Here is a 144,179-nt window from a genome sequence, read left to right as displayed (position 1 = left end):
TTATTATTCTTATGGGCCTTTTCTGCATTTGAAAATTGTGCTCATATTTCGTGCATTTGATCCCCATAAAAGAATAGCATCACTAAGAACTGAGTTTACATAAGAACCAAGGGACATTGGCTGTTATACACTGATTACAGGACTCTAAGGGCATAACATGCTCATGACATTCTGTTTGCAAGTATCTTCATGTGATCACACCACTTCAATTAAGAATCAGTATTCATACCTAGTAGAAATTTTGCATTTGCTACACTGTCTACAAAGGTACCATCTACATTTAATTTAATAGTGTCATTTGCTGTCCTCAAACTGAAATTCATGGTAATTGTTTTCTTTATGTTCAATGTCACTTTACTGCTTATTGACTAGTTATGAACTTCCTTGAGGTTTTCGTTTGCTTTCTCTGCAAGGAGTTCTCCTATTTTCTCAATGACTGTAATATTGTTCTCATCAGCAAAGACAATTTTTTCCCACGACTAACTCTTCTGGAAAAGTCATTGATCTTCAGGGTGATAATTATTTAACTAAATGAAATAAAATCGTCGTAACTTCAAAATGGTTTGCGTTAGGACGCTCAAACCGCACGGTGGGCCGTGGGACATGATGGGAATTAATGCGGGCATGTTTGGTAGCGACGAAGCCCACTTTCATTTGGATGGGTTCGCCAATAAGCACAACTGGCGCATTTGGGAGACTGAGAATCCGCATTTCACGATCGAAATGTCTCTTCAATCTCAACGGGTGACTGTGTGGTGTGCTATATTCCTTGATGGCACGGTGACTACCGAACGGTACGTGAATATTTTGAAAGATGATGTCATCCCTGATATCCAAAGTGACCCTGATTTCGACAAGATGTGGTTCATGCAAGACGGAGCTCGGCCCCATCGAAGCAGGAAAGTGTTTGATGTCCTGGAGGAACGCTTTGGGGACCTCATTCTGGCTCTGGGGTACCTAGAGGGCACGGACGTGGGCCTCGATTGGCCGCCATATTCTCCTGATATGAACACATGTGACTCCTTTTTGCGAGGCTGTACTAAAGACAAGATGTAAAGCAATAACCCAAAAACCACTGAGCTGAAAACAGCCGTTCAGAAGGTCATCGACAGCACAGATGTTCCGACATTTCAGCCGGTCATGCAGAATTTCGATATTCGTCTGTGACCCATGAGCCAATGATGGAATGGTGGCAGGTATGTCGAACACGTCATAACCTAAATCCGAATGTCTGTAGAGACGTTTACATGTTGAATAAAGTGTGTGCAGGCCGTAGTTAGTAATTAATTTACGATTTTTTCATATAATTCAATAACTGTAACCCTGTATATCAGGAACAGTGTTGGCCACAATTGCTGCCATGAGGAACTCCTACATTAATGCATTTTGTCTCTGATAAGCGTCTTACTAAAACTTTGGACGTATTTGAGATACTAGTAGGTGTTATCTCTACTCTTTGTACCCTATCTGGTAGGTATTAGCTCTCCCTCTTATCCGTAATTCTTCTACATTATTTAGTAGAATCTTAAGCTCAACAGTATCGAAAGCCTGAGAGAGATTAAAAATAAGTCTGTGAAACACTCGTAGTTGTTAAGATCACCAAGTAGCACTTTTGTGAATTCTCCTAGAGTCCGTTCTTCTTCCACTTCAGAAACCAAACTATGGTTCACTTAAAAGATTCTGTTTATTCAAGTACCTCATTCAGAATGGTTCAAATGGCTCTGAGCACTATGGAACTTAACTTCTGAGGTCATCAGCCCCCTATAACTTAGAACTACTTAAACTTAACTTACCCGAAGGACATCACATACATCCATGCCCGAGGCAGGATTCGAACCTGCGACCGTAGCGGTCGCACGGTTCCAGACTGTAGCGCCTAGAACCGCTCGGCCACCTCGGCCGGCAGTACCTCATTAATCTGTATTTCGTAACTGATTCTATTATTATTGAGAATGGTGACAACGGGGAAATGGGCCAGTAATTTTTTATGTTCTCTGCATACCTTTCTTTAGCAGACGTACAACTCTTGCCTGTTTTAAATACTCTGGAAAATTCCGTGATATGAAAGATTCATTTATTATGTTTGTGGGGGAGCTTGTATACTCTCTATGCATTGTTTTAGTACACGCACTGGTACTTCATCAAAGCCTACTGAATTTTTATTTCTTAGTTTTTGTACAGTTTTAGTGATGTCATGCCCTGTGGTTGGTAGCGATATCGTTATACTTAGTGCATAATTATATAGAGTTGTTATATTTGTTTTTGGGAGTTTTTGCTTTAACTTTTCTGAAATACTTAAAAAATTCTCATTCACGTAGGTTGCTAGGTGATATGGATCATTTATTACTTTATCACCCTTCCTTATCAGCATAGTATGTTATTATGCTTTTGTTTGTTTCTCCCAGTTTCTTTTTTTATGACATTCCTGGTCGTTTTGATTTTATTCTCAGCAGTGTATATTATTTTGTCATTAAATGACATTTTTACCGCAGTCAGCATATCCCCATAAGTCTTTTTGAGCCTATGACGGAAATACAAGGGCTCTGGCTCATTACGAATATTTATTGTTGAACTGCGGTACTTAGGGGTTTGGGAGAACTTCTTTATACCCGCTGTTATCAATCTGTTTTTGTGAGACATTATACTGATGTGGGTACTTTTGGAAACATCTCGTCAAAGTTAAATGTAAATAATGTTGAGAACTTCAAATCTCTGGTTTGCAAGTTCTTTAGAAAAATCTTGTATTTTGATTTCCGATAAATGTTCTTATTAAGCTTGCAGTTTAGGGAATTTTTCCATACTAAATTGTAATGTTGTTATTTGGCAGATATGGGCTGATAGTCCAAGATGTATTACAGCTGCATCACTCTTTTCTCTCTCGATATTTATGGCCACATGGTCAATAACTGTATCAGTCATTGAAGTAACCCTTGTTGCACTATTGACCAACAAGGACATGTCAAAACTCTGAAGGATTTTGTGAGGGCACTACTAGTAATCTCTGTGATATTTGTGTTTATGTCTGTACAGAAAATCATGTTGACTTTTGTACTTGAGTTTTTACCCAGAGCTTCGCTAATTTATAGAAAAAGTGTCCACACTACCACTGGGAGATCGAAACAAACATAAAATAATTAATTTCTTGATGTTCAGAAACCTTGTAATTCACTAGCTGATATTTCTTAGTGTTTGTCTTCACTTACTGTACTAAGTCAAGACATGAACTGTCTTCCTTTTCTAATATAAATGCATGATCCTCTGCCATTTGAAGTAGTCGAAAAATAAGAGTCTATCCTTTCGTTCAATGATATTACTACATGTCGGGGTTCTGTCTCTGTGCATCAGTGCTCAGTGGCACAAACTACTGTACAGTTCAGAGATTGGAGCTGAATTTCAGATTGTTGTATTTTATTTCTTACTGATTGAATGTTTCGATGAAGGGTTGTAAAGTGTGCGAAATGTCCCATGTTGCTTGTTCCAATGGTTTATTTTTCTTTATGACTTGTAGTATGTGTGTCATGTATGTGTAGGAGGGAGGAGGGTGACAATCTATCTTGTGAGTGCCTGTCTCAGATTTTTTTTAAACTGTTGGAGATACTTTTTAGGCTCGGAACCTGTTGTCTTGATTTATCCTAAAAAATACCTACTTATCCTACCCGTGGCAACAAGTATTTGACAATAGGTGGCACGAGATCTACTCTCTATACTTACATGAATCATCTGTACCAATTTTCGTTCCCAGTTTTGTTTATGTGTAGGCCGTACCTAGTAAACTCCATCTATTGATAGTCCTCACTGGCATCAGAGCAACATGCGCAAAGTCGGCTCCCATCAGTCCATTATATAAGATATTAATCCGCTTCACAGCTCCAATAAGGTGTGGCCGATCATGACGCTGGGAGAGCTCAACAAGTGTACATTGGTGTCACGAGTCAGGGAAACTATCTTGTGAATGTGACCGTGTCACATATTCCAACCCTGTTTCCCGCCTTCCCACTGTTACTACGTGGCCTTTTTTTTAAAAATCGTTACATAAGGACCCTAAGTCCTCTATCACTTTACTTAGCCCTGCAATTCTTTTGAAAATGCTGGTGGTCTAGTAAGCTGCCGTAAGCTTTCCTGTAAATGATGGCCTTTCCCTCGCCCATGGCTACTACGTAGCGGCAGTACATCCTTCTTCCTAACACTTTGCACATTCCTATGATTCCTGACACGGTGTGGAATGTGCTGCACATTTCCTGCTCCTAGTCCTGCCTGAGACTCTTCTCCACTTAACTTTGGGAGTGCTACATACATGTTTTTAGTGTTGATAGTAAACCTGTCAGATTGCGTTCTCTTTCTCTCTATTTTCCTGGTGCTCCAGACGACGTCGCACTGTCCGTGTGTGAATGAAATCAGGAATTTGGCTGGGGACACGAGACTGAGTCCGATCAGTTTGCAGGAGTTGAGGAGACATTTGACTGATGTTAGGAACTGCGTATGTCGTCAGTGCAGGGGAGCGTCCGATGACAGCAATAAGAAAAGCGCTGAGGGCTGTACAGGTAACACGGTTGTGTGATGAGCACGCTCTTGTATTAGAATTATTCTGCTTTTTCGGCACATCACGTTTTGTAAATATGTACTTGCAGTAAAGCGATAAGATTAGTTTTCATATCAGGAAGCTATGGTATATCTGTCAAGCCCTGCGCGATAAACGCGATATTGTAATGATCGATTCCAGTGCCTAATCAGCTTTATGGAAGAGCAGAGTGTCGAATGCTCGTAGCCTTCAGTTATAGGAAGTGATAATGGAGCTTCATCTTCACGTACTGAACTTGCCAGGTAACCCATCAACCTATGAAGAACAGGCTGGAGCATCGTCAAATATTGGCGTTACCATGATGAATAGCCATGCTGTAAATCTGCCCAGAAATGGTGAGTGACTCAAAATCCAACCACAAGCGACCACACCTTAATTCCTTTCGCCCTAAATATGGAAAAAAACTCAGCTATAATCAGTTGGAAAAAAGCTCTCAGGAAATTTTTGAAGGGTCTAACTGAGAGCTGCTAAGCGAAGTGTGCGTCGTTCCGGAGGTAATAAAATCTGGCGAAAATATCGAAGAAAAGGTGGTACTGATCATTTAGAATCCAACTCAAGCAACTGACGATGCAGTTCATGGTCCCGATGTATCAAGCATGTCTTCATCTGGGTAGCAAGGTAGTAATACTTGTTATTTACTGAGATGTAAAACACACCTTCAGAACCAAATTATATGGATTACATATGACAAAGTTGGGCCAATTTACTTGCGAGCAACTGCAGATTAATTTAGGGGACACGCCATATATACTAATAACCCATGAGAACAGGTCATCTTTAGTAGATAATGGTCAAATGACTTCTGGCTGTCAGGAGTGAGCCGAATTGCCAGTTGACAGACAAGAAGAAGACTCCGACTGCTGACTTAGGGAAACGACAGTAATCAGGTGGTTAATCCAGTTGGAACTCTTCTGCCACTGGAAGGCGGACGCATTGCCATTTACCAAATGCCAGGGAGGGACTTCAGATGGGTCATGTTTAACCAATTGCTGGTTTTATGCACTATCTGAGATTACATGTCCCGTACCCAGATTACTTTTGTAGATTCCAGAAGAAAGAACAACCCAGCTGTGGTTGCAGATCCATAGGCGCACCTGACCACGTCCTATTGGAAATCCAGTTTATGAGTCTTTGATCGTAGAAGGGGGACAACAGATTCTGGGCACTACTATTTACACGGCTGTGCTTAATGACCGGCCAACATGCGGATCCACGAGGTTCTTAAAACTAGTGTAAAAAGCAAATTGGACGTACGGTACCGCAGCCACAGAAATTATTTAACGTTACTCAAAAGCTCTCATAATTCTTGTCGTCTCTTCCACATATTTTTAAAATAATGACGAACATCTGTCTTATTTCTTCTTTTCTGATCTTCTTTCCATCTCACTTTATTGTTATCAGTTCCCTCTAGTTATTACTATTAGTATTTTTTCAGTAATATTGGCTGCACGGTAATTTTAATGGGTAGTTCTAAAGGCTAAATTGTTGATACGCTAATGAGCCAAGACATTATTATAACTCCTGGCACTGGCAGGTCGACGGAGGTATGTGACGTCAGATAATTATGCACATGTTACTCATTTGCCGCAAGTTACAGCTCGGTGGTTTGTGGGTGCAGACCTGGCTCTCGGTAGTGTCCCAGATGTGTTCCACTGGATGCGATCAGGTGGGTCTGGTGACCGAGACATCCTTAAGCCGCAGTAATATTCTGGATTTGTGACATGGAAAATTATCCTGTTGGAAAATGCAATTGTCTTCGGGGCAGACATCAAGAATGAAGGGAACAGGCAGTCCTCAGTAATGTTCACGTAGTCCTCAGCTCTCTCGATACCTTACTACTACAGATCCCACGGATGTCCAGGTGAAAGTCCCGCACGGCATAATACTGCTCCCCCCGGCTTGCGTCCGTGGTGGGTGCATGTTTCGAGCAGCCATTCGCCTAGATGACGACCATCAACGTCATGTAACAATAAACGTGGTTCATTTGACCACACAACATGTTTACATTGATCCACGGTTATTCCTTACGGTCTCGTACCCACTGACGGTGCAGTTAGGTAACTTGAGAACACGTAGCGGTTGTGTCCTACGGAGTTCCATATTCAACAATATGCCCTGGACGGTGAGCTCCGACACACCTGTGTCTGAATCAGAATTGTACTCTGCCGTCAGATATGCCACAAATCTCCGCCTCCCACCTCCACGTTCTGTGATTTTGGGCCCTTTTTGTCATAAAAATATCCCTTACACAAAATACAAATATCATCGTCCTACTCAGGAGCGGAGGATGCTGACGACGAACTGTCCTTCCTCTTCCTCTTCTGCGGTGGTTTTCCTCCTTTCTTTGTCGTCGGAGCAGCTTTCGACTCAATACCTCCCGTCGTAAGGACTTCCGTAGTTTGCTTCTTTCTTCTAGTTTGCTTGGGTGTCTGCGGTCTTGCGACAGGACTAGTTTCGGCAGAGGAAGTTGTAGCACGGTTGCTGCTTGTTGCAGCTATTGCTAGAGGGGCACTGAGTTCGTGGCTGTCAGTCAAATTCCCTTTCATATTATCAGAAATGGTAAACGCATGTTCTGGAGTTTTTTTATTGATCATACGGATAAAATTCGCAAGGAGAAAATCTCACGCTGCCATTTATAACGGTGGCCGCCCTCTCCCACACAACGCTCAGCAAAGACCCGAAATGAAGTCTGGTGTGCCGGCCGGAGTAGCCGAGTGGTTCTGGGAGCTACAGTCTGGAACCGCGCGACCGCTACGGTCGCAGGTTCGAATCCTGTCTCGGGCATGGAAGTGTGTGTTGTCCTTAGGTTAGTTAGGTTTAAGTAGTTCTAAGTTCTAGGGGACTGATGACCTCAGCAGTTAAGTCCCATAGTGCACAGAGCCATTTCATGGGAGACAGAGCAGTCTCACTTCATGTTAGGATGCGAAATCCAACACAGAAACACCAGAAAAATATGATCTGTGACTATTTAAAATAAGGTGCACCTTCCCAGGTTCTTTCCATGGGGCGAAGAAGGTGGGAGATGGGACCTGGATAAACTGAAAGAACCAGAGGTTGTACAGAGTTTCAGGGGGAGCATAAGGGAGCATAAGGGAACAATTGACAGGAATGGGGGAAAGAAATACAGTAGAAGAAGAATGGGTAACTTTGAGGAATGAAATAGTGAAGGCAGCAGAGGATCAAGTAGGTAAAAAGACGAGGGCTAGTAGAAATCCTTGGGTAACAGAAGAGATACTGAATTTAATTGATGAAAGGAGAAAATACAAAAATGCAGCAAGTGAAGCAGGCAAAAAGGAATACAAACGTCTCAAAAATGAGATCGACAGGAAGTGCAAAATGGCTAAGCAGGGATGACTAGAGGACAAATGTAAGGTGTAGAGGCTTATCTCATGAGGGCTAAGATAGATACTGCCTACAGTAAAATTAAAGAGACCTTTGGAGAAAAGAGAACCACTTGCATGAATATCAAGAGCTCAGATGGAAACCCAGTTCTAAGCAAAGAAGGGAAAACAAAAAGGTGGAAGGAGTATATAGAGGGTCTATATAGGGGCGATGTTCTTGAGGACAATATTATGGAAATGGAAGAGGAGGTAGATGAAGATGAAATGGGAGATACGATACTGCGTGAAGAGTTTGACAGAGCACTGAAAGACCTAAGTCGAAACAAGGCCCCGGGAGTAGACAACATTCCATTGGAACTACTGAAAGCCTTGGGAGAGCCAGTCCTGACAAAACTCTACCATCTGGTGAGCAAGATGTATGAGACAGGCGAAATTCCCTCAGACTTCAAGAAGAATATAATAATTCCAATCCCAAAGAAAGCAGGTGTTGACAGATGTGAAAATTACCGAAGTATCAGTTTAATAAGTCACAGCTGCAAAATACTAACGCGAATTCTTTATAGACGAATGCAAAAACTGGTAGAAGCCGACCTCGGTGAAGATCAGTTTGGATTCCGTAGAAATGTTGGAACACGTGAGGCAATACTGACCCTACGACTCACCTTAGAAAAAAGATTAAGGAAAGGCAAACCTACTTCTCTAGCATTTGTAGATTTACAGAAAGCTTTTGACAATGTTGACTGGAAAACTCTCTTTCAAATTCTAAAGGCGACAGGGGTAAAATACAGGGAGCGAAAGGCTGTTTACAATTTGTACAGAAAGCAGATGGCAGTTATAAGGGTAGAGGGGCATGAAAGGGAAGCAGTGGTTGGGAAGGGAGTAAGACAGGGTTGTAGCCTCTCCCCGATGCTATTCAATCTGTATATTGAGCAAGCAGTAAAGGAAATGAAAGAAAAGTTCGGAGTAGGTATTAAAATCCATGGAGAAGAAATAAAAACTTTGAGGTTCGCCGATGACATTGTAATTCTGTCAGAGACAGCAATGGACTTGGAAGAGCAGTCGATCGGAATGGACAGTGTCTTGAAAGGAGGGTATAAGATGAACATCAACAAAAGCGAAACGAGGATAATGGAATGTAGTCGAATTAAGTCGGGTGATGCTGCGGGTATTAAATTAGGAAATGAGACACTTAAAGTAGTAAAGGAGTTTTGCTATTTGGAGAGCAAAATAACTGATGATGGTCGAAGTAGAGAAGATATAAAATGTAGACTGGCAATGGCAAGGAAAGCGTTTCTGAAGAAGAGAAATTTGTTAACATCGAGTATTGATTTAAGTGTCAGGAAGTCGTTTCTGAAAGTATTTGTATGGAGTGTAGCCTTGTATGGAAGTGAAACGTGGACGATAAATAGTTTAGACAAGAAGAGAATAGAAGCTTTCGAAATGTGGTGCTACAGAAGAATGCTGAAGATTAGATGGGTAGATCACATAACTAATGAGGAGGTATTGAATAGAATTGGAGAGAAGAGGAGTTTGTGGCACAACTTGACTAGAAGAAGGGATCGGTTGGTAGGACATGTTCTGAGGCATCAAGGGATAACCAATTTAGTATTGGAGAGCAGCGTGGAGGGTAAAAATCGTAGAGGGAGACCAAGAGATGAATACACTAAGCAGATTCAGAAGGATGTAGGCTGCAGTAGGTACTGGGAGATGAAGAGGCTTGCACAGGATAGAGTAGCATGGAGAGCTGCATCAAACCAGTCTCAGGACTGAAGACCACAACAACAATAACAAGTAGGTCCTCAGCCAGTGAAAGAGGACATCTGAGTTGACATACGCTGATTCTTTGGTCATCTGAACGAAGGAACTCGATAGCATCCCACCTACAAACTCAGCCTTCTTTCTTCGACCTTTAAAAATTCAGTAAGGAGGTAGAAATCTCCCATCTGCATTGCAACATACCATTGCACCCTCCTCTGCTGACGTGAGGGTGTTGGACGTCACGGAAACCATTTACTGTAACGATATTCCCTGGATCATTATTCAACTACATACCACATTCATCCACATTGTGAATCTTACTTTAATGCCCCAAAGCCATTTTCATCGCATACTTGCTGTAGCAGAGAGAAGTAGTTTCCAAAATCGGTGCGGTTCATTCCTAACCACCTTGCCATAGAAATTAGCTGCGCCTTTCGCACAATTACCTCAGGATGTCTTCTCCGAAATAACTGCAGCCATTCATAATCTGCGATTCTCTTTCCTTTGTTGAAGCGGTGGGCTATATCATTCTTTTCGGCAAATGAAAAGGCCAAACACCAGATGTCTGCTCCAGTAGGTTGGAAAGCTGTCTTCTGCAGACGTTGAATATATTCAACAAGACTTTCCTCATTTTCTATTCTGGGGCATCCTGCAAATAATGGTAAAGCATTTTGCAAAATGGATTTCATTTAAACCGCACAAATATTTATTAAAGAATACACAACACTAACATGAAGGTCCGGGCGATCCTTTTACAAAATTAGATGTCTCAAGATGCCGCTTTAATGTTTTGCACAGTATTCCAAATCTTTTTGCTGCATCCCTCAATTTCACTGAGCCACTTTTTACTGATTCACAAGCCTTTTGCAGATCTTCTCCTGCCCAAGTTGCACGTTGATTTTTACGCTTATATATTCTCCCCATGATCTGTTTTAAGGCATGACGAATAAACACATAAATAAAAAATGTAATTCTGGTACAGTTGTGAACCTTATTAAGTTATGTTTATGGCACTATTTACACTACATTAGCGACTTCTTTAGGTTACTAATGTTCCTATCTTACAAAATACCAAGTTTGTGTATCGATTTGAATTGTTTTATGTTAATTCTGTTACACATACAGGGTGAGTCACTAACTATTGCCACCTAGAATAACTTCGAAAGTATGATAGGAGCTGAAACGTTTGTGGGAAAAATGTTGCGTGGGGCAACGGGGTCCATAATATGAAGTTGGTTTTTTGTTGCTAGATGGGGTCGCGTCAGAGATATGAAGGTCGACTTTGTTTTTTTAAATGGGATGCTATAGTTTGGTACTTATTTTCTGATAGCGGCTATCGAGACGAATCTAATGATGTGTAATAGTAAGGTCTTTGAAGGTCAAGGAAGGTCAAAAAGGTGGTATGAACGTCCATTTCCAGAAGGTGTTCGAAGTGATGACCGTTGGTATCAATGCAGTGCTGCAATCTTCTTATCATGGATTGAGTTATATTATTTATCATTTCGGCACTTATCGAAGTACATGCTCTGACAAATCTCTCTCCTACATCGTGCAAATAGTAAATATTTACCGAAGACGGCGTATTCGTTGGTTCAAATGGCTCTGAGCACTATGGGACTTAACTTCTGAGGTCATCAGTCCCCTAGAACTTAGAACTACTTAAAACTAACTAACCTAAGGACATCACACACATCCATGCCCGAGGCAGGATTCGAACCTGCGACCGTAGCGGTCGCGCGGTTCCAGACTGTAGCGCCTAGAACCGCTCGGCCACTTCGGCCGGCTACGGCGTATTCATCTGACATCTTGACATGTAAACACCATTTGACGGTTTCGCAATACAACGCAAATAAGAACGGTAAGACTAGTATCGTCGAATCAACCGAATGTGAATGATGTATTCCTTCGAAGAACAAGTGGATACTCTTTTCATTTACTGAGAATGCCAACGAAATTCAGTGAGAGCTAGAGACTTATATGCTGAAAGATATCCTCAACGTGCTCACCCTACACGTCTTACATTTAAACATGTCTATGATAAATTGGAAACAACTGGATCTTTAACGCATCGGAAACATATCCGGCAAAGGAAAGTTACTAACGAGGAAACGGAAATTGGTACTCTTGCCACTGTGGTTGGAGATCCTTGTGTTAGTTGGCGTCAAATCGCAAGGGAATCTGCCATGAGCCAGATTAGTGTTACTCGTGTTCTGCATCACCATAAATATCATCCTTACCGTATCAGTCTCCACCAAGAAGCCAAGAATTAACTGGTACTGATGGTATGCGTCGCATTGAATTCTACCGATGGGATCAACTTCAGATTCAGAGGAATGAAATATTTATTAATTTTATTTTATTTACTGGCGAGGCTACAGTCTCGAACCATTGAAATGTAAATTTGCATAATGTGCATTATTGGGCAACTGAAAATCCATGTTTGCTGCGGCAAGTTGCACACCAAAAACAGTGGTCGGTGAATGCATGTTGTGGGATTCTGGAGGACAGAATCATAGGCCCCTGTTTCACCAAAGGGAATCTTACTGGTAGGAAATACACCACATTCCTGCAAGAAACATTAGATCTGTTATTGGAAGAAATACCTTTAGGAACAAGGAACAGAATGAGGTATCAACACGATGGGTGTCTGGCCCATATTTCACTGAGGGCTAGAAATGAGTTGCGAAGACAATTCCCAAATCGTTGGATTGGACGCGGAGGAGATGTGTCGTGGCAGGCTCGTTCACCAGACTTGACGCCTCTGGATTTTTTTCTTGTGGGGATTATTCGTAAAAGACATTGTTTATAAAGACGTTCCAACTACACCTGAAGACATGCGAGAGAGAATTGTGAGAGCATGTGCTTCGATAAGTGCCGATGTGATAAGGAATACCACTCAATCCATGATATGAAGATTGCAGCACTACATTGATACCAATGGTCATCACTTCGAACACTTTCTGTAAATGGATGTTTATGCCACCATTGTGACCTTCCTTGACCTTCAAAGACCTTATTGTTACACATCATTGGATTCGCCTCGATATCTGCTATCAGAAAATAAGTACCAAACTACAGCATCCCATTTAAAAAAACAAAGTTGACCTTCAATCTCTGAAGCGACCCCACCTAACAACAAATAACCAACGTCATATCATGGCCCCCGTTGTCCCATGCAACATTTGTCCCATAAACTTTTCAGTTCCTATCATACTTAAGGAGTTATTCTTGGTGGCAATAGTTAGTGACTCAACCTGTATAATTATAATGAATGAGACAACATTCGTGAAATTGCTTCTTTTTAGTAGGTGGCATCTTATCCCAAGCACTGGGGGAAGATGCCACAACGACTAGGGTGACCATATTTTCTTCGGACAAAAGTGGGACTTTCATACATTTTCTTGGCCAAAAAGTGGGACAATTTTTATATCTCGTTAAATATCACTTTTAATGCTATTATTTCTTCTTCCTCTGCAAATATAGCCTTCACTTACACATATGTGTGTGTGTGTGTGTGTGTGTGTGCGCAAAACCAAACAAAGAATGGAAAGACTGGAAAGAAGTACTTTTCAGAAATTTATTTATTAAGAAATGTAACATTTATAACACAGAATGTAGAAAGACATACAGTAACAATCACTACAAAAAAGTTCTCAGTGGACACAAGGAATTTATGGTTTTGTGGATTCCACACTGCAATCATATTTCTTCGAAGATGAAATTTCATTCAGCAACTCAGGTTTGCCTAATAGGTGCAACTGTATTTACTGAAGTTTAAACAGGTCAGTAAAATACACTTAACGCTCCTCACCGTAAATCTATTCCTCTCATCTGTCCACTGTGACGATAGTAAGCTGAAAACTCTTTCATCGTTTGCATTGTGGGCAGGGAGTGAAAAGAAGTACAGCACTATATTAAGCGATTCTCTAAACTGTTCATTACACTGGCAAGATCTGAAAAACCTACACCATTTTTCATGTGCCATCAACTGATTCCATTGTTCACTGTCTGTTTGCACTTGTTGTTTTACAAATGACTGTATATGAACTATTTAATCAAATAAGAGGCTGTTATTTACTAGAATGCACTTTTCATTTAGCCACATTAAAGTATTTTCAACTACGGACCATTCTGGTGGTTCTGTGAGCATCATCCATGAGAATACAGAAAACTCAGCTATTCCCTGTAACCATGAGGATAAATAGTCTACTGAAGCATCATGAAACGTTGATACTGCTATGTCAAATTTCTTAACAGACTGGTCATCACAATCATTCAGCAGTTTTTTTACACTTAGTGGTACAAAATGTTCATGTTTCCTTGAATTTAGACTTGTCAAAGCTTTATTTAAGACTGCTAATACTTCACATATGGAATTATTCTGTTTCTCAATGCTCAGAATGGATTGTTGGAAAACACTCATTTGTGAATGTACAAAAAGTAAATAACATTTATTTATAGGATCACTGAAAAAACTCTTTAAGATTGCAGGGCACTTTGAGTTAGTCTGTGACAAATAGTAAGATTTCAAAGGTTCATACATTTTTAAGATCCTTTCTATGGCTGGCAACAATGAAAGCCACCTTGTTTTGGAAAAGGAAAGTAAATTTTTGTAAGTGATACCAACAAATTCACAGAAGTCAGTGAGTTCTGCAACACGAATAGAAAAAAATATGAAAATGGTTGCACAACTTCATGACAATGCAGTCAATGTCAACAGGTAAAACATCACAAGCACTTTGAAGTGTGTTATGAACAACATGTGCTGGACAACCTATGCCAACAATGTCAGAGTTTTTTAATTTTTCTTTCAGATGTGTGAAAACATTACTACCCTCTTTCTTCATTAACCCCCCAAAATTACAGTTAGTATTGTCTGCACCAAATGCAACACACTTTGAGATGATACTGAATGACTGTATAACATGAGAAAAATAATTGGGAATTGTTTCGGACTTTTCGTTCTGCAATTCATCAAGATCAAGCAATTTCGTCTGCAGTCCACCCTCACCTACAGAAAAATACTGAACTATCACAGGAAAAATTTTCTGATGCCCACGGTTGCTAGCATCAGTAGATATTGAAAAGGATTTTGCACTGTTTACAGCAGCTAGTAACTGTTTCTGGGTATGCGGAGCTATAACATTGTTGATAATTGCTTCACACTTTGTTCTTCCACACGAAACATTTTCAGCAATCTTATAATCAGGAAAAATTTGTTTGTTTAGTTGGATACTGCAGTGATTAGAACGATAGCTTTGGTGGTGTTTAACAACATGGAATGACAGGGTTCCTTCTGCTGCAGCTACGTTTTTCCGTTCCTGTGTATTAGAAGTTACAAAATATCTCTTCATTTTTTGCGAGGAACCTGCGAGCGAAGATTCTTCCTGTGTTTCTCTGGTTCCATGTGATGCTTGAGATCTGCAGCACCACCATGAGACACGGATACAGCACAGTTACGTACGTTACATTTTGCTGAGCAGTCACTCTCTGTAGCAGTGAAGCAAGGAAATTTCCTCTGAAGCTCTTCCGAAAACTTTGATTTTCGTTTCGGCATCGCCACGACATGCTAGCACTTCACGAAACTGATACTGAGTGCTCACAACAAAGGAAAAGGCAAAGAAAATAAGAGTACGCAACAACTATAGTGCCTAAGCTGTACATTATCAGGGGGTACCAACGTACGGAATGTCAGTTTCAATTAATAGTTTATAAAATCGACACTTAGAAAATATTTTAACCACTTTGTAAATGTCCGAAAATAATCCTTGAAAATCGGGACAATTTGCTTGTTTAAAAAAAAAAGTCGGGACAAATTTTTGAGCCTCAAAAAACGGGACAATCCCGATTAATGGGGACGTATGGTAACCCTTGTGCACTATGGCTTTCGACTGGTTGTTTGACTCCAGCACGTGTCCCCAAGATGAGCGCGACGCACACACACGGCACCATCACGTTTACTCTAATGGATGCGTCGCCAAATCGTAAGAATCGGCAGTGCAATATTATAATATGTGTACTCACCACGGTCAGACAGCTTAGTTTTTAGTTTCACGACGATTAATCGTGATGAACACAGTGACATACACGAGCACAGCATTCACTGGTGGTGGCTACACGCTCTGACATTGGAGGTGCTGTCGTCTAGTTGTTTGTTCACTTAATCTAACAATGCTTCCGTCTTCCCCCAACTTACGTCTTTCCAACTTCTTTTTCTTAACGACTTGCTTCAAAATTTACTGAATAAAAATGTTCCATTTAGTTAACTTAGTGGTGGACCAGTAATAAAGATAAAGTAATGGAAAAAATGTAAATCTGCGTGGATAAGTCTTGCTGGAAAAAAGCACATTTTCTGTCTCAAGTAATGTGGCGTGGCTCTCCGATCTTCATCGGCTTAATGGGCTCCGGAAAAGCTCAAAATCATGAAAAGTTCAATTTTTACTTTTTTGCGTTTTCTGAATCTGCAGACTATTACCTTTTAATAGATGTATAATTTATTCAATTCCGAAGACTACAACTATTTTTAAATTTTTTTTGAAATGTGTTCTACATGGGCGTGACCCACTGTGGCGCTGTTAAACTGCTGTCAAATGGTGTTATTATTAGCGTCCGTGTTCATCAGGTACATTTTAGTGATGTGAGATAAAGTATGTGTTGTGGCTAAACCTATTTTCAGAGACTTAGCAGCACCTGAACTGTTGAAAAAGTGTATTCACGGAAAAACTCAAAACCCCAATGAAAGTGTAAATAGTGTTATATGGTCGAGAATCCCCAAGACTGTATTTGTTGGAATAGAAACACTTCACTTTGGTGTGGATGATGCTGTTGCGACTTTCAATGATGGCAACATTGTAAGGTGCAAGGTATTTAGAAATATGGGAATGAAGTTAGGTTCTAACATGGTACGAGCGATGCTTGCTTTAGACAAGGAACGCCTTCGGGCTGCAGACAGGGCTGTAAAGAATCTAGAAATACAAGCAAGAGTAAACAGGAGGAGGAACAAGAGGAAGCTGGAGGATGAGTTTGCAGAGGGTGAAGATAATCCATCCTATGGACCTGGAATGCACTAAAAAGTTAATCCAATCTTTGTCGCTCGATTCCCAAAACTTTTATTTTCTCATACTAATTACATGTTTTCTAAGGATCTTCCAAACATATTTGTTTCAAACTTTCAGTAAATGTTACACAGTACCTTCTGCATAATTTAACACAGCCTTTTTCCAAAAAAACTGTATATTTTTGAATATATAAATAAAAAATTGCAAGAAAATGTTGTGAATTTTCATTACAATTGAAAAAAAATCATCTTTAATAACTGAACTAAAATTTTGTAAAATCCCTGTGTTAAGTTGTAGCCCATATTCCAATAAATAATCTGTAAAAAGTTCAACTTCCTACCTCAAATACTTTCTGAGGAAAGATGTAATTTATAAACGTTATTTTAACATTGCAAGTATAGGGCGTTCCGGAGCCCCTTAACGAATAATAAATCTGTCGTCTCTGACGCTACTTGAGATCCTGCATGGCGTTGAGTTTGGCCGTCTTGAGCCCATCGATTCAGTACTCGTGGGATAGCAGCTGTACGGCGATATGATAACCCGCAGTTCCGACTGCGAGCAATACTGACGCTGTCGTACTGGTAGACGTCTCTCCTTCTTACACGAGACGTAAAACGATTTGCTCACAAACAAACAAGATTAAAATTCTATTTCGGAACGAAAAACCTTCTGCATAATCTTTTTTATATTCGAAATGATGATGGCGTGTACTTACTCCTAATCATTTGCATATCCAACCGTATGGTACACTTCATGCCAGTTTGATGTTTGTTGCATGCCGTTTTTATGGTATTGCAATGGCTGGCTCTGAGCACTATGGGACTTAACATCTGAGGTCATCAGTCCCCTAGAACTTACAACTATTTAAACCTAACTAACCTAAGGACGTGACACACATCCGTGCCCGAGGCAGGATTCGAACCTGCGACCGTAGTGGTCGCGCGGTTCCAGACTGAAGCGCCTAGAACCGCTCGGCCACAGCGGCCGGCAGGTGTTGCAATGAAAATATTTTAATGGGAAGATTACGTTTCCCTCACCACCTATATCTTACTAGACAGCCTTCATTAAGTTACGTTTACGATAATTATTAGATGAAATGCTTGCAGGAGCGTGCAACGGTTCTTCATCTATTTTTCAACAGTGTCCCTGTGCCCCAATCTGCAACAAATTTCCGTAGCGACTATTCCAGCATCTGTTCCAGCAACTTTCTTCTACCGGGAACAAAAACGTTATGTGTTAGCGGACATCGGTGGATGTCTTTTGGAACGATGTAATGTTACCAAACAATACGAGTGGCTAACTCTGCTTAGGATTTTGTCTTCAACTCGCTATTCCACTATCCTCCAGCATGTTTCTTGTACAAATCCCTGTATATTCTTCACGACTTTTCGTCCAGTAGCGAGGAGAATATGAAATGATTCTTAAAGCGAACTCCATGCCATGTTTGCGACATGTCCGTGGCGATTGTTAAATGGTGTGAATGTAATTACGCTTCTGCCACCACAACCTCTAGTAATAATGCAACTAGTTTCGGAGGATGAATCCTTCGTTTTCGGGCATTTCAACATATACAATTATAGGCACTTGACAAATTATAAGCTACCAGTCTCTGCACTGATGAGCCAAAATATTCTGACCACCTGCTTACTAGCTCGTTTGTTCGTCTTTGGAACGAAATACATAATTCTGTGTGTCACGGATCCGACAGTTTGTTGGCAGGTTTGTGGAGGTATGTGGTATCAGATGTCTAAACACAGGTTATGTAATTCGCGTAAATAACGGGCCTCTTGTTTGTGAACGCGGTGATGGCGCCTGAGAACCACTCTGATGTGTTCCACAGGATTTACATCAGGCGAATTTGGTCGCCGAGACGTCAACGTGAGCTCATTACAATGCTCCTCAAACCACCGTAGCACGGTTACGGCTGCGAGACACGACAATTATACTGCTGAAAGTTGATATCGCCGTCGGTGAACGCATCGAGCCTGAAGGGATGCTGGTGGTACGCAGCTGTCAGCGGGTCTTCGATTACTACCACAGGTCCCACGCGAGCGCAGGAGAATGTCCACACTACTGCCCCCATTAGGCTGTGTCCGTGGCGCGCTGCACATGTCGAGCCGCCGTTTACCTCGATGACGGCGTTTGAGGAGATGACTGTCGACCTAGTATGGCAAAAACGTGATTCACACCAAGAGCCCACAAATTTCGATTGATCGGAGATCGAATCTTGATGGTCCCGTGCCCATTACAATCGTAACTGACGATGTCGTTGGATCAACTTGTAAACACGTTGGGGTGGACTGCTGCGGAGCTCCATGTTCGACAGTGTACGATGAACGGTGTGCTCTGAGGCACTTGCTCGTGCACCAGTATTTTGCTCTTTCGGCCGAGGTGCTACAGATCACCATCTATCCTACTTTAAAGGGCAGACAAGTCTCCGAACCCCACATTCTGTGAAGTGTAGTGGACGTCCAACCATTTAGCGCCTAGTGGTAGTTTCACTGCCCTTCTACCTCTTTCCGCAGACGCTCACGACAGTAGCACGTGAACATTCGACCAGTTTCGACGTTTTCGATATAAACGTTCACAAGCTCTACGTAATAATAATCTGCCTTTTGTCAAAGTTGCTTATGTCAATGGATTTCCCCATTTGCATCCCGTATCTTCGCTAGTGTGATCCCCTGTCTGTGTCTGCTCCGCGTATATACTTTTGTTACCGGGTCATGCGCAGGCAAAGCCACCAGGCGGCATCCAGCTTCGCGAAGGGCAGTGGTCATAATGTTTTGGCTCATCACTGTATAATGGGCCTTAGAAGAACGTTAGCATCACACATATAGAGCCTATCGAAACACCAATTATCAGTTTCACAAAACTAAAAACTCTACCCGCCATTGACTAGTGCTGTTAATTAATGAAATGTTGGTTAGAAAAATAGTGTTCTTAAAATCAACAACCTTCCTTTGTAAAATATTGCAGTGATGTGGTGTCCTAAAGAAGATAATTCTTCGTTGAAATATGCCTACTCATATTAGATCTCGGAAAATACTTTTTGAAGAGCGTGCATTTACTACATGTTGCGAGACACAGATGACACCTTCCGGACATGAATATTTCTGACGTATGGGATCTTTTGAATCTGAACCTGTTTTATGTGATACTTGTAAATGTAAAAACGTAAATTGGATCCCATAGTGTGAACGTATTTCTGGTGACCTGGGAAACAGAATACTAGTACATAATTACATAGGTTTCCATGACCGGCCGGCCGGAGTGGCCGAGCGGTTCTAGGCGCTTCAGTCTGGAACCGCGCGACCACTATGGTCGCAGGTTCGACCCCTGCCTCGGGCATGGATGTGCGTGATGTGCTTAGGTTAGTTAGGTTTAAGTAGTTCTAGTTCTAGGGGTCTGATTACCGCAGAAGTTAAGTCCCATAGTGCTTAGAGCCATTTTTTTCCATGACCAATGTAAGTTAACGTAAAGGTGTGAAATCTTATGGGACTTAACTGCTAAGGTCATCAGTCCCTAAGCTTACACACTACTTAACCTAAATTATCCTAATTACAAACACACACACCCATGCCCGAGGGCGGACTCGAACCTTCGCCGGGACCAGCCGCATAATCCATGACTGCAGCGCCAGAGACCGCTCAGCTAATCCCGCGCGGCGGAAATTAATCGGCTTTACCTCCTGTTAGACAACAGTTCGGAAATTTCCACGGACCTTGATATTAACAATCACTCTGCAAGTATTGACAGGGATGATATCTACGGCATATTTGATACTAATGAGTTAATTCAGAATAAAATTCAAACAATTGAGAATTGTAATGACACTGATAGGCAGGACCTTTTTGAGATTTTACAAGCACACTCCACAGTTTTTACTCACAAAACAGGAACAATCAAGGGATTTCAATACCAAATTCGTATTCGTGAGCATACTAAATTTTGTGTTAGACCAGACGTAGTTCCGGCACATCATAGGGACCGTGTTAGAACCGAAATACAATCTATGCTTGACGAGGGCATTATTGAGCCTTCAGTAAGCCTATACAACAATTCATTACATGTTGTTGAGAAGAAAAATGGATCGATCAGGCTTGTCTTAGATTCGAGATAAATCAATACTATCATCATTCCTGAAGCAGACAGGCCGCAAACGTTGGAAGAAATTCTTCAAAATTTTTAATGGTGTAAAAGTGTTGCTCTCTATTGATCTCAGATCCAGCTTTTATCAGATCGAACTTCATCCAGACTGTAGAAAATACACAGCTTTTCAGTGTTTCGGCGTTTGTTATGAATTTCGGAAACTTCCTTTTGGTTTGAACATTTCTTCGGTAGCATTCATTCGTGGGCTAAATTCCATATTACCTAAGTTCTTAAAACGTCACATCACCTTATATGTGGACGATATTCTAATAGCAGAAGCCTCATAGGAACAACATAATCGCGTCCTCAACAGTGTGTTACGTATTTTTGCAGAATCTGGAATTACACTTAACTTGGAAAAGTTTGAAGTCGGTAGGTCAAAGGTTAAGTTTTTGGGACATATTATTCTGAAGGAATTCAGCCGGATCCTGAAAAGTTAGAAGCAATCAGAGTCATTCCAGTTCCATCCACAAAAAACAAGTCCGCAGTTTTCTAGGTTTCGTAAATTTTTACCATCGTTTTCTGAATATGCAAATTCTAGTTAAACCAAAACTTTGTTCACTCACTGGAAAAAATACTATTTGGAACTGGGACGAACAGGCACAGTTGGAATTCAATTCTTTGAAAGAAGCGCTACTTGACGCGCCAATACTAGCTCATCCAGATGTGTCACAAGATTTCTGTCGTAGCACGGATTCTTCTAAAGTTGGTCTTGGTGCCCATTTATTTCAAGAAGCCATAGAAAATGACACTACTGTTCAGAAAACCATTGCTTTTGCTAGCTGAGTGCTAACAAAATCTGAAAAAAATTATTCCGTTACTGAATTATAAGCTTTAGCTCTCGTTTGGGCATTTAACAAATTCCGTTTCTTTCTTTTTGGTAAGAACGTAAAAGTATACAGTGATCATCGTGCATTACAATTTCTTATGTCTTCAAAATTAATCATGACAGGTTAAAACGTTGGGCATTGTTTCTGCAAGAATTCCACTTCACAATAGTCTACACCCCCGGAAAGGAGAACATTGTTGCGGACGCACTATCACGTGCACCGGCTGGGCTTAAGAAAAGTAACACAGAAGGCAACCTCGAAAAAAAATTCAGTATTCTTTACATTCAGAAAGTCGCCTCTGAAAACTTCATCACCACATCTTTAAAGGACATTGCTCATGAACAAGATAAGGATCCAATTTGGAAAGACAACAAAAGTAAATGGCATGAAAGGACAAACACGCAGATTCGGCATTATTATCTGGTTAGAAACAACATACTTTTCAAACGTTGCACTGTTGATGACAATCTATGGGTACTTTGCATTCCTGACAATTTTGTTAATAAGTTCATCTGGTACATTCATTTCAGCTACGAACATTTTGGTCCACGAAAATGTTATCATATTCTCCGGACGACTTGTTATTTTAACAATATGGGAAAGAGAATTCTATTTGTAAACTTTGTCAAAAAGCTAAACCATCTACCATCTCACACCGTGCTCCGTTGTTTCCTATCATTCCTTGTAAATCAAAAGAATTTGCTGCTGTTGATCTCTTGGGACCCCTTGTCATAACATCGCATGGATTTTCGTATGTTCTAGTCACTGTTGACCGGCCGGCCGCGGTGGTCTAGCGGTTCTGGCGCTGCAGTCCGGAACCGCGGGACTGCTACGGTCGCAGGTTCGAATCCTGCCTCGGGCATGGGTGTGTGTGATGTCCTTAGGTTAGTTAGGTTTAAGTAGTTCTAAGTTCTAGGAGACTTATGACCTAAGATGTTGAGTCACATAGTGCTCAGAGCCATTTCACTGTTGAACTTACTTCAAAATTTGTTTCTTTCACTCCTTTACGTAAAGCCACTGGACGGTCTGTATCCAACGCCTTTGTTAAAAATTTCTTACGTGAAGTTGGACACATTACTAAAGTCATTTCAGATGACGGACCGCAATTCAGATCTGCTGTTTGGTCACGCATGCTTCGGAATCATAAAATTAAACCTGTTTTTATTTCATTGTACTAACCACATTGTAACCCGTCTCAACAGATTATGAAAGAAATCAATAAGCTTTACAGACTTTATTGTCACAGAAAGCATCAATATTGGGACAGGTATTTACACTTATTTCAAAACGCGCTCAATGAAATGCCTCATGACTCCACTGCTTTACCACCTATTCTTGTACTGAAGAATGAAGAACCACCAAACAGAATCAGAGAGATTGTACCTTTTCCGAATACACGTAAACATCGACACAAATACATAATTGATCTGGCTATTAAAAATATAAATTCTGCCGTAGACAAAAGGAGAAAACTACACGGTAAAGCAAATGCAAATAAACTATATATTGGTCAGAAAGTTATCATTAAAGCTCATTGAAACTTCCTGGCAGATTAAAACTGTGTGCCAGACCGAGACTCGAACTCGGGACCTTTGCCTATCGCGGGCAGGTGCTCTACCAACTGAGCTACCCAAGCACGACTCACGCCCCGTCCTCGCAGCTTTACGTCTGCCAGTACCTCGCCTCCTACCTTCCAAACTTTACAGAAGCTCTCCTGCGAACCTTGCAGAACTAGCACTCCTGAAAGAAAGGATATTGCGGAGACATGGCTTAGCCACACAGTTTTAATCTGCCAGGAAGTTTCATATCAGCGCACACTCCGCTGCACAGTGAAAATGTCATGCTCGCAACATCCCCCAGGTTGTGGCTAAGCCACGTCTCCGCAATAACCTTTCTGTCAGGAGTGCTAGTTCTGCAAGGTTCGCAGGAGAGCTTCTGTAAAGTTTGGAAGGTAGGAGGCGGGGTACTGACAGAAGTAAAGCTGTGAGGACGGGGCGTGAGTCGTACTTGGGTGGCTCCCTGCCTTCGGCGGTGCTAAAGCACGGACGTCTGTTTACGTCCCTGCCGGGGAAGTTCGCGCTCGCGCAGTTGTTTACCTCATCGGCGTACTCGCGCGTTTAGAAGACTCGATATAGAATGGCACATGCATACCGAAAGTCGACTCTCAAGATTAGTTTTTCGAATGAATATGCGAGACCGAAAGCCTACGAAATCGAAAGGATCCTACGAGACGAAGTTAAGCTTGACTACAACGAACTTATCAGAATACACCTCTCCATAGTGAGCAGTGTCGTTTACGTCAAACTGATTAACGATTCAGTGTGTGACAGTATCATCCGAGATACTAAACATGGACTCAAATTCCGTCACTCAGATGGACATGTTGGAGAAGTAACTATTGATCACGCAGGACTGGGCTTACGAAACATACTTATTTTCGGACTTCCCTTCGAGGTTCCGTTATTGACGCCCTACGCCCATATGGAAGAGTGCTCAGCCACGTTGAGGAAAAATGGTCCAACTTCACGACTTACCCCGTTCTCAATGGGGTGCGTCAAATCAGAATAGAACTGACACAACATGTACCCTCGTACTTGTTCATCGGCGGATGTAGAGCTATAGTCATCTACGATGGACAACCCAAAACATGCTCAGGCTGCGGGAAAGAGGGCCACGTCCGTTCCGAATGTATGCAGCGGAGGATAGTGCAAGTTCCAAACGGCGAACCCGTGCCTCCGTCCACGTTGACGCCGCTGACTAACGTATGGGGATGCGTTTCGAACAGATCACATCCCAAAGACTGACCAGCTACAGAATCCTGACAGTTTACGGCAACCGACTGCAGCAGAGACCGCTTCCAGTGACGAAAAGACGCACACTTCTGCCGGTCCGGCGCCGACGACGCCCTTAACCGAGCGGAAAGGATCGGTAGGAGGTATGGAAATTGATCCTGCTGTTGTGCCGACAGCTGCCTTCGTCCCTGAGCACCGGGAGTCACTTCCACACTCGGATACAGAGGCGCACACGCGCAAACAACGATCGCCGAAACGCCACAAGAATACAGTGCATCCGGATGCACAACGGGAGGTTCTTCCTCCCACGCAGGAGTACGACGCGAATGATGCTAGACAGGGGTTGAATACTGACACACCGGACGGAAAGCCGACGGAAGGAGTCCCTCCACCCACCGGAGCAACGTCACCGCCTTCGGTCAGCCAGGCCGGAGAAACACGACGGGAGCTGGACCTCCAGCACAAGAACTGGGCCGACGAATCCGATACTGACCCACAGACCGACGACGCACCTGCAATGGCGAGTGCTGCGTCCACCGGATGTTAACCACGCAGAAGATGCAGACTGCCGCACAGACTGCATGTCGCCGAGCAGCAGCACACAAAATAACGTAAGCGTTCGTGTTCTCTTTACGCACTGAGGAACACCGGCAGGCATATCGAACAGCCTCTATTAATATTAATACGATCCGAACGCATGTCAAATTGCAATTATTACGAGACATGTTGCATGCGTCAGACGTCGACATCGTGCTTCTGCAAGAAGTACGTGTTGAGAGCTTCCCCGACCTCTATGAGTACGATACGTACATTACACCTACTACCGACGGCGGCAGCGGAACAGCGATACTTCTACGTAGCGGCATAGTAGCCGAGGACGTGGTGTACCTGCCGTCAGCGCGAGGACTGGCGCTCACAGTGCTGGGAGTACGGGTCGTTAACATTTACACACCATCGGGATCCGACAGACGGCGCGATCGATCCCGATTTTACGCAGAGGAGATTGCAACACTATTCTTAGGTCGATATGAACATGTCTTATTTGGAGGCGACTTCAACTGCGTGCTCGCACCAAGAGATCAACACCCACGTTATACTTCATGCCCGGAGCTGCGGCAACTCATACAGGACACGAATCTCATTGATACATGGGAGACGATACATGGCGACAGACGTGGATACACCTACGTTGCGAGTCACTCTGCAAGTCGTCTCGATCGCATTTACGTAACACGTCGTCTCGTACCTGCGATCCTCGATGCGGAATTGTGGCCTGTCGCCTTTTCAGATCACATACCATATATATGCACGGTCTCCCTGAGTCGTCAACAAGTGTGGAGGAGTCGCAGTGTTTGGAAACTGAATACAGCACACCTCGGGGAACCTGAGTGCAGACGCTTAATCGAAGACACTCGGATCATGTGTGAAGGACGCCTCCCGACATATCCGACGACGTTGCAGTGGTGGCTGGAATGCGTTAAGCCTGCATTGTGCCGAGCGTTAATTGCATACGGAAGAGAGCAGATGATGTGGAGGCGACACACGACGGAATTTTATTTCACGATGCTCCGCGAACTTTCTGTACAAACACCTTCACAGGAGCGTCGTGCCGGTATAAAACGAGCACAGGCCCAAATAATTTCCATAACCCGCCACCGACTGGAGGGTGTCGCAATCCGTGCAAGGGCCTTTGAACGAGTCCGTGGAGAATCACCGTCGGTGTATCAGGTCATCAGAGAAAAACAACGTAGCCGCAGAACCTTAATACAGACGGTCGTACTGCCAGATGGTTGCCGTATGACAACGCAAAAAGACATTGCCAACGCTTTTGTGGAACACTACGGTCATCTCCATGAAGAAGCGCAACACGATCAGGCAGCCTTTCATGAGGACCGACGAACGCTCTCCGCGTGTCTCGACGAGACGGCCAACCGGGAGTTAACAAGTGAAGTCACAGTTGACGACGTAATGGAAGCGATTGATAAGGGAGCGTCGCACAAATCGCCGGGGCCCGACGAGTTTCCGTTCGAGTTCTATCGTACATTTAAAGATCTCATGACTCCACGATCGACTGTCATGTACTGCGAATTGATGTCTCCCAGCGTGCCTCTTCCACCCTCCTTCGTGGAAGGAATGATCATCCCCATCCACAAACCATCCGGCGGCACAGGGATACAGGCCTACCGGCCACTGTCCCTTCTTAATTCCGACTATAAGATCTGCACCAGGATACTTGCAACACGCTTTAAACGCGTAATACGCCAAGTGATATCACTCGACCAAACCCAGCTAGGAGGAGATAGCAATATACAAACGGCACCCAGCGACTACCGCGATGTTATCGCACTGGCATCAACATGTCGTCTCCGGGGTGCATTGGTATCGATAGACTTCGATCGCGCATTTGACAGGCTGAGCCATGCTTATCTCACGGAAGTGATGACGCAAATGAAGTTTCCGGAAAGTTTTGTCACCGTCGTCATGCGACTACTCCACGGAGCCGCATCCAGAGTGCTCATCAACGGACGCTTGGTGGGGCCCACCACAATCTCACGTTTGGTCAGACAAGGGTGCCCGCTGTCAACGATTTTGTATGTCATCGCTGTCGAGCCGTTGCTCTGCGGGCTCCGGAATCGACTCCAAGGAATGACCATAAGGCACAACAGGTTTATACGCAGAACATACGCGGATGACCTAGTGTTTTTAGCACGGTCAGGCGACGAGGCAAGAGCGGCCCTGCATTCGATTAATTTGTATTGTATGGCTACGGGAAGTCACCTGAACATGGCAAAGTCGGGAGCGATGAACATCGGGAGAGGACTCCCGACAGGAAGTGTAGCACCGTTACAGCCGATCAACACGATGAAATGCCTAGGAATTATCTTCACTACAGACGTTCGACGCACGGTGGCACTGAGTTACAGACATCTTCTACAAACAATTTGTGCGAGTGTCCGTAGTCACAGGTTAAGGGCACTGGATATGATACAACGGGTCACCTTTGCCAACACTTATCTAGCTTCTCGCATCCCCCACCTGGCACAAGTTCTTCCTATGCCGGTGGTGTTGACCCGCCGAATTCTGGCGGCACTAGGATATTTTGTGAGCACAGGTCTGCTTTTTAAGGTCGGATACGAAACCCTCACCCTTCCTCGTAGTCGTGGAGGTCTTGGACTAGTCCACGTACGCGACCGAGCAGTGGCTATTTATGTAACCACAATGATAAAGATGTGGACACGACACCAGTCAAGTCTGACGGGCACCTTGATAGACGAACTCGCTCCACCTTCTCGTTCATCTCCGGTAGCGGTGTCTCACATCTCACCATCGCTTGCCCATATGCGAACCTTTTTTGTGGAACACAGTTATTTACATATGGAACTACCGACTACCAGGACAGCAACGGCAGGTGATATATATCACATCTTGACTCGTCGACGGCCGAATAATGCTGTAGAGCGCCGCCAACCAACTGTTACGTGGTCAGTGGTATGGCATACAGTGCACCACCCACACCTTGATATGGGAACGCGCGCATTGCGGTATCAGGTGGTAAATGGGAAATACGTGACTCTTTCCAGGTTGCATACAATTCATATGGCGTATAAGCCACTGTGTCCGCAGTGCAATGTTATAGACACAGAGGAGCATCGCCTGATATGCGGGCCTTCGGCGGACGTCTGATGTTTGGTCAAAAAAATGATCGCCTTCCTCCTTCGGGTGGGGCCGCACGCAATAGAACCACGCACACTACTTCTCCCAGATAGGACATATTATCCCCAAACAAAGACAAACGCAGTGACTTGGATTCGAGGTTTGACTGTGCGTTATCTTTTCCGAGACGGCAGTAAGAATGTGCTCGACTTTTGGGCCATACTACAATAATATCACTCACAGCTTATGAGACATCCGAGATATCGAACATATTACGCTAATTTTTTAGGGAGTGCCTTGCTTGATCCCCCACCCAGTTGGGGTGTCCCGGGTAGGAGAATGTAATTATTGCCTATAAGTATTAAAGTATTAGAGCAAGAAAGGACCAGGACAGTGGAGAGGATCCACCACCACACGTGAAGACCTAACCGACACCAACGCGAGGTATAACGGGATTAGCGAGGTATGCGCCCAATGAGGAACGTGGTCCATTATTGTTTTGTACTGACAGAAGCAGGACATTTTTTCACTATTATGTAAAAAGAAAGTCCACTTGTTTACGTTTCCCAGAAATGTTTTATTTTATACACGTCATCGTCTTATATATTAAAAAAAATGCAAGAAGCAGTTTGTTTGTTATTGTTACACCATTATGTAAGAAAAGTCTAGCTATTTACGTTTCCCAGAAATAAAAAAAGGGGTTTGAGGCGCCTTGTCACGAACTGCACGGCTCCTCCCAAAAAAAAAAAAAAAAAAAAAAAAAAAAGTTGGTAGAGCACTTGCCCGCCAAAGGCAAAGGTCCCGAGTTCGAGTCTCGGTCCGGCACACAGTTTTAATCTACCAGGCAGGAAGTTTCATATCAGCGCACGCTCCGCTGCAGAGTGAAAATGTCACATAAGAAACACTTGAATCACAAATTCTTTTTGATTTTCAATGGGCCTTACAGAATCTGACGTATACCACTTGATAATTGCGTTGAAGGTGAAACTCTGCATACTATGAAGAGTAAAGAATTGCACCACATTTCACATGTGAAACCGTTTATTCAGAGATAATCTGCTTTTTAACTTGGTCTTTGCCATAAAATCTTTCACTTCACATTACTAGTACGCTTTGCCACACTTAGAAACTGTTAACATGCAACAACGTTTTAAAGTTAACTAACCAGTCAAGAACCTAGGGAACCTATTTAGACAGTAATTACGAATGCATTTTTGTAGTGAACAGACGACACAGTGTTATTGTATGTACATTCTTGCTTGGTCGTTGCACGGTTACGTAATGACTACAAGGCTTACAACTTAGAACATATACCGGTACTGCTAATGAGATTTTAATGCAACATTTTGGTTTACTTGAAAGTACATTATGGATTTAAAGTGCTTTCTGAGAGATACCAGATGACACAGTGGTTAGTTTATTTGACAGCTACACGATTATATCACAACGCTACTAATGAGTGACACAATTTATATTATTGCTTTTGCGCTGTATCTGTTTCATATCTGCACAGTTTTTCTAAATTCTCCTGGAATTTAAAACAAGTTTTGGTAGTAACTTTTATGGTATAGCTACAATGAGACAGCCTTTTCCGTAGCACAACAATACGTTACAGTATAGTACTTTCTTGATCATTGTAATGTACGTAATAACTAAGACATTTACATCTACAGCTACATTTATACTCCGCAAGCCACCCAACGGTGTGTGGCGGAGGGCACTTTACGTGCCACTGTCATTACCTCCCTTTCCTGTTCCAGTCGGGTATGGTTCGCGGGAAGAACGACTGGAGGAAAGCCTCCGTGCGCGCTCGAATCTCTCTAATTTTACATTTGTGATCTCCTCGGGAGGTATAAGTAGGGGGAAGCAATATATTCGATACCTCATACAGAAACGCACGCTCTCGAAATCTGGACAGCAAGCTACACCGCGATACAGAGCAGCCCTCTTGCAGAGTCTGCCACTTGAGTTTGCTAAACATCTCCGTAACGCTATCACGCGTACCAAATAACCTTTTGACGAAACGCGCCACTCTTCTTTGGATCTTCTCTATCTCCTATGTCAACCCGACCTGGTATGGATCCAACACTGATGAGCAATACTCAAGTATAGGTCGAACGAGTGTTTTGTAAGCTACCTCCTTTCTTGATGGACTACATTTTCTAAGGACTCTCCCAATGAATCTCAACCTGTTACCCGCCTTACCAACAATTAATTTTGTATGATCATTCCACTTCAAATCGTTCCGTACGCATACTCCCAGATATGTTGTAGAGGTAACTGCTACAAGTGTTTGTTCCGCTATCATATAATCATACAATAAAGAATCCTTCTTTCTATGTATTCGCAATACATTACATTTATCTATGTTAAGGGTCAGTTGCCACTCCCTGCACCAAGTGCCTATCCGCTGCAGATTTTCTTGCATTTCGCTGCAATTTTCTAATGCTGCAACTTCTCTGTATACTACAGCATCATCCGCGAAAAGCCGCATGGAACTTCCGACACTATCTACTGGGTCATTTATACATATTGTGAAAAGCAATGGTCCCATAACACTCTGCTGTGGCACTCCAGAGGTTACTTTAAGGTCTGTAGACGTCTCTCCATTGAGAACTACATGCTGTGTTCTGTTTGCTAAAAACTCTTCAAAAAAATGGCTCTGAGCACTATGGGACTTAACTTCTAAGGTCATCAGTCCCCTAGAACTTAGAACTACTTAAACCTAACTAACCTAAGGACATCACACACATCCATGCCCGAGGCAGGATTCGAACCTGCGAACGTAGCGGCCGCGCGGTTCCAGACTGTAGCGCCTTTAACTGCTTGGCCACCACTGCCGGCAAAAAAAACCTCTTCAATCCAGCCACACAGCTGGTCTGATATTCCATAGGCTCTTACTTTGTTTATCAGGCGACAGTGCGGAACTGTACCGAACGCCTTCCGGAAGTCAAGGAAAATGGCATCTACCTGGGAGCCTGTATCTAATATTTTCTGGGTTTCATGAACAAATAAAGCGAGTTGGGTCTCACACGATAGTTGTTTCCGGACTCCAAGTTGATTCCTACAGAGTAGATTCTGGGTTTCCAGATATGACACGATACGCGAGCAAAAAACATGTTCTAAAATTCTACAACAGATCGATGACAGAGATATAGGCCTATAATAGTTTTGCGCATCTGCTCGACGACCGTTCTTGAAAACTGGAACTGCCTGTGCTCTTTTCCAATCATTTGGAACCTTCCGCTCCTCTAGAGAATTGCGGTACATGGCTGTTAGAAGGGGGGCAAGTTCTTTCGCGTACTCTGTATAGAATCGAATGGGTATCCCGTCAGGTCCAGTGGACTTTCCTATGTTGAGTGATTTCAGTTGCTGTTCTATTCCTTGGACACTTGTTTCGATGTCAGCCATTTTTTCGTTTGTGCGAGGATTTAGAGAAGGAACTGCAGGGCGGTCTTCCTCTGTGAAACAGCTTTGGAAAAAGGTGTTTAGTATTTCAGCTTTACGCGTGTCATCCTCTGTTTCAATGCCATCATCATCCCAGAGTGTATGGATATGCTGTTTCGATCCATTTACTGATTTAACGTAAGACGAGAACTTCCTAGGATTTTCTGTCAAGTCGGTACATAGAATTTTACTTTAGAATTCACTGAACGCTTCACGCATAGCCCTCCTTATGCTAACTTTGACATCGTTTAGGTTCTGTTTCTCTGAGAGGTTCTGGCTGCGTTTTAACTTGAAGTGAAGCTCTCTTTGCTTTCGCAGTAGTTTGCCAACTTTGTTGTTGAACCACGGTGGGTTTTTCCCGTCCCTCACAGTTTTACTCTGCACGTACCTGTCTAAAACGCATTTTACGATTGCCTTGAACTTTTTCCATAAACACTCATCATTGTCAGTGTCGGAACAGAAATTTTCTTTTTGATCTGTTAGGTAGTCTGGTATCTGCCTCCTATTACTCTTGCTAAACGGATAAACCTTCCTCCCTTCTTTTATATTCCTATTTACTTCCATATTCAGGGATGCTGCAACGGCCTCCTTATGATCACTGATCCCCTGCTCTGCGCTTACAGAGTCGAAAAGTTCGGGTCTGTTTGTTATCAGTAGGTCCAAGAAGTTATCTCCACGAGTCGGTTCTCTGTTTAATTGCTCGAGGTAATTTTCGGATAGTGCACTCAGCATAATGTCACTCGATGCTCTGTCCCTACCACCCGTCCTAAACATCTGAGTGTCCCAGCCTATATCTGGTAAATTGAAATCTCCAAATGAGGAAATTTTTGTGAAATGTATTCCAGATTTTCTCTCAGTTGTTCTGTCACTAATGCTGCTGAGTCGGGAGGTCGGTGAAAACCTGCACTTATAATAATTTTTAGGAACTATCCACTTCTATTTCACTACAGGATAAATTACTAGTAACAGCGATAAACACGCCACCACCGGTTGCATGCAATCTATCCTTTCTTAACACTGTCTGTGCCTTTGTAAAAATTTCGGCAGAATTTATCTCTGGCTTCAGCCAGCTTCCGTACCTATAACGATTTCAACTTCGGTGCTTTGTATCAGCGCTTGAAGTTCCGGTACTTTACCAATGCAGCTTCGACAGTTTACAATTGCAATACCGATTGCTGCTTGGTCCCCGCATGTCCTGCCTTTGCCCCGCATCCTTTGAGGCTGTTGCCCTTTCTGTACTTGTCCGAGGCCATCTAACCTAAAAAAACCGCCCAGTCCACGCCACACAGCCCCTGCTACCTGTGTAGCCGCCTGTTGTGTGTAGTGGACTCCTGACCTATCCAGCGGAACCCGAAACCCCACCACCCTATGGCGCAAGTCGAGGAATCTGCAGTCCACACGGTCGCAGGACCGTCTCAGCCTCTGATTCAGACCCTCCACTTGACTCTGTACCAAAGGTCCGCTGTCAGTCCTGTCGACGATGCTGCAGATGGTGAACTCTGCTTTCATCCTGCTAGCGAGACTGGCAGTCTTCACCAAATCAGATAGCCGCCAGAAGCAGAGAGGATTTCCTCCGATCCATAGTGACACACATCATTGGTGCCGACATGAGCGACCACCTGCAGATGGGTGCACCCTGTACCCTTCATGGCATCCGGAAGGACCCTTTCCACATCTGGAATGACTCCCCCTGGTATGCACACGGAGTGCACATTGGTTTTCTTCCCCTCCCTTGCAGCCATATCCCTAAGGGGCCCCATTACGCACCTGACGTTGGAGCTCCCAACTACCAGTAAGCCCACCCTCTGTGACCGCCCGGATCTTGCAGACTTCTGGAACAGGACAAGGAGCTCAAGATCAGTATCAAACGGAGACAGAGCCTGAAACCGGTTCGTCAGGCAAACTGGAGAGGATTCCGTTCAGCCCTCTGGAATGTCTTTCACCCCATGCCACACCTCGAGACGAGACCTCCCACTCTACCACAGGTGAGGGGTCAGCCTCAATGTGGGCATTATCCCGGGCAGCCACAGCCGTAATCCGATGGGGGGATGCGTGGGACGACCTGGCCGTCTCCGACAAACCCCCGGCCGGACCCCCACAGTGATGCCCATTGACAACAGCCTCAAGCTGTGTGACCGAAGCCAACACTGCCTGAAGCTGGGAGCGAAGGGATGCCAACTCAGCCTGCATCCGAATACAGCAGTCACAGTCCCTATCCATGCTAAATACTGTTGTGCAAAGAACGTCTGAACTAATCCACAGAGAGCACAAACAATTCGATACAAAAGTTAAATGGTTATTAAAATACAAGTTTGCCTAGTAAATGCAGTAATGCTGCTACTTGCGCACTGCTGACACACTGCTCGGCGGCATAAGGCTAACTGTGCTCTCAGTAACGTACAAAGACTATTTGAAAGAAGTAAACAAATGACAGACGACTACGCGACTTTACACGCCACAGATATTAAAATTGAAATCTGCCCCTGCTAATTATGAAACTACACAATGTTTTGACGGATTTAACTAAACAAGTGCGCTAAGAACACTCAAACAATACACTTATATGAACGCTAAATAAGCCACTTGCTGCTACTTGCACACTGCTGACACATTGCTCGGCGGCAGAAGGAGACTACGCGATTTTACACTATTCAGGTACTAAAACGCAATGCTACAACTCTGAAATACTATAATACGCTCAAAATTTATGAATTAAACTATGCAAGTACCCAAAAACATGCAAAGAAATTAAGAATTAAACTATGTAACAAATAATTGAGCTAAGAGTATACGACTTGCTGCTGGCAGCTGCTTATCCAACGGCGGCAGGCATAGCATTTCACTTTTGTTTATTACAAGGTAACTACATTGACTTCTACAGAACTTTGCTTACAGCGACGATAATTACGACACTTGGCACATTTTTACCCTTAAGTAATGACAGAGATTATCTTACAACAAGACACACAGTTTAGTGCTACAGTACACATATTTGAGTAATTAATTTTTTACTTAAACATTTATTTTTAAAGGTTTTTTGAATTACAATTATAGAAAGAAGGATTTTGGTGATACAATTAATTCCATTGCTGTAATCTGTAACACCTGAGGGTATAATTACACTTATCGTCAGGGGGTACACACCTACTTTGTGCACTAAGCGTGTGGCAAGCGCTAGGAGCCCTAGCCAATACGGTATTTGCTTATACAACTTTACACATCGGTACCATATTTCTCTAACACACAATTACACAGCTATGTGATCATGTAATGGAGTTTTTTTTTCATTACGTCAGTGACAAATGTTTACGCAATTACACAGCTGGATAACTTCACACTTATGAAATTGTATTTTGTCTGTACTTTGTGAACTCTTCATCTTTTTTTGGAACTATTGTGTTACTAAGAGAGCTTTGAATGTTGTATTTGGTAAGGGTTCATGATTTTTGAAGTACGTTCGAGGTAGTTGACACTATTGAAATGAGCAGAGAGGAATTTTTTTTAGGTTTTGAAATTATTGAAAGAAGCTGTGACGATTTTGAGATGTGATTCATCTGTTATGATGATGTTATTATGAAACAATGTGTATTATGCTGGTGCTATACGAGGAATGTGATTGTGTGTTTATATGTATATGCATAATGAGAAGAGGTTAGGGAAACTGGTTTGTGAAAAGGATGTTGGAAACCAGGACTCGTACTTAAAGAGTTATGAAATGTGTGTACATGCATGAATGTATCACAACACTGCTATTCATGAGATTTCGTTTCTACACATTTCTAATGTAATTTTTCGACCTGTCAAATTTTTTTTATGTGAGACTGTCACTGTAGCGGACATTGCTGTCATAAATATTTCGGTAAGGAAGGTAAGTGACCTTGACGTAATGCACTGTAGGTGCCCAGCTGTGCGACAGTTGCCTGAAAAAAAATTAAAAGGGCCACTAACCTCACTATTGACATTTCTTTGTAGAAAGACCGCAAATGCGACACGCTCATACTTGAAAACGTATGATAACACTTTGGAGCTCATAATTTCTGATATTTACTGAAATGCCTAATGAAATGATGAGAAACATTTTACATCTATTGTCTTTCTAGCTGAGAGATATTTTTATTGCCTTAAAAGATGCCATATGGCTAGTGGAAGAGGTTTCATGCCTTGCTTTATATATATATTTGCTCATTTTGTTTAATGTCTAGTTTCTAGCTGCACTGCGGCATTGGTTAAAATAATATTTAATAGATGTTTTAATAGAAATGTTTTCTGTCTACAGACCCAGTATATAATAATTTTATGATCTACTTTCTTAAAAAAGGGGAGCACAAATAGACATTTCCCTTCACAGGAATTGCATACATAATTTTTTCAACGATTTGGTAACCTGTTTGGTAGAGTAAGTTATTGCGATGCATCACTCTAGTGTTAAGATCTGACATAGGTGTTAGACATTTCCTATATTTACTGTAGCATTTTTTCTGCTTGAGCTTTCTCATGTTTAGGTATAAGTTATTGCACTTGTCCCTTTGTATTACTCTCCTAAGCGAGTTATACTACTGATTTATTTTTCTTGTTGCTGCACATTGGCTCACATTAGTTGTAATGTTGCATTTACTTTGCTAATTTAGATATACTGCTGCTTGATTTGCCAGTTTGCATTTTTTTTGTCATTACTCTTTGTGGTAACTGTTTTGTGCTGCTGCATTGTCTCGTCCCTTAGTTTATGCATCTGATCTCAGTAGATTTAAGTTAGCTTAAGAGAGGGTAAACTATATAAGAGGATGAGTTGTGATGAATTGGAAGAAACACGTTGACAAGGTATAAAAAAATGCTTGGCAAAAAAAGTAGTGGGCAATGAAAGAGGATATGAACAAAACAGTAGAGTTTAGGGACAACAGGTTCAGTTTTTTTTTTTTTTTTTTTTTTTTTTTTTTGCGGGAGCAAGTGTTGAAATAAGAGGAAAGATCTATGGAATGAAGTTTTGGGTTGGACTGCAGTACCAAAGGTCTCGCTGAAAACAAACCCTGTCCTATCCTTTTGTGTTGGTCCGCTATGTGTTTGTGTACCCTTGTGTATTTTTGTTCTTCCTGTCTTTATGTGTTTATCTAATAAGAGTTATGTTGTAGAGTTTTTGTAATACTATGTTATTTACTTTTTAAACATGTTTAGACATTATTTATTCTATTCTGTTTTAATGCTCATTTGTGAACTTAATGTGTCGAAAGCTCTTCTCATGTTTTTATTTATTTACTTATGTCACAATTCCTGTAACACTGATGTATATATTTATATCTATTCCTTTTTTAAAGCCTGTATTACTGCAAATTATATCTGTAATATTATGTTCCTTAATGATGTTTTCTGTACCTTTGTAATTGTATTCTCCTGTCGTAAATTTGTAATTGTATAGACACCAGTTCTTCGATTTAAGATTCATTTCACTGCACACATTTCTTTTGCTCATAGCATATGCACAATATTGAGAAGTTAAAAAGTAAACCACACATGTGTTGATAATTCAGCAAGGGACTGGTTAACAGCATTGCTGGTTTTAAGGACATTTCAACCGTTTTTTAAGATTGCACAAGTGGTGGTTTATGGACTTGCTATATTACCTGCAAGACTCTTCAGTGGTGATTGTACACTCGCACAGTCGCAACGGATGGCTGCTAGCCATCTTGTAACAACACTAACGTTATCCTACTGTATATGTAATAAATTTTTTTCTTCTGAATTTCGATAAATTAGTATAATCGATGTTTAGATTTCATTTATTTTTTGTTTCATGCCATTATGTTGAAGAAGCTATAAACAATTTTCGATGTAAATTTTAATATTTATGTCAAAGTTCAAGTAATGTTGTAATCAAAGGGAAGTGGAACTAATGTTGGAAATATTGTAAGATGTGAAAGATGTAATTGTATGCCTGGTCCATACGTAGGTAATGTATTAGAACATGTGGAATGTAAAACCTTTGGTGAATACCCTGTCTGTAGGGGAGCCGGAAAAGGTGGAGGTAGGCGAGCGCGGGAAAATGCACACGGGCACGGTATGGCACAATGGGCTCAGCAGTAGTAGTCGGAGTTGGGCATCGATCTGAGAAACACGTGCTGGATCGAGGAGGCTCTCCTGGAAAAAGTGGTTTCGTTGAGCCTCGGATGCGCTGTTTCCGACGTCTATACAGCATGACAAGATTCCATAGGCACTAAATGAAAAAGCATTGCGACGCCATGAAGAAGTAAAGTGCCGATATTTCATGAGCCATTGCTGTAATTGCACGTGTGCTTTGTGCCTCGCCAGCTCGCCGCCTGCCGACCGCCTCATCGATACGAACAGGTTGAAACTTTCAGTACTGTATTCGAGTGGACCAGTGTCACTTTTGCTACATACTGTTCAATAATAACTTAAATTTTACCAGAACTGTCCTATCAATTAATTATCCTCACAACTAACCTAGACAGGGTCCTTTCCACATGTTGTGCAATCCGAGTATCCCAAGATGAAGATTTAAAGTTTATGTTAATAATAATTACCTGCAGACTTATCTATGTTAGAATGATGTTTAAAGAACTTTGTTGTTAATGAAATACTGGACGAATAATATAGGTCTGACCAAGTTGGAAGATAATATTGAAATTGGTTTAGTAATGAAGTTTATTTAAATTGAGACGAAAATAACGGTAGTTAAATGAGCAGGAAATAAGACAAAAAGAGTGGTAAATCATATATTGGAAATCTAGAATGCTTAAGGCTCTCAATGATCAAACTTTCACTACAGTGATCATAACAGTTTCAGGGTCTCCCCCCCCCCTTTCTTTCTTTTCTATTTATTTAAATCCTGAAGTGTACTGAACTGCTTTGACCAGCAAAGTTAAAGTCAATATAAAACCTAAATTTATCAGTGTTTTACCCTTCTTAAAATTGACATTGTATGTGTGTTTCAAAAGTGCTGTTTCTAGGGTAACCTATGCCCGATTTCAGTCGGATCAATAGACAAAACGCAGTTTGTAGTAATCATTATAGTGCAATGTTGTGTATTTATAGCTTGTCCAAATTAGTACAGAAAGTGAAAATATTAGTTCAGTAGATTTTTCTGGTTCTCAAGTTTACCATATAATGCAGTATTACTACGTGTTGTTATGCTTGTACGTACATCCACTTGTACAAGGAAAAAACTCACTTAATGCCTAATTAGGCTGGCGACCGTATTATTAACAATTGGTAGCATCTACTGTGTATGTTTCTTGCCCGTCCTAACGTGTAGTTGCACTTTAGACTTGCTTGACGTATCATGGTTGTTACTGAGTGGGTGAAAGTCTGATTTTGCCTCCATTCAGGTACACGCGGTCAACATATTTACTAAAATCCTTTCTTATAAGGTGAAGCCCGTCAACTTACCATAGTACAGGCTTTAAAGAGTTAACGTACGCGAGAGCGGAGACGTTACAAGTGGCTCTCGGTGACAGGACACGTTACAAGTGGCTTCCCGGTGACAGGACATCCAGTTGTTGTCGGTCACAAATTAATGTGAATACCGAACAGTGGATGTTCAGTGGCACGTATTGCAATAGTATTCAGTAAAATAAATAGCAGTGAACGTCAAGTACGGTAGTGTGGTGTAATATGCATTCAGTATGGACAGGAAAGTAGACAGGGTAGATGTGCCGAGCGTAATGGAAGAGGCGCATGGCAATAGCAGGAGTTTACGCTGCCAGATAACAGATGGCGTTAGCGAAAGGCAATTGGCGTATATACAATATCACGAACATGTTAATGAACAGATTGAAATGTCGAGATTGCCTCGAACACAGCAAGGGATAAAACAAGAAGTAGGGGATGACTTTGTAGATGATAGTGGGTACGTGAACGAATCCACTGACATGTTTGATTCACCACAGATAAAGAAAGAACCGAAAGAAACTTTTGAAGTAGGATCGGAACACACCCATTCAGTAGAGCAAAACAGTGTGAAAATTTTAAGCATGAACGATTTATTTGAACAATTAACCAAACAAATTGCAGGACAGAATGATCAGCTTAAAACACACGTTGCCGAGCAGCTTAAAACTCAAAGTAATCAGCTCAAAACCCAGAATGATCAGCTTAAAACACACGTTGGTCAGCTTAAAGCACAGGTCGAAGAACAAGAAATTAAAATTAGTAAACAAATAGAACAGGTAGAACAACAAGTGGGTAGTTTAAGCTCTGTAGTAAATACTATGAAATTTGAAATTGACACAATTAACAAAAATATGGATACTATGCAGGGGGAAATTGACAACATTAACAGTAGGTTTGATATTGAAATTCTCAACATCCAAGAGAAAGTAGAGCCTCTAGTTGAAACGAAAGTAGACGAAAAAGTTTTCGGTCTTAAAACTGAGATCGTAAACGAATGTCAACACGGAATATCACAGTTGAAAAAGGCAGTTTCAGACACTGAAAGAGAATTAGGCGAAAAATTTACCGGACATGTACAAAAGTATGAACAAAATACTTCGAAAATTCAAGGCAAAATTTTCGATCTTGAGAGTAAAATTAAAGATAGGCCTGGTGTTGTCTGTAATGGCACGCCACTTACAAAGCTGTTAGAAGGTGAGGAACGCTTCGATCCCGCCAAGAAACATAACGGATGGCATCCGTTAGATTTCATCAAAAATTGCGAGAGAATATTTCCTGAACACTTGTCTGATCAGGAAAAGATAAACGTAGTAATTAGCGCCTTAGCAGGTGAGGCTAAGCGCTGGGGAATTAATTTGAATACCGAACGAATGACGTTCGAAGAATTTAAGCAAAAGTTTACGGAAGAATATTGGTCCGAACAAAAACAGGATCATTTGTGGCGCGAGTTTATCATGGCCAAACTTCATGATAACAGGGGCAGGAATTCTTTGAAAGATTTCTGCGAATATTGGTACCGAAAGTTAACGCATTTAAGAGGGAGAAGATCAGATTCTGAAATAATATGGGAGTTATATAAAAAGCTTCCAGAAGATTCGAAGAGATATGTGGGAAGCAATCATCGTAGCTTCCAAGCATTTCTCGAAAGGGTCAAAGACGAAGACCACTGGCGCGAAAGTCATGCCAATTATCAGAATTTTGGCAATATAAATAATCGTAATAATGACAAGAGAAATGACGGCGATGGTTTTCGCGTCAATATGATACAGAGAGGAAGAGGTAGGGGAAGAGAAAGTTATGTAGGTCGCGGTAGAGGGTATACCACGCAAGATAATAATGACGCGGGAAACTGATTTCCGCGAACGTTGTGGGCCAAACGGAAGCGGACAGTACATACCAGCCCCGATTTAAGAAATGTTACCGGACCGACAGTAAAGTTATGAGACAGGTTAAAGACAGGCGTGGAACGACGCAAGGTGTTGTTGTGAAACAAGCGTCAGGTGCGGGCATAAATGAGTCATCGTTGCCGCGCAGAGCGCTACATGTTAACAGGCGAGTGGAGCATCAGAGGGCAACGGCCCAGCCTAGCAAAACAGCTGTTCAGAGGGAAACCGATAGCAATGCGGCAGCATTAGGTACGAACATTGCTGTAAGAACTGGTGAATATATTACGAGTGGTAATTCCATGGCGAAGGAAATAGTAGATGAAACAGTAGATACACAGAGAGGTGCGATTAGCAGTGTTAGCAATAAAGTAAATGGCGAGAATGAACTAGCAGAAGTAACTGATTGGTGTGTGCAGATCGATGATCTGTACAAGGGCCTAAAGCAATGTGAGTGGGAGGATTTTAAGAAGGAGTATGAGGCAAGGAAGTTAATTAGTGAAAAAGGAGATAATAGGGACGTCGATAAGGTGACGTGGCCCAAAGTTGAAGAGGAGAGAGTAAACAGCGCCGCGCTGAGTATGCGTGCTGCCGATAGGACAATGGTTAAAGATGGGAAGGAATTGGAGGATCAAACACTAAGCATTTACGAGGAAGTAACTTCTGTTAACGATCCGCCAACAGTACAAGCTGCTACCGAAAGGCTCTGTGAGGAAGAGGCAGATAATTACCTGAAAGTAATTGAAGTCCACGAGGATTACACTAAATATGAAGTAACAGTAGATGTGAGTAAAGCTGATAATGAGGCCGTTTTGTCAAAAGAAGATATTGAGTTAAAATCTAAACCTGACGAAAACGCAGAGGAAGAACTTAGTGCCTGTCTCAGAAAAGCTTTTTTGTTAGAACCTGAAAGCGACCCAGAATGCTCGGATTCGGACGACAGTTCAGAGGACGAGTATTTCGGTACTAGTGGAAATAATGGAAATATAGTTAATTGCGATATTATACCTAATGATGACGAAGTTTCAAAACAAAATCCAGATGTTCAGACTGAACAAAGAAAGAAAGAGTCACCTGACGACTCAGTGTTTATTTTGCAAAGAGTTCAAGTAAGTAAAGACTTTGAACTCCAGAAACCTAGAAAGCCACCAGATATAAATGATTCACAGGTCAAGAACGTATCTTGAGACAATGTCACAATCGACCAAGGTGGGTTGCGGAAAAAACAGGAAGGGGCATGATTTAGAGTCTGGGGCAAGTTTATATCGGACTTTGAGAATGTCATGAATACCTTGCATCATGAATCTACTGGGTTCCCACTCGAAGAAATTTTGTTAGACAGCAGAAGTAAAAGTTTAATTGAGGAAAAACTAGAGTTTCCACCTTGTACAAGTTTGGGGTTGAGTCAAAAGAAAGAATTAGTCAGAAAAAGGGCAAAGCAAAAAGCTGAATCGAGATCTAAAAGACATGATAAAAATCTGAAAGTTTCAAAATTTAAAATTGGAGATTATGTTCTTTTAAAAACCCACGAAAAATCTAGTGAACTGAACCATGAAATTTCCAAATTTAAATATATTTATAATGGACCGTATATAATACAGAACATTCCACACGATAATGCTTACTATCTGATCTACCCAAAATCCAAAAGACCTTTAGGTGTAAGAAATGTTGTGGACCTGAAACTGTACGTTCCTAGAAGTGAGTGAACTAAGTACAATCAGAAAACAATTTACGGTAAATATGCTGTATATTATGCTGAAGCTAATTTATGTCAAATGTAACAAACCTTTGTAACTTAGGTGGACCAATATCAGTGTACTAATGTAATTATGTGAGTTTCAGATTACCAATTGTACTATAACTGTAAAGAGGTATGGAGAAAAAGGGCTAAAAAGAAAGGATAAATGCTGTCAGCCAGATAAAAGATGGGACTGTCAAAAATGAAAATGGGCAGTGTATGAGCCATAATATAAAGGACTGCCAAACACCAATGAGGGCAGATAAATAGTCAAAGGAGAATTGTAAGTGTGATACAGGAGATGTGACAATATGAGGTGAAAAGGACTGCCCAAATCTGAATAATAGGCAGCAAATGTGTGTAGAAATATTCTAAATACTATTGTGTTTTTTTTAGTAAATAAGGAAATGGACTGCCATTCAATGCAAGCAGCAACAAATTGTTTTATAGTGTATATAGATATTTGTATTTGCTTTTGTAATTAAGTGTTTGTGTTCCAAATTTGGTTTTTATTTGTCTGAGAAATTGAACAATGATGAGTAGTTTGTACTTAAATAATGTTGTGATAGGAAGTTGGACTGTGCCAAAGGCACTTAAGCAAACGATAGGTAAATGTTCTTGATATATTAAAAATTATAGACTTATGTAAAGTGAGTGAAAGGAAGTTTGTGGTATAAATTTTTTTTATGATGGGACAATCACACAAAGATTCAGAACCACTGTATAAATATAAAGTTCAGTGTTCCCATCAAATTTGCACTTAGTGAAATTTAATGGAAACAGGGTCATGTGTAACAACACTAACGTTATCCTACTGTATATGTAATAAATTTTTTTCTTCTGAATTTCGATAAATTAGTATAATCGATGTTTAGATTTCATTTATTTTTTGTTTCATGCCATTATGTTGAAGAAGCTATAAACAATTTTCGATGTAAATTTTAATATTTATGTCAAAGTTCAAGTAATGTTGTAATCAAAGGGAAGTGGAACTAATGTTGGAAATATTGTAAGATGTGAAAGATGTAATTGTATGCCTGGTCCATACGTAGGTAATGTATTAGAATATGTGGAATGTAAAACCTTTGGTGAATACCCTGTCTGTAGGGGAGCCGGAAAAGGTGGAGGTAGGCGAGCGCGGGAAAATGCACACGGGCACGGTATGGCACAATGGGCTCAGCAGTAGTAGTCGGAGTTGGGCATCGATCTGAGAAACACGTGCTGGATCGAGGAGGCTCTCCTGGAAAAAGTGGTTTCGTTGAGCCTCGGATGCGCTGTTTCCGACGTCTATACAGCATGACAATATTCCATAGGCACTAAATGAAAAAGCATTGCGACGCCATGAAGAAGTAAAGTGCCGATATTTCATGAGCCATTGCTGTAATTGCACGTGTGCTTTGTGCCTCGCCAGCTCGCCGCCTGCCGACCGCCTCATCGATACGAACAGGTTGAAACTTTCAGTACTGTATTCGTGTGGACCAGTGTCACTTTTGCTACATACTGTTCAATAATAACTTAAATTTTACCAGAACTGTCCTATCAATTAATTATCCTCACAACTAACCTAGACAGGGTCCTTTCCACATGTTGTGCAATCCGAGTATCCCAAGATGAAGATTTAAAGTTTATGTTAATAATAATTACCTGCAGACTTATCTATGTTAGAATGATGTTTAAAGAACTTTGTTGTTAATGAAATACTGGACGAATAATATAGGTCTGACCAAGTTGGAAGATAATATTGAAATTGGTTTAGTAATGAAGTTTATTTAAACTGAGACGAAAATAACGGTAGTTAAATGAGCAGGAAATAAGACAAAAAGAGTGGTAAATCATGTATTGGAAATCTAGAATGCTTAAGGCTCTCAATGATCAAACTTTCACTACAGTGATCATAACAGTTTCAGGGTCTCCCCCCCCCTTTCTTTCTTTTCTATTTATTTAAATCCTGAAGTGTACTGAACTGCTTTGACCAGCAAAGTTAAAGTCAATATAAAACCTAAATTTATCAGTGTTTTACCCTTCTTAAAATTGACATTGTATGTGTGTTTCAAAAGTGCTGTTTCTAGGGTAACCTATGCCCGATTTCAGTCGGATCAATAGACAAAACGCAGTTTGTAGTAATCATTACAGTGCAATGTTGTGTATTTATAGCTTGTCCAAATTAGTACAGAAAGTGAAAATATTAGTTCAGTAGATTTTTCTGGTTCTCAAGTTTACCATATAATGCAGTATTACTACGTGTTGTTATGCTTGTACGTACATCCACTTGTACAAGGAAAAAACTCACTTAATGCCTAATTAGGCTGGCGACCGTATTATTAACAATTGGTAGCATCTACTGTGTATGTTTCTTGCCCGTCCTAACGTGTAGTTGCACTTTAGACTTGCTTGACGTATCATGGTTGTTACTGAGTGGGTGTAAGTCTGATTTTGCCTCCATTCAGGTACACGCGGTCAACATATTTACTAAAATCCTTTCTTATAAGGTGAAGCCCGTCAACTTACCATAGTACAGGCTTTAAAGAGTTAACGTACGCGAGAGCGGAGACGTTACAAGTGGCTCTCGGTGACAGGACACGTTACAATCTCTACAAGGACTACAGTGGGTCAACATCTTTGATGACCCACCAATACCATTATTTCTACAAGGACTGCAGTGGGACTGCACATCTGGTGGACCACCAATACCATAATCTCTACCAGGACTACAGTGGATCTGCTCTGTGATGACCTGCCTACAAATATTCTTCAAAACTTCGACTGACTCTGCTGTGGGTTTGCTCTATTGTGGCCCATTACCTGTCTGCATGTCAAGAGCCAGCATTGTCTTTCCGTTGGAAGGACAACACTACTTCTTCAAGACTGCATGGAAATCAACTGCTTCCGTGTGATTTTTCTTTTACTGATGAGACTTCGTGCAATGTAATTACTACTGTGATGAATGATCAGAACTGTCTTTATGAGAACGATTTTTGTTTTTGACCAATAGTGTATCAATAAGTGGCTGCATCTGATATATTTGTTATTGTAATTATGAAACTTTTTTTTCAAATTTTTATTGGCCACTGTTCAAAGGAATTTGTAAAATTTTTTGTGGGGAGCATGGGGGTTATGTAAGTAGGCTGTTTACGTTTTTATGTTGGCAACGTCACGTAGTGCTCTGTATGAAAATCACTGACTGTGCTGTATGCAGTCTGTGGCTGGATTGCATTGTTGGAATATTTGCTATCGTAGTGTTGGTCAGTTGGATGTGAACAGCGCGTAGCGTTGCGCAGTTGGAGGTGAGCCTCCAGCAGTGGTGGATGTGGGGAGAGAGATGGCAGAATTTTGAGAGCGGACGATCTGGACGTGTGTCCGTCATAAAAAGGTAATTTATAAGATCGGATGTCATGAACTGATATATATATATATATATATATATATATATATATATATATGTATATATATATATAATAACTTTTGAACACTATTAAGGTAAATACATTGTTTGTTCTCCATCAAAATCTTTCATTTGCTAACTATGCCTATCAGTAGATAGTGCCTTCAGTAGTTAGAATCTTTTATTTAGCTGGCGGTATTGGCGCTCGCTGTATTGCAGTAGTTTGAGTAACGAAGATTTTTCTGAGGTAAGTGATTCATTAAAGGTATAGGTTATTGTTAGTCAGTGCAATTCTTTTGCGGGGATTATTGGAAGTTAGATTGCGTTGCACTAAAAAAAAATATTGTGTGTCAGTTTAGTGTTGATCAGGATAAGTAAACAGAGAAATGTCTGATTACGTTCAGCTTTGCTCAGCTGTTTGAAAATAAAATAACGTAGAGGTTTTCCAGCACTGTCATTTATAAATTTTTCTAAGGGGATGTTTCAAACTCATCTCCGACTTTAAGTGTCTCATTTCCTAATCTAATTCTCATAGCATCACCTGATTTAATTCGACTACATTCCAGTATTCATGTTTTACTTTTGTTGATCTCCATGTTATATCCTTCTTTCAAGACACTGTCCAATCCGTTCAACTGCTCTTCCAAATCTTTTGCTGTCTCTGACAGAATTACTATGTCGTCGACAAATCTCAAAGTTTTTATTTCTTTTCCGAGGATTTTAATTCCTACGCAAAATTTTTCTTTTGTTTCCTTTACTGCTTGCACAATATGCAATTGAATAACATCGGCGATAGGCTGCAACCCTGTCTCACTCCCTTCCCAACCACTGCTTCTCTTTCATGCCTTCTCAACTCTTGTAACTGCCATCTGGTTTCTGTACAAATTGTAAATAGCTTTTCGCTCCCTATGTTTCACCCCTCACCTGTTGGGAGAGTTTTGTCTTGACTGGCTCTCCCAAGGCTATCAGTAGCTCTAATGGAATGTTGTCTGCTCCCATTGCCTTGTTTCGACTTAGGTCTTTCAGTGCTCTGCCAAACTCTTCACCCAATATCACATCTCCCATTTCATCTTCATCTACGTTCTCTTCCATTTTCATAATATTGCTCTCAAGTACATCGCCCTTGTATAAAACCTCTATATACTCCTTCCACCTTTCTGCTTTCCCTTCTTTGCTTAGAAATGGTTTTCCATCTGAGCTCTTGATATTCATGCAAGTGGTTCTCTTTTCTCCAAAGGTATCTCTAATTTTCCTGTTGGCAGTATCTATCTTACCCCTAGTGATATACGCATCTACATCCTTACATTTGTCCTCTAGCCATCTCTACTTAGCCATTTTGCACTTACTGTCGATCTCATTTTTGAGATGTTTGTACAGTACAGTCTTATTTGATTATTAATCACACCTCCCGATATTTTGCTTCAAAGAACAGTTTTTTTTCTTTAACGAATAAACACGACACATCGACCAACGTCTCCGTTCATCCGCCGCGCAAATAACTAAAAAGATGTACATAAATTAAAAAAAGATTTCCGTGAATGGCCTCGACCCTGCTAGCCTCCTTTTCTCTCTCTATTTTTAATATATATTCCGTCCTTACTGTCACGTTCCCACTACCCCACTGTAAATCTAATCCTCTCTCACACGAGTGTTGTGCAACATAACATGCCATCGAAAGTACCCGGTACCTGCATCTGGTCGCATCCAAGGCCCTGTCGGTCAAACAAGGATGAGCATGTTGGAAAATGTGTCCTGAAAGCGGAACAATAGCCAGCTGCACTAGCATATACTGGCCAAACAACAAGTGATCGTCTCCCCCATCACCAGCGACCAGCCGACCGGAGTGGCCGAGCGGTTCTAGGCGCTACAGTCTGGAACCGGGCGACCGCTACGGTCACAGGTTCGAATCCTGCCTCGGGCATGGATGTGTGTGATGTCCTTAGGTCAGTTAGGTTTAAGTAGTTCTAAGTTCTGGGGGACTGATGACCTCAGAAGTTAAGTCCCATAGTGCTCAGAGCCATTTGAACCATTTTTGAACCAGCGACCACAAAGTGTACAAAATGACCAAGCAGCCACATTACGTTATTGTGTTATATTTCGTTCTCGAAAAAAAAAGTAAATAAAAGACAGAGTTCAGGGCCGCAGAACAACGTGAGTGGTGTAGGTAGTGTCACCATCATCATCATTTCCATGGGCCTTTGTCCCACTACAACGCGGGGTCAGTCTTGTTTGTATGGATGTGGCGATGTTAGTATCAGAGGGTGGCCTGAAGCCCTTCCTGTCGCCACCCTGTAGCCCCCGGGACGGAATTAGTGTACCCCAGCCGTCTGCGTCTAGTGTAAGCCACGAAATAGTGCGAGTCGTGCTACTGAGGTGGGACCTAGGACCAGCCAGGTATTCACCCAGTGGGATGTGAAAAACCGCCGAAAAACCACATCCAGGCTGGCCGCCACACCGGCCCTCGTCGTTAATCTGCCGGGTTGATTGGATCCGGGACCTGCGCGCCTACCTGAGTCCAGGAATCAGCGCATTAGCACCCTCAGCTAACCTGGCGGGTCTGGGCGTTTGTCGACAAATCCGGTAAGAAAGGCCAACAGTTTCCGTAGCCAATACCAGATCGCCAAATGTACACAGCAGGTAAATCGATGTTGAATGCAACCTATAAGAGCACACAGCACACTTACTACACTCGTCTGTGTGACTAACACTGAAGTACATCGGCACCCAAATTGCTCGAGGCGACGTTAGAGTCTCTGACGTGACGTAGTTTAAAATTAAGGCGACCAATATCAACAGACGGATCAAGACTCGGTGGACGCACAAGTGTGAACAGCCGAGCCGTGAAGGTATTGGAGCCCTGAGTAATAGTCAAAACAGTGCACCGAATGTATTAAGCAGAAGCGTTTTTATTGACGTCAGAGAGGCCCAAACACCCTAAGATACGTGGTTTGGTCCAGATCGTATAGCACAGTCTAAATATGGAACGTTTCCGTGAATACCACCCAGACAATTGCTGTAATTTTGTTGCCATCATCACAGCAAGCGGGAACAATCGGTAACGTAAAGTGCCTAACACAACACATAAGTATCTAAAATGCGAACATTTTGGAGAACTGTAACTTGACGCCGTTCGTGTTCCAATACGATTCCCTCAATTTTGACGGTTCCAATATTCCCGTTCAGTATCACCATTTTAAAAGAGCAACGATCGACGAATGCTGCCAACGACGCCTGCCGGTGTGCAGTAGTAGCTCACGGAATAGCAGCTACCGAAGCGGCCTATCATATCTTAAATATATTTATTTAAGCTATTTTTCAGTGCGTACTGTCAGCTCTAAATTTTTAAATTTAATATCCTGCTTTATGTAGATCACGCCACTGATAATTTTAATACTGATTAACAAGCAAAGCTGTAAGGAGAATAAGACATTCATTCACAAATATAGTAACCAAAATATAGCCCGTAACCAGTAAGCGCTGTTGAGAAAATGCTTAGTACTACACGACAGCTGCCGATTCTTTACAATATCAGAATCAGGAAAACAAACTCGATGCGGCACTGTCTGTGAAAGTTACTAGTGGTGCTACAATATCAATAAATAGTGACCGACAGTTCGTTCTCTTTTCAAACATTCAAAACTCTCACAGAATTTGTAGGCACAAGTAATTATGAGAAAGTATAGAGGAACTGCGCGATAGTAATTCAACCTCTATCCTAACGATTAGAGGCTAATTTTGCACTACGCTGTTAACCGCTGTAATCCATTATTATTAGGCGAAGACTATAGAAAGACGTGGATGCCGGAGGTTGCTTGCACATAACCATGGAGACGAGCATTCTTGTATTATAACAGTAGTTAGCCGTAGATTTCAGTATCATATGTAGAGAATTGTTTTTTCATAGGTCATTTTTCTTCTTTTCTGGTGTGCCAACATGTAAGTAATAATTCGCGTTGTTTTCTTTTTAATTCAAAAGATGTGCATTTCTTTCCCGTACCTCATCTCTTACTCTTCGTGGCGCCGAATTTATGGATTACCTACATTTTTCGAACTCTTACGGAAACTAAGAATACAGATTAAGACATGAATGTTCTGAGAAAATAGAAAGTGTGTGTGTGTGTGCCTCAGAATGAAAGACAATCAAGTTTATTTCTGGCAAATGCTCACATAAACTCCTTAATGGCTAAACCATTTTACACTGATCAGTCATTATCAACAGCACATTAATACCACTTGGCCGGTGGCTGCGTTCGAACGCCTCAGCAGTCAACATTTCCGTGGGGCTCCTTCTGGAGCCTATTGCGACGCAAACATCTGCTAAGAGATATTTATAACGTCCAATCATTGGATACTAGAATAGCCACTGTGCCCGCTCATGCTCTCTGCCAATAACAGCGAAACTATGAACAAATGAGAACAATCGTGGTTCCATGCTGGGGCCCTTTCCTTTCTGCTTACGCGCACTTGTCTTACTTCCTTTTTCCAATGACATAACTTTTTCGCCATTACACATTGGTAGCGTTTTATTTGAACCAACATAATTATGCCATGCACTCCGCGTATTTTCTTTACAAACTTAAAATTGTAACTGCGTTACCGTAAATCACATATCACAATTTTTCTTCTTCCGTGGTTCATGAAAGCGTTATTTCGCCATACGTGCATTTCTGCAGATTCATGCACTATATTACTTTCTTCTTACTATATAAAATATTCTTCTAAATATGCACCAAATCTTCGTCATCCATAGATTATCTTCAAGTTGATGACGTAACCAAACCATTTAAGTGAAGTCTTTCTCCACTCACATTTTTCTTTTTATCTCTCCCTTAGTAATAGTAACTTTTTTTTAAATTTTCATTTCTGTCACATTCTAGTCAGGTTTTTATGTATTTCGATTCTTACTGTTATGTTTCATCCTACGGAGATAGGTTAAACAAGAGGCATACCTACGTTTATAGCATTTGGCTGGAATAAACTCTTTGAAATTCCGAAGTTAGCAGTGGTAAGATTCAGGTAGCGAAGGGTTATATACAGCCTGTGCAGAAACCAGACTGCAATTAAGACACGAAAATAAGCACTAGTTGAGAAGAGAGTCAGACAGGGTTGTAGCCTATCCTAGATGTTGCTCAATTGGAAATAAAAATTTGAAGGAATGGAAGTTCAGAAAGAAGAAATAAAAATTGAAGTTTACCGATGACATTTTGATTCTGTCGGAGACATTGAATGACTCGGAAGAGTAGTTGAACGGAATAGGTAATGTCTTGAAAAAAGTTTACAAGATAAATATTAACGAAAGTAAACAAGAGTAATGTATGTAATGGAATTAAATCAGTCGATGCTGAGGGAATTAGATTGGAAAATGAGATACTAAAAGTAGTAGATGAGCAGTGTTATTTGGTTTGCAAATTAAATGACGGTGGCAGAAGTAGAGAGAATATAAAATGCAGACTGGCTATAGCAAAGGAAGCGTTTATGAAAAAGAGGAATTTGTTAACATCGAAAATAAATTTAAGTGCTAGGAAGCCTCTTCTGAAGGTGTTTGGAGTGTAGTCTTCTGCGGGAGTGAGTTGTGGAGGATAAGCAATTTAGACAGGAAGGAAATAGAAGCTTTTAACATGTGTTGCTACAAAAGAATGCTGAAGATAAGATGAATGGATCTGGTGACTGATGAGGAAGTACTGATCGAACTGAAGAGCATAAGAAATTTATGGCACAACTTGACGAAAAAGAGGGATCACTTAGTAAGGTACACCGGAGGCATCAAGGAATTGTTAGTATGGTACTCGATGGAAGTTTGCGGGGTAAAGATTGTAGAGAAAGACCAATGGATGAATACAGTAAGCAGGCTCAAATGGATGTAGATTGTGGTAGTTATTAGGAGATGAAACAGCTTGCGCAGGATAGACTAGCGTGGAGAGTTTCATCAAACTTGTATTCGCACTGAAGATGGCAACAACGACTACAACAACAACAAAAACAACACATTGTATGGTAATGTGTGTCGCTAAATGCCTGTCAAACGATTCAGAGCGACTATGACATAAATTCTATTTGGTGCGAAGGTGGTAGTTTACTTTAAACGTGGATATATGTATGTTAACGCCCATGGGTAAAAGAAATCTTCATGTAATGTGCATCCATCAATTATTTTAGCGTAATGTTACTAAAAGTCACGAAATTAAACGAGCAGTTTTAGGCTGGGCGGCTCGTTGATTACAATTTATTGGGAGAATTGTGGGAAAGTGCAGCGCACCTACTACACAGACCGCATATGGAACTCCTCTGCCGTTTACATGACTGATACCGCTTACTGATGGGTAAAGGGCTGGTCACCAGGGCATTTCTACTCATTTGGAGGCTTTTTACTTGTTCACTTATTCAACCAGATGAGGTTAGGGCCTTGGGGCTTCCTCTTACTCCGGGCCATGGTTTCACACAGACAGTATTTTTTTACATCATAGTTACTTAAGAAATGATTATAATTGTAGTATGACAAGCAGAATCAAAAATGGAAAATGGTGGTCCTTTCATTATTAATATACTAGCGATCCACCTCGACTTCGCCCGGGTAGCACCAAGTATCTACGGCAGGACGACTTGTCCGGCATAGCGGTAATAAATTATATGCCTAAACCATCTTCGTGAATTTGTCTATCAGTGAAAATCTTATTAAAATACCTAAGGTAGTTTCTGAGGTTAACCTTCAAATACAGACGTAGAAACGAGGCTGGGATCTTAATTCGTCGTAGTTCATGCAAATGGCACGAGATATTTGTTAATTTGTATACAATAATCGTCCTCGTTTGTCAGTTTGTCTGCTAGTGAAAACCGTATCGAAGTCTTTACATTAATTTCTGAGCTTAACTTTCACATGTAGACAGGAAAACAAGGCAATGAACTTTAACTTACAATATAAACTGATAATGATGACTGTTGTGAGATGTGGGGCGCGGCTGCAGTTATTCGCTGAAAGAGAACGGACATCAGCAACACGGCTGTCAGAATTATAAAACTCGCGTCCTGGGCCGGCCGCTGTCACCGAACGGTTCTAGGCGCTTCATTCGGAACCGCGCTGCTGCTACGGTCGCAGCTTCGAATCCTGCTCGGGCACGGATGTGTGTGATGTCCTTAGGTTAGTTAGGTTTAATTAGTTCTAAGTCTAGGGAACTGATGACCTCAGCTGTTAAGTCCCATAGTGCTCAGAGCCATTTGAACCATTTTGAAGCGTGTCCTGGTTTATCTCAAACACTCACATTCACAAGGTTACAAACAAGCCAACCACCACGTGAATCGTCCAGCACGTAATTCAGTCTTGCGCAAAACTTCAGAAAATTCTCCTTTTCGTCTCTCTTACATTACATGTTAACACACTTCAAGTAAATTGTGAACACTCTAAAAACACAATAACACGCCACTTCTGAATTCAAACTATTCCTAAACTAAAAAGAAAAATAGAAAAAATCACCTAACACTTCATTTCAAACCCCTCAGGCCAGGTACAAGGCATTCAGGTAAAGTCCATCGGCCTTTCAGATTAAATAGACTCAAACCCAGCTATGTTAGCTGTACGCCGGCCGCTGGTGGCCGAGCGGTTCTAGGCGCTTCAGTCTGGAACCACGCGACCGCTACGGTCGCAGGTTCGAATCCTGCCTCGGGCATGGATGTGTGTGATGTCCTCAGGTTAGTTAGGTTTAAGTGGTTCTAAGTTCTAGGGGACTGATGACCTGAGATGTTAAGTCCCATAGTGCTCAGAGCCATTTGAACCATTTTGTTAGCTGTACGATGCACTCGCGCGAACTACTGCTGAGTACAGCTCGTATGTTTGGGATTCCCATCATGTTGGATTAATGGAAGACATCGAAGCAATTCAGAGGCGTGGTGCTAGATTTGTCACTGGCCGGTTTGATCGGCAAGAGAGTGTTACGGATCTCAAGTAGGTATTCTCGGAGGAAAGATAGCGAAAAATGGTTCAAATGGCTCTGAGCACTATGGGACTTAACTTCTGAGGTCATCAGTCTCCTAGAACTTAGAACTACTTAAACCTAACTAACCTATGGACATCACACGCATCCATGCCCGAGGCAGGATTCGAACCTGCGACCGTAGCGGTCGCGCGGTTCCATACTGTAGAACCACCCGGCCACTCTGGCCGGCGGAAAGATAGCGATCATCCGCGAAACACTATTGGAGAAGCGCAGAGAACCGGTTATTTGCGACAGGCTGCATAACGATTCTGCTTCCTCCAACCTTAATGCCAAGTAAGAGAAAACAAGGAAGATTAGGGCTCGCAGAGAATTGTATACGGTAGGCAGTAATTTTTGCCCCATTCCATTTACGAGTGGAGTAGGAAGGGGGGTTACTACTAAAGGTAAGGAGCTCCCTGAGCCAGGTACTGTGCAGTGGCTCGTGGGGCGCGTTCACAGTACTTTGCGCAGAAACGCGTGTGAGGTAGTATTTTCGGAGAACTTAGTGATTTGCGTATTAAAGAACAACGTATGGCGGAAGCGAACCCAATTCAATTATCCCGGCGACAATATCTCGGTCTTCCCTGCAGTGGTGGAAGTGGGCAGCAGCGGTGAGGGATTTTCCAGCGTTCTCGCTTTCACACAAACAGTGGATAGGACGTGCTGGGCCAGCTGTTTCACAAGCGGATGCGCCGAGGCGCGGGCAGCTGACGTGTCGTAAGCGGGGAAACTCGCTCATTTCGCTGTTGTCGCGTCGCCGAGAAAGCTGAGCCTCCCAGACAGCTCGGCGCCAGCCGCGCCGCCCAACACGTAAACAGCCTGCTGCGCCCGTCTGCGCCGCCTTTTGTGTACAAACAGGAGTGCCACATCAGCGAGCCTCCACTTTGTAACATCAAGTTGACATCAAATAATTATTCTAACCAGTATAGCAACTATTATTTACAACTATTATTTACACGAGTTACGGCATATTGGGTATAAGGTTGATTCACAACGATTCAGGAAATATGTTCAAAAATGGTTCAAATGGCTCTGAGCACTATGGCACTTAACTGCTGAGGTCATCAGTCCCCTAGAACTTAGAACTACTTAAACCTAACTAACCTAAGGACATCACACACATCCATGTCCGACGCAGGATTCGAACCTGCGGCCGAAGCGGTCGCGCGGTTCCAGACTGTAGCGCCTAGAACCGCTCGGCCACACCGACCGGCAGCAAATATGTGTTTTATTATAAATCCAGTCGTGGGTCACAAAATTTTATTAATCAGGTAACTAATTTCGAACAGGTATGACCACCTTCAGACCTGAAAAATTACCTAAAAATGTAGCTTCACATTCAATGTCTCCAACTTACATAAAATACAGAGTCAGAAATCGGTATTAGATAACATGACAGCATTTCTGTACCTGAGTGAACCCAGTAAATTACATAATTCGTGTCACTGCGTATATGGATGGTACAGTCACATTAATCAGCCATACAAGCTTCTTCATAAAATCTAAAAAAAAAAATTCTGTGTACCATAGATAGTATTACGCCAGGTATGTTGACTCTTTAAAGGCATGAGGTATACAGCAGTGCAGCGACGAGTGACGATTATGTCCAAAAGTCGGCCGGGGTGGCCAAGCGGTTCTAGGCGGGACCGCTACGGTCGCTGGTTCGAATCCTGCCTCGGGCATGGATATGTGTGATGTCCTTAGGTTAGTTAGGTTTAAGGAGTTCTAAGTTCTAGGGGACTGACGACCTCAGCAGTTAAGTAACATAGTGCAGAGAGCCATTTTTTTAATGATCCGTATGCACTGTACAATGGTATTGCACATTTTTTATACCATAGTATTTTATTTTAATAAAATCTCCATTTTAAAGTTTATTTTAACTGTGGCTCATAATTAAACGCTATGGGATACAGGTGCTGACTGACATTTTATTGTTTTCTATACATATGGTTGAGATCCGGTTTCTAGGGTCAAGTGGATGGATAGATGGATGGTGTGGGTGCCATGTGTTCGCTTGGAGAAATGGTGTTTGTGCTCTGTTTGATTAACAATCTACAGATTTCGCTTCAGTTTTTTTCTTTATTGTTATTTCATCCCCACCCCCACCTATAGGAAGGGAGTGGGTTGTCAGCAGATGCAAACTGCCGCTTTTCAACCACATGAGGGGAAAGTTTTAGGAAACATAATATAAAAACTGGACATGGTATTTGACAAAAATAAACGTTTTGTACAATAAAAAGACAGAGCTTCAGTTGCGGAAGGTAAAATATAGAAGTTTGACTCGGTGATTAATTCAAATATAGACACAGATGAATGGAAAATGCGTGTCACACACGAAGATATAAAAAAAAGATAAACAGTTGCATAGGGTAAAACGGAGAGTCCGATGTGTGATTTATCAAAAGAAATACATGGATGAGTGGAAACAGACTGCCATTCGTTTCAACGATCGATTGCATTGTATAATGATGCTATGTAATTTTGTAACGCTGCTGGTATTTTTAATAAAGGCTCTTTTCTTATTACATTTTATTACACAACATATGAGCAAAGTAATCTGCGTTTTGTGATTTATTTGCGCTAAATTATGTGGACAGGGTATTGTACAATCAATTTAAAAGAGTGTTTGGTTGAGGTTATGTGAAGTGGCGCGCTGCGGCGGCATTTTGCTAGCACGCCAAAGTTCAAGCACGCCAGTAGTCGCTACACGGCTGTGTGCTTTATGTCTTTAAAGTGACAATATGCCTGCCGTAGCAGACTGCATGTTACTCAGAAAAAAATTTTAGATTCTATGACGAAGCTTGTATCGTTGATAAATGTGACTGTACAAGCTGTATACGCAATAACATGAATTATAAACAATCCTGCTGGCAGAACACCCGCAACTGAGTTATAGGAGAGGTGTCGTGATATCATTTGTACATATTCCCTACCAAGGCAGTCCGTAGTACTGTCTGGTGCCACATGCGCATTGAAGTAGGTTTCATAGCACCTAGTCGGAGCGGCGGTTTCGAAATGTTTTTTAAAAGTTTTTAAAACTTTCAAAAAAAATTGTTTTTTGTTTTCTGTGTGTGTTGCGGCGTGTGAGAACTACCTCCCGTCTTTTGCTATATCCAGTACGACACCTGAGGATGGGCTTATAACAATGCGAAACCGGTCGTGTGAAAAAAAGTAATTTTCAACTGAAGCGGTATTTTCAAACTCTGCTAACATGAATTATGTAATGTACTGGATACACTCAGGTAGGGAAACGCTGTCATATTTGCTAATTATGATTTATGATTCAGTATGTTATGTAATTTGGAGACATTGTACATAAGACTATCTTTGTATGTTATTTTTTAGGTCTGACGATGGTCATACCTGATCGAAATCAGTTACCTGGTCAATAAAATTTTTGTGATCCATGACTGGATTTGTAACGAAACAAGTATTGTTTGACCTTTCCCGTCTCAAACATACTGCAAATAAAAAAAAAATTTCATCAGACGCTATTAATTTTTTTGGTAACCATCATCAATGGCCACCCAATCAACCTCTGGATATATAACACGTTTTTGTATCTTGATTCATATGAAGTTAGAAACAGTTTTGACTACGATTGTGATACTTACGTTACTTATGTATTTTGTTGCTCCTTTTTACAGTTTCTGGAGACCACTATTTTTTTCTAACTGCCAGCAGAGGTTATAGTAAAAAAAAAGCTTGGTTTCGCTGTCACTACTCGTTTTTCTCGGCTTTTAGAAGCCCACTTTTTCTTTAATTCGTTTCGTTTTTATATGCAGTTCACGGTTTTATATGTAGTTCACAAACCTTCGTGTCATAGGCGACTTCTACTGCAGCTACCCATCTTTTGCAGTCAGTGCTGTGTGTTCATTTGTTTTCGTATGTATTTTAGATATTTGGATGAAGTCGCCTACAACACAATGTTTTACGAAATTTAGAGGAAGTTCATTTAATAGAAAAATGGACGTCTAAAAGCTGTAAAAACTAATAATACTGAACGTGAAGTCAAGCTTTTATTTTTTTTTAGTACAGCCTCTGCTAACAAAAGGAAGAACAACTGTTTGTCTACAAAACATGTCAACAGGAGCATTAATTGCGTAAGTAATATGTATGAAGCATCACATTGGTAAGCAAAAAATATCTCTTAATTGGGATTCACAGACATGTAAATTTTTGTTAAATGACATTATGGCTGCTTTTGACTGTAAAATTATTTATATATAAAACCCAAAATTGAAATTTCGTCTGTGTAGCCATTATCAGATAGTGTACTGCTAAAATGTCCTGCAGAAGATATCAAAACCTAAACAATATCAACAATGGACGTGTTGGTGACATAGGAGTGGGTGAGTTGAAATATCCGCCACGTGAAATTTTTAGCATTTTAAGGAAAGTATGTAACTTCTATATTACTACAGGGTGTTACAAAAAGGTACGGCCAAACTTTCAGGAAACATTCCTCACACACAAAGAAAGAAAATATGTTATGTGGACATGTGTCCGGAAACGCTTACTTTCTATGTTAGAGCTCATTTTATTACTTCTCTTCAAATCACATTAATCATGGAATGGAAACACATAGCAACAGAACGTACCAGCGTGACTTCAAACACTTTGTTACAGGAAATGTTCAAAATGTCCTCCGTTAGCGAGGATACATGCATCCACCCTCCGTCGCATAGAATCCCTGATGCGCTGATGCATCCTTGGAGAATGGCGTATTGTATCACAGCCGTCCACAATACGAGCACGAAGAGTCTCTACATTTGGTACCGGGGTTGCGTAGACAAGAGCTTTCAAATGCCCCCATAAATGAAAGTCAAGAGGGTTGAGGTCAGGAGATAGTGGAGGCCATGGAATTGGTCCGCCTCTACCAATCGATCGGTCACCGAATCTGTTGTTGAGAAGCGTATGAACACTTCGTCTGAAATGTGCAGGAGCTCCATCGTACGTGAACCACATGTTGTGTCGTACATGTAAAGGCACATGTTCTAGCAGCAGAGGTAGAGTATCCCGTATGAAATCATGATAACGTGCTCCATTGAGCGTAGGTGGAAGAACATGGGGCCCAATCAAGACATCACCAACAATGCCTGCCGAAACGTTCACAGAAAATCTGTGTTGATGACGTGATTGCACAATTGCGTACGGATTCTCGTCAGCCCACACATGTTGATTGTGAAAATTTACAATTTGATCACGTTGGAATGAAGCCTCATCCGTAAAGAGAACATTTGCACTGTAATGACGATTGACACATTGTTGGATGAACCATTCGCAGAAGTGTACCCGTGGAGGCCAATCAGCTGCTGATAGTGCCTGCACACGCTGTACATGGTACGGAAACAACTGGTTCTCCCGTAGCACTCTCCATACAGTGACGTGGTAAACGTTACCTTGTACAGCAGCAACTTCTCTGACGCTGACATTAGGGTTATCGTCAACTGCACGAAGAATTGCCTCGTCCATTGCAGGTGTCCTCGTCGTTCTAGGTCTTCCCCAGTCGCGAGTCATAGGCTGGAATGTTCCGTGCTCCCTAAGACGCCGATCAATTGCTTCGAACGTCTTCCTGTTGGGACACCTTCGTTCTGGAAATCTGTCTCGATACAAACGTACCGCGCCACGGCTATTGCCCCGTGCTAATCCATACATCAAATGGGCATCTGCCAACTCCGCATTTGTAAACATTGCACTGACTGCAAAACCACGTTCGTGATGATCACTAACCTGTTGATGCTACGTACTGATGTGCTTGATGCTACTACTGTAGAGCAATGAGTCGCATGTCAACACAAGCACCGAAGTCAACATTACCTTCCTTCAGTTGGGCCAACTGGCGGTGAATCGAGGAAGTGCAGTACATACTGACGAAACTAAAATGAGCTCTAACATGGAAATTAAGCGTTTCCGGACACATGTCCACATAACATCTTTTCTTTATTTGTGTGAGGAATGTTTCCTGAAAGTTTGGCCGTACCTTTTTGTAGCACCCTGTATATGTACAAAATTCAAATTTGGTGAATTAATTGCCATTCGTGATCAGTATAGGTATCCAGAATATTTGAAGATCTGAAGCCATTGTTGCCAAGAATTTTTTGTGCTTAATTTGCAAGTTGGCAGTTTTGAAACTCAAATAGAAGGGAACATTGTAAAAATGTGTTGTATTAGTTTTCAGTGCAAGTAAATTTTCGTAATTAATAACATAATGCTTTATACTATCCTCTGAATTAACAATGTGAAAATGTAAGTGGTTATACAAGTTTTGGCATCAAGGTAATGGTCCTTTTTTTTAAGAAAAATCAGTGCTATGGTTCTCTTATGTAGGTCTCTGTTCAGATACACTCCTGGAAATGGAAAAAAGAACACATTGACACCGGTGTGTCAGACCCACCATACTTGCTCCGGACACTGCGAGAGGGCTGTACAAGCAATGATCACACCAGGAACCGCGGTGTTGGCCGTCGAATGGCGCTAGCTGCGCAGCATTTGTGCACCGCGGCCGTCAGTATCAGCCAGTTTGCCGTGGCATACGGAGCTCCATCGCAGTCTTTAACACTGGTAGCATGCCGCGACAGCGTGGACGTGAACCGTATGTGCAGTTGACGGACTTTGAGCGAGGGCGTATAGTGGGCATGCGGGAGGCCGGGTGGACGTACCGCCGAATTGCTCAACACGTGGGGCGTGAGGTCTCCACAGTACATCGATGTTGTCGCCAGTGGTCGGCGGAAGGTGCACATGCCCGTCGACCTGGGACCGGACGGCAGCGACGCACGGATGCACGCCAAGACCGTAGGATCCTACGCAGTGCCGTAGGGGACCGCACCGCCACTTCCCAGCAAATTAGGGACACTGTTGCTCCTGAGGTATCGGCGAGGACCATTCGCAACCGTCTCCATGAAGCTGGGCTACGGTCCCGCACACCGTTAGGCCGTCTTCCGCTCACGCCCCAACATCGTGCAGCCCGCCTCCAGTGGTGTCGCGACAGGCGTGAATGGAGGGACGAATGGAGACGTGTCGTCTTCAGCGATGAGAGTCGCTTCTGCCTTGGTGCCAATGATGGTCGTATGCGTGTTTGGCGCCGTGCAGGTGAGCGCCACAATCAGGACTGCATACGACCGAGGCACACAGGGCCAACACCCGGCATCATGGTGTGGGGAGCGATCTCCTACACTGGCCGTACACCACTGGTGATCGTCGAGGGGACTCTGAATAGTGCACGGTACATCCAAACCGTCATCGAACCCATCGTTCTACCATTCCTAGACCGGCAAGGGAACTTGCTGTTCCAACAGGACAATGCACGTCCGCATGTATCCCGTGCCACCCAACGTGCTCTAGAAGGTGTAAGTCAACTACCCTGGCCAGCAAGATCTCCGGATCTGTCCCCCATTGAGCATGTTTGGGACTGGATGAAGCGTCGTCTCACGCGGTCTGCACGTCCAGCACGAACGCTGGTCCAACTGAGGCGCTAGGTGGAAATGGCATGGCAAGCCGTTCCATAGGACTACATCCAGCATCTCTACGATCGTCTCCATGGGAGAATAGCAGCCTGCATTGCTGCGAAAGGTGGATATACACTGTACTAGTGCCGACATTGTGCATGCTCTGTTGCTTGTGTCTATGTGCCTGTGGTTCTGTCAGTGTGATCATGTGATGTATCTGACCCCAGGAATGTGTCAAAATTTCCCCTTCCTGGGACAATGAATTCACTTGTGTTCTTATTTCAATTTCCAGGAGTGTATTTCGTCATCCACATCCATATTCACGTTTTGAATCACTTTGCTATTTTCAGTCACACGTTAATAGTACTGAAAATGAGTATCATTTGCACTTTGCGCACCAAAATGCTTCACCAACAGTTTCTGAACGTCAATCGCCTTTGCCTCTGCAACGCCAACTGGCAGTGCTTGTGGGTATGTAGAAGCTTATGTTTTGCCTTTCTTCAGGATGCTTATCTCCAAACCCTCGTTGTTGTTGTGCAGATACTTACCTCTGACCTAAATTCTACCCTCTATTTTGAAAATAATGCATTCGCATTGAGCTATGTTGAAATGTAATGCTGCGGCACTTTTCACGTTCTACTCAGCTTCAGTCTTCAAATCATAATACACTACTGGCCATTAAAATTGCTACACCAAGAAGAAATGCAGATGATAAACGGGTATTCATTGGACAAATATATTATACTAGAACTGACATGTGATTACATTTTCACGCAATTTGGGTGCATAGATCCTGAAAAATCAGTACCCAGAACAACCACATCTGGCCGTAATAACGGCCTTAATACGCCTGGGCATTGAGTCAAACAGAGCTTGGCTGGCGTGTACAGGTACAGCTACCCATGCAGCTTCAACACGATACCACAGTTCAGCAAGAGTAGTGACTGGCATATTGTGATGAGCCAGTTGCTTGGCCACCATTGACCAGACGTTTTCAATTGGTGAGAGATTTGTAGAACGTGCTGACCAGGGCAACAGTCGAACATTTTCTGTATCCAGAAAGGCCCGTACAGGACCTGCAACATGCGGTCGTGCATTATCCTGCTGAAATGTACGGTTTCCGTGGCAAGGGTAGAGCCACGGGTCGTAACATATCTGAAATGTAACGACCACTGTTCAAAGTGCCGTCAGTGCGAACAATACGTGACCGAGACGTGAAACCAATGACATCCCATACCATCACGCCGGGTGATACGCCATTATGGCGATGCGAATATACGCTTCCAATGTGGGTTCACCGCGATGTCGCCAAACACGGATGGGACCATCATGATGCTTTAAACAGAACCTAGATCCATCCGAAAAAATGACGTTTTGCCATTCGTGCACCCAGGTTCGTCGTTGAGTACACCATCGCAGGCGATCCTATCTGTGATGCAGCGTCAAGGGTAACCGCAGCCATGGTCTCGGAGCTGATAGTCCATACTGCTGCAAACGTCGTCGAACTGTTCGTGCAGATGGTAGTTGTCTTGCAAACGTCCCCATCTATTGACTCAGGGATCGAGACGTGGCTGCACGATCCGTTACAGCCATGCGGATAAGATGCCTGTCATCTCGACTGCTAGTGATACGAGGCCGTTGGGATCCAGCACGGCGTTCCATGTTACCCTCCTGAACCCACCGATTCCATATTCTGCTAACAGTAATTCGATCTCGACCAACGTGAGCAGCAATGTCGCGATTCGATAAACCGCAATCGCGATAGGCTACAATCCGACCTTTATCAAAGTCGGAAACGAGATGGTACGCATTTCTCCTCCTTACACGAGGCATCACAACAACGTTTCACCAGGCTGTTTGTGTATGAGAAATCGGTTGGAAACGTTCCTCATGTCAGCACTTTGCAGGTGTCGCCACCGGCGCCAACCCTGTGTGAATGCTCTGAAAAGCAAATCATTTGCATATCACAGCATCTTCTTCCTGTCGGTTAAATTTCGCGTCAGTAGCACGTCATCTTCGTGGTGTAGCAATTTTAATGTCCAGTAGTGTACATCCAATCCTGTCCCTGTCGAAAAACTTCAGCGAACTTTTCCATTAGGTTAACACATGTTTTGTGGCTGTGTTATTTCTTTACGGCGGTTGATTTCACCCTCAATGTGTCCAAAAAGACGATCGGGTGGAACGTAAAAGTGCCCAGGTACTGTAACACAATTTCAACCTCTTGACAGTCAGGTGGGACTGCTTGTAACCATTTTGATGTCATTCTTAATTCTAGAATGAAATTTTCACTCTACAGCAGAGTGTGCGCTGATATGAAACTTCCTGGCAGATTAAAACTGTGTACCGGAGCGAGACTCGAACTCGGGACCTTTCGCAACTGAGCTACCCAAGCACGACTCACGCTCCGTCCTTACAGCTTTACTTCTGCCAGTACCTCGTCTCCTACCTTCCAAACTTTACAGAAGCTCTCCTGCGAACCTTGCAGAACTAGCACTCCTGAAAGAAAGGATACTGCGGAGACATGGCTTAGCCACAGCCTGGGGGATGGTAGAGCACTTGCCCGCGAAAGGCAAAGGTCCCGAGTTCGAGTCTCGGTCCGGCACACAGTTTTAATCTGCCAGGAAGTGTCATTCTTAATTATTTGATTTCAGTGCTGTCCACCGCAGCAGTCAGAGAACAAGCTGTTCTTCCTCACACCATTCAAATCGATCTTCCTTTGCAGACAATCACGAACAGCTGAAGCTACTTGATTGGATTCTTTGCCGCTCTGATCTTCTGTCTAAGTGTAGAAAAAAATTGTGCAACCCCCCCCCCCACCACCAAAAAAAAGACATTTCGTGACCCTAACTTCCCTTGTGGAGCGGACTTCACGATAGTGAAGTTATAGAAATAGAACTGCCTACTATAATAGGCCGCGTGACCAGGACATCTTTCGCGAGATAAAGCTCCTGTGGCAGTTTTTTTGTGGTAAGGTTTTGCACGGGTTTGATGAACTTTCAGTTCTGTTTCCTTATCTTCTCATACACTTGTGTCATTGAAAAACTTGATTAAATGTTTAGACGAAAACAAGTGGAGCAGACATCTGTAGCTGTTGTAACAAACCTTACGCTGTAATTTGTGTTGAAGATATCCCTAATTTTTTTCCCTTCACTTCAGTAGTAGAAGTGCCTTATCCTCATACATTTGCTACAGTTTCTCTATATTCAGATGCGATGCCAGATTCTGACGTTTGCCTCTGTACGTTCATATTTCCAGAGGTGGTTCGGGAGCTCAGCTATTTAGTTCAGAATGTCAAATCAAACACCTTTCAACTGTCTAAATTTCCAAATTGTTATTTCATTAGGCTACCAGTTTTGGCGATATATTACGCCATATTCGGGCCACCTAACCGATGTTTAGGAAGATTCCAAGCACGGTTCCCGTCAAAATAGTGGCCAACATTCAACACTTCATCGGCAGGTGATGTTTGAAGTGATCGCTATTTCAAAAATCTACAGATAACAGTTTCTGATTGTTGGCCCATACTTTGACCGGAATCGGGGTTGGAATCTTCTTACACGTCGGCCAGGGGCCTGAAGATAGTGTGTATATCGCCGAAACTGGTAGCCCAATAAAATAACGATTTGGAAATTTAAACGACTGAGAGTGTTTGATTCTGCATTCTATGCAGACGTTTGCTTCTAGCTTGGAAGTAACGCGTCTATACAATAAGCAAGTTTCTGATGAAGTCAATAGGCCTAATGCTCCTCTTTTTTCTTCTGCACATTTAGCTGACCTCCGATGTCCTCCTCACCTGTCAAACACAAGCTAGAAACAACAAGGGTTGGTTCCCTCATAACTTATACTTATTAGGAGCAGTCAGATAATTTTTATACTGAGCCATAAAGGTACTGAAATAAATCAATGAATAGATATAATTATTCCATTAATTTATACTGAAGTTGATTATTACCTTGTCTGTTTCATGAAAGACCCTAAAAATTCCTTCCACTATTACCCGTTTCAATCCCAAGGCTCCGAGAAATGTGCTTCGGCTAACTGGGATGATTGGTTTTTCTCGTTTCCGTGTGGAGAAGTCTATTGTTTCTGTATTTTGGTGCACAGTTTAGGTGCTTTCATTTGGCCCACCGACTAGCGCACATGTTGATGCTTGATTATTTTCGGATATATGAATTTTGTTTCTCCTTGGTTGCGTGTTCATAGAAGATTCTGTTGAATAACGAACATCGGCTTCCTTCAAGCCTATGCACTGACAAGCTTTTGGTTTAGAATTGTAAGTGGTTTCTGTGGTGTCACAGCCAGACACCACACTTGCTAGGTGGTAGCCTTTAAATCGGCCGCGGTCCGCTAGTATACGTCGGACCCGCGTGTCGCCACTGTCAGTGATTGCAGACCGAGCACCGCCACACGGCAGGTCTAGAGAGACTTCCTAGCACTCGCCCCAGTTGTACAGCCGACTTTGCTAGCGATGGTTCACTGACAAATTACGCTCTCATTTGCCGAGACGATAGTTAGCATAGCCTTCAGCTACGTCATTTCCTACGACCTAGCAGGGCGCCTTTATCATTTGCTATTTATCTTGTGATGCATGTACCGTCAGACCGATGTTCACCAATTATGAATTAAAGTTAAGTATTCCAGTAGTTACTTACGTTCTTTGCTACTATCAATTCCCTTAACTGTTCCAGACCTCACGCCAGCCTGCGTGAGCTTAAACGCGTGCCTTTCGGGTTCCTCTCATAGTGGCTTGGCTGTCTTGTCAAGTCACAACAGTTTCTGGCCATACCTGAAAACAAACCAAGTTATTCGAATCATCTGAAGGAAACAAAAGAAAAATTCGGAGTAGGTATTAAAATCCATGGAGAAGAAATAAAAACTTTGAGGTTCGCCGATGACATTGTAATTCTGTCAGAGACAGCAAAGGACTTGGAAGAGCATTTGAACGGAATGGACAGTGTCTTGAAAGGAGGATATAAGATGAACATCAACAAAAGCAAAACGAGGATAATGGAATGTAGTCGAATTAAGTCGGGTAATTCTGAGGTAATTACTACTTAATGTAGTAAAGGAGTTTTGCTATTTGGGCAGCAAAATAACTGATGATGATCGAAGTAGAGAGGATATAAAATGTAGACTGGCAATGGAAAGGAAAGCGTTTCTGAAGATGAGAAATTTGTTAATATCGAGTATAGATTTAAATGTCAGGAAGTCGTTTCTGAAAGTATTTGTATGGAGTGTAGCCATGTATGGAAGTGAAACATGGACGATAAATAGTTTGGACAAGAAGAGAATAGAAGCTTTCGAAATGTGGTGCTACAGAAGAATGCTGAAGATTAGATGGGCAGATCACATAACTAATGAGGAGGTATTGAATAGAATTGGGGAGGAGAGGAGTTTGTGGCACAATTTGTCTAGAAGAAGGGATCGGTTGGTAGGACATGTTCTGAGGCATGAAGGCATCACTAATTTAGTATTGGAGGGCAGCGTGGAGGGTAAAAATCGTCGAGGGAGACCAAGAGATGAATACACTAAGCAGATTCAGAAGGATGTAGGCTGCAGTACGTGCTGGGAGATGAAGCAGCTTGGACAGGATATAGAGTAGCATGGAGAGCTGCATCAAACCACTCTCAGGACTGAAGACCACAATAACAATAACAACAGAACAAGGTCTTTTTTTTATTGGCATCCGGGGAGAGCCCATACAGCCAACTCAACAGTGGAAAATACGACAGTGGGTTTCGACGATTTAAAAGATTCATTAGTTCCAAACAGTACCCTGGTACGAATTTACATAGTCTATGACTTGTTATGTGACTCCATGCAGACGATTTCCCTGTTAGTTATGACGTTACGAAGATACGGGAAACACAACACCCAATCGCCGAGCCAAGAAAATCTCCGAACCGGCTGGTAATCGAACCTGGGGCCTTTAGTAAGTAATCGGCCGCGCTGACTCCGCAACTACCGAGGAGGACTAGATAAAGTTGATTGATATGCTTGTGAAGTGTATATGATATTATTTTAACTTTTTTTTTAATCGTCTGTATGCATTCGTGTGGTTGTCGAGGTATTTTTCCTTGCTTCACCGGGGCTACGTTGTGTAGTAGTTTCCGCGCTCTCCGTATTGGTTGTGGGCACACCAGTAACCACAACTAAATCTCGAAAAAGACTGACTGATGCTTGTCCTAACACCTTAGAAGCAAGGCAGCGAGTATGGTGTAACTTGGCCTGAAGCATTATGGTTAGCACATACACTTTGCAAGTTTTGGAAGGGGAAGAAAGAAATAGTGGTTTTCAGGTTGCAGAATTTGAACTTCACCCAAATATTGAAAGCCTTTTATTACAGCACTTCGTTGACGTATGCAAGATTACTTTTCAGCACGTGGTGGAGTTTGATACTGATAACTGGACGACATGCATAGTTCAATATGACCTAAATTTTCACGTGACAGTTTTTGGAACTTTCCACCTCAGACGCACATGTCACCAGCTGTGGGCTTTATAAGTAAATAATTTTACTGTCAAAAGCGACCATGATACCATTTAAAAAGTACGTGAAGTAAATGTTCAATTTAAAATGAAAGATATATGTGCAAAGTATTTACAGAATCATGACCAATAACTATTTACCAATAAAGCGAAACGCGTCTGGTGACAAATCTCCTCATTTGCAGTATGTGTAAGGCAGGGAAAACCAAATGGTACTGCTGCGTAAGATAACCGTCGAAACAAACATAATATATCTGTCTACTGTGTACTGAATACAGAGTGAATAGTTCTCACGTACTTAGCAATTCTACCTATATATATATATATATATACGAGGGTATATACATATAAAGACCGAGAGAGATGGCTCATGGCTCGCATTCGGGAGGACGTCGGTGCAAACCCGCGTCCGGCCATCCTGATTTAGGTTTCCTGCGATCTACAGTGAGGCCTTTGTTTACAAAGTGGCGTTTGGTGAGTACCTAATATACAGCCAGACAAGATGTTTCCATCTTGGGCTATAATTCATTGCGATAAGCTTTCAGAGGACGACTGATTTCATCCTCTACTTATCAAAGCGACAATGTGTCAAGCCGAAAGACATGTAATTGAAGAATTGTTATACCGGATGTCAGAAATTTCCGTTATATTCTTCTACGACTTGTAGTGTGTACTACGTTTATGACTTTTTGAGCCAAGTCTGTATACGTACTATTTACCTACTAAGAGTAACGTAAAAGCAAATCAAGTGAACAACTGCATCACTTTCTCTGGAATGGAAGGGCTATAACTGCTATTGTGGTGTGCCACCACACTTGGCACAGAGACTGGCGATGTGACATTCGGGAGAAGACGGTGACGCTGAGATGCTATAATTGTTTAGCCCCCAAAGTGCCACTTAATTTCCTGAGAGTTACATCAATTCTTTATTTGCAGCTCTCCAACCGTGTCAGGAAGTTCCATTCATAGGAATTCATGCCACAGGAGGCGCGCCCTGTTGTTACAGAACCAAATATTAGATCTGCTTTTCTTTTAATTGTAGGGAAGAAACCGCAGTTTTTTCGAACCATAAATTTTCATTCAAAAACATATTTTTTTCGGGGCCCATTTGAAACTCTAAAGTTTGTAACACGTTTCTCGAATCACCCAATATTCTGAACTATGAAGAGAGCTTCCGGCAGGCGATGGTGTGATATATAAGCTCAGGAATGAACTGAAAGTCACCTTTAGAGCTTCCAGATGTAGCAATTGCTGTTGGAAACATGTCTTCCTTGTAGTAGCAAATATATAGTGAGAAATGAAATCTTAACCAAGACGAAGACACGCACCCGGATTTTCCGCTTTCTGCGAGTAGCCATGCTAAACATTACTTTCTTTTTATTTCTTTGACCTCCTTCCAGTTCATCACGTGATGACAAATTTCGTCTTCATCAGCGTAGGCTCGATATTAAAATTAAAAGTTCTTTCGAAGTGTGCCCTTCGCGTTAGGTTGGGGGAGGGGGCTTGGGGGCTTGGAAAGGTTCTTCTATGAATTATTAAATAAAAACAGAAAGAAACACACATTCTTCTATGAAATTAAGGGACGAAAAATTAATAGAAAATTAAAGTTAAATGTTGAGGAAGTTACACTTAATTAAGGTGAGGCATTCTTTGTCAAGTGTGGGTGTGTTATCGCTTCGAGCCGTGAAAGCCTTAGTGCGAAGTGTTGGTTGCATCACTTCTGAAATCACTTGTCTATCGCCGAAGCAGTACATTTTCGACGTCCGTTTAAAGGCTGGATGATATCATGCGTAACGAGTTTTCGGAAGATTATGCTGCAATGTACATTAATCTTTGTTTCGATCTCACAATGATAGTAAAACCTTTCATATTAGGGTTTTTGAATGTGGATATATAATACAGGAAAAGAGCGTAGTAGTAGTTTTTGGAGTATAGATACATGTGGATGTTGGTAGAGTTTTTTTTTAAATTCATGTTGGTCCAAATGACTGACCAGTCTCTCCCACGGTATCTCATTTCCATTGCATGTGAAAAGGCGTTTTTTAAGAACGTTTGTTACGCTTGTGAAGTTGTCTTTTTCAGTGTGTAAAGAGTACGAGGGCGTACTGAAAAGTAAAGCCTCCAAATTTTTTAAGAGAAAACTCTTAAGGCTTTTTAAATAAACCAAACTTTATTAACATTCTACATCTTTAGTCTTCACGCCTACACATTTGTAGCCCTCTGTCGCTAGAGGGCTCCGAACTGTAGCTTATAACATGGCGGTGTGTAACGTAACTATGTCGGTGCGTAAGAAACAGCATGCTGTAATCTAGTTTCGGATTCAAAGAGTTCGTCCATGTATGAAGCTCCGTCTCTTTTAACATGACCACATACGAGCGCTGCGACTGCTGCAGCAATCCAACACCTTGGGTTCACTGTCATCGGTCATCCTCCATACAGTCCCGATTTTGCCCCACCCGAATTTCATCTGTTTCCTAAAACTGAAGAACACCTACGAGGACATCACTTAGACAGTGATGTAGCGGTGCAAGCAGAGGTGAGGTTGTGGCTCCGCCAACGAAGTCAAGCATTCTACAGTGTCGATATCAAAAAACTTGTCTCTCGTTGGGAGAAATGTGTTCGTCGTCAGAGTGAGTATGCTGAGAAATGAATATGTAGATGTGAGCAATAAATATGTAGAATGTTGCTAACATTTTTTAATTTAAAAAGGTTTAAGAGTTTACGTATAAAAAATTCAGAGGCATTACTTTTTAGCACGCCCTCGTACATGGAAGTGGGCTTTAAATTTTTTTACATGAGATGTATTTTCAGTTGCGAATATAGACAACTATCAGCTGTATAAGGGAATGACAACAAGGAAAATTTATACCGGGCCGGGACTCGAATCCACAATCTTTTGTTGGAGCATACTTTGAGGGCGGAAAAAAGTAAGGAGTTTGGTGGTGCTGTCAGTATCAGCTGTGACAATTTTATATCTTTTGAGTTAAACTGCTGAAAAACAAGTTTGCGCCGCCACAGAACTTAAATATTTTAAGTTTTTATCGATCGGAGATCTATTCTTTAATGCTATCTTGGCCGAAGTAAATCACTAGATACAGCCCAGCTTTGTAATGGAGGTAAAACTGCATTGTGAGTGCACTTCAGTGTTCAGCATTATGACTTGCGTACACTGTTCATTCAGTTAACACGCCTCGAAGAGTCGTTTCAAGATTAGACGGACGACAGATTTTAACTCGACGGCAGGAAGTAGTGTGAACACGGGAATTGGCGAACACCACAGTGAGAAGTAACACACTGAAGATCTGCACCGTACGGGTCGTGTGGTCGACAACACCAGCTGAAGAACATCGCTTCCTGCAAATTATGGTCCATTCAGGTTCCCCTAGCCGAACTAAGAGAACTGTGCGCTTCCTTTTTGTATGCAACTGGGAAGGTCCCTTCACGACCTATTTCACCTCTAAGCGTCCAGCACCATTTACAGTAGAAACCCCTCTGTACCGTAGTGTAAGGAGAGCACCTCAAACACGCGGTGCGTATGGGAACACCTTGAAAATTACCTATTTCGTCAGCACTTTCATTTCTTCCGTTATATTTTCTTGATAGTAGATCACGACGTGTTTTGACTTCTTTCCAAATCACAGAGACCTCCCACCGGGATATCAATAGAGTACAACTAACTAATGTAAAAGTGTAAAGGTTTCAACTCTTGCTCAATTATAGTTTCTTCGCACCGTATTGAATAGATCCTCCAGATAGCGATAATAATTCTGAAACTACAAAATCTTCAGTATTAGCATAACGAGGAACATGTGAATTACAAATGATCGTCATCTCGCCTTCTTCATTAATTTTCGGAGATGTTTTCGGGAGATCAAAATGTAATCTTGCCGTGTTTCTGCTGTGAACACTGAAGGCATCTTCGAGGCGAGACCATGACTAGGTTCCTAGCATCAATGTGTACCTGTATATTTATTGGTATGTCAAAATCACATTTTTGAAAGCTATAGTGTGGAATAATATGCACATGCATTACAGATACCAAAGTGCCACTCACACGTAAAACATTTTCATCAAAGACAGAAATGCTACAGGGGTCGAATCCACACCAATATACAGCCAATCGAGCAGCTGTAAATACATAGTTTCTAGTCATTAAAATTGATGAATTGAGTCGAAATGCCAGGCATCGAAGATTCAGAACAAGAATTGCTGTGAAGGAGAGGGTGTTAAATAAGTTTTTTCCATGAACAGAAGACATGGATTCCCTTGTCTCCATTAATCAGGGAGTCTGCCTGTAGTTATTACTCTGCTCTCCTGACAACAGAATCCCAACAACATAATGCTGTTGCGTTTTACCATTTTTGAACCTATGGTGGTTGGAGAATGTTGTGAATGTAGTAAATGGTTCAAATGGCTCTGAGCACTATAGGACTTAACTTCTGAGGTCATCAGTCCCCTAGAACTTAGAACTACTTAAACCTAACTAACCTAAGGACACCACACACATCCATGCCCGAGGCAGGATTCGAACCTGCGAGAGTAGCGGTCTCGCGGTTCCAGACTGTAGTGTGAATGTAGTAACTGAACGCTACTATCAGTTCAGCCCAAACATCCACTGCAGCAACTAACTGTTCCCCTTGTACGGTTCCTTAATGGTGGCTGATTCGGACGCTTGCAAAAAACAACAAATAACATTTATTAAGAGCAGTTTATAAAATAGTACTTAACTTTGGTACAGTTTGATAAGTGGCACTTGATGTCCTAAATCTACTACAGTGATACCTAAATAACTGTGCTGTGTCTCGGCAGTCTATGATACTGTAAATATCACTGACAGTGACGTGTTAGTCATTAAAATTGGTGAATTGTTTCGTGTTTCAGAATGCCAGACAGCGAAGATTCAGAACAAAAATTGCTGTGAAGGAGAAGGTGTGAAATGAAGTTTTCCATCTGCAGACATGAATGCCCTTGTATCCACTGATCTGTAAAAAACGGCTGCTAAGTCGGAAGGTAGTCTTCAGATTACTGTACTGACCAGACTGTAAGCACTGAACAGAACGTTCTTGCTGCTGGTTAGTGACTCTGAGTGTCCACAGTGGGTCGCGTTTGTGGTGCCTGTCAGCAGAAGAATTTCCACGTCTGCCATAACAAGGTAGAAGCAAAGCAGTCTGCGGTGGAAAGTGTTCCCTACTTGCTGCCGTCATCTACCAATGGACATACACGATGCGCAAGAGGAAGTGACGTAGGAGCAGGAAGATGTCCGTGTTTGTGAGCGCCATCTGGAGGCGGCTAAACCGACGTAAGAGAGCTGTGCCTGTGTGGCGGCAACTTCGCGGGGTATTTGTTTTGTACTTTTTGCCTAGTACCCTACAGAGAAGGTGGTGTCTGATACATCGCTCTTGTACAATGTGTGTCGTCTGTCGCAAAAAAATTTCCCACGCTAGTACAGAATATCGTAGATTCACGCCTTTCGTAAATCAGTAACATTCTTCACAGATCTTAGAGGGAGGGGCTTCCATCTAGGCTGGTGTTTGAAAGATCACATTCATGTTATACACTGACGAGCCAATAAACGGGTACACCAGCCTAATATCGTGTAGGGCTATCGTGAGCATCTAGAAGTGCCGCAACACGACGTGGAATGGACTCGACTAATGTCTGAAGTAGTACTGGAGGGAATTGACACCATGAATCCTGCAGGGCTGTCCATAAATTCATAAGAGTACAAGAGGGTGGAGATCTTTTCTGAACAGCACGTTGCAAGGCATCCCAGATATACTCAATAATGTTCATGTCTGGGGAGTCTGATGGCCAGCGGAAGTATTTAAACTCAGAATAGTGTTACTGGAGATACTCTATAGCATTTCTGGAGGTGTGGGATGTTGCATTGTCCGGCTGGAATTGCCCAAGTCCTTCGGAATGCAAAATGTACACGAATGGATGCAGGTGGTCAGACAGGATGCTTACGTACGTGTCACCTGTCAGAGCAGTATCTAGACGTATCAGAGGCCCCATATCACTCCAACTGCACACTCCCTACACCATTACAGAGGCTCCACCAGCTTGAACAGTCCCCTGCTGACATGCAGGGTACATGGATTCATGAGGTTGTCTCCATATTCGTACACATCCATCCGCTCGATAAAATTTGAAGGAAGACTCGTCCGACCAGGCAACATTTTTCCAGTCATCAACAGTCTAATGTCGGAGTTGACGGGCCCTGACGAGGCGTAAAATTTTGTGTCGTACAGTCATCAAGGGTACACGAGTGGTTCTTCGGCTCTGAAAGCCCGTATCTATGATGTTTTATTGAATGGTTCGCACACTGACACTTGTTGACGGCCTAGCATTGAAGTCTGCAGCAATTTGCGGAAGGGTTGCACTTGTGTCACGTTGAACGATTCTCTTCAGTCGCCGTTGGTCTTGTAGGATCTTTTTCCGGCAGCAGCGATATCGGAGATTCGCTGTTTTACCGAATTCCTGATATTCACGGTACACTCGTTCAAGGATCGTAAGGGAAAATCCCCACTTCATCGCTACCTCAGAGATACTGTGCCTCTTCGCTCGTGCGCCGACTATAACATCACATTCAAACTCAATTAAATCTTGATAACCTGCCATTGTAGCAGCAGTAACCGATCTAACAACTGCGCCAGACACTTGTCATCTTATATAGGCGTTGCCGATCGTAGCGCCGTATTCTGCCTGTTCGATGAATTCTCTGCCAGGCACTTGAATGTGATTTGCAGAGTATCCATGTAGATATAGATGTAGATGTAGGTGCGTTTGCATCTCTGTATTTGAATCCGCGTGCATATACCAGTTTCTTTCACGCTTCAGTGTATTTCTTCAAGATATAAATAGGTACACTTGGACAACTAAACACTCATAAATAGTAAATATTGTGTTTAGAGAAGTTATTGACTGGAAGTTTGCAAATTGTCTGTCTCATTTCTAAGAGATCACGTCATACTGAATTTGCACACCATAGTTACAACATCAGTGATTTAATGCATGAGCAGGCCTGAAAACATTTTCGACAACTGGTAGCCCTGTTGCCAGTTTTCATGTACAAGATGCAAAAGGCTATCGTCAGTACTACCTAAAAGCTATAATCGTATAGCACTGTAGCAACACTGATGCCGGCCATAGAAACGTAAACGAAATTGCAATTTGGCTGCGGCATGCGAGTAGGTCAGTCGTACAACGCCCATTTTAACTGCCAAGGAACTTCTTTCAGCATAAGGACTGTAGTAAGAATTGAAGAATCTTAAAAAATTGACTGCAGCTATTGATGACAGTTAAAATTTGAAATAAAACAAACACAACCATTTTGGAACTTTTTAAACAAATCAGTTCAAACACTTTTGTTCTTTATTGTATTGTGAGTCATCGAGAGAGACAAATCTGTTACTTTACTTATTTTCCGTCAGAAATGTCGTATGAAACTGCATTCTGTAGTAACACATCTTTAAGAACTAATATCTTCGTTACATAAAGGCGTGCCATAAAAATAAGATGTGTTCACAGTCGATTATATTGTAGATAGCTGTTGAAGGAGGATGGTATTTTAAATCCAGCTTCACAGTACACATTTTCACAAATGACTTGGGCTCAGAAAGACGTAAATAATGCTACTCCCAAAATATGTGGTCAATTATTAAATGCCTAACAGATAATAAAAGTAATTTTGGAAATAATCTGAACCAGTTCTCTACGGGCAGTTCTTTCTATTCCATGTAAGTGTTTTTATATAGAAACGTGGAGCTCGTTTAGCGCAAAGGTTTTACACGCTCACTTGTGTTATTAATATTGTTGTCTGATATATGAGCTCATCTGTAAATGGTCGGTATGCAATCATAATTAATACCAATGAAATTAAGATTCCATTTACTGGTTGTTCCACGTGAATAAGATGTGGTGTACAAAGCGACCCATGGAACGCGTTAATAACTAACTCAATGACTGACTCGCAGTGAAGATGGCTATAGGGTTCGATGCCGATATACAGGGTGGGTAAAATCGTACTTTCGCTACTTGACAGGGCCACCATGAAAAGCGAGTGATCGTAGGACAATGAAACTTTGTGGAAACAGGAGTAGGGACACGCAGAGGAGAAATAACAAATTAACCATTGAAAGAAGCATTTTAATTTCCACATGAGAGGGTAACATTTGTTAACTGCGTGCCATGTGTTATGTGTCGACAGAAGGGCCGACACGGTGTTATTTAGAAGGGCCGAATAGGCACGCTATCAGCTCACCCAGAATATCGTGAAGTCTGAAACAGGATGCTCAATGAATGCTAATAAGAAAAGTACGTTGCTTTGGGAATACTTAACTTTAATCCATCCTTTTGGTATACATCGTTTATGGTGAATACAAGTAAGACTCTCTCCAGATATGGTTAACTGCGCCTTGCTAGGTCGTAGCTATGGACTTAGCTGAAGGCTATTCTAACTGTCTCTCGGCAAATGAGAGGAAGGCTTCGTACGTCTAGTCGCTAGCAATGTCGTCCGTACAACTGGGGCGAGTGCTAGTCCGTCTTTCTAGACCTGCCATGTGGTGGCGCTAGGTCTGCAAGTACTGACAGTGGCGACACGCGGGTCCGACATGTACTAATGGACCGCGGCCGATTTAAGCTACCACCTAGCAAGTGTGGTGTCTGGCAGTGACACCACACCATGTTTACTTTCCAGGCTACAAATGTTGCTCAGTTTGACGACAGCCTAGAACCGCAACAGAGATACCATTTCACGATTGTTGGTAGCACCTTTCGATGGTGGATCATGGAATGTTTAGCTATCGTGACGAAGCTCTTGCACTGCTCTGAGATCGTACATGCGTACAGTACTCTCAGCCATGTCACCAGTAAATTCTTCAACAATTTGAGCCGTAATTGGCCGTCGGTCTCTTCCAGAATCAGTTCCCAAATCCCCAGTTAATTCGGACTTGTGTATCATGTTCTTCGACGCCAGTGTGGAAAGTGGACCTCTGCGTATTCTGTTAATGCGTCGATACGCACAAAGCTCGTGTGCAGCTCTAAGATCGAACATTGCGTCCAGCATTCTCAGCCATGACAACAGTAACTTCTCCAACAGTTTGTGCCGTAATTGACGTCGGTCTCTTCCAGGAGCATTTCACAAATCCCCAGTTAATTCGGAGTTTCGAATCACGTTCTTCGACGCCAGTGTGGAAAGTGGACCTCTGCGTATTCCCTTCGTGCGTCGATACTCGCAAGAGACGGCAGCACTGTTGCTGTTGTTTACACAAAACAGCTTTACGAGTAAAGCTCTGCTCACCTTTTCGAGATCCACGGTGATTGTCAAATTCAAAATGGTTCAAATGGCTCTGAGCACTATGGGGCTTCATCTGAGGTCATCAGTCCTCTAGAACTTAGAACTACTTAAACCTAACTAACCTAAGGACATCACACACATCCGTGCCCGAGGCAGGATTCGAACCTGCGACCGTAGCAGTCGCGCGGTTCCGGACGGAAGCGCCTAGAACCGCTCGGTCACCGCGGCCGGCTGTTGACTGTCTGGAAGTGTAATGCATACTGATGCTCGTGTTTCAGCCCTACGTCGCTGGGCAAGTATCGGCACCTAACGGCAAGTCGTGACACTAACACCACTAACAACACAAATGCTGCGGCGCACAGTCTGAACATCATTCCTATAAACTTTGGTACACATACGGTAATAGTTTTCCCTCTGCACTGGTTCAATTAGCGAAGGTTTAATCGTAAGCCCCCTGTATCACAAGAGGAAGAGTTGATGTCTCAGACGGATGCTCCAAACCTGAGAGAACATTCTATCCACCGGAAACACTCCAAGAATCGTCATCTTTTGTGCTTCGCGGCCACAAATTTTTGTGTTTATTTTTGAGGTTGGCCAACTGTGAGTGGAAGAGGCGCGGTGTGTGGGTAGCAGCTGCGCTGCGAGGGGTGGCGCCACGAGCTGTCAGCATTTCATCCGCAGATATTTGTTGAAACGGCGGGCAGCGCGGGGCTGGCAGCAGCTGCACCGATCGAGCAGATAAGCCACGGGCGAGAAAACACTTGTCCCGCGCGGCGCGGCCACAGATAAGCCCCCTGCACTCAGCGGCTGGGCGGCCCAAAGAAAACGTCTCGCTTCATTTCTCCTCCGTCTGCAAAAGAACAAAAAGCCACCAGGCGACGCGCCGCTCCGCCGCTTTTCACGGCGCGATACGTGATCGCCGTGTCGTCGTTTGTTTTGCCTTTCGCGCTCGGGGTTTCGCGTTGCTCTGCGCGAGGCTGCCGTCGTTAAAGATGAGAAATGTGTCAGTTAACATAGATATGTCTCCAGATAACCAAAGTACGCTCTGACTCGCTCTGTCCCTAAGTTATCCCTTTTTCTCGGATGGGCACTTGATTTGGCATTATTAAAACATTCATCTCGAGATGATATTCTTTACGAAAGCTCACATTTTGTGTATGTGTTCACTTCAATGATAATATAGTATATTATCAAAAGTATCCGGACACCTAGTAACGAGCTCCTCGCCACGTAGTGAAGGCCCAAGAAATGTCTACCCCGACCGCCGTGTTATCCCGTGCCTTCCAGAGTCAGGGGGATGGGATATGGTGGACCATATGGTCGCTACACCGGATGTTTTGGAGACTTTCCAGACCGTGGATCCGCTACTGCTCGGTGAAGTAGCACCTCAGTTGGTATCACGAGGTTGAGTGCACCCCACAAGTGTCCTCCGACCGAAGAAAAACCCTTAGTTGTACCGGGAAGCGAAAGTAGGTCCTCCAAATGGCAGCCATCTATGCTGATCAATCGGCTACTGCTCCGGACATCTATTAGTGGACTTTAATATGTCGTGCGTCGACCCTTCGCCTTTTTGACGGCTTGAACTCTACTGGGGTCACTTCAGTGAGGTGGGTGAATGTCTGTGGAGAAATGACAGCCCATTCTTCCTTAAGAGCCGGAACCAGAGAAGGTACTGATGGAGGCTGAGTTCTGGAGTGAAGTCGACATTCTAATTCATCTTAAACGTGTGCTATTGGGTGCAGGTCGGGACTCCTGGCAGGCTAGTTCGTTTCAGGAATATTAATGACCACTAATCATTGCCCCTAAGATGCTGCTTTAGGACAGCGTGCGTTGTCACGCTGATACAAAAAATAGTCATCTCTCAACTGTTCCTCTACTGCATGCAGTACACAGTGGTGCAAAATCATTCAGCATTTAGCGTGTCCTTAAACGCAGTAAGGGATCACACCCTAACCACTTTACCGTAACACCATTCTACATCTACATCTACATAGACACCCCGCAATCCACCGTACGGTGCGTGACGGAGGGTACTCTGTATCACTACTAGTCATTTCCACTCCAGTTCCACTCGCAAATAGAGCGATGGAAAAACGACTGTCTAAATGCCTCCGCATGAGCCCTAATTTCTCGTATCTTATCTTCATAATCCTTACGCACAATGTATGTTGGCGGCAGTAGAATCGTTTGGCATTCAGCTTCAAATGCCAGGTCTCTGAATTTTCTTAATAGTGTTTCTCGAAAAGAACGTCGCCTTCCCCGCAGGGATTCCCATTTCAGTTTCCGATGCATCTCCGTAACACTTACGTGTTGTTCGAACCTACCAGTAACAAATCTAGCAACCCGCCTCTGAATTGCTTCGATGTCTTCCTTCAGTCCTACACGGTACAGATCCCAAACACTGGAGCAGTACTCAAGAATAGGTCGCACCAGCGTCCTATATGCGATCTCCTTTACAGATAAACCACTCTTTCCTAAAATTCTCCCAGTAAACCGGAGTCGACCATTCGCCATCCCTACCACACTTCTCACATGCTCGTTCCATTTCATATGGCTTTCGAACGTTACGCCCAGATGTTTAAACGACTTGCCTGTGTCAAGCAGGACACTGGTAATACTGTACCGAACATTACAGGTTTGTTCTTCATACTCATCCTCATTAACTTACGTTTTTCCACATTTAGAGCTAGCTGCCATTCGTCACACCAACTGTAAATTTTATCTCAGTCGTGTTGTATCTTCCTACAGTCACTCAACTTCGACACCTTACCGTAGACCACAGCATCATCAGAAAACAACCGCAAATTGCTGCCCACCCTCTCCGCCAAACCATTTAACTCTACAGAGAACAACGGCGGTCCTATTACACTTCCCTGGGGCACTCCTGTGGATATCGTTGTCTCTGATGAACACTCCCTGTTGGCACTTCAGATGATGGCAGGTCACGTTCTCCAGACATTTGCCACACCCAGACCCTTCCATCGGATTGGTACAGGGTATAGCGTGATTCATCACTACAAATTACCATTTTCCAGTCACCCATTCTCGACTAGCACCGCTCTTTACACCACCTCAAGCGCCGTTTGACACTGGTTACAGAAACGTGTGGCTTACGAGGAGTTACTCTGCCATTACACCGAAGCACCCTACGTCTGGAATGCCGGTAGCACTCTGTATCTCACAAGTGTTACCTTCTGCTGATTTCATCCGACTTTTAACAATCGCCCTCCGCAATGCTTTCGGTAGGGGTCCATCGGTACATCAGGTCTGCTTGTGTTTGGTTTAGCTATATTTGATCCTTTCTCGTTTACAATTTACAATCACATCACCAGCAGTTCAAATGGTTCAAATGGCTCTGACCACTATGGGACTTAACATCTGAGGTCATCAGTCCCCTAGAACTTAGAACTACTTAAACCTAACCGACCTAAGGACATCACACACATCCATGCCCGAGGCATGAACTTAGAACTACTTAAACCTAACCGACCTAAGGACATCACACACATCCATGCCCGAGGCAGGATTCGAAACTGCGACCGTAGCGGTCGCCTGGTTCCAGACTGAAGCGCCCAGACCCGCTCGGCCACACCGGCCGGCCTCACCAGCAGTCAACCTAGGCAGCTTTAGATGGGCTGTAATGTCCCTGATGCATGTGTTGCTTCAGTCTGGAACCGCGCGACCGCTACGGTCGCAGGTTCGAATCCGGCCTCGGGCACAGATGTGTGTGATGTCCTTAGGTTAGTTAGGTTTAAGTACTTCTTCGTTCTAGGGGACTTATAACCTCAGATGTTGAGTCCCATAGTGCTCAGAGCCATTTGAACTATTTTGATATGTTGCTCAGGTGACATCCAACGACCCGTCAGTGTTCGAAGTCAATGAGAGGTTGAATTATGTTTAAGTTAGTGGTTGTTACAGTTCGCCGTCTTTCTCACGCGAGCCTGGCAACTAATTTTGTGGTCAGCCGGAAAGCGAAGGGAAACATAGTGACCTGTTTCCAGTCTGCTCGGCCACATTCTGGTCCAGCCCACTGAAAGAAAAGTTTATATTCTCCTTCTACTTAGCGGGATCAGGACTATGATTTTAAACGAAAGTATAAAGTTCAAGTTGATATATACTGAATGAAGTTTCTCGCATGTGACACTTGGAAATTCACTACGTTTAATTGAGAGCAAATCTTTCTATTCTAACAGCACATTAAGCAGTTTAGAGGCGACCTGTACGGTACGTTCCTAGCAGACTGTCTTTCACCCTGATTAATAACAAAAGGGAAAATAAAAGCCACCACTTGCCAAGCGGATTTACAATTCTCACGGAAGGCACACTATCAGTTACTTAGGAGAATTCTGAGCTATCCGGGACGGTGTACAGTCCTCGCGAGTTCACTGTCCGTTTTTTCCCGCAAATACGCCATTTGACACAGTCCAGCTCTGACGTCATCCGAGGCAGAGCGCGATCCGACGTTTAACAGACGTGGATCTTAGCAGTGGCTGAGTGCAAAGTGAACCGTCGTACTGCATTGCTTTGCAAATTCACGGAGCTTCATGCTCCAGTGAGCTGTAGGATGAGCGGATCGTGCCTTTCCTACTTCTTCCTGGGGATGTTGAGTGTTCTCTCTTCGTTTGAATCTTCCTCACGGTTGTGTTGCTGCTAGTGGGTTGTGGGGCGGCTGGTGGAATTATGTTGTTATTCAATAATGGAATGTAATGTAACTGCAGAAAAGATGCATTTTCCGGCCGATTAACCATATGTGGGGCGGCGCGTGGAATTAATTGTTATATAAATGTTCCTATTATTTATGCTGTCTTTTGCCGTTCTCAACACTGGCTCTCTAACTACAATATTGGCAACCAGAAAGTGATTAGCAAAACGTGAAGCCTGTAATTAGAATTCCTAGTGCCCACTTCATCTGAGAAATACACTTATAGCTACAGCTTAAAGCTCTGAGGAATTAGGAGATTGTCTAGGATTCATAATCAAAAACGGTCCTGTAAAAACGTTCGCTATATTCTGAAAGTCACAGATCAAAAGAAAGAATCCACACAATCTGACTAACAGAGCAGTTCACAGTCTAATGCCCTTATGCAACTATAACTGTCCAAATTAAATGTTTAAGTGAATGCTCGCCATAATTTGATCATAATGTTCGTCAAACGCCACGCTAAATAATGGTAGAATGTTTGTCCTGCGGCGGCACGTGAAAATACGACATACCCAAACTGAAGATAGATCATTAAAGTCATCCCAGAATAACACTTCACTCGAAAATGATTTCATGGTTACTCGTATCCCGAGTAACTTATTACTGCATCCGAGGCTGTTTATAGCAATGATACCGACGCGACGCGACTCCCGAAACAGATGGTGCGCTAATCAGCGTCTGGAGAGAAGTGGGGCCTTCCTTCGCGCAGCGTTCTTATACTATATAAAGCCGCGGTGCGGACGGCTAAGGGAACGCCTGATCAAATCGGCTCTCCCAACTAGCCGCTGGGCTAGTAATGCACCACTTTAAGTTATCGAATAAATCATCGCTTTCTTTGCTAATGGCCGATGAAGCTCTCAATTTAAATGTGCAATCAGCACACAGGTAAGTAATCATAATAAAAGTCTGACGTGGCTAAGTAAAATATTTTGGGCGAGAGAATTAATTTAATTACACTACACGCAGTAGACGAGCTCTGCCCTTTGGAGATACGCTATCGCTATAGTTTTATAGTTATTCAATTGAAACTTCTCACATCTTTATGATTATAGCGGATCTCCCTTTTACTTAAATTTAAACATCCTAGCTTTATTTATTCGCCTACTTAATCTATCTTGCTTCCTTAATTTTTAAGACGAAAACCAGAAAATCATGAATTTCCACTAAAATTTTAATTTGTGAGATCCAAAGTACTTTTTCTATTAAATTATTATGAAAAAGGAATCTAAATATAAATTCTTAAGTCTCTAGCTCTTTTCTGTTGCGCCAATGATTTTGACAGAAAAACGTCCAAATTTCAAAAATGGTTAAAGTTATCGAACTGATATTCAACACATTTTGATTTAGTATTACTCCTGACATGCTAGAACCGTTTCAGGTTATTTACTTGATTTTTAAAGTATTGCGCAACATTTATGACTTCAGAGCTAGTTACAGCGGACTAGGCTGGCACACAATGGAAAGACTGATGAGAATTTTATAAGGCGTGAGTAGGCTGCTTCCCTACAGGGTCTTCTCGGTCATGTTGCGGCGTTGCTTGACACAAGCGACAGGTCTGGCCAGGTTGCGGTGGGGCGCCAGTGCACTCGGTTGCCCAGGTTGCGGACGAGGTCGCTCTCCGACATCCGTGCGGCCGCGTAAAAACGATGCGCCGCCTGCCGGAATCGGTGTGTAAGCAGCGGTACTCCCGCTACTCTGTGCTGAAGTCTCGTGGCAGCTGAAGCGCTGAGCTAAGCGCCTCGTTCTGGACCGTCTGCAGCTTTGCGACGGACGAGTCGGCCGCGTTGCCCCACACCACAGCAGCGTACTCTAACACAGGCGTGCTTAGTGTCAGGTACAGAGTTATGCCGCAGTGTGGGGGCAGGGTCGTCGTTGGGTCGAGTAAGGGGTACAACGAGCGCAATCTGGCGACCGCTTTACCCCTTACTTCCCCGACGTGCGCCTTCCACGTCAGGCGCCGGTCCAGAGTGACTCCTAGGTAGCGTCCGGCGGTCGACCACGGGATGGGGCCTCCCACGATGCCGAGTGACTGCAGGTCGGCAGGGATCTTCTTCCTAGTGAAGATCACCGCCTAACTTTTGGCTGCGTTAAACTTGAGCCGCCATTTAGTGGCCCGAGCTCAGAGGACGTCGCAAGGCGATTCCAGGCGGTGACGCATCAGCCTGGCGTCGACGCTTCTGCCGTAGAGCGCCGTATCGTCCGCGTAGGGTGCAACGTGCACGCCCTGCCTGTCGGCGGTGTACAGTGAGTAGAGCGAGGGGCCGATACCCCAGCTGCAATGGGGCGCGCTGTCGACGTCCCGTCGTCGGCGCGCACGTGGAAGGTAGGATTTGAGCGGGTGGGCGTACGACACCGGTAGGCATTGTGTAAGTAGTTGGTACACGAGGCCGTCGTGCCACGCGCTGTCGAAGGCTCTGGAAACGTCCAGGAGTGCCGCCCCAAGGTACTCGCGACGCTCCAGCGCCCCCATCGGCCGTTCTGCCAGTCGAAGCGGAGTGGCCCCTCCTGAAACCGAACTGTTCGTCAGGGAGCAGGCCTTCCTCCCGGCCTCGGGGACCGCTACAACTTCCGCACGTTTCCGTGCAGATGGGAAGCTGCAGGTCCCGAGCACGGAGTCGAAAATCTTCGTCAGTTGCCGCACGGCGCTCGGCGGCAGCATCTTCGGCACTCGCTGCCGACGTTGTCGCACCCTCCAGCCTTCCTCGTCTGCAGGCGAGCGAGTCGTCGCGTGACCTCATCATCCGTCACTTCCGCGATGACGTCGTCCACCTCTCTGTACACAGGGAGGCGCCGCTCTACCAAACGGACGCGTTCTTCGTCCACACGTCCTCCATCGGCGTCAAATGCGTCGGTTAACGCGCCAGTTTTGGCGTCGGGCTCGGTGATGACGTCACCTCCGACCTGGAGCGGCGGGACTCGCTGGCGTTGTTGCACGAAGCTTTTGGTCATCCTCCAGGCTGTTCCGTCCTCTATCCTGAGAGTGGCAATTCTGCCGGCCCAGTCGCGGTTGCGGTGGTTTGCAATCGCGTACTTACGAGGTGCATTCAAGTTCTAAGGCCTCCGATTTTTTTTTCTTATTAACTACTCACCCAAAATCGATGAAACTGGCGTTACTTCTCGACGTAATCGCCCTGCAGACGTACACATTTTTCACAACGCTGACGCCATGATTCCATGGCAGCGGCGAAGGCTTCTTTAGGAGTCTGTTTTGACCACTGGAAAATCGCTGAGGCAATAGCAGCACGGCTGGTGAATGTGCGGCCACGGAGATTGTCTTTCATTGTTGGAAAAAGCCAAAAGTCACTAGGAGCCAGGTCAGGTGAGTAGGGAGCATGAGGAATCACTTCAAAGTTGTTATCACGAAGAAACTGTTGCGTAACGTTAGCTCGATGTGCAGGTGCGTTGTCTCGGTGAAACAGCACACGCGCAGCCCTTCCCGGACGTTTTTGTTGCAGTGCAGTAAGGAATTTGTTCTTCAAAACATTTTCGTAGGATGCACCTGTTACCGTAGTGCCCTTTGGAACGCAATGGGTAAGGATTACGCCCTCGCTGTCCCAGAACATGGACACCATCATTTTCTCACCACTGGTGGTTACCCGAAATTTTTTTGATGGCGGTGAATCTGTGTGCTTCCATTGAGCTGACTGGATTGAAAAATGGCATCCACGTCTCATCCATTGTCACAACCGACGAAAAGAAAGTCCCATTCATGCTGTCGTTGCGCGTCAACATTGCTTGGCAACATGCCACACGGCCAGCCATGTGGTCGTCCGTCAGCATTCGTGGCACCCACCTGGATGACACTTTTCGCATTTTCAGGTCGTCATGCAGGATTGTGTGCACAGAACCCACAGAAATGCCAACACTGGAGGCGATCTGTTCAACAGTCATTCGGCGATCCCCCAAAACAATTCTCTCCACTTTCTCGATCATGTCGTCAGACCGGCTTGTGCGAGCCCGAGGTTGTTTCGGTTTGTTGTCACGATGTTCTGCCTTCATTAAACTGTCGCACCCACGAACGCACTTTCGACACATCCATAACTCCATCACCACATGTCTCCTTCAACTGTCGATGAATTTCAATTGGTTTCTCACCACGCAAATTCAGAAAACGAATGATTGCACGCTGTTCAAGTAAGGAAAACGTAGCCATTTTAAGTATTTAAAACAGTTCTCATTCTCGCCGCTGGCTGCCATCTCTGGGACGTATTGACAATGAACGCGGCCTCATTTTAAAACAATGCGCATGTTTCTATCTCTTTCCAGTCTGGAGAAAAAAAATCGGAGGCCTTAGAACTTGAATGCACCTCGTAATTTCGCGACGCCAGTTGTTTATTGTGGCCTTCGTTGACGGCTGTCGCGTAATCTGCCACTCTCGGAACAGACGGTTCTTCTCCCGGATGGCCTGGAGGATGTCTGGTGGGAGCTGCTTCGAGTGTTTCCGTGGACGTCTTCGCTCACGGGACGTGGCTGCTGCTGCTGCTGCCGCTTCGTGCGTCAGACGCGTGAATGCGGCAAGGGCCGCATCGGCGCCCTCGGCCTCTGGGTCAGGCATGGCGGCGACTGTCTCTTCTAGGTGGTCCTGAACTTCCTACTGCCTCTCGGGCTGTACTTATTTAGGTGCGGGAGCGGACGGCCGAGGGAACATCTGTTCTCTATGGCTTCTGCGTACTGAAGCAGCCTCCGGACGACCGCTTTCTCGGACACATAATCTTTAATAACATAGTTATAAATTAATTTAGAAACTTCTTAATTTTTACATGTATTTAAATAAGTTGTTTGAAAGCACAAAAAAAGTTTCAGCTCGCTCGAATAAAAATTTTGCCTTCTAGGTTTTTCATTGTGGAACTAACGGTAGATCGTACCTCTGAACCATACATTTGCTAGAACTTGTATTGGCTGTTATTAATACTACAACTTTAAAATTTAGTATAGCTCTATTAATTGGTAGGTTTTATCATCTGCTTTAACAAAAATTCTCTATCATTAAAATTACAGGTACTTAATCTGCTACAATTGGGTTTGTATATTTAAGTTACAAAATTGGTTTTTACGTAATTACTCAAAAACTATAAGAGGCACCTTAATGTCATCTTTCAGTTATGATTTTTAGGGTGAACTGAAGCATAAACCAAATTTTTACGTCTCCATGTCCAATATTTAGCGCCTTCAATTGTTCCTAAAACACGGATTCCGGTGATAATTTTTTGTTCTATGGTTTTGAAACTTGTACCACTTATTTATAAGCTCTATACGCACATTCTGACCAAATTATGGCTTTCTAGTTTTGTTATTTAGCGCCACTTATTTTTCTATTAAAACTGCACTTTTACGTAAACTATTAAGTCTAAAAACTTGACATTTGTAACATTATTATATTAAGATATATGTTAACAAAGTTGTAAACGTAAATTTTGATTTTTAATTTCATACGTGATTGTGGTGCAATACTTGTGCGCTGCCGGCCGGGGTGACCGAGCGGTTGTCGGCGCTACAGTCTAGAACCGCGCGGCCGCTACGGTCGCAGGTTCGAATCCTGCCTCGGGTATGGATGTGTGTGACGTCCTTAGGTTAATTAGGTTTAAGTAGTTGTAAGTTCTAGGGGACTGATGACCGCAGATGTTAAGTCCCATAGTGCTCAGAGTCCTCCTCCCCACATACTTGCGCGCTACGCGCAGACGCGTTAAGGTGACGTGGCGCTACTAGCAGTGAACACTCGCTCTGCTCTGTATCTCGACACATGATGCAGCGCTTGCTTTGCTTCAATTGCTTCGTCCAAACCGTTTAACACGGTATATTGTGCGAAGAATCATCGAACAATTGCGTGACTTACTCGCTATCATCTTGGAAAATGGTGGGATGATGAGGGAGCGTCGTATAAAAATATGGTGACATCGCTCCATACCTGTGATCATGGAGAGAGTGTAGTTTACGTCAAAGGCAATGAAAAAGTGTTGTGTCTGCATCATATCTTGAAGAGTGCATTAATAAGTAATCTAGAGGAGTACAGCTGCTCACCATTTCGAAGACTTAAGCAAGAGTATGGTGACAACAGCAGCAGTAGTCGTGTGTGTGCTTCAGAAAATGTACGAATACTTTTAAATTTGAAAGCTTCTCGCCCAATAAATAAAAGAAATAATTGAACTTAATGCGTTTAGGCGATAACCTTCCCGTCTAGAATAAAATAATTTAACTTACTTTCCGTCTAATGAAAGAAAGAAAGAGAACTGAACTTTTTCTGCCTTGCAGCTTTCCTGTCTGGACTTGCTTTTGACAACGTGTCTGATCTGATAGTCTTTACCGTACACAATGTTGTACGCCTTGTGCCTTTATTGGTAACAATATTAATGTGACTGATCAAAAAAAGATTATTTCGACGTGAACACATAAGCTTACGCCATGGCCCTTAGCACTGGTTGTCTATGCAGTGAACCTGAAAACATACATATACACTCCTGGAAATGGAAAAAAGAACACATTGACACCGGTGTGTCAGACCCACCATACTTGCTCCGGACACTGCGAGAGGGCTGTACAAGCAATGATCACGCGCACAGCACAGCGGACACACCAGGAACCGCGGTGTTGGCCGTCGAATGGCGCTAGCTGCGCAGCATTTGTGCACCGCCGCCGTCAGTGTCAGCCAGTTTGCCGTGGCATACGGAGCTCCATCGCAGTCTTTAACACTGGTAGCATGCCGCGACAGCGTGGACGTGAACCGTATGTGCAGTTGACGGACTTTGAGCGAGGGCGTATAGTGGGCATGCGGGAGGCCGGGTGGACGTACCGCCGAATTGCTCAACACGTGGGGCGTGAGGTCTCCACAGTACATCGATGTTGTCGCCAGTGGTCGGCGGAAGGTGCAGGTGCCCGTCGACCTGGGACCGGACCGCAGCGACGCACGGATGCACGCCAAGACCGTAGGATCCTACGCAGTGCCGTAGGGGACCGCACCGCCACTTCCCAGCAAATTAGGGACACTGTTGCTCCTGGGGTATCGGCGAGGACCATTCGCAACCGTCTCCATCAAGCTGGGCTACGGTCCCGCACACCGTTAGGCCGTCTTCCGCTCACGCCCCAACATCGTGCAGCCCGCCTCCAGTGGTGTTGCGACAGGCGTGAATGGAGGGACGAATGGAGACGTGTCGTCTTCAGCGATGAGAGTCGCTTCTGCCTTGGTGCCAATGATGGTCGTATGCGTGTTTGGCGCCGTGCAGGTGAGCGCCACAATCAGGACTGCATACGACCGAGGCACACAGGGCCAACACCCGGCATCATGGTGTGGGGAGCGATCTCCTACACTGGCCGTACACCACTGGTGATCATCGAGGGGACACTGAATAGTGCACGGTACATCCAAACCGTCATCGAACCCATCGTTCTACCATTCCTAGACCGGCAAGGGAACTTGCTGTTCCAACAGGACAATGCACGTCCGCATGTATCCCGTGCCACCCAACGTGCTCTAGAAGGTGTAAGTCAACTACCCTGGCCAGCAAGATCTCTGGATCTGTCCCCCATTGAGCATGTTTGGGACTGGATGAAGTGTCGTCTCACGCGGTCTGCACGTCCAGCACGAACGCTGGTCCAACTGAGGCACCAGGTGGAAATGGCATGGCAAGCCGTTCCACAGGACTACATCCAGCATCTCTACGATCGTCTCCATGGGAGAATAGCAGCCTGCATTGCTGCGAAAGGTGGATATACACTGTACTAGTGCCGACATTGTGCATGCTCTGTTGCCTGTGTCTATGTGCCTGTGGTTCTGTCAGTGTGATCATGTGATGTATCTGACCCCAGGAATGTGTCAATAAAGTTTCCCCTTCCTGGGACAATGAATTCACGGTGTTCTTATTTCAATTTCCAGGAGTGTATATTTTCCTTACCTTTTATTTTACTGGGTCGCCTCTGGATAACATCTGACTGCATGTCTGAATATACTCACTCTGATATATTGTTGATAATTATTTGGGTTGGCATTCATTTGCTTGGATTGCAAATATGTGAGCTAAAACTGTACTTATTATTCATTTACTTTTTTGATTGAAGCTACTGGTGAAAAATTCAATGTCATTATTAAATTTAAAAAAAATGAGAAAACTCAACAAAAGATAAATCTTGTGGTTACTGGGTTCAATGAAAAATAATACGCTATTGACTGAGATAAACTGATCTATTCTGAAAATGGTTAAATATTAATTTTTAGTTCTTTATAATGATTCAATTTATAAGACTTTAGTTTGGGGATCGTTTACGTATAACAGATTAAAAATGTAACAACGAACTTACAATATGCAGTTAGCGCTTAAATACCTTTGATGTCTTCATGGCATCGATTCTTAGTAATTCGTGAATAATTACCAATTATATAATTATAGTATTCTGCAAGTAATATATAGCTGGTGGCGAACAGGCACACCGCTCTGTCTCACTGCACAAAAATTGACTCGAGAGTGTTCTGTCGACAATGCTGCGCGCTTCTCGCCGCGCTCCCTATGTATCAATCCGCGGTCCCTCCCGCCAACAAAGAGCTTGGTTGATTTTTTATTGACATATTTCAAGATGGATTATCAACTAATACTTTTTTAAACTTTTATTTATTTATTCACTTCACATTTTCCACCGTATCACTTACAGTCTTCAGGTAAGCGTTTAACACATATTGCCTGTGTTACTCATGAATAATTTTAGATCTTTGATCTACACGACACTGAAAGTAGAAGTGGTCCACAGCACCCATCTGCTGTATTCCAATGTGGGCGTTTCTGTATACGGCAAAAACCCAATCATTTAATATGTGAGCTGATGCACACATCTTATCTGGAAAGTGTTCTCATTCCTTAGCATCCCCGCCCTGCACTGGCAGAAGTGAGAGCGCATGATGTGTTTAGCACAATAATGGCTGACGGCTTAGTATCACAAAAAATAATGCGGAACATACATGCAGTCCTGCTCCTGCTTGATACTGCGTATACTGAGGAAATCCACACGCATTGTCTCAATAGTAGAAATGCTGCAGTGTGATTCGACTTTTCAAAATTACGCGTATGTGCGCCTGTGGTTGGCTGGCTGCTTGCGTGAACACACATGTAGTCATACTTTTTTGCAGGACCCAGCCTGTCAGACTTGTCGATATGATAAAATATGAAAGTGGAAAAGTTTCACACACACACACAGACACACATGCGATAAGAATAAACTGGCGACTGTGTCATCAGTATGAGCAAGCTAAGACACGCATGCTGACACTGGATACAGCTAAGTCGGTCTGAGCAGCTCCTCTTCCGATTATAATCGACGTCTAGAGTCTGAATATGAAGCGTCAGTCTGCCAGTGACGGTGTAGGTAAGCATCCTCATTTGTCGGATGATGATGACCTATCGTCACCGCTCTTTGACAATCGAAGTATTGGTTTTCTCATTAATGATTCGCAGGTATGTGAGTATATATATACTTGTGTCTTGCGCATAATTTAAAAAAATACTGTGGGTAATGCTTGTACATTTTTTTTTATATGATCTGAATTTTTGTAGCCGGCCGTTGTGGTCGAGCGGTTCTAGGCGCTTCAGTCCGGAACCGCGCGACTGCTACGGTCGCAGCTTCGAATTCTGCCTCGGGCATGGATGTGTGTGATGTCCTTAGGTTATTTAGGTTTAAGTAGTTCTAAGCTATAGGGGACTGATGACCTCAGATGTTAAGTCCCATAGTACTCAGAGCCATTTAAACCATTTTTTTTAAATTTTTGTACATATGTGTGGGCGAGATAAAAGCGTGGTGGGTGAACTAAGATGAACACGAAGTCCACACCCACCACAGCAGTACAAATTTATATGCCAACTAGCTCCGTAGATACTGAAGAAATGTATGATGAGATAAAAGAAATTATTCAGATTATGAAGGAAGACGAACATTTAATAGTCATGGGGGACTGGAATTTGATAGTAGGAAAAGGAAGAGAAGGAAAAGTAGTAGGTGAATATGGGCTGGGGGAAAGGAATGAAAGGGGAGGCCGCCTGATAGAAATCTGCACAGAGCATAACTTAATAATAGCTAACACTTGGTTTAAGACTCACGAAAGAAGATTGTGTACGTGGAACAGACCTAGAGGTACCGGAAGGTTTCAGATTGATTGTATAATAGTAAGACAGATATTTCGGAATCAGGTATTAAATTGTAAGACATTTCTAAGGGAAGATGTGGACTCTGACCGCAATTTATTGATTATGAACTGTAGATTAAAACTGAAGAAACTCCAAAAAAGTAGGAAATTAAGGAGATGCGACCTGGATAAACTGAAAGAACCAGAAGTTGATGAGAGTTTTTAGAGGGGGCATTAGGTAACAATTGACAAGAACAGGGAAGAGGAATGCATAGAGGACGAATGGGTAGCTTTGAGAGATGAAACAGTGAAAGGCAGCAGTGGATCAAGTAGGTAGAAAGACGAGGGCTAGTAGAAACCATTGGGTAAACAGAGATAATGAATTTAATTGATGAAAGGAGAAAATATAAAAATGCAGTAAATGAAGCAGGCAAAAGTCAATACAAACGTCTAAAAAACGAGATCGGCAGGCAGTGCAAAATTGTTAAGCAGGAATGGCCACAGAGCAAATGAAAGGATGTAAAAGCATTCCGTATATCACTAGGACTAAGGTAGATGCACCCTACAGGATAATTAAAGAGATCTTTGGAGGAAAGAGAGTCACCTGTATGAATATCAAGAGCTCAGATGGAAAACCAGTCCTAAGCAAAGAAGGGAAAGTAGAAAGGTGTAAGGAGTATTTAGAGGGTCTATACAACGGGGATGTATTTTAGGGCAGTACTATCGAAATGGGGCGGCTGCGGTGGTCTCGCGGTTCTAGGCGCTCAGTCCGGAGCCGCGCAACTGCTACGGTCGCAGGTTCGAATCCTGCCTCGGTCATGGATGTGTGTGATGTCCTTAGGTTAGTTAGGTTTCAGTAGTTCTAAGTTCTAGGGGACTGATGACCACAGATGTTAAGTCTCATAGTGCTCAGAGCCATTTGAACCATTTGAACTATCGAAATGGAAGAGGACGTAGACGAAGATGAGATGGGAGATATGATAGTGCGCGAAGAATTTCACAGGCCACTTTAAGACCTACGTCAAAACAAGGCCCCGGGAGTAGACAACATTCCGTTAGAACTACTGATAGCCTTGGGAGAACCATTCATGACAAAACTCTTCCATCTGCTAAGCAAGATGTATGACACAGGAGAAATACCCTCAAACTTCAAGAAGAATATAATAATTCAAATCCCAGAGAAAGCAGGTGTTGATAGATGGGAAAATTACCGAACTATGAGTTTAATAAACCACGGCTCTAAAATACTAACACGAATTCCTTACAGGAGAATGAAAAAATTGGTAGAAGCCAACCTCGGCGAAGATCAGTTTGGATTCCGGAGAAATGTGGGAACACGCGAAGCAATACTGATCCGACGTCTTCTCATAGAAGATAGGTTAAGAAAAGGGAATCCTACGTTTATAGCATCTGTAAACTTAGAGAACGCTTTTGACAACGTTGAGTGGAATACTCTCTTTGAAATTCTAAAGGTGGCACGGATAAAATACAAGGAGCGAAAAGCTGTTTACAATTTGTACAGAAATCAGATAGCAGTTATGAGTCGAGGGGCACGAAAGCGATGCACTGATTGAGAAGGAAGTGAGACAAGGTTGTAGCCTACCCCTGACATTGTTCAGTCTATATATCGAACAAACAGTGAAGGAAGCAAAAGAGAAATTTGGAGTTGGAATTAAAGTCCAGGGAGGAGAAATAAAAACTTTGAGATTTGCCGATGACATTGTAGGTCTGTCAGAGACAGCAAACGACTTGAAAGAGCAGTTGGACGGAGTGGACAGTGTCTTGAAAGAAGGATATAACATGAAGATCAACAAAAGCAAAACGAGAATAATGGAATGTAGTCGAATTAAATCAGGTGATGCCGATGGAATTAAATTAGGAAATGAGACATTTAAAGAAGCAGATGAGTTTTACTATTTGGACAGCAAAAATAACTGATAATGGTCGAAGTGGAGAGGATATAAAATGTAAACTGGCAATGGCAAGAAGCGTTTCTGAAGAAGAGAAATTTGTTAACATCGAGTAGAGACAGTCTGAAAAACTGTCCGCCCCGATAGTTGAGTGGTCAGCGTGACGGATTGCCGTCCAACGGGCCCGGGTTCGATTCCCGGCTATGTCGGGGATTTTCTCCGCTCAGGGACTGGGTGTTGTGTTGTCTTCAACATCAACTCATCTCCATCCGGCGCGCAGGTCGCCCAATGTGGCGTCGAATGTAATAAGACCTGCACCGAGGCGGCCGGACCTGCCCCGCAACGGGCCTCCCGGCCACTGACGCCAAATGCTCACTTTTTTCTGAAAATATTTGTAAGGAGTGTAGCCATGTATGAAAGTGAAACATGGACGACAAACAGTTGAGCCAAGACGAGAATAATAGCTTTTGAAATGTGGTCCTACAGAAGGCTGCTGAAGATTAGATGGCTAGATCGCGTAACTGATGAGGAGGTAGTAAACAGAATTGGGGAGAAGAAGAATTTGTGTCACAACTTGACTAGAAGAGGGTTTCGGTTGGTATGACACATTCTGAGGCAACAAGGCATCACCAGTTTAGTACTGGAGGGACGTTTGGGGGGAGGGGGGGGGGGTAAAAATCGTGGAAGGAGACCAAGAGATGGATACAGTAAGCAGATTCAGAAGGATGCAGATTGGAGTAATTCCTCGGAGATGAAGAGGCTTGCACAGAGAGCTGCATGAAACCAGTCTTTGGACTGAAGACCACAACAACAACATCCCGCAAAGACTCTGTAATCACCACATCCTTTGATCCTGATTTCCAAAGCCAGCTACTGCAACGAGTACCTTCAGTTTTCTTTGGTCCACATGCCCCTCTGCTCCCACTCAGCCCACCACGACCCATACAACCCCAAACCTCCCGCTGCCCGCCGACTTTTACTGCTGTGATCGAGGGGTTGGGGAAGCTGAAAGGGAGCAAAATTCGAATCCTGACACCCAAATCCGAAAATTGCTTCAAATTCACCACCATTTTGCTCCTACATATAATGTAGTTCATGAAATAAGTTCGTGGCTTGTGGAAAATAATTTGATGCTAAATCACAGTAAGACTCCGTTTTTACAGTTTTCTAACTCACAATTCAACAAGAACCGATATTTTGATCAGACAGAATAGGCATATTATAAGCGAGACGGAACAGTTCATGTTCCTAGGCGTTCGGATAGATAGTAAGCTCTTGTGGAAAGCCCATGTCCAGGATCTTGTTCAGAAGCTAAATGCTGCTTTATTTACCATTAGAACAGTATCTGAAATAAGTGACTCTTCAACACGAAAACTAGTCTACTTCGCATATTTTCATACGCTTATGTTGTATGGTATTATTTTTTGGGGTAATTCTTCTGATTCAAAAAGGGTAGTTTTGGCTCAAAAACGGGCTGTTCGAGCTATATGTGGTGTAAGTTCGAGAACCTCTTGTCGACCCCTATTCAATGGTCTGATGGTCTGGGAATTCTGACATTGCCCTCACAGTATATATTTTCTTTAATGTCGTTTGTTGTTAGCAGTAGTAGCCTATTCCCAAGAGTTAGCAGCTTTCACTCAGTTAATACTAGGCAGAAATCAAATCTGCATGTAGAATGCACTTCCTTGACTCTTGTGCAGAAAGGAGTGCAGTATTCTGCCCATTTTCAATAAGCTACCACAAGAACTCAAAAATCTTAGCAGTAGCCCAAACTCTTTTAAGTCTAAACTGAAGAGTTTCCTCATGGCTCACTCCTTCTATTCTGTCGAGGAGCTCCTGGAAGAGCTAAAAAATTAAGCAAATTCCAGTGTTAGATTGTTGATTTTCTTCATTTAAACTTACGACTTGTCACCTGAATATGTTTTTTTTATATTTCATTTTATCTGTTTCTAATATCGTGTTATAATTTCATGTATTGACTCGTTCCATGACCATGGAGACTTCTCCTTAATTTGGTCCCACGGAACAATAAATAAATAAATAAATACATTCCTCATTCACGTCTTTTCCGAAGATCTCCCATGCCTCACCTATAATGATAATTGAACTTCAGACTGCAGAAACCCTCACTGCAAAGCTAAGTACCTGTACCAGCAATGTCCCAACCTTCAGTCCCCACTCACCTGAAAAACTACTACTGCTGAAGACATCATTGGCTTCATCGCCACTGTCCTTCAAAACATACCCCTTCCAGCGTTCACATATCCTTTATCAGGTCAACCTTGCAGCCCGTTCTGTATTTTATATAAATGCCACTGCCACGTATTCACAAAACCACTCCCACTTTTTCCGATGAGGCTCCCTCATCTAATATATTCCATCCCACCCTTGAGCAGCCACCTGAACCCCACAGCACTGTAGATTCCTTCCGTCACCACCTCTATCACAACCATACCAACAACTTTTCGCCCTGTCCACAACTTCAATGCTAGCTCTCTGTTCTCATCTTTAGTTTCACTCTCCAACGTGCTACCGCAATCTCTTCCGTCTACCCCTTACCTGGAGCTGGTCGTCATGTAGACGCCACATCAGCATTATTTGAATACGATCTTGACAAACTCACCTGCCAGATTCCTGTCTATTACTAGAATAAGGTAGGCTCGGAGAGTGTTAATCTATACTGCATTTTTTGCTGTCTCGTTAAGTCTCATGACCTATTATATCCGCATACATACCGATGGATCCAAAATTCCGCACGAGGAGTACACCGATGTTCTTTTCTATGCCATCGTATCCGGGTCAGAAAACTTTAATTCTGCCTTAAAGTTCTTCAATTTTTACGAAGGAGTCTGTGGCAATTTTGGAAGTGATCAAATATTTATCTTTAACATAATTCTTAAAGGTATTCACTATGTACAACTCCCAGAAAGTCGTTAAAATATTCAACGCTGAAGATCGAATAAAATAGCCGATCATTATATATTGGATATGTTCGCTGTAAACGGAGAAGGCTAGCGGTTAATCTGCCGTGGGAGCACTCCCACGCTGCCATCCGCTGTGCTGAAGAAGCTGAGATCTTGGTTAAGCATGTCGCATCAATAGGAACTATTCTCGATTTGAGGTCGCCGTACACAGTCTCCTTACGTGAAGTGAGGACCCAAGGAAAACAGTAAACAGATGTGGAATGCGTTTCAACAAACCGAAAGTGGATGCTATGTGCCGGCCAGGGTGGCCGAGCGGTTCTAGGCGCTACAGTCTGGAACCGCGCGACTGCTACGGTCGCAGGTTCGAATCCTGCCTCGGGCATAGATGTGTGTGATGTCCTTAGGTTAGTTAGGTTTAAGTAGTTCTAAGTTCTAGGGGACTGATGACCTTAGAAGTTAAGTCCCATAGTGCTCAGAGCCATTTGAACCATTTTTTGATGCTATGTGCCATTACAACCTCAAATTCCTACAAGGGTATGGTTCACTAGGGCTCATTTGGACAGATCAACGATTTCACCGCCGTTCGACTCCGCTTTAACCATGTATCTTATACTCACCATCTGTATAGAATCAATATTTACGATTCCAATGCATGTGAGTGTGATTGAGTCAAAAGCTGATGTAAACCACATCTTGTTTTCGTGTCCCAAATTTGACGGCAACGACTGGAATTTTTTGAAGACTTTGATGAGTATAGACTGTGTCCCCTTCCAGGCAGCTTGTTGTCTTTTGGTTACTGAAGTCATTCTCACTTACAAAGTAATTGTTAATTTCTTTAAAATAAGTAGATTCATTTTTGTGTCTTGCTTATGAATAAATGTGTAGCTTACTTCTAAATCTATTTGTTAAAATTTCTTATGATCAAACTTGTGAAAACTTAAGTATTTTCTGCGTACTCTTAATTGTACAATATAAGCATGTGTTTTACGTTGCTAAATAGAGTGCAAACACTGGAGACCAAAGTTAAAAATAATGAAGTGGTCAATTCTGCATTACATAGTGGTTTTGGGATAGTTTTAATCAGTAGTGTATCGTTTGAAAGATTCTGCCTGGAGTAAAGCACGATTTCTTGTTTTTTTTCTTGATACATACATGTTTTGGTGTCGTTTCACTTTTCTTAGTGGATTTCCCTTCATATATCTGTCGAATCACAAGAAAATGTTACATGGAAATAGATATAGTTTTAGAATCGTGACTACTATATTTTCTTCTTTATCGAAATTATACACCTTGATACCAGATTCGTTTGTTCATGGGGCTGTCTGTACAGCTGATATTGTAGTACAATTTGTCATTTGCAACTAATAAGGATTTGTCTAAATTAATGTGCTTTATATGGATCGAAAAATTTTTAGGTCCAAAAAGAAACTATTAGTGTTTAGGTTTTTTGGGCTTTCTGTATGTTACATATCTTACTACAGTTATTTACTTGTTTATTTATGCTTGTAGTACTACTGTGTTATTACGTGTATTTTTTGTTTACTATTCTCAATGAGTCGCGATAACAATTTTCCATTAGGTGGTCAACTGGGTCTTCACACATTACGAGGATTGCAGCACCTAATCTCCTTAGTCCATCTCCCACGCTGATGTCTCGCTACATGGCCAGCCTATTTCCATCTCAGCATCTTAACAGACAATATCACGCTCTTAATTTCTGTATTCTCTGTTGTGATTGAGGTGGCACAGCTGTAAGACACTTGACTCGTATCGAGGAAGACACAGGTTTAGGTTTTCCGTGGTTTCCCCAGGTCGCATAAGGCGCATGACAGGATGGTTCCTTTGAAAGGGCACGGTCGATTTCCTTTCTAATCCTTCTTCAATCCGAGTTTGTGCTCCGTCTTTGATCACCCTCGTCGTCGAAGTAACTTCAAGCGATAATATTTATTCCTTCCTTTCCTCTTCTCTTACTCATTTGTTTGTTTCCCTGTCTCTTTTCCTTATGCACAACATTCACCAACAGCGGTAACGTAAACCGGCATAAAACGCACTATTGAGCAACGGAAAATCCACGATGGCTGCGACAAGTGGAACATCAGCGACCTTGGCGGGATAATGTATGGTGCGGCATTATGGGAGGAAGGATAATTGGCCCCCATTTTATCGATGGCAATCTAAATGGTGCAATGTATGCTGATTTCCTACGTAATGTTCTACCGATGTTTCTACAAGATGTTTCACTGCATGACAGAATGGCGATGTACTTCCAACATGATGGATGTCTGGCACATAGCTCGCGTGCGGTTGAAGCGGTATTTAATAACAGATTTCACGGCAGGTGGATTGGTCGTCGAAGCACCATACCATGGCCCCCACGTTCACCGGATCTGACGTCCCCGGATTTCTTTCTGTGGGGAAAGTTGAAGGATATTTGCTATCGTGATCCACCGACAAAGCCAGACAATATGCGTCAGCGCATTGTCAATGCATGTGCGAACATTACAGAAGGCGATCTACTGGCTGTTGAGAGGAATGTCGTTCACGTATTGCCAAATGCATTGAGGTTGACGGACATCATTTTGAGCATTTATTGCGTTAATGTGGTATTTACAGGTAATCACGCTGTAACAGCATGCGTTCTCAGAAATGATAAGTTCACAAAGGTACATGTATCATATTGGAACAACGGAAATAAAATGTTCAAACGTACCTACGTCCTCTATTTTAATTTAAGAAACCTACCTGTTACCAACTGTTCGTCTAAAATTGTGAGCCATATGTTTGTGACTATTACAGCGCCATCCATCACAAAGGGAAAAAGGTGGTCCAATTAAAACATTCATATTTCTTTACGTACTACACGAATATGTAATAAAAACGGGGGTTCCTATTTGAAAAAACGCAGTTGATATCCGTTTGACCTATGGCAGTGAACTCGGGACCTTTGCCTTTCGCGGGCAAGTGCTCTACCAGCTGAGCTACCCAAGCACGACTCACGCCCCGTCCTCATAGCTTTACTTCCGCCAGTACCTCGTCTCCTACCTTCCAAACTTTACAGAAGTTCTCCTGCGAACTCCGCTGCAGAGTGAAAATCTCATTCTGTGTACTGTGTATCCTTTTAGAAGTGACTTAACATATCATTGTATAGAATGACTAAAGGATGAATAATAATAGTAATTATTATGATTGCTATTAATGTTAGACTATTATTATATTCCTTACATAGAATAAATAATCTATTTACTTGATTCAGTAGTTTCGTGTGCGCGTCACCAATCAAAGTTACGAGGCCTCTAATTAATCAATAACTGTTCCACAGACGTCTTCCATTTGTCAGAATTAGTGAACTTTTACTGAAGAATCCTGTGTCACTAGATCATCAGTACATCAAAAGCCTGTCATACTCCTTCATGGAGTCTTAGTTTAGTTGCCAGTGGGTCCATAAAAATGCAATAACGCGATTACTGTGATACGAAGTTTTAGTAATTTGTATGTTTCACTGTTATACATACAACAGTGGTAAATGAACACCTCTAAAGAAGACACGAATTGCACTGGAATAGAACCGTAGTAGCAGCAGTTCAGATAACGTGCTGTAGACAGATGGAAAACAAATTCCAGCTTGTTTCCATTATTTAGTATTTGATAAAATCATGTTAGTAAAGTGACAATGTTCGGGAGCGGCTTAGGAGTCTCAATGCTGTCTACAATATACTTCTTTTGGAACGGCTGGTACGAAGTGCTCTAAAATACCAGAAATTCCCGCGGAAGCTACCTTCTACATTGATGTAGTTGGGCATGGCCGATTCCTCTTCTTACCCTTCCATGCTAGTAGCCGAGTTATTAGCTATTTTACACCCCATACCATATGCAACAGAGTTACAAGTCGATAAAATCATTATATGTACCCATTATACACTCCTGGAAATGGAAAAAAGAACACATTGACACCGGTGTGTCAGACCCACCATACTTGCTCCGGACACTGCGAGAGGGCTGTACAAGCAATGATCACACGCACGGCACAGCGGACACACCAGGAACCGCGGTGTTGGCCGTCGAATGGCGCTAGCTGCGCAGCATTGGTGCACCGCCGCCGTCAGTGTCAGCCAGTTTGCCGTGGCATACGGAGCTCCATCGCAGTCTTTAACACTGGTAGCATGCCGCGACAGCGTGGACGTGAACCGTATGTGCAGTTGACGGACTTTGAGCGAGGGCGTATAGTGGGCATGCGGGAGGCCGGGTGGACGTACCGCCGAATTGCTCAACACGTGGGGCGTGAGGTCTCCACAGTACATCGATGTTGTCGCCAGTGGTCGGCGGAAGGTGCACGTGCCCGTCGACCTGGGACCGGACCGCAGCGACGCACGGATGCACGCCAAGACCGTAGGATCCTACGCAGTGCCGTAGGGGACCGCACCGCCACTTCCCAGCAAATTAGGGACACTGTTGCTCCTGGGGTATCGGCGAGGACCATTCGCAACCGTCTCCATGAAGCTGGGCTACGGTCCCGCACACCGTTAGGCCGTCTTCCGCTCACGCCCCAACATCGTGCAGCCCGCCTCCAGTGGTGTCGCGACAGGCGTGAATGGAGGGACGAATGGAGACGTGTCGTCTTCAGCGATGAGAGTCGCTTCTGCCTTGGTGCCAATGATGGTCGTATGCGTGTTTGGCGCCGTGCAGGTGAGCGCCACAATCAGGACTGCATACGACCGAGGCTCACAGGGCCAACACCCGGCATCATGGTGTGGGGAGCGATCTCCTACACTGGCCGTACACCACTGGTGATCGTCGAGGGGACACTGAATAGTGCACGGTACATCCAAACCGTCGTCGAACCCATCGTTCTACCATTCCTAGATCGGCAAGGGAACTTGCTGTTCCAACAGGACAATGCACGTCCGCATGTATCCCGTGCCACCCAACGTGCTCTAGAAGGTGTAAGTCAACTACCCTGGCCAGCAAGATCTCCGGATCTGTCCCCCATTGAGCATGTTTGGGACTGGATGAAGCGTCGTCTCACGCGGTCTGCACGTCCAGCACGAACGCTGGTCCAACTGAGGCGCCAGGTGGAAATGGCATGGCAAGCCGTTCCACAGGACTACATCTAGCATCTCTACGATCGTCTCCATGGGAGAATAGCAGCCTGCATTGCTGCGAAAGGTGGATATACACTGTACTAGTGCCGACATTGTGCATGCTCTGTTGCCTGTGTCTATGTGCCTGTGGTTCTGTCAGTGTGATCATGTGATGTATCTGACCCCAGGAATGTGTCAATAAAGTTTCCCCTTCCTGGGACAATGAATTCACGGTGTTCTTATTTCAATTTCCAGGAGTGTATGAATACTCTGCTGTCCCCTGAAAGAGCAGCTTCGGGGAAACTTCAAAACATCTAGCGCAGGAGATCCTTAGACATCTTACTAGATCGAACGACTTCCACAAATCTATCAGTTTCTAGTGGATACTGGGGCAAAGAAGGCGCTGACCAGTTTACCAAGAACTTGGACCACTCGCACCCACTTTAATATCCCTTTCGAACTGGGACTGCTATTGATATTTGCAGTTAAGCCAAAGCAGAACGATCAACGCTGTATAAGGCGTACATTAACGTCAAATGAATTAGATGCTAGGCTTTACAGGGAATGCCAGTATTCATGTGGTAATAGTAAACTGCAGGAGCGTCTACAGAAAGGTCCCAGAAATGCTCTCATTAATAAACGGTCACAATGCCCACATAGTACTAGGGACGGAAAGTTGGCTGAAACCAGATGTAAACAGTAAAGAAATTATAAACTCAGATTGGAATGTATACCGCAGAGACAGGCCGGACAGTGAAGGGGGAGGCGTGTTTATAGCGATAAAAAGTGCAATCGTATCGAAGGAAATTGACGGAGATCCGAAATGTGAAATAATTTGAATGAAGGTCACGGTTGTTAAAGCAGGCCCAAACATTATAATTGGATGTCTCTATAGGCCCCATGACTCAGCAGCTGTTGTGGCAGAACACCTGAAGGAAAATTTTGAAAATATTTCGAGTAGATTCCCCGACCATGTTATAGTTTTGGGTGGAGATTTTAATTTACTAAATGTAGACTGGGAGACTCAAACGTTTATAACTGGTGGCAGGGACAAAGAATCCAATAAATTTTTTTTAAATGCATTGTCTGAAAAGTACCTTGAGTAGTTAAACAACCGACTCGTGGCGGTAACGTATTAGACCTTCTGGTGACAAACAGACGCGAACTATTTGAAAAAGTTAACGCAGAACAGGGAATCAGTGATCATAAAGCGGTTACAGCATCGGTTATTTCAGCCGTAAATAGAAATATTAAAAAAGGTAGGAAGAGTTTTCTGTTTAGCAAAAGTGAGAAAAATCAGATTTCAGAGTACCTGACAGCTCAACACAAAAGTTTTATCTCAAGTACAGATAGTGTTGAGGATCAGTGGACAAAGTTCAAAACCATCGTACAATATGCATTAGATGAGTATGTGCCAAGCAAGATCGTAAGAGATGGAAAAGAACCACCGTGGTACAACAACCGAGTTAGATGGTTCAAATGGCTCTGAGCACTATGGGACTTAACATCTGTGGTCATCAGTCCCCTAGAACTTAGAACTACTTAAACCTAACTAACCTAAGGACGTCACACACATCCATGCCCGAGGCAGGATTCGAACCTGCGACCGTAGCAGTCGCGCGGTTCCGGACTGAGCGCCTAGACAACCGAGTTAGAAAACTGCTACGGAAGCAAAGGGAACTTCATAGCATACATAAACAAGGCCAAAGCCTTGCAGACAAACAAAAATTACCCGAAGCGAAATGCAGTGTGAGGAGGGCAATGCGAGAGGCGTTCAACGAATTTGAAAGTGAAGTTCTATGTACTGACTTGGCAGAAAATCCTAAGAAATATTGGTCTTATGTCAAAGCGGTATGTGGATCAAAACAAAATGTCCAGACACCCTGTGACCAAAATGGTACTGAAACAGAGGATGACAGACTAAAGGCCGAAATACTACATGTCTTTTTCCAAAGCCGTTTCACAGAGGAAGACTGCACTGTAGTTCCTTCTCTAGATTGTCGCACAGATGACAAAATGGTATGTATCGAAATAGATGACAGAGGGATAGAAAAACAATTTAAATCGCTCAAAAGAGGAAAGGCCGCTGGACCTGATGGGATACCAGTTCATTTTACACAGAGCACGCGAAGGAACTTGGCCCCATTCTTGTAGCGGTGTACCGTAGGTCTCTAGAAGAGCGTAGCGTTCCAAAAGATTGGAAAAGAGCACAGGTCATCCCCGTTTTCAAGAAGGGACGTAGAACAGATGTGCAGAACTATAGACCTATATCTCTAACGTCGATCAGTTGTAGAATTGTGGAACAAGTATTATGTTCGAGTATAATGACTTTTCTGGAGACTAGAAATCTACTCTGTAGAAATCAGCATGGGTTTCCAAAAAGACGATAGTGTGAAACCCAGCTCGCGCTATTCGTCCACGAGACTCAGAGGGCCACAGGCACGGGTTCCCAGGTAGATGCCGTATTTCTTAACTTCCGCAAGGCGTTCGATACAGTTCCCCACAGTCGTTTAATGAAGTAAGAGCATATGGACTATCAGACCAGTTGCGTGATTGGATTGAAGAGTTCCTAGATAACAGGACGCTGCATGTCATTCTCAATGGAGAGAAGTCTTCCGAAGTAAGAGTGATTTCAGGTGTGCCGCAGGGGAGTGGCGTAGGACCATTGCTGTTCACGATATATATAAATGACCTTGTGAATAGCATCGGAAATTCACTGAGGCTTTTTGCGGATGATGCTGTAGTACATCGACAGGTTGTAACAGTGGAAAATTGTACTGAAATGCAGGAGGATTTGCAACGAATTGACGCATGGTGCAGGGAATGGCAATTGAATCTCAAAGTAGACAAGTGTAGTGTGCTGCGAATACAAAGAAGGAAAGATCCTTTATCATTTAGCTACGATATAGCATGTCAGCAACTGGAAGCGGTTAATTCCATAAATTACCTCTGAGTAGGCATTAGGAGTGATTTAAAATACACTCCTGGAAATTGAAATAAGAACACCGTGAATTCATTGTCCCAGGAAGGGGAAACTTTATTGACACATTCCTGGGGTCAGATACATCACATGATCACACTGACAGAACCACAGGCACACAGACACAGGCAACAGAGCATGCACAATGTCGGCACTAGTACAGTGTATATCCACCTTTCGCAGCAATGCAGGCTGCTATTCTCCCATGGAGACGATCGTAGAGATGCTGGATGTAGTCCTGTGGAACGGCTTGCCATGCCATTTCCACCTGGCGCCTCAGTTGGACCAGCGTTCGTGCTGGACGTGCAGACCGCGTGAGACGACGCTTCATCCAGTCCCAAACATGCTCAATGGGGGACAGATCCGGAGATCTTGCTGGCCAGGGTAGTTGACTTACACCTTCTAGAGCACGTTGGGTGGCACGGGATGCATGCGGACGTGCATTGTCCTGTTGGAACAGCCAGTTCCCTTGCCGGTCTAGGAATGGTAGAACGATGGGTTCGATGACGGTTTGGATGTACCGTGCACTATTCAGTGTCCCCTCGACGATCACCAGTGGTGTACGGCCAGTGTAGGAGATCGCTCCCCACACCATGATGCCGGGTGTTGGCCCTGTGTGCCTCGGTCGTATGCAGTGCTGATTGTGGCGCTCACCTGCACGGCGCCAAACACGCATACGACCATCATTGGCACCAAGGCAGAAGCGACTCTCATCGCTGAAGACGACACGTCTCCATTCGTCCCTCCATTCACGCCTGTCGCGACACCACTGGAGGCGGGCTGCACGATGTTGGGGCGTGAGCGGAAGACGGCCTAACGGTGTGCGGGACCGTAGCCCAGCTTCATGGAGACGGTTGCGAATGGTCCTCACCGATACCCCAGGAGCAACAGTGTCCCTAATTTGCTGGGAAGTGGCGGTGCGGTCCCCTACGGCACTGCGTAGGATCCTACGGTCTTGGCGTGCATCCGTGCGTCGCTGTGGTCCGGTCCCAGGTCGACGGGCACGTGCACCTTCCGCCGACCACTGGCGACAACATCGATGTACTGTGGAGACCTCACGCCCCACGTGTTGAGCAATTCGGCGGTACGTCCACCCGGCCTCCCGCATGCCCACTATACGCCCTCGCTCAAAGTCCGTCAACTGCACATACGGTTCACGTCCACGCTGTCGCGGCATGCTACCAGTGTTAAAGACTGCGATGGAGCTCCGTATGCCACGGCAAACTGGCTGACACTGACGGCGGCGGTGCACAAATGCTGAATGTCAACGCAAGGTTTTCAGAGTCAAATTGTGGCTCTAGTGTTACTTAGTGCAAGTCAAGTGCAACAGCGAACTAGTCCCATAGTTCTTCCAGAGTCATTTCACAGGCAATTTCTTCTGGTTACAATGGACATGAGATTCCTGTGTTACGTATTTGCAGCCTACCTACCACATTTCCTAACGTTACTCAAACAGTTTCGTTCAGAGTTTTTTGCTCACGTGACAATGAAGATATTTTTGGTATCGACTCTTTTGATCTGTTTGGTATGCACATCCAAGACAATGTTCTTACTGTGAACTCCTATGTTTCTACGGACAGGGTAGCTCAACTTAGAGTTGAATGCAGTGACCTTTTCAAGATGGCCTAGGCAAAGCTAAGAAATTCCAAGCTCACATTACCATGCAAGACAATGCTCAGCCACGGTTTTGCCGAGCACGGCCCGTCCTTCACTCCATCAGAGATCATATGACACAGAAACACCTATCTAGGCAGGACAGCCGGCCGGAGTGGCCGTGCGGTTCTAGGCGCTGCAGTCTGGAACCGAGCGACCGCTACGATCGCAGGTTCGAATCCTGCCTCGGGCATGGATGTGTGTGATGTCCTTAGGTTAGTTAGGTTTAATTAGTTCTAAGTTCTAGGCGACTGATGACCTCAGAGTCGCATAGTGCTCAGAGCCATTTGAACCATTTTTTTAGGTAGGACAAAGGCTCGATTTCCCCTGTAGCAGCCTATCGTGGGCATCCCCTTTTATGACTACAAAGAAACTTTCAGGCAAGCTACGTTAACATGCAGATTTCGAGGCAACAGTAAATCCACAGGCTGTGACTGACTCTTTTCCTTTCACGTGGCCTGAAGAACTCGTGAACAAGCTTGGAATTGGTTGCTACTTTTCCAAAATGGATTCTCGCGATGCTTATTTGCAGCTTCCCTTGGATGAACAGCCCCTCCGAGTTTTCGTGAACAACACCCTCATGGGGTTATTGAAGTTGCGGTTTCACTGCAGCAGTGCGCCCGCTCCTGCATTTTTTACGGCTACTTATCTCACTTGACTTCTAAAGTTTCTTCTTCGAACTATTTGGACGACATAGCCGCTTTGGATCCTACTGCCGACGAACATTTTTTCAATCCCAGGAACTCATTTCAAGCGTTCTCAGATGCTGGGCTACAGTGTAATAAATCCAAATGCAGTGCCTAGCTCCTTCTTCCGGACTGAGATTAAAAATTTAGGTCACGTTACCAACAGTCAGGGTATCCACACTTTGCAGCCACACTTAACGATCATACAGGACCTTCCTGCCCCTGCACCTAGGAACGACAGTGAACTCCATGCTGTGTTGGGTAAACTAACTTATTATATTCAGTTCATTGCAAACGCTGCGCACCATGCAGCTACACTGCATCGCCTTCGACGAAAGAATGTTGCTTTTTAGCGGGCTAGGGAGTGTCAAGTTGGACTCAGAAGCTGAAGGATGCTTTATGGCGCGATTACTGTTTGGTGCATTTTGATCCCGTTAAGGCGGTCTTGATGGCAGATGACCCATCCTCTTACATGACTTGCGCTGTTCTCTCTCAGAGAGTTGGATCATTGGACAGGCCAACTGCTTTTGCATCCAGATTCCTCAACAAAGCACAATGCAGCTATTCGCAGATTGAGAAGGAAGCTCTTGCTATCGCATATGGGGTTACCAAATTCCCCCACTTCTTGTGGGGTAGAAAATTCTGTTTGGTGACAGATCACAAGCCTCTCGCCTCATTGTCCAAAGCCAGTACCTCCACACACTAGCCTAAGATGCTGTATTGATCTCTGCTGCTCTCTAATTATCCCAGTATGAAATTGTGTACAGGCCAACGGCTAGGCATTCAAATGCGGACCTCTTTCTCTCATACGAGCTGGCACTGATTAGGCGTACGTCGCAGAAGACTCTTGTTTTCACTCGACGTTGAGGACGCTGAAATACTTGATGTTCCAGCATCGATCACTGTCGGATTGCTCAGACAATAGCTGAGGACTCCAATCTCAAGATTCTGTCGGAGTATCTTCTCACTAGTTGGACAAATACAGTTAATCATATTAGCGATCCGGTTGTAGGCCATTATTTTGCGCTTTAGCACAGCTTATCAGTCTAGCAGGGTGTCATCCTCCTACAAACAGACAATGATCAGTTCCATGTGGTTGTGCCACGTTTGCTCCACAAGCAAATACTTCAGCTATTCCATCAAGGCCGGCGATTGTAGGTACTAAGCAGCTCGCCTAAAAATTGGACTTCACAACGTCCAGTATATGTGGAACACCAGGCTGCTCCACCACAAAAATGTTTTGACTGGCCATAGCCCAGCGCTCCTTGCAATGTTTACATATTCACTTTGCAGGTCCCTACTGGAATTACCGTTGGATTATTGTGGTTGACTCCTTTAGCAAGTTTCCATTCGTGGAGACCATGCAATCCACCAGAACAGCTAGCACTGTCAAGACACTAACATAAGTTTTATGCATCGACCATAAGTGTTGGTTTCAGACACTGGACGCCATATTACATCTGCAGAATTTCAGCAGTTCTGTGATGTCAACGGTATCAAGCATGTGACGACAGCACCATTCCACCTTCAATCCAGTGGTGAAGTGGAACGCTTGGTCAGAACTTTCAAGCAACAGATGGACAAGTTACGCACTTTCCATACGCGGGAGCAAGCTTTAGTGCTCTTCCTCTCGTCCTAACTTTCCCAGCCACGCAACGACAAATCGCCAGCGGAGCTCTCGTGTGTATGCTGGCATAGGGCACTGTTTCAGCTGCTGAATTCTTTGTAGTGGTCGGCCCATCCTCCGTAGCGTTCTGAGTTAAATGTGAATGACTTGGTCGTTTCAGAGTTTTTGGCAAACACGAGCGTTGGGAACGAGGCGTTATCACCGAAGTTCCGGACTGCTCTATGCATGTTGTATAGAGTCCCATTGGGTTGCAGAAGCGCTATCAGAATCAGCTTCGTTAATGTGGACTGCGTGATCCCGCCAAGCGCTCTTTTCCATTTGCAGATTCGTCTCTTTTCGCGTCCCACTCTGCTGGCACTGGACTGGAAGCCAGTGGGCGTCGACGCAACGCCGTCGCCGTCACCGCCTCCGCAGCGCCAGCAGCCCTAGCCGCGAGAGGTAGACCTCCTTCGCCCTGAATTCTTCCGGTGGGCAGCCAAGGACCCTCAGAAGGACGTAGTGCCTCCGCCGATAGAAGAAGACGTTCTGTCCCTGAGTGTGGGTGCTCACCTACGGCTAGTTTTTGGGTCGATGTTTCCACCTATTTGCAAGACGAATGTCGGGGTGCAAGCAGGAACTTGTCAGTGGCTGAATTTCTAGATCTTGCTTCCTCAGTAGCACCTGCGCCCATACCTGCCCCCCCTGTCGTTTTTGACAGCATCAGTACTCGACGATGACGAGCAGTTTTGGGGCGGAGGGGAGGGAGGTGGGGGCAGGAATGTGGTGTTATGTGCTGTCGATATCACGCCATGTAAGTCCTCGTCTACAGGTTGGCAGTAGCCCAGGTGACCGCATGGCGCCGGCCGGAGTGGCGGTGCGGTTCTAGGCGCTACAGTCTGGAGCCGAGCGACCGCTACGGTCGCAGGTTCGAATCCTGCCTCGGGTATGGATGTGTGTGATGTCCTTAGGTTAGTTAGGTTTAATTAGTTCTAAGTTCTAGGCGACTGATGACCTCACAAGTTAAGTCGCATAGTGCTCAGAGCCATTTGACCGCATGGCCCATCTGTGCCTAGCTCTCGGACACACTTTCCTCAGTACGGGTGACCAGCACCGCCAATGGACCAACTTACAGAATACCGCACCAAACACTAGTCTGTCTGTCAGTTCAGGTTTGCCTGTAGTCGAAGCGTTGTTATTCACCCTTTGTAGTTATTCTGGATATCGAACCAGCCTTTCTCAAGGACCCTGCGTTGGAGTATCGTCTGGACTTGCTGTTACTCAAGCTAAGTAAGTGAAGTTTAGCGAGAACTACATTTTCATCTCATTATTTTCCTCTCTGTCTTAGAACCAACCAACTCTTTGGCATCCACCACTGGGACGACCAAACACATCACTTCTTGATGCAATAATTTACCAACAGCCGTATGTAAAGTAGAAATTTATTTTATGAACTTCTTATGTGCTACCAGTTTCGGAATTACATTGATCTTCAGGCCCCACACGTCATATTCGTAAAATCGCTATGCACGGGAGGAGCCTTATAAGTGGATCCGCGAATCAAATCGTTATGCAACAGCTCTCGGTGGCCAGGCGGCACAGTGATACGACTATGACGTGTGGAGCCTGAAGATGGCATCAATGTAATGCCGAAACTGGCAGCACATAAGAAGTTCATGAAATAAATTTTTACTATACATACGGCTGTTGCTAAATTATTGCATCAAGAAGTACATGCCAGCCGTTGTCCCATGGTCCATAATGGAGCAACGAACATTAAACGGCTTGTCCCGCCGGAGGTTCGAGTCCTCCCTTGGGCATGGGTATGTGTGTGTTTGTCCTTAGGGTAATTTAGGTTAAGTAGTGTGTAAGCTTAGGGACTGATGACCTTAGCAGTTGAGTCCCGTAAGATTTCACACACATTTGAACATTTTTTTGAAGATTAAACACATCACTGGTTCTCGAATGCCAGGTGCTGGTATGAAGGAGTTAAAATTTGCTTGGTGCACAATATGAGGAGTCTCTCTTGTGGTGGTCAGACGTGATTGACCAGAACCTTCACGACGATTATGTCTACTGTTACGTTCCCATGTAGTCTACATATATCCTGTAAAGTGAATCGTTCCATATCATTATAATAAACGAATCGTTCAAATGATCTATGGGACACGTAACTAACTCTATCATTGAGCCACTGTTGAATTTGAATGCCGCATACGTCAGAATATTGCACTATATGACTAGCTGGCCAACTGGAGACCCACAATGAGGTCCCTCTCAAATTCTGTCAGGTGCTGATAACACTGTCTCACACGATTACGTGGCATTACGTGTACTTCAGTGTGACTACTCACGTCTGGCGCTCTTCACGCCCATCATATACCTTACCATGCCTGGTAACAACACTAAACCCAAACACCACTAATGCACTCCGGTGGCCATTCTACAAGTTAGAGAGAATTGTGACTCTAATAGTTTACGGCTGAAAGCAAGGGAAAACTACGGCCGTAATTTTTCCCGAGGGCATGCAGCTTTACTGTATGATTAAATGATGATGGCGTCCTCTTGGGTAAAATATTCCGGAGGTAAAATAGTCCCCCATTCGGATCTCCGGACGGGGACTACTCAGGAGGACGTCGTTATCAGGAGACAGAAAACTGGCGTTCTACGGATCGGAGCGTGGAATGTCAGATCACTTAATCGGGCAGTTAGGTTACAAAATTTAAAAAGGGAAATGGATAGGTTAAAGTTAGATATAGTGGCAATTAGTGAAGTTCGGTGGCAGGAGGAACAAGACTTTTGGTCAGGTGACTACAGGGTTATAAACACAAAATCAAATAGGGGTAATGCAGGAGTAGGTTTAATACTGAATAAGAAAATAGGAATGCGGGTAAACTACTACAAACAGCATAGTGAACGCATTATTGCGGCCAAGATAGATACGAAGACCACACCTACTACAGTAGTACAAGTTTATATGCCAACTAGCTCTTCAGATGACGAAGAAATTGAAGAAATGTATGATGAAATAAAAGAAATTATTCAGATAGTGAAGGGAGATGAAAATTTAATAGTAATGGGTGACTGGAATTCGAGTGTAGGAAAAGGGAGGGAAGGAAACGTAGTAGGTGAATATGGATTGGGGCTAAGAAATGAAAGAGGAAGCCGCCTGGTAGAATTTTGCACAGAGCACAACTTAATCATAGCTAACACTTGGTTTAAGAATCACGAAAGAAGGTTGTATACATGGAAGAACCCTGGACATACTAAAAGGTATCAGATAGATTATATAATGGTAAGACAGAGATTTAGGAACCAGGTTTTAAATTGTAAGACATTTCCAGGGGCAGATGTGGACTCTGACCACAATCTACTGGTTATGACCTGTAGATTAAAACTGAAGAAACTGCAAAAAGGTGGGAATTTAAGGAGATGGGACCTGGATAAACTGAAAGAACCAGAGGTTGTACAGAGTTTCAGGGAGAGCATAAGGGAACAATTGACCGGAATGGGGGAAAGAAATACAGTAGAAGAAGAATGGGTAGCTTTGAGGGATGAAGTAGTGAAGCCAGCAGAGGATCAAGTAGGTAAAAAGAAGAGGGCTACTAGAAATCCTTGGGTAACAGAAGAAATATTGAATTTAATTGATGAAAGGAGAAAATATAAAAATGCAGTAAATGAAGCAGGCAAAAAGGAATACAAACGTCTCAAAAATGAGATCGACAGGAAGTGAAAAATGGCTAAGCAGGGATGGCTAGAGCACAAATGTAAGGATGTAGAGGCTTATCTCACTAGGGGTAAGATAGATACTGCCTACAGGAAAATTAAAGAGACCTTTGGAGATAAGAGAACCACTTGTATGAACATCAAGAGCTCAGATGGAAACCCAGTTCTAAGCAAAGAAGGGAAAGCAGAAAGGTGGAAGGAGTATATAGAGGGTCTATACAAGGGCGATGTACTTGAGGACAATATTATGGAAAAGGAAGAGGATGTAGATGAAGATGAAATGGGAGATACGATACTGCGTGAAGAGTTTGACAGAGCACTGAAAGACCTGAGTCGAAACAAGGCCCCCGGAATAGACAACATTCCATTGGAACTACTGACGGCCTTGGGAGAGCCAGTCCTGACTAAACTCTACCATCTGGTGAGCAAGAAGTATGAGACAGGCGAAATTCCCTCAGACTTCAAGAAGAATATAATAATTCCAATCCCAAAGAAAGCAGATGTGAAAATTACCGAACAATCAGTTTAATAAGCCACAGCTGGAAAATACTAACACGAATTCTTTACAGACAAATGGAAAAACTAGTAGAAGCCGAACTCGGGGAATATCAGTTTGGATTCCGTAGAAATACTGGAACACGTGAGGCAATACTGACTTTACGACTTACCTTAGAAGAAAGATTAAGGAAAGGCAAATGTACGTTTCTAGCATTTGTAGACTTAGAGAAAGCTTTTGACAATGTTGACTGGAATACTCTCTTTCAAATTCTGAAGGTGGCAGGGGTAAAATACAGGGAGCGAAAGGCTATTTACAATTTGTACAGAAACCAGATGGCAGTTATAAGAGTCGAGGGACATGAAAGGGAAGCAGTGGTTTGGAAGGGAGTAAGACAGGGTTGTAGCCTCTCCCCGATGTTATTCAATCTGTATATTGAGCAAGCAGTAAAGGAAACAAAAGAAAAATTCGGAGTAGGTATTAAAATATATGGAGAAGAAATAAAAACTTTGAGGTTCGCCGATGACATTGTAATTCTGTCAGAGACAGCAAAGGACTTGGAAGAGCAGTTGAATGGAATGGACAGTGTCTTGAAAGGAGGATATAAGATGAACATCAACAAAAGCAAAACGAGGATAATGGAATGTAGTCGAATTAAGTCGGGTGATGCTGAGGGAATTAGATTAGGAAATGAGACACTTAAAGTAGTAAAGGAAGTTTACTATTTTGGGAGCAAAATAACTGATGATGGTCGAAGTAGAGAGGATATAAAATGTAGACTGGCAATGGCAAGGAAAGCGTTTCTGAAGAAGAGAAATTTGTTAACTTCGAGTATAGATTTAAGTGTCAGGAAGTTGTTTCTGAAAGTATTTGTATGGAGTGTAGCCATGTATGGAAGTGAAACATGGACGATAAATAGTTTGGACAAGAAGAGAATAGAAGCTTTCGAAATGTGGTGCTACAGAAGAATGCTGAAGATTAGATGGGTAGATCACATAACTAATGAGGAAGTATTGAATAGGATTGGGGAGAAGAGAAGTTTGTGGCACAACTTGACCAGAAGAAGGGATCGGTTGGTAGGACATGTTCTGAGGCATCAAGGGATAACCAATTTAATATTGGAGGGCAGCGTGGAGAGTAAAAATCGTAGAGGGAGACCAAGAGATGAATACACTAAGCAGATTCAGAAGGATGTAGGTTGCAGTAAGTACTGGGAGATGAAGCAGCTTGCACAGGATAGAGTAGCATGGAGAGCTGCATCAAACCAGTCTCAGGACTGATGATCAAAACAACAACAAATAGTTTACTTATCCGCCAATGGCGCGTACGTGTACGAAGGTACGTTGACATCCTACAGTGTCTTCTGGGTGCTTTACTTTGTCTCTCAGTCAGGATGGAAGATGGAATAACTGCGATAAGGGTGAAAATGAAATGCAAAATGACGGACATGTAGCCAAGTGAATGGGTGGTAGACTGATCAACAACCTTTTTATGCAAAGGCCAAAAGGTATGGAAAAAGACCAAATATATGAGAAAGGAGCAGAATATATGAAGAAAGACCAAAATGTATGAGAAAAGACAAAAAGATATAGGAGAAGGCAAGAAAAAGACCGAATAAAACGCGAGGTAGCTGACATTAAAATATACGCTTTGTTAAACAAATAAAACTATCCATAAATGTTTTCGAGGGGATCTGAGAAGATTAATTGATATTTCATACAAGAAACAACTGAAAACAATAGACAAATACAGAAAAAACGTGGAAAAAGAGCATTAGATTATAATGAGGCATAAGAATAATCTGGATATAGCACACTGGACCAATTGCAAGTCGTGAATGAAACTGTAGAGCGGAGCCACGAATTTGAAATACCGATTTGTCTGGGGTTCACAGACTTTTAGAGATCTTCTGTACTAAAGAAACCAGACAATGATTCATCATATGTGAGCATACTGAAGGTATATAATCGAATGCTGCATCTATATAATGAGAAATTCAGGCAAGGAGAATCCACAGCACGAAACTACTGTTATACACTGATCAGCCATAACATTACGACCACCTACCTAATTGCCAATATGTCCACCTTTGGCGCAGATAACAGCCGCGTCGCGTCGTAACGTGGAAGCAATGAGGCCTAGGTAGGTCGTGGCACCACATCTGCACCCAAAGTTCCTTACATTCAGGGGGTAGGGCGACGAGCTCTGACCCCACATTCAGTCACAACACACATGCTTTCTATGGAGTTCACATATGGCGTGTTGGGTGGCCTGCACATCAATTGGAACTCGCCACTGTGTTCCTCGAACCACTCCATCACACTCCTGATCTTGTGACATGCATTATTTTGTTGAAAAATGCCACTGCCATCGGGACACATGGTCGTCATGAAGGGGTGTACGTGGTCTACAAGCAGTATAGGATACTCCTTGGCCATCATGATGCCTTGCACGAGCTCCACTGGACCTATGAATGCCCACGTTTATGTTCCCCAGAGTGTAATGGAGCCGCCACCAGCTTGTCTCCATCCCTCAGTACAGGTGTCAAGGAGCTGTTCCCTTGGAAGACGACGGATTCGCGCCCTCCTATCGGCATGATGAAGAATGTATCGGGTTTTCATCCGGCCATACAACGCTCTGTCACTACGCCAATGTCCAGTGCCGACGATCACGTGCCCATTTCAGTAGTAGCTGCTGTGTGGTGTTAACATTGGCACATGCATGGGTCATCGGCTGCAGAGGCCCAAAGTTAGGAGTGTTCGGTGCACCGTGTGTTCAGACACACCTATACTCTGCCCTTCGTTAAAGTATGATGTTAATTCCTCCTCTGTTCACCGACTGTCCCGTTTTACCAATCTACCCAACCTACGACGTCCGACATCTGTAATGAGGGTTGGCTGTCCAGCCACAGGACCTCTGGACATGGTTTCACCTTGTTTCGCCACGTGTTGAAGACACTCATCACAGCACTTGTCGAACATCCAATAAGTCGTGCAGTTTCTGAAATGCTCCTGCCGGTCCTCCGGATTATCTCAATCTGCCCTAGGTCAAACTCAGATAGATCGCACGCCTTCCCCACTCTACACACGGATAGTACGCCTACTGGTACTACATGTACAGTGCACAGTCACTTTTGCCAGGTGATGCTGCTATCGCCTGGACGGGTTTATATCGATAGTAGGTCGGTGGTCTCAATTTTCGGCTGATGAGTGTACGAGTAAGCCCTAGTCAAGTTTTCAGATCCACAAAGACGAGAAAAAGAAGAATTAGGTGTAAATAGAACTTTACCGAAAAAAGTTATTTTCCTGATGACACTGTACTGTTTGCGTCTTGTGCATATTGTGATGTAATCAAGCATGGTAGACACTTTGAAGACATATATACCAAAGGGTATCGATATTATTATCTATATGTAGAAAAGTTTGTACAAAACTGTGTTAACCTAACTAAAATCTATTACTTTATGCATAACTATTTTTAGATAGGTTATTAGGATTGTTTCTGAAGTTTTTATGTGAAAATCTGTAAATCTATTTTACCTACTTTGGCGAAATAACGTATAAATCAATTGAAACGATATCTTGGACAACAATGTAAATCATTGAAACCTCTTGGTACCAGATTTTATTTTTGTACTTGTTCCTGTTGGCACCTAGAGGGAAGATTGGTTGTACGATGGAGTGTTGGAAAGACGGTTGTGTAAAGTAGTGTTGTTTAGTTGTGGAAAGAAGATTCCTGTGGAACCTTTTGTGAGGCTATGTTGTGAACAAGTTGTCTACGAATTTATTCAACGAAAAACTGTTTTCTTTGACATTTAACGAATTATTAATTCGACAAAACTATAAATAGTAAATTTATTTGTACAGTCAAACCTGTAGATCTAAGTCATACCCCGAAAAGAAAACAATGAGGCGAACTTTAAGACAGTTAAGTAAAAGATCATATTTTAGTAAAGTGAACATGCCCTTCAATGAAACTTACTTCAGAATAACGACGAAAGTCCTCTCAATGGACGCGTCATAATATCGACATTATTGAAGTGGTGGATTACAGCATAAACTTCTACAATGAGTGGAACTCAGTAGAGCAAGTTTGAAAGCATTTCTGAAAATCAGTCATAATGAGACTACAGTAATTTACTATAGTCTAACCTACATGTCAAAATTCAAAATTAACAATATAACCAGAGAAGCAGTTGACAGGTTTTTGTATGTAGGACAGTTGAAGAGAAGAACTGGAAATGATGGGCGTGACAAAACGTCCTCCGAGACATCAATAAATGTATTCTCTGACAACTACCTAGGACAAATAGTTCGGAAGTCAACTCATGACGAAAATTTGTTGGATCTAATAGCAACAAATAGACCTGACCTCTTTGAGGTTGTCCACATTGAAGCTGATATCAGCGATCGCGAGGCAATTGTAGCAGTAATGATTACCAAAGAACAAAGGAAATCTAGAAGGGTTAGAAGGAAAATTGGAAATTTGTGGTAAGGTCTTATGGGACCAAACTGCTGAGGTCATCGGTCCTAAACTTACGCACTACTTAATATAACTTAAACTAACTTACGTTAAGGACAATACACACACACACACACACATGCCCGAGGGAGGACCCGAACCTCCAACGGGAGGAGCCGCTCGGACCGTGACAAGGCGCCCTGGACCACTGGGCTACCACGCGCGGCGAATTAGAAGGATTTATAAGTTCAAAAGAAAAAAGAAAACGAGACAAAGAAGCAATAGTGTCCCATCTCAATAAGGAACTCCATACATTTAGAGGAGAACGTGGAGGACAGTTAACCACAGCTGATAGATATTTACCCAGCAGAATAGTTCGTTATTGGAGGGACTCGCCATGGAGCACAGCCACTACCAAGGAAAATTCTAAAGAAACAAAGACTACTAGATAATAGGTGTAAAATAAAGCGTAGGGCTATAGGTAAAAGATGGATCGCGTCTGGGTGTCAAGAGGGCAATACGTGAAGCTTTCAACAACTATCGAAGCAGAAAGATCATTCACTTAACACAAAGAAATTCAGGTCATTTGTAATGGCTATTAGTGATAGTACAGTTACTGTCCAGACACTCATGGGTGAGACAGTGACTGAAATTGAAGATAATAAAGCAAAAGCAGAAACGCCGAACTCCATTTTCTTATTTTTATTTACAACTGAAAAACCCAGAGCATTGCCCTCGTTTAATACTCACACCGCTGCAAAAATGAGTGATATTACTGTCAGTGGTCTTGAGAAACAACTGAGATCGCTAAAATCGAACAAAGCTTCAAGGCCGGATGAAATCGCTATTAGATTCTGTACCGATTTTTCGGCTGAGTTAGCCCATTTTTAACCATAGTCTACCGTAGATCCCTCGAACGAAAAATCGTGCCCAGTAGTTAGTAGAAAACACAAGTCACACCCTTCTACAGGAAGGGTAGCGGAAGTGATCCACGAAAGTTCCGTCCAATAACATGACATTCATTTGTTGTAAAATCTTAGGACATACTCTGAGCTCAGTTGTAATGAGGTATGTCGAAGAGAATTAGCTCGTTCATGCCAACCAGTATCGATTTCAATACATCGATGAAGTGAAATCCAACTCCCTCTTTCCTCAAATGACAGTCTGAGAGTCATCGATCAAGGCAGTCAGACAGATTCAGCGTTTCCTGACTTCCGAAAGGCAGTACCAGAGATACGCTTGTCCAAAGTACGGTTATATGGTGTATAAAGCAAGAGTTGAGACTGGACTGAGGATTTATTGGTTGGAAGCACAGAACATGTTATGTTGAGACGAGGAGTCATCGACAGATGTAGAAGTAACTTCTGGTGTGCCACAGGAAAGTGTATTAGGGCCCTTGCTGTTGATGATGCATTGAAGATCTTGCAGGGAATATTAAGAGCAACCTGAGAAATTTACCACATGATGAAGCTATGTACACTGAGATGACAAAACCTCCTAATATCTTGTACGACGTTCTTTTGGCCGGCGCAGTGCCGCAACTCTACTCAACGAGTCGTGGAAGTCCCCTGCAGAAATATTGAGCCAAGCTTCCTCTATAGCTGTCCATAAATGCGAAAGTGTTTCAGGTGCAGGATGTTGTCCACGAACTGACCTCTCGATTACGTCCCACAGATGTTCCATGGAATTCATGTCGGGCGATATGGGTTACCAAATCATTTGCTCGAATTGTCCAGAATGTTCTTCAAACTAATCGTGAGGAACTGAGGGCCGATGAAATGACGTATTGCCATCAACAAAAATTCCGACGTTGTTTGGAAACATGAAGTCCACGAGTGCTTGTACTGGGTCTTCAGGAAGCCGCACATAACCATTTCCAGTCAATAATCGGTTCATTTGGACCAGAAGACAGAGTCAGATCCATGTAAACATAGCCCAAACCATTATGGAGCCACTACCAGCTTCCACAGTGCCTCGTTGACAATCTGCTCTACACTCGAATCCTACCATCAACTCTCGCCAACCGAAATTGGGACTCAGCTGACCAGGCAACGGTAGGGTCCAACCGGTATGGTCACGAGGCCAGGAAACGTCGTGCTGCTAGCAGAGGCACTAGTGTCGCTCTTCTGATGCAATAGCCCATTAACTCCAGATTTCGCCGCACTGTCGTAACGGATACGTTCGTCGTACATCCCACGTTGATTTCTGCGAATATTTCATGCAGTGTTGCTTCTCTGTTAGCAGTGACGACTCTACACAAACGCCGCTGCTCTCGGTCGTTAAGTGAAGGCAGTCAGCCACTGCATTATCCGTAGTGAGAGGTAATGTGGTATTCTCGGCACACTCGTGACATTGTGGATCTCGGAATATTGAGTTTTCTAACGATGACCGAAATGGAATGTCCCATGTGTCTAGTTCAGACAACCATTTCACCTTCAGACTCTGTTAATTGTTGTCGTGCGGCCATAATCATGCCGGAAACTTTTTCACATGAATAAAGCGAGTAAAAATAACAGCGCCGCCAATTCACTGCCATTTTACACATTATGTACGCGATACTACCGCCATTTGTATATGTACATATCGGTATCCCGTAACTTTTGTCACCAAAGTGCATAACGGAAGTGCTGTCTGAAAAAAGCTGCACAAATATTCAGCCGGTTCTTGATACGATTTCTAAATGATACAAAGATTGAGAATTTGTTTTAAATATTCATAAAAGTAGGATCTGTGCACTTCACCCAACGAAGCTCGTATTCTACGGCTAGATTATCAGCGGGTCATAGTTGGAATCTGTCAACTCATACAGATACTTGAATGTAACAATTTGCCCGGATGTGAAATGGAACGGTTGCGAAGGCCAAATCGTAGGGAACGCAGGAGACAGACTTCGGTTCGTTGGTAGAATGCGAGGGAAATGCAAAGTCTACAAAGGAGATAACTTCAAAACACTCGTGCAACACATTCTAGGCTATTGCACAAGTGTGAGGGATACATAGCGGCCGGCCCGTGTGGCCGTGCGGTTCTAGGCGCTTCAGTCTGGAACCGCGTGACCGCTACGGTCGCAGGTTCGAATCCTGCCTCGGGCATGGATGTATGTGATGTCCTTAGGTTAGTTAGGTTTAAGTAGTTCTAAGTTCTAGGGGACTGATGACCACAGATGTTAAGTCCCATAGTGCTCAGAGCCAGCCAGTTACGTAGCAAACAGGACAAACAAAGACATACAAAGAAGGGCAGGAGTAGGGGTCATAGGCTTATTTGACCTATGGGAGAGTGTCACAAAGCTTCTGAAGAAACTGAAGAACTCGCAGTCACTTGAAGATAGGGACAAACTACCTAGAAATAGACTGCTTATAAAGTTTCAAGACTAATTTTAAATGATGAATCAGGGGATGCGAGGACACGACTGTACTAGTTATAGCGTGCACACAGCCGTTTAAACAATCATTTTTTTAGCTCTACGTATGTGATTTGAACGGGAAAAAACTGTAACATATGATGCCATGAGAAGTATGCTCTGCCATGCGCTTCACAGTGGTTTGCAGGGTATTGATGTAAACGTAAATGTAGATGGCTGGGCGGGCAGCAAAAGAAATATACAGAAGAAAGAAAATGGTGTGGAGTGCTTTTGATAAAATAAACAGGCCCCTCAAAACTAAGCTTACAACATTTTGAAAAGAAAATTTTACAATCGATGTGCATTATTAGTTTCGACGTATGGTAGTGAGATATGGACTTCACACGCGAAACTCATCAAACAATTGCTGGCTGCTGTCCATATAATGGTGAGATTCGCGTTGAAATGTAGTAGCGGAGGCAGGATACAAACAAATGGATCAGGGAAGAGACTTAATGTAATAATGATTAATGACGATGAAACCGAGGTGGTCTCGACACATGACCACGAGAACAGCGTAGCTGGGTCAAGGCGGTTCTTTTCTGGATTCCAAGAGATAAGGAAGGCCGAGTCGGCAACGTAATGGAAGCTGCGTTGATGACTGGAGCAATACAGGAGCAACATCCTGTTTGGCCACGATGTGAAGACCCTTGGCGCTCCGGCTGGAAGCGTGCATTGCCCTGCATTAGGAGAGGGGCCGCGAGGGGAGGGTAGCAGCGACTCCGCCACGCTGTGCTGCCACCGTTACCTGTGCTTTGTGCCCCTACCACGTCATAGCGGACCCATGAGCCAACTGGTCCCGAACCGCTGCCATGTGCAGGGACTAGTGATTTGAAGAGTATGAGCCAAGTTGCTCTGTACCAACATTACGCTTCGGAAAATTTGGTTCAATACACAAATGACGTAGTAACTGGTAGAATTACCGGTAGTACTGGTGGCATTAGTGGGAAAAGAAACATAAATGAAAGTGTGAGAGAGGAACTGGGAGCCGACGACTTCTCTTCTTTTTTTTTTTTGTTTGTTTTTCATATAGTTAGAACCGCACGTCGTTTGGCGTTAGTCCATTGTATATTTTACCTCCTTACAAAATATAAATTGCATTTTGTAAATAATGAAAATTAACAGCTCACGTAGCTCCTGCGCTTTCATGTAACCAAAGCAATTACTTCTGACGCAAGTACACTCTACATGCACAAACAGAATAGAATCTACATAATTATTACTGTTATTTTGTACTCGATAAAACGTTGTTAATCAAGATCAAAGGCAAGGGTTTCCTCTAACTGATAGGTGTGAAAGTTGTTTAGCAATAACAGAAACATGTTTTGTATAAGCTCGACGAAGTATTGAATCGATGTTTGATATTTTTTTGTTTTGCATTTTTTATTTTACCTCTCTTTGAGGAAATGGAGTTTTCTAGAGCTGTATGATAAACCTGTTTTTTTTTCTTTTTTACTTTTCTTGCAGTTGTCAGCCTACATTTTACATCCTCTTTACTTCGGCCATCATCAGTCAGCTTGCTGCCTATATAGCAAAACTCCTCTAATACTTTAAGTATCTCGTTTCCTAATCTAATTCCCTCGGCATCACCTGATTTAATTAGACTACATTCCATTATCCTCGTATTGCATTCGTTGATGTTCATTCCGTTCAAATGCTCTTCCAAGTCCTTTGCTGTCTCTGACACAATTACAATGTAATCGGCAAACCTCAAAGTTTTTGTTTCTTCTCCCTGTATTTTCATTCCTACTCCAAACCTTCTTTTGTTTCCTTTACTGTTTACTCAACATATAGATTGAATAACGTCGGAGGTAGGCTGCAACCCTGTCTCGCTCCCTTCACAACCACTGCTTCCCTTTCGCACCCCCCGACTCTTATAATGTCATCTGGTTTCTGTACGAGTTGTAAATAACCTTTCGCTCCTTGTATTTTACCCCTGATACCTTCAGGATTTCAAAGAGAATTTCCAGTCAACACTGTCAAACGCTTTCTCTAAGTCTACAAATGTTATAAACGTACGTTTGCCTTTCCTTAAGCTATCTTCTAAGATAAGTCATAATGTCAGTATCGGGTCGCATATTGCTACAGTTCTCCGAACCCCCCCCTAGCTGGTCTCCCCCGAGGTCGGCTTCTATCGGTTTTTTCCATTCTTCTGGGAAGAAATATTAGTATTAGTGTTAGTATTTTGCGACCATGATTTATTAAACTGGTAGTCCGGTAATTTTCACGTTTGTCAGCAGCTGCTTTCTTTGGAATTGGAATTATTACATTCATCACGAGGTTGGAGCGTTTGTCGCCTATCTCACGCATCTTGCGCACCAGATGTAAAAGTTTTGTCATGACTGGCTCTCCGAAGGCTATCAGTAATTCTGACGGAATATCGTCTACTCCCAGGGCCTTGTATCGACTTAGATCTTTCAGTGCTCTGTCAAATTCTTCTCGCAATATCATATTTCCCATCTCATTCTCATCTGTTTCCTTTTCCATTTCTGTAATATTGCCTTCAAATTCATCTCCTTCGTAAAGACCGTCTGTATACTGTAACCTCCCAACAGATAAATTCTTTCCGTAACCTCGGAATAAAATTGCGACTAACCTCTCAATAAAATTGTGGCTCACATATAACCTTTCAATAATTAACTGACTGTGAATTTAAACTGTTTAATTTTGGACGTCAGCAGTGCTACGTCATGGCCCTGAAAGATCATTCTGAACAAATTGAAAATTCTTACCTCAATGAAGTCGTCGGATAACGCGTATATATCTGCTCCTATAAGAAATTTTTCTGGCACAGCCCAGTGCAATGCTGGCCACTAGATTTCTTTGCGATAATAGGGATCACCATGGATAAAAGAAATTAGTAAAATTTTTAAATTCAGATGAATGATTGTCAAAAGTTATCTTTATAAGAAAGATTATGATTAAAAGATTTTTAGAAACATTTACATGGGACTTGATATAGCAATAGTAAAAAGTCAGTTGTTACAAATTATATATGCGCGCGGCCGTTTTTACCTTATAATACATTGCTCAGGCACCGCCATCGCTCTCCACGACTGGTCCAACCGCTCGACTGCCAGCTACTACTACAACTGCTGCTGCCGACACTGCTCTTTGGTCTGTGATTCTATTGTAGCTTGCATATCGCAGGCAGCGCGTGAGAAATCCATCGAAATTACATCTGCTCGAGTGCACTAGCAATAAATTCCTTAGTCATAGACCTCTCACATAACCCTCCACTGGGGGGTAAAAATTTGGCAGCGATGATGAGCAACAAATTTTTGTATAACCTATTTAGTTTACTAAGTCTACAGTCACAGAGTGTATATATATATATATATATATATATATATATATATATATATATATATAAACATTATTGATAAATAATACAAGTACAGAACATATTAAGAAATGACATAAAGTGCATACGCAATGAGTAGAGAACATATTAAGAAATGAAATAGAATGTACACACACTGAGTACAGAACATATTAAGAAATGAAACAGAGTGCACACGTGCTGTATACGTCTGTAGCATTTGTACAAGAACTGAACCATTGAGAAATGAAACAAAGTGCACACTCACTGTATAAGTCTTTAGCATTTTTACGAGAACTCATCATATTAACAAATGAAATGAAGTGCACACGCACTGTGTAAGTCTTTAGAAATGAAATAAAGTGCACACGCACTGTCAAAGTTTCTAGCGTTTTTACAAGAATTAAACATATTAAGAAGTGTAATAAAGTGCACATACACTGTAAAAGTCCTTAACATGTTTAGGAGAACTGATCATATTAACAAATGAAATGAAGTGCACATGCACTGTAAAAGTCTTTAGCATTTTTACAAGAACTAGGAAAGGAATGGGAAGGATAGCATCATGGTTGTAGCACTGTGGGTTGCACTAAAAGTCCAAGTGAGACAATCTGAAGTTCTCTTCCCTGAAGTATTTATCGGTGTATCCAAGACATTGAAATGTTGTATTAATATTGTATGTTATAATTTTGGTAGTACATTAGGTACACCAAACAGTAGGTCCATAATAGCATCTTCATTGCTCAAGCTGGTGGACAGCTTGATGTCAACACCACATTCTTGTAGAATCCATAATCTTACATCAACGTAGAATTAGTGCAAAAATCAAATACAGTGCTCCATGATCATGAGGATGTACAGGACATACGGATATCGCAGTAATTGGTGGTAATTAGTTCAGAAGGTGAAGGTTACATTAAGTCTTATGCTAGTCATCATTCAGAATTACACCAGTGTATGATCCGATTTGATCAATTATTGGCACTCATTGGCCAGTTACAAAGCATTTATGTAGTATGTATGGAGTATTACGAAACATTATTCATAAGTAATCTCATTACAGTATTTATTGACACTAGTTGGCTAGTTACAAAGCATTTATGTATTTTTACAAAACATTATTCAGTATTATTCACAAGTCATCATTCAAAACATGAGTCATTGTGTGTAGCAACAAGCTGCTAGTGATTATATTTGATATCATGCAAATGACAGAAGCCACATTTAAATTGTAAGACATTGGAACTAGTACTCAAGGTATTTAGTCCAATAATACATAGACATAATGGAATCTATACATCAAAAAAATTTGCATTATATTTAGGACTACTGGTAGTAGTTGGGACTAGTAATAATTTTGTTTGTTTGTTTGTGCTAGAAATGAATTGCATTGGGTTCAATAGTCAATTGCTCCTGCATGAAAATACAGTATTTGCTTTTAAGTTATTGCTGGAAATAAGAATTATTAACGTCATTCGTCATGAGTCAGCTGTAACATGGTTATCAAACAAGTAGGGTATATGTCATCACATTCATAAATGATAGAGACAGCTGGGTAAAAAATAAATGCAAGTACTAGAACATGTTTGATAACTAAGTGCTTATAGCATATAACATAACGACATATTTCAGAAATGATGTTAATATCATGAGAAGCTTCTCCTGGAAAAAAGTACAAAGTGGATTATTGTGCTGAAAGAAGAAATGTATTCATATTATGCTGAAAAGTAGTAAACTTCGAATTAACAGGTAATGAAACGTGTACTTAATATGTATGTACTCTAGCTGTCTTTCCTAAAACATTCAGTCATTATACTATGCGACATATGACATACTGTCAAAAAGAACTCAACAAATACTTAAATAACTACATAGCATATCTTAACTAATAGAAAATATATAAAATTCATCATTATCATCATCTGCAAAGAAAAACTTCATTATTCGTATTACCATATTCTGCATACAACTATTCGTCATCATTTATTATCATCTGCAAAAAATAGACACTTTATTATTCATTATTCATATTACCATTTTCTTCATACAACTACTCATTATCATTCATTATTTCATATATTATGGAGTTCCTTACTTCTAGCATATTTCATCACTAAAATTAACATGTGTAGTTTTGTCTGACAGCCTGCCACAATCGCCTCATATTCTGAAAGAAAAATAATTAGTGAAGTCTGCTATCATACGGTGTGTATAGTATATTCTGGTTAATGCTTGTTAATTCTGATCCATTTACTTTTCATGGCAAAGTATTGCATCTTCTTTCTTTCATTCTGATGGTAAAATTTCCATTTCATAGTAAACCACTGTGGTTGTTTAATTTATTTCTTTTACACGTTATTGCTCTCTGAAAATGATGGGATTAATAGCTTGCGTTTAAATCATATATCCATGAAATAAAAACTTGTTTCTAGTGATATGACTAAGCATACAGAATATCATGACAGAAAACGTATTAGGTCAAAACCATAGGCAGTTTTCAAGTTCAAAAATGTACACACAATATCATAATGCGGTAGCAAAAAAAATGTAGAATAGTCAAGACATTGGGATATCATAAGGCAAAATGTCAAAGTGAACTGGTGTTTGTTATATCTTAAAGATATCATAGTGCATACAGAGAAATTTCTACTTTCGATAGGAAAACCATCATATATATATATATATATATATATATATATATATATATATATATATATATATATATATATATATATATAATGGAAAATGTGCACGGTCTGACATAAAACGACAAGGAAAACGCCCTGCTAACCTTACCTCGCTGGGCACTTGCCAAGAAAAAATATGATCATCATCAGTAAGTAGTCGCTTAGATACAAGTGCATAAGAGTCATATAAATATCAGGAAACGGCATTACAGTGTAATAAAATCAAAAAGTATGTTCATTGAACAAAGGGTTTAATATTGGCAATATGGTGATTGCCCTTGGTTTTTCTGGTTCTCAAAGTTTCGACATGTACTACCTTGGCGTGAGGAATGCTGCGAATTCTATATGGACCAGCGTATAGAAGCTCAAATTTACTGCATATACTTTTTCCTCTGTTGGATAAATAGTGTGTGCTTACTAAGCGTGTACAAACCTGTTTTTGCTGTCTTCTGCTGCGTTCTGCGGCACGTTTGATGTTGCTGAGCACAATGTCAATTATTTCATTGTGGCGTAGTTGACTAGATGTAGGAAAAGATACTAATTCTTTAAATTTGTTGGGTGCTTCAACATTTTTCAATATAACAGTCGGAGATAGAATAGTAGATTCATTTGGTATGTAGTTAGTTACATCCTGGAATGAGAGTGTGTCTGTCCCAATCAATATGTCTTTTGTGGCAGTATATTCTACATAGTTTACCAATTTCTTTCATCAGTCGTTCAGAAGGGTTCGAAGAAGCGTAGTACCTGTATATATAGATCGGAGAAATGTTTATAGCTCGTAAAATACGTGACCATATCGCAGATCGAAATTGTGGTCCATTGTCAGAAATTACTTTCAGTACATGCCCTACATGAAATAGAAAATGTTTTACAAATGCATTCGAAATACACTCCTGGAAATGGAAAAAAGAACACATTGACACCGGTGTGTCAGACCCACCATACTTGCTCCGGACACTGCGAGAGGGCTGTACAAGCAATGATCACACGCACGGCACAGCGGACACACCAGGAACCGCGGTGTTGGCCGTCGAATGGCGCTAGCTGCGCAGCATTTGTGCACCGCCGCCGTCAGTGTCAGCCAGTTTGCCGTGGCATACGGAGCTCCATCGCAGTCATTAACACTGGTAGTATGCCGCGACAGCGTGGACGTGAACCGTATGTGCAGTTGACGGACTTTGAGCGAGGGCGTATAGTGGGCATGCGGGAGGCCGGGTGGACGTACCGCCGAATTGCTCAACACGTGGGGCGTGAGGTCTCCACAGTACATCGATGTTGTCGCCAGTGGTCGGCGGAAGGTGTACGTGCCCGTCGACCTGGGACCGGACCTCAGCGACGCACGGATGCACGCCAAGACCGTAGGATCCTACGCAGTGCCGTAGGGGACCGCACCGCCACTTCCCAGCAAATTAGGGACACTGTTGCTCCTGGGGTATCGGCGAGGACCATTCGCAACCGTCTCCATGAAGCTGGGCTACGGTCCCACACACCGTTAGGCCGTCTTCCGCTCACGCCCCAACATCGTGCAGCCCGCCTCCAGTGGTGTCGCGACAGGCGTGAATGGAGGGACGAATGGAGACGTGTCGTCTTCAGCGATGAGAGTCGCTTCTGCCTTGGTGCCAATGATGGTCGTATGCGTGTTTGGCGCCGTGCAGGTGAGCGCCACAATCAGGACTGCATACGACCGAGGCACACAGGGCCAACACCTGGCATCATGGTGTGGGGAGCGATCTCTTACACTGGCCGTACACCACTGGTGATCGTCGAGGGGACACTGAATAGTGCACGGTACATCCAAACCGTCATCGAACCCATCGTTCTACCATTCTTAGACCGGCAAGGGAACTTGCTGTTCCAACAGGACAATGCACGTCCGCATGTATCCCGTGCCACCCAACGTGCTCTAGAAGGTGTAAGTCAACTACCCTGGCCAGCAAGATCTCCGGATCTGTCCCCCATTGAGCATGTTTGGGACTGGATGAAGCGTCGTCTCACGCGGTCTGCACGTCCAGCACGAACGCTGGTCCAACTGAGGCGCCAGGTGGAAATGGCATGGCAAGCCGTTCCACAGGACTACATCCAGCATCTCTACGATCGTCTCCATGGGAGAATAGCAGCCTGCATTGCTGCGAAAGGTGGATATACACTGTACTAGTGCCGACATTGTGCATGCTCTGTTGCCTGTGTCTATGTGCCTGTGGTTCTGTCAGTGTGATCATGTGATGTATCTGACCCCAGGAATGTGTCAATAAAGTTTCCCCTTCCTGGGACAATGAATTCACGGTGTTCTTATTTCAATTTCCAGGAGTGTAGATTTAGCAGTAGCTTTGCGTAACGGAGTGAAGGTAACAAATTTCGAAGTGAGTTCAACAGCAACAAAGATGTAACAAAAACCTCTGTTAGATCTGGGAATCAGTCCAAAAATGTTTACAGCGGCCATACGACTCAATTTATTGGGTACAATGGGATGTAACGGAGGAATATGAGAAGTCGTGTCTGATTTAGCTTTCTGGCAGATTTTACATGACGCTAAAACTCGTCGAATACGTTTCTCCCTGTTGGCAAAATAACAGTTCTGTCTCAGTATAAGAAAAGATTTTCTGGCTCCATAATGTGCGTAACTTAAATCAGTATACCAAATTAATTTGTTAACAAGCTCGTCAGGAATGCATAATAACCAGTTGTTGTTGTCAGGGTGAGAGCGGCGAAACAGAATGTTGTTGCGCACAGTATAATTGTATCTAATGGTAACGTTATTCCTATCTTGCCAAAGGTGTTTAATTTCTTTCCATACGTTGTCTTGGCTCTGCTCTTGTGCTATGTATCGTAATGACGACGAAATGAAATTTTCAGATGCAACTTGTTGAATATACATGAGGCTAAAATTTACTTGGCAGAACTCGATAGCGATGTCTTGCTGATTGTTGCTGAGAGAACTGGATAGTGCGTCTGCTACAATGTTTTGTGTACCGGGAATGTGAAAGATTGTAAAATTAAATTCCTGTAAATAAAGCGTCCATCTGCTTAACCTGTCATGTGTAAATTCAGCGGAAAGTAAAAACTGTATAGCTCTAATGATCTGTATAAAGGGTAGTATGTCTTCCACAAAGGAAATACCTAAATCTGGTAAACGCCCATACAACACATAATGTTTCAAGTTCTGTAACAGAATAATTCCGTTCAGCAGGTGACAGAATGCGACTTCCAAAGGGGATGTTTTTAATTACTGTAGTACCGTCTTCTTCAATTTCCTGAAAATTGTGTACGCCTAGAGCGGTGTTAGAACTGTCGGTGGCAATAGAAAAATTTCTAGTAGGATCTGGATGTGATAAAAGTGGTGCGTTCAACAAGGCATGTTTCAGATTAACAAACTCAGACTGTGCTTGGCTGTCCTAGGACCAAATAGCGTTTTTACCCGTCGACTAACATAATGTAGGGGTGTCTAAAGCAGAGTAGTGTATAAATTTACGGATAAAGTTAATTAATCCCAGAAAGCTGCGTAGTTGTTTCTTCGTCGTTGGAACAGTAATGTCACGTAAAACTTGAAGTTTTTCCGGGTCAGGCGGAATGCCTTCTGCTGAAATTGCGTGTCCAAGAAATGTTATGGAAGTTTTGCCGAAGTGCGATTTGCTAAGATTAACTGTGAGTCCTTGTGCACGAAAAATATGCAATAGTTATTCAAGAATCAAATAGTGTTCAGACCAGTTAGCTTCTGCGATAAGGATGTCGTCTACATACAATGTGATTCTGTATTTAAGTTCTGTTGGAAGTATAGTATTCAAACCATGAATAAATGCTGCTGAAGAAATTGTCAGACCGAACGGTAATTTTCAAAACTGCTAACAGTCACCAAAACAGAGAAATGCCGTATTCTTTCTGCAGTTCGGATGGAGCTGAATTTGCCAAAATCCCGATTTTAAATCTAATGTGGAATAAATAGGAGTACCATGAAATTTCTGTAGAAGTTCTTCTAGTGTCTGTGGGCGATCTGTTTCATTCATAATAATGTCGTTGACATGACGGGAATCAAGTACGAGGCGAAGTGAGCCATCCTTTTTGTTAGCAATATGGAGCTGGTTCATGTATGAACTAACTGCCGGTTCAATGATTCTTGGTCTAGCATAGCTTGTAATTCTTTCTTAACTTGTTCTCTGTGAATATATGGAATGGGATAATGTTTGGCTTTAAATGTGTCATGCTGTTTAACGTGAAATTCATACATAAAACCGGACATAGTACCAGGCATGTTGTCAAAAACTGGAGCTTGCTGTAAAAGAATTTTGCGTAGTTGAGTACGTTCGTCATCAGTATTTACACTGCTCTGTTTTACTTTATCAGAAATCATTTGTATAAAATCATAGTCGGTTTCGTTTGGTGTATTGTAATTGTGTACATACGTATCTGTGGAATGACAGTCTATGTCACGCGATGTAGAAATGACCTCTGTCCGATTAATTGCCTGTTCTTCTGCTGATAAAATTTGCTGAAATTCTAATGCCACTTCTGCTTTTTCATCCTTTAACATTAAATACGAATTTTGAAAGTCAATAATTGCGTCATGTTGCACCAAAAAATTCATACCCAAAATAACGTCTGATGTCAGTAAGGGAACAATCAAAAATTTTGTGTGGAACGTATGACCTGCAATACAACATGATAAGTGTGTCTGTGATTTTGCATCTACTCCTTTACCAGATACTGCTTCTTTTACTTTAGTTTTGTCTAGTGGTAACGTAGGATAGGTGTTCTCTTTGTTACATTCGTTAAAAGTCTCTTCATTTATAACTGACATAGGTGATCCAGAATCGATTACTTCTGAAAATGTGGATGATCCAATCTTTACTTCAATAACAGGGTGGGAAATAGTTTTCTGTATAATTGGTTTTTCCTGTAAAAGTGTGTCTCGGATGTCGTCAAAAGTAAAAACATTTTCGTGAAGAAGATTCTGTGTATCAAAAGTATTGTTTACGTTGCTGGAAGATGCAACCTGTACTATATCTAGTCAAATTCTTTCTGACGTGCTGTTATTTGCGGGAGGATGCTGTGGCATTTCAACTATCTGTACTGTTCTGTTACTTCGTCCTGACGTATTTGGTTGAGGATGATACCGACTGTCTGGTTCATTCATGATAATCTGTGGTTGTGGATGATTCTTCTGCTGATAAAACCTACTGTTATTATACGTGCGCTGAAAACTGTGCTCATTACTTTTACGTCTGTCATGATAGTCATTACTATACGGCGCGTTGCGATAGGAGTTGAAATGGTGTCTTCTGTACGTGCCGGCCGCGGTGGCCGAGCGGTTCTAGGCGCTACAGTCTGGAACCGCGCGACCGCTCCGGTCGCAGGTTCGAATCCTGCCTCGGCCATGGATGTGTGTGATATCCTTAGGTTAGTTAGGTTTAAGTAGTTCTAAGTTCTAGGAGACTGATGACCTCAGAAGTTTAGACCCATAGTGCTCAGAGCCATTTGAACCATCTTCTGTACGTAGTGATTTCCTTGTTGCTGTGCGTTACTGTTTGGCGGAGCCGACGCTATACGTGTAGGCGGCGAAACATTAAAGGTTGGTTGACCTTGCACATTACATTATTGGTTAGGTATGTCAACCGGCTGGTTTTCTTGCTGTTGTGTGGAAAAGCCTCTATTGTTACCAAACTGTGTTTGCGGTTGTTGATAATTATGAGGATACTGGTGATTAAAATTTTGTCTGTTATTAAAATTGTGCTGGTAGTTCTTGTCATGTCGGGAGTGTCTAACGAAAACTGTCACTTTCAGGTAAAACTTGTCATATCAGGTTTTCTTTACTCATTCCTAACTGTAGATAGATCGATATTTGAAGAGTTATTTTGATACATACAAAGTATAGTAAAAAATAGGCAGCAGTGCAGAAAACTAAAGAAGAAATAGCACTGCTACGGCTCGGGGCCCTGTTCACGCCACGGCACATATCCATCGAAGTGTAATGAATCCCCTGAGGTCAAAAGCTGCAAATAAATTTTAGTTTCTGCGTTACAGGCCAAGCCGGTGGAAATGCAAAAGCAAATCGTAGTATCCAGTCCAAAGGGTGTATCTCTGTTCTGTCATTTTTAAATACTTTAAATTTCCTAACGGATAGAAAGTGCTTGTAATCAAAATTATCGTCTCTGAATGTCTGAGCAGGTTCAGAATTGTATGAAAATCTATTTGTCTGTGTCTGTTTGGAATCTAAGTTACGTACTCTCTGTAAATTACCAAAGTTATACTGTGTGAGTGTGATAAATGTTCAGAATGTGGCGTATGCTGTGACGTGTTAGAGGCTGAAACATTTTTCATTGCTGTCACTTCTTGCTGTAAAGATGACAATTTTCTACGTAATGTGTTATTTGATGTACCTGTCTCACTAATTGTCTGTTGTATATTTTTGAATTCGGGTGTTTGATTGAACGAAACTGGTGACGTATCGTTTGATTTGGTGTCATTGTTATTTTCGATAACGTCAATGCGACTGGCCAATCCATCAAATTTTTCAGTCAGTGCTTTTACCAGATCGTCATTTTTAGTGTCACAAGCATTAATTTGTTTCTGAATTTTACGTGTAGTTTTGTTCAATTTCTTAACGTCTGCTTTAATGGCATCGGGATCCTGTATTAATTCCAATTGTTCAAGTCTGCTGGTCACTGTCTGAAAGTATACTGTGTATTTATTTTCCAAAGTCTGAATATTAGTGTCTGTTTTGGTTTTTAGATCGGAGATTTCACCATGCAATTCGGTGTTCAACTCTTTGATGGTACTGATTTCCTCTGATGCTGTAGCAATGTTGGTGTCTACGTATATTTTTGCTTTGGTAAACAACTTACGCTTGTCCTCCTGTCTCTGTGCAGTAATTGTTTCCGTGACTTGTTTCTTTACTTTGTTCTGTTCCTGTATGAATTTACGGTAACGCGTTTCACTGTTTCTTAGGTGGTGGTTAAAACGTTCGTCAATCTGGCTGTTCTGTTGTTCAAATTTCTTGTCTACTTTCGCATCCAGTGTGCGTGAAAGTTCTGGAGATATTAATTTAAACTCGTCGCGTAACTGTGTTGCGATTTCTGAGCATTGTTTAGCAACTGCACTAATTTCATATCTAAATAATTTTGTTGTGGCTGGATGTGTATTACTTAATTCTTGTGCAATAGATCTACACTCCTGGAAATTGAAATAAGAACGCCGTGAATTCATTGTCCCAGGAAGGGGAAACTTTATTGACACATTCCTGGGGTCAGATACATCACATGATCACACTGACAGAACCACAGGCACACAGACACAGGCAACAGAGCATGCACAATGTCGGCACTAGTACAGTGTATATCCACCTTTCGCAGCAATGCAGGCTGCTATTCTCCCATGGAGACGATCGTAGAGATGCTGGATGCAGTCCTGTGGAACGGCTTGCCATGCCATTTCCACCTGGCGCCTCAGTTGGACCAGCGTTCGTGCTGGACGTGCAGACCGCGTGAGACGACGCTTCATCCAGTCCCAAACATGCTCAATGGGGGACAGATCCGGAGATCTAGCTGGCCAGGGTAGTTGACTTACACCTTCTAGAGCACGTTGGGTGGCACGGGATACATGCGGACGTGCATTGTCCTGTTGGAACAGCAAGTTCCCTTGCCGGTCTAGGAATGGCAGAACGATGGGTTCGATGACGGTTTGGATGTACCGTGCACTATTCAGTGTCCCCTCGACGATCACCAGTGGTGTACGGCCAGTGTAGGAGATCGCTCCCCACACCATGATGCCGGGTGTTGGCCCTGTGTGCCTCGGTCGTATGCAGTCCTGATTGTGGCGCTCGCCTGCACGGCGCCAAACACGCATACGACCATCATTGGCACCAAGGCAGAAGCGACTCTCATCGCTGAAGACGACACGTCTCCATTCGTCCCTCCATTCACGCTTGTCGCGACACCACTGGAAGCGGGCTGCACGATGTTGGGGCGTGAGCGGAAGACGGCCTAACGGTGTGCGGGACCGTAGCCCAGCTTCATGGAGACGGTTGCGAATGGTCCTCGCCGATACCCCAGGAGCAACAGTGTCCCTAATTTGCTGGGAAGTGGCGGTGCGGTCCCCTACGGCACTGCGTAGGATCCTACGGTCTTGGCGTGCATCCGTGCGTCGCTGCGGTCCGGTCCCAGGTCGACGGGCACGTGCACCTTCCGCCGACCACTGGCGACAACATCGATGTACTGTGGAGACCTCACGCCCCACGTGTTGAGCAATTCGGCGGTACGTCCACCCGGCCTCCCGCATGCCCACTATACGCTCTCGCTCAAAGTCCGTCAACTGCACATACGGTTCACGTCCACGCTGTCGCGGCATGCTACCAGTGTTAAAGACTGCGATGGAGCTCCGTATGCCACGGCAAACTGGCTGACACTGACGGCGGCGGTGCACAAATGCTGCGCAGCTAGCGCCATTCGACGGCCAACACCGCGGTTCCTGGTGTGTCCGCTGTGCCGTGCGTGTGATCATTGCTTGTACAGCCCTCTCGCAGTGTCCGGAGCAAGTATGGTGGGTCTGACACACCGGTGTCAATGTGTTCTTTTTTCCATTTCCAGGAGTGTAATTTCTTCATTACTATTCCTAGCAGAAGCCTTAATTTCCTCACTTAATTGTTCTTTAGTATCATCACATTGCACGGCAACGGCTGTAATCTGTTCATTAAACTGTTTAAAGTTCTCATTAATTTGTTTGATCGACCTGTCGTGTTTTTCATTCGACTGTTTGAAACTTCCATTAAGTTGTTTATTCGATTCATTAAGGTTGTCATGTTTTTCAATCAACGGTTTGAGATTTTCATTAAGTTGTTTATAATTGTTGTCTTGTTTGTCATTAAATTGTAGCAATAATGCTACAACTTGATCCATGCCAAAATTAGCGACTCTATTTTCTATGCTGTGTGATGGTGTATCTGCACTTGGCACGTTTTGTGTAACCATTGGGTCATTGTCTGATTCACGGAAATGTTTGCTAATTGGATGTGCAATGTTGGTCACTACCTCGGAATCATATAAATCTGATATATTTTGACTACATTGTTCATCTTCCTTAGAAACATTTATCTATTCACTTTGTAAATTTTGCAAATCAGATGTGTCAAACTGAGCAGCGTTCGTTGTATCGGAACGTGCCGCATCATCAACTGGCGTTAAATTTACTGTGGACATAAATGAATTTGTTTGTTCATCATTTGGATTAAAATCATTGCTGGCTGTCGGCACACACTGATTATCTGAGTGTCGCTAGCATTATCAGTCAAATTATTCAAGTCGGCTTTTTCACTCATTACGCATCGCGAGATACTGTTAGCAGTTTTTCGCGGCATTTTCACAACTCAAAGATAGGCACAAAATGAAACAAAGGCAAAGCAAAAATGGGACACATACAATAACAACAAAGCGGAATAAATTGTCGTTGATCTGTGAAAGAAGGAGTGACAAATTAGTAAATGCGTTGCGCCAGATACAAACTACAATTAACATTAGGTAAATAAGAGCAGATATATATCTGACTACTTCTCAGAAATTCGCAAAAAAATATGATCCTAGTCTGTTGTCGCCAAGTGTAACCTCCCAGCAGATAAATTCTTTCCGTAACCTCGGAATAAAATTGCGACATACCACTCGATAAAATTGTGGATCATATATAACCTTTCAATAATTGACTGACTGTGAATTTAAACTGTCAAATTTTGGACGTCAGCAGTGCTGCGTCATGGCCCTGAAAGATCATTCTGAACAAATTGAAAATTCTTACCTCAATGAAGTCGTCGGATAACGCGTGTGTATCTACTCCTTAAGAAATTTTCCTGGAACAGCCCAGTGCAATGCTGGCCACTAGATTTGTTGTGTATAAAAAGAAACAACAGATTTTTCTTTACGATAATAGGGATGATCATGAATAGGAGAAATTAGTAAAATCTTTAAATTCAGATGAATTATTGTCAAAAGTTATCTTTATAAGAAAGATTATTATTAAAAGATTTTTAAAAACATTTAGATGGGACTTGATATAACAATAATAAAAAATCAGTTGTTACAAATTGTATATGCGCGCGACTGTTTTTACCTTATACTACGTCGCTCAGGCAGCGCCATCGCTCTCCACGACCGGCCCAGCCGCCCGACTGCCAGCTACTGCTACTACTGCAGTTGCTGCCAACACTGCTCTCTGGTCTTCGAATCTATTGTAGCTTACATATCGCAGGCAGCGCGTGAGCAATCCATCGAAATTACATCTGCTCGAGTGCGGTAGCAGTAAATTCATAGACCGCTTACAATACTCAGTTCACCTTTCAGCTTTGGTTTCTTTGCTTAGAACTGGTATTACGTCTGAGCTACTGATATTCATACAGCTGCTTCTCTTTTCCTCAAACGTCTCTTCAATTTTCCTGCAGGCGGGTCCTACCTTTCCCTTGGTGAATCCTTATATTTGTCCTCTAGCCACTCCTGTTTAGCCATTTTGCACTTCCTGTCAATCTAATTTTTTAGACGTTCGTTTCCCTTTCGCCTGCCTCATTTGGCTGCATTTTTGTATTTTATCGTTTCATCAGTTAAAGTCAATATCTCCTGTGTTATCCAATAGTTTCTACTGGGAATTGTTTTTTACATATTTGATCATCTTCTGCCTTCCCTATTTCATCTCTTAAAGCTTCTCATTCCTCTTTTACTATATTCCTTTCCCCTGTCGTAGTCAATTGTTGTCTGATGTTCCCTCTGAAACTATCAGTAACCTCTGGTTCTTTCAACTTATCCAGGTCCTATCTCCATAATTTCCTATCTTTTTGCAATTTATTAAATTTTAAAGTACACTTAATGAACAATAAATTGTGGTCAGAGTCCACATCTGCCCCTGGGAATGTCTTAAAATCTGAAATCTGGTTCCTAAATCCCCTTCTTAGCATTACATAATTAATATGAAATCTTCCGGTGCCTCCAGGTCTCTTCCACATATACAGCCTTCTTTCGCGAATGTTAAACCAAGTGTTAGCGATGATTTAACTATGTTCTATGCAAAATTCTAACAGGCAGCTTCATTTTTCATTTCTTTTCCCTGAGTCCATATTTATTTACCATTTTTCCTTCTCTTCTTTTTGCTACTGTCGTATTCCAGTCCACCATCACAATTAAATTTTCTCCCTTAATTATCTGAATAGTTTCTTTTAGTTCATCATACATTTCTTCAATCACTTCATCATCTGCGGTACTAGTTGGCATATAAACTCGTAATACTGTCGTAGCTGTGGGTTTCGTGTTTATCTTAGTTACGATAATGCGGTCACTGTGCTGTTTGTAGCAGCTTTCCCGCTTTCCTATTTTCGTATTCATGAGGGTAATTATGTAGAACAAAAACGCTCTGTAGGTTACCCGGCCGTTTATGTATCCACACTCAGTTTCTGGGCGGTTGACTGACTCCGGTTTGTAGGGGAAAATACACTCCTGGAAACTGAAATAAGAACACCGTGAATTCATTGTCCCAGGAAGGGGAAACTTTATTGACACATTCCTGGGGTCAGATACATCACATGATCACACTGACAGAACCACAGGCACATAGACACAGGCAACAGAGCATGCACAATGTCGGCACTAGTACAGTGTATATCCACCTTTCGCATCAATGCAGGCTGCTATTCTCCCATGGAGACGATCGTAGAGATGCTGGATGTAGTCCTGTGGAACGGCTTGCCATGCCATTTCCACCTGGCGCCTCAGTTGGACCAGCGTTTGTGCTGGACGTGCAGACCGCGTGAGACGACGCTTCATCCAGTCCCAAACATGCTCAATGGGGGACAGATCCGGAGATCTTGCTGGCCAGGGTAGTTGACTTACACCTTCTAGAGCACGTTGGGTGGCACGGGATACATGCGGACGTGCATTGTCCTGTTGGAACAGCAAGTTCCCTTGCCGGTCAAGGAATGGTAGAACGATGGGTTCGATGACGGTTTGGATGTACCGTGCACTATTCAGTGTCCCCTCGACGATCACCAGTGGTGTACGGCCAGTGTAGGAGATCGCTCCCCACACTATGATGCCGGGTGTTGGCCCTGTGTGCCTCGGTCGTATGCAGTCCTGATTGTGGCGCTCACCTGCACGGCGCCAAACACGCATACGACCATCATTGGCACCAAGGCAGAAGCGACTCTCATCGCTGAAGACGACACGTCTCCATTCGTCCCTCCATTCACGCCTGTCGCGACACCACTGGAGGCGGGCTGCACGATGTTGGGGCGTGAGCGGAAGACGGCCTAACGGTGTGTGGGACCGTAGCCCAGCTTCATGGAGACGGTTGCGAATGGTCCTCGCCGATACCCCAGGAGCAACAGTGTCCCTAATTTGCTGGGAAGTGGCGGTGCGGTCCCCTACGGCACTGCGTAGGATCCTACGGTCTTGGCGTGCATCCGTGCGTCGCTGCGGTCCGGTCCCAGGTCGACGGGCACGTGCACCTTCCGCCGACCACTGGCGACAACATCGATGTACTGTGGAGACCTCACGCCCCACGTGTTGAGCAATTCGGCGGTACGTCCACCCGGCCTCCCGCATGCCCACTATACGCCCTCGCTCAAAGTCCGTCAACTGCACATACGGTTCACGTCCACGCTGTCGCGGCATGCTACCAGTGTTAAAGACTGCGATGGAGCTCCGTATGCCACGGCAAACTGGCTGACACTGACGGCGGCGGTGCACAAATGCTGCGCAGCTAGCGCCATTCGACGGCCAACACCGCGGTTCCTGGTGTGTCCGCTGTGCCGTGCGTGTGATCATTGCTTGTACAGCCCTCTCGCAGTGTCCGGAGCAACTATGGTGGGTCTGACACACCGGTGTCAATGTGTTCTTTTTTCCATTTCCAGGAGTGTAGTAAGACACTGATCGCGTACGCGAACAAAGCGATCGAAATGAGGTAACGCCCAAAAGTTATGCAACACACCTAATATATAGGTAACGCGTTTACGATTTTAACTGACCGAAGCTAGTAGGAAAACTACCGTATTCGATGCCTGTTACTATAGTTTACGGTAGCTTACAGTAGTCTTACAACCCTAAGCACGAGAGACGACAAAAGAAGATTGAGGAACAAATTGAAAGCATGCTTGCTTCTCTGCTCCTGCTGAAAAATCAAATCTGTCTTAAACTTATTCACAAGTTTATGTATTTTCTTAGTATGCTGTATTGGATCTTCATCAAAAGACAGGCAACATACAAATATCTGTTAAGGAATGTAGGATTCCTCTCTGACAAGTAGGAGCAAAAATGCGGCATGTTATCAATTCTGAAGAGTTATTTGAAACTTATGAATTAGCAGACAGTAAGACTGTTTTATCATTAACTAAGCATTTTACTTTAATTTCTTGTTTGATATTTCCTGACACATCTTCTGCGTCTGTCTTGTGTACTTATTTTTCACTTATTGTTTCACTTATTTTTCCATGGAACAACTTTGCCTTCCTTTTCTCTGTTTTATAGTATTTTCCTTCAGCAAGCTCGACCTTAAACACTTGTGATCTGCAATATAATTTGAACCCAGAATTCCATGCTCTCAGTTGTTTCGAACACACTGAAAGAGGTGGCGTCATGACTGGTGAACTCTCTTTCGGGAGGACTACGGTTCAAATCCGTGTCCGGCCACGCAGTTTTAGATTTTCCGTGATTTTCCTAAATCGATACAGGCAAATGTGGAGATGGTTCCTTTGAAAAGGATACGGCCGATTTCCTTCCCTATCCTTTCTTAATCCGAGTGTGTGCTCTGTCTCTGAAGACCTCCCTCTCGACGGGACGTTAAACTCTAATCTTCCTTCGTTCTTTCTTATGAACGTCATTTGCATCTCTCGAGACACTGTGTATGCAACGTTTTATCAGACACGATTTCATTTAATAAGGGCAAACACATTATTACTCTACAAATTGCAGCTGTGTTATTGCTTAGTACGGAACATTGCACTAGCTCCAGAAACGGGGTGATTATTTTTAGTTTGTCTATGACGAAAGCCGAAATAATACCCAGACTAACACTGGCAGCGCTCGAAGACAAATTAATAGTGGCGGTTTTCTCCACTACTGGAAACACCAGTAAAAAGGACCTTCATAGCTTGGACAACAAGTAGAAGCATATAGTTGAAGACCGTGATGCATTATGAAGTCTAGAGGAGGTCTTTATTCTGCGGTGGAAGTCTAATGGCCGATATACAGAGGCTGGAAAAAAATATTGAAATACCACTAGAAGCGCATGCTTGAACATAAATGCAGATGCTAGCCAAGCCTGCAGGTTACGCTGTTGTGTTTGAGCAATGACGCCCGTGCAGTGTCCTCAATACGTTGCAATCGGCAACCGTAGTCAGTATAGTGTTTTGTGTAGTTGCGAGTGTATTATGCCGGACCTAAGTGAACTCAAAAGTGCGCGCATTATTGACGCCTGTATGATGGCTGCTTCTGCAACAAAGTAGCGACAGTGTTTAGTGTTTCAACAGGCAATGATCAAGATTGATACCACATACAGGGAAAGCAAAAAAAAAATCTTCCGCTAATTCATCGTTGAAGTCACTCCAGAACTCAAAGTCGCAGTCGCGAATCCTCTCAGCACCAAAACAACGCGAAGAGCGGGAACTGCACCGGATGTATTGAGCTGGAATTCCGAAACCACTCCTTAGTAATGCAAATGCCCAAACCAGGAAGACGAGGTGCCGATGTCATAAAACCTGAACTATGAAGTAATGGAAGAAATTCGTGTGGTCGGATGAGTGTTGTTTCACACTATTTCCAATATTAGCAGAATTTATATCTTAAGAGTGACACATGGAGGGGGTTCGGTGATGATTTGGGTATCCGTATCGTAATATACCGTGACATTCCATGTTACTCTTCAAGGGCGCACTGCTACCAAGGATTATCTACATCTACATCTACATAAATACGCCGCAAGTCACTATACCGTGCGTGGCGGAAGGTACCCTGTACCACTACTGGTCATTTCCTTTGCTGCTCCACTTTTAAGTAGAGCGAGGGATAAACGACTCTTATACGCCTCCGCATGTGTCCTAATTTCTCGTATTTAATCTTTCTAGTCGTTGCGCGCAATGTATGTTGCGGCAGCAAAATCGATCGGCAATACACTTCAAATGCCGGTTCTCTAAATTTTCTCAATAGTGTTTCTCGAAAAGAACGTCGCCTTCCCTCCATGGATTCCCATCTGAGTTCCCGAAGCATTTCCGTAACACTTACGTGTTGTTCGAATCCAAGATGGCCGCCGATTGACATCACACGTATTTTCTTCGCCCGCTAAGAGAACTTATTTAAGAGGAAATAGTGTTAAATTTAAATTTTCTTTGTTTTGTATACTTACTGTAGTGTCCGTTCTTGACACACAACTGAATATTAGCGTCCCAGCAGAGCTTGTTCTAGAAAAAACTTGTTCTTTAGCTGAAGTCTCGATAATCGCGACATAACCCGAAATTTTGCGTGACAAACACAACACATTCTATTCAGGTTTTCTTGTTACTGCAAAATTCGTTTAAAAAAGACAGCTACTAGTTTCATCGGTTTCTATTGTCGCAGTAAAAGTGTAATTAAACGTTTCTAAATCGTATTTAACTAACACATTTCGTATTGTTTACTAGTTAGATAGACGTGATCTAGGCCTAAATTTCCCGAGTTATAAACGCTTATAAACCTGACCAAACACGCCTGATAATGTAAATTCTCTAGAAAGCAAATTAATTACAAATTCATTCTTCTGTCACTGTATCTCTAAACCAGTACAAAAGCAACAACCACTGCATATAAGACCTTTGTGTCGTTTTTTGTATACACACAGCCAATCTCGCGTCCTTGACAAATTTAAAACATCTTTTAACTTAATTATTCTTTCGAAACTGAAGATGAGTGAGAAATGTGGGAGCTGTTACAGGGTAGTGAGTAGAGGGATTTAAGGCCAATATTGTAGGGAATATTTTCACTGGGGGGGGGGGGGGGGGATGCAATGGGGAGAATGTTGGGAGAATAGAAGAGGCCCTCTCCTGGAACTGCAGAGCATGCAGTAGGAACATTCTGATTGGGGAACAGGAAAGGACAATCTGTACCCTTCAGTCGCAGTTGGAGGAAGCAAGGAATTAACTCATAAGGATCAAGGGAGATAGGGGGGAGGAGGGTGGTTGGGAACTGGCAGCTGGTAGGAGGATAGGAAGAAAGAGTACGCTATCTGACAGTTTTATCACCAACACCAAAAACAGGTATCTACCACTACCAGAGTTAAGTGGAGAAGAGCCTCAGGTAGAACGATGAACAGGAAATGTGCAGCCGGCCGGAGTGGCCGAGCGGTTAAAGGCGCTACAGTCTGGAACTGCACGACCGCTACGTTCGCAGGTTCGAATCCTGCCTCGGGCATGGATGTGTGTGATGTCCTTAGGTTAGTTAGGTTTAAGTAGTTCTAAGTTCTAGGGGACTTATGACCACAGCAGTTGAGTCCCATAGTGCTCAGAGCCAGGAAATGTGCAGCACACTTCAACCGAGGCCAGGAAGCCTAGGAATGTACAAAATGTTAGGAAGAAGAAAGTGCTGCTGCTAGGTAGTAGCCATGGGTGAGGTGTAGGCCCTCAGTTTCAGGAAAGTTTAGGGGCAGCGTACCAGGCCACCAGTATCTTCAAGTCAGATGCAGGGCTAAGTCATGTGATAGAGGACCTAGGGTCTTTATGTAAGGACTTTACAAAAGAGGACCATGTAGTGACAGTGGGTGGGGTGGGAAACAGTTTTTGACAGGGATGGTGCATATGACATAGGTGGTGACCTGGACAAGATAGCTTCCCTGACTCATGGCACCAACGTACACTTTGTTGTGCTGTTCTGGCGTCATGATCGACCACACCTTGATGGAGCTTTGAGGCGAATCAGTGTGGGGCTAGGAATGGCTCTGAGGACAGCCAACTTTGCTCATGTTTCTCTGGTGGCCATCGGGACTATCAACAGATGGGGTTTCACTAGGCATGGCCTACACCTAAACAGGACTGGGAAGGGAAGATTGGTACAACTGATTCATGAAAGTATAGGGGGTGGCTCTCGGGCCACACATGGTCAAATACCTGTTGTCATAGGTAGGAAAAATATGTCATTTTTAGGATAAATCCAGACAACAGGTTCACCTGCCTAAAGAATATCTCCAGCAGTTAAAAAATTACTGAAACAACACGCACAATACAGATTTTAACACTTCAAATATCACACATACCAGATG

This window comes from Schistocerca cancellata, chromosome 4 (assembly GCF_023864275.1).
Source record: "Schistocerca cancellata isolate TAMUIC-IGC-003103 chromosome 4, iqSchCanc2.1, whole genome shotgun sequence".
Taxonomy (NCBI): Eukaryota; Metazoa; Arthropoda; class Insecta; order Orthoptera; family Acrididae; genus Schistocerca; species Schistocerca cancellata.
This window is presented reverse-complemented; position numbering follows the sequence as displayed.